At 38.8% G+C, this 112,099-nt stretch overlaps 1 protein-coding gene across 2 annotated transcripts; it reads left to right on the forward strand.

Moving 5' to 3' along the window:
• The first annotated feature begins 16,487 nt into the window (after positions 1-16,487).
• TTC39B (tetratricopeptide repeat domain 39B) lies at positions 16,488-92,654 on the forward strand. Of its 2 annotated transcripts, XM_041485580.1 has the most exons (19): positions 16,488-16,656; positions 42,159-42,193; positions 68,363-68,467; positions 69,706-69,837; positions 71,644-71,720; positions 72,840-72,907; positions 74,876-74,940; positions 75,104-75,209; positions 76,562-76,627; positions 78,162-78,270; positions 79,110-79,177; positions 79,265-79,324; positions 79,628-79,789; positions 80,861-80,952; positions 81,227-81,347; positions 83,231-83,342; positions 85,918-86,035; positions 87,131-87,247; positions 88,273-92,654. In XM_041485580.1, exons 1-19 carry the CDS (start codon positions 16,606-16,608, stop codon positions 88,367-88,369), a joined length of 1,761 nt encoding a protein of 586 aa, XP_041341514.1. In that variant the 5' UTR covers positions 16,488-16,605; the 3' UTR covers positions 88,370-92,654. The 2 variants fall into 2 exon arrangements, with proteins under 2 accessions (XP_041341514.1, XP_041341515.1); XM_041485581.1 differs by lacking the exons at positions 16,488-16,656; positions 42,159-42,193 and having other exon boundaries at positions 68,393-68,467; positions 69,689-69,837.
• Positions 92,655-112,099: the final 19,445 nt, after the last annotated feature.

Raw genomic sequence — 112,099 nt, forward strand, 5'->3', positions numbered from 1 at the left:
TTTGCCTGTACAAAGATATATTGCCTTGTGTCCTGTAGGGACATCCAGAGAAAGTGTTTCAAACCTCTTAAGCTGTTTCTTGTGCTGCACTACTCATGGTCTTGGTCCCTTACATCTATTAAGGTATATTAAGGTATAATTAATCCTTATATCCAAACCAGCAAATCTGATTTGTCTCTAGTAGCTGAATAGATGTGATGGAGTGTTCCATTCTATATAGCATCCAGAACTCTTAAATAGAGACAAGTTACCAATAAGCAGTGCTGTCCACAAGAAAACAGCTTTCTATCTCACTAGTAAACAGTGTATAAAATAGCAGCCTTGGGAAAAAATCACTTGTCTTCTGAAAAGTCAGGGCTAACATGGATTGTAATGCTAGCAATAGCCAAATAACATTCTACAGTATACTGGCTCTTCCTTTGGAACAAAAAGTAATTCCTAAAATTGTGAAGTTTTTGTGAAAACCTTTTGGTTGAAGGTGGCTGCTGCAAAGAGTGATGGGGCAAGGAGAATATATAGCATGTTCTGCTGAGAGTTTATGACTTCTGATCCTAATTATTAACAACTGCCCTGTAAGTGAGTCTTTTCAATATTTTAGTATATAGACAATCACAGGCAGAAAAATCTCAGCTGTGGATGGTGATTCCAAATGGTTCTACCTTCCTGTAAGTTTTGATGTCATTGCATAGAACTGAAAACATGTGTTTTTCCATGCTGATTGTTTTGTTGTTGTTGTTGTTGTTGTTTTGTTTTGTTTTGTTTTGTTTTGTTTTGTTTGGTTGGTTTTTTAAAAAAGCCTCACTGAGTGAGGTGAAAGAATGTGCTGATTTGGGCAGGGGAAGAGTTCATTTTCTTCACAGTAGCTAGTATGGAGCCGTGTTTTGGATTTGTGCCAGAAACAGTGTTGAGATGTTTTTGTTAATACTGACAAAAGCCAAGGCCTTTTCCCCTTTTCCATACTCCTTGGCTGGTGAGAAGACTGGGAATGCCTGGGAAATTGGGAGGACACAGCCAGGACAGCTGACCCCAGCTGCTATCATGCTCAATATATAAACAGGGGGGAAGAATGAGGAAGTGGGAGGACATTTGGAGAGGTGGTGTTTATCTTCCCAGGTAACCAGTATGCACAACAGAGCCCTGCTTTCCTGAGGATAACTGAACATGGGAAATGGTGATTAATTTCTTGTTTTGCTTTGTTTGCATGTGCAGCTTTTGCTTTACCTATTAAACTGTTTTTGTCACAACCCATGAGTTTTCTAGCATTTACCATTCTGATTCTCCTCCCAATCCTGCTGGTGGGGGAATAAGCAAGAGGCTATGTGGTGCTCAGTTGCCAGCTGGGGTTAAACCACAAGCATAAAAGTGAGTTTTGAAGCATTCTGTGATTTTGTCCTGCTTGCAATGTGTTTTGTTTCATCAGTGACTTTCTCTAGAATTCTGTGTTAAATCCTTCGTGCCAATAATCCTCTTCATATCTTGCTGTGGTTCAAGTTACTAGAAAGATTGTCTCACTTCTCCTTATGGTATGACATGCAAGCTACATCCCACTTCATTATTAAAAATATCAGCTGTGTGAGGCAGATAGACTGTTCATGCTGCCAAGCAAATTAATTTTCCCCTCTAGAGCAGTGCAAAAGCAAACCTTGATATCTTCTGAATACACGGTAACCTCCTTCAACACAGGCTTCCCACTCCTTTGCCAGCAAAATAATTTTCAATCTACTAAATAAAGTCCAGCTGTTAGTGGCATGACTGGCAATAATCACACACATTTTTCATTGTGCAGGCATAATTCAGGGAGGTACATTGCAATCAGAAACTGGAAGCTATTCCTCTAAACAAATCTATTGCATGCCAGTGATGATAATTATTAGTGATTACTCACCAATTGCAAATGTGTTCTAGATTTAGACATTCTAAAATAGGGACTGCATGGCAGTTTTTCACATGGATATGAAGGTTAAATTTTTTATTTTAACTTCTAACAATGACTCTTTGTTAGGAAAAAAGTAGTGTTCAGTAGCTGAAATCTGGACTGCTTAAGTTTTATACTGTTTTATATTTACTTCAAAGGCACATTACACACATTTCAAGCTGAAAAAAAATTTAAGTCAAGGTGGCAGAGGAGGAAGTGTTGCCCTAAAGCCTGTTAAAATAAAGAATGTCAGATGAAAAATAGTAGAAGAGATTTAGAATAGGTCAAAGGAAAAAGGGAAGTTGTTATAATCCATTTTTACCCTGGAAGCTATGCTGCATGACATTTTTGGAAGAAATCAGATCTTTTGTGAGACCAGATGGCACAGCTGGAATCTGAAATGACAGTCCATGTGAAACATTTGGAAACTGTTTTTAATTCCTGTGGGTTTTGTTGCTGTTGTTTCATTCTGTTCATCTGGAACATGGAGCTCATCTTACTGCATGATCAGAGCAGCACTATTATCAATGAAAGGGAGAGAAGAGGAATGCATAAGAAGGAGGAAGGCAGTTTTCAATCACTGTTAGGCCTCAAGGGAGGCCTAATTAGGCAAACAATTCAAGGAGAACATTCTCTGTGCCCCTCTTTTCACTGATCATTCAGGTAAGCTTTGTAGATGTTACAGAAAATTTTGGACATTACATAGTGTCTTAAAAAGTTGCTTCTTCACTTTCTTACCAATGGTAATTTGGAGACTTATGTGAAGCTTCAATTAATAAGATTTTCTACAGCTAATGCAATCTAATAACTACCTCTTGTTGTGCTAATAAATATGCATTCTGTTAAATGGACAATTTCAACTGATTGAATTATTTGAGAATTACTGTATATAGGTAGACACTGAGATAAGCAGTATGAACAGGAGCATGGTTGCATATGGCTTGTGCCCTCAAAGAATGACTCTAATTTGGTCCTCAAAACACTCTTCTCCCTGGCTGCATTTGTACTGCCACTTCTGTGGTTCCCAGGATGTCTGCTGTCCACATTCTCTGTGGCAGCATGCCCTCTGGACAGCAGCTGAGCCTGGCTCTCCGTCATACAGGATTTCTTGACTGATGGTGCTCTCCACATCCTCCTCTGAGCCATGGACCAACCCAGCCATGCAAGGGAAAAGAACAAATAAACCACCACTGTTTGGTCAACTGCTTCCCTGCACTCTCCTGTTTTTTCCATTATGGAAAAAAACAATTTTGTGCTGTAGAAACCTCACATGATGGCATCTTATTTTTGCAGCCATTACATGTAAATTAATTGCTGCCATCTCAGCTATCCTACGTGTTTATGGTGTCCCCATATCAGAAACATTAACTTAACTTAAAATGTGTGGTTTAACTTAAACACAGGTTTAAGTACTACTGCTGCTCCCTAGGAGACATTTGATTTTTATTAGCTAGTAAGGCTGCAGCTGTGGTTTGACTGACCCAGGGAAAAACTGTCAGTAGAACAAGAGTCTCTGTGGTCTCCTCAACTCCCACAGCTCCCAGTGAGAGGAATATGTAGTTACAGGCCAAGACTAATCTGGAGATAAGCCCATTGACCTTTGGAGGTTGTGCTATCTGTACACAGACCTATTATAAGCAGATAGTGTATATATATAATCTAGGCAATTATATGGTCTTATGTGGTTATGCAAATACCTGTGACAGTACCAAACCTAATCACACCCTGCTTATGCACGTTAGTTTTGTTATCTCATGTTGTAGTGCTGTGGCAGGAAAGCCTGGGCAGCCAGCACAATTTCATCCAGTCAGTATGTACCTGGACAGGCAGTAGAACTAGTTACCCAAGCTTCATACTAGTTCTCTATCTTCTGTCTTGTCCATTCTATCCATCTGCCTTTTTATGTGGCTGCATCCCAGTGCTTCTACCTTGTTTTCCATTATGGATTTCCTTGCATACTGGTTCAAGCAGGCATAAAATCTTGCAAATACTTGAACCATGACATTGCATTTCCTATTCCATCTTTATAAGAAAATTTCAAAACCCAAATCTGCAGGCCTTGTTTGCAGTCAGTAAAGAAAACATGATCAGACACACCATTCTTAAGCTTCAACTTGCTGGATCTATAATTTACTTTAATCTAAAATTGTCTAATCAAGAAGATTTTATTTTAAGGACTACAAATATATGTCCTTCTGCTGAGTAATCATTGCTTCAGTGGAGAATAAAAAGCCTGCAAGTATATACTTGGCTTCTCAGTATGACCTAGTGTGGTTCATAGCCATCTGTGTTTACAGTAAGACATCGCCCACATGCATTAGTCTGTAAACAGTATCAAACCCCAAAGTTTTTCTTTTTTTCTCTTTCACTCTCCATATATACTCTCCTCTTCAGTGTGTCTCCATACAGGAGACATAAGTGTCTGCAAAACCACCTTTTTTTGAGGTCTGAGCTAGTACTTCAAAGATGCCTTTACAATATTAGTAAATGAAATAATTGCTAGTTGGTTGTTGTTAGTACTAAGGGAGCATTTATTAGCTGCCTAAAACCCTGTGGCAGTGGTTGCATATTCATGCATATTCATACATATTCAAGACCCAGTCAAAATGCCAATGAAACTCATGAGTTTCCCAAGCTCATGAGGGGTGTGTGAGGGGTGTTCGGGGGTTGGAACTCCATTTGGGTTTTGGAAACTCTATTTCTCCATGTCAATTGACTTCAGACTGTCATCAAACTGTCTTTCAAATCAGTGCTGGTACCAGGAACAGCCACAAAACTTATTTTTTAACTCTGTTATGTTTCTGCTAGCCTACATATATATTTATGAATATGATTATGCAAAAGACATAAAATCCAAGATTTAACCCCATAGATGTCATTGGCAAAGAATGGAATTCAGATCAAGTAGGACTCAGTACTTTTTATAGGGTGTTAAGAGCACACCCACATTTCAGGTATCATACAGGGACACATTTGTGGAACATGTAAAGTACAGCTATTCTTAACATTTTATGACCTTCAGGACAAGGAAATACTCTTGGGCTTATCCCTGTTCATAAAAGACACATTGCCCCAAAAGAAAATTGACTCAACAGGGAAGGAAGTTCCATGGTTGTTGAAAAGATGAAGAAATTCCAGCATATTCTTACATCACAGAATTAATGGCCACGTGCAGCTCCTGAAGCAGTCTTGGGATTGTTCTGCATTCCTATTCACTGCACAACCACTCCCAGTGCCAGAAGATGAATTGCTGCTGCCATGGAAGAAGACAAGGCATTTGGTGAGGGGGAATCTGAAGGCAAAACATCTCCATGACATCTTTCTAAGTGTATATTATGCATGATGGCACGGGGAGAAACTCACCGATTGCTGTCAGCCAACTTTTCCCTTTTTTTTATTAAGTCTTTTGTGACCTCCAAGCATTGATTGATCTGCTTTGAAAGGTCAAGGTTTTGGACAGCACTGCAGAGCCTGTTGCCTGCTTCATTTTTGGCTTCCTTGAACTGATAAGAATAATGTAACTGCCCTGCTTAAGCCTTAACTATTTCTTGTCCCCCAAGTGTATTGAGAATAAAGCACTACAAATCTAATGAAATATGAAAACCACTTAGGAATTACCTTAAATATTACCTTATGGCATATTTGGTTAAATAGACCAAATATGCCCTAAATCTTGAGCAGGTACAAGGGCATGTGATAAACAAATAGACAGACAGACATACCTGATCTCAATGCCTGGCAAGGTTATGGAGCAGATCATCTTGAGAGTGATAACATGGAACATACAGGATAACCAAGGGATCAGACCTGGCCAGAATGGGCAAAGGCAGGTCCAGCCTTACCAATCTGATCTCCTTTTATGACCAGCTGACCTGCCTGGATGAGGGGAAGGCTCTGTCTACTTGTACTTCCGCAAGGCCTTTGACACTGTCTCCCACAGCGCTCTCCTGGAAAAGCTGGCAGCCCACGGCTTGGACAGGAGCACCCTTCACTGGGTTGAGAATTGGCTGGATGCCAGGCCCAGAGAGTGGAGGGGAATGGTGCTGCATCCAGCTGGTGGCTGCTCACTAGTGGTGTCCCCCAGGCATCAGTCTTGTTTAATATGTTTCCTGGTGATCTGGATGAGGGGATTGAGTCTACCATTACCAAATTCGCAAATGACATCAAGTTGGGTTGGAGTATCCATCTGCTGTAGGGTGGGAAGGCTCTGCAGAGGGAGCTGAGATGGCTGGAGAGATGAGCCAAGACCAGCCCCATGACATTCAACAAGGCCAAGTGCTGAGTTCTGCTCTTTGGCCACAACAACTCCAGGCAGTGCCACAGGCTGGGGGCAGAGTGACTGGAAAGTGGCCCAGCAGAAAAGAACCAGAGGGTGCTGGTGGCAGTGGCTGAACACGAGCCAGCAGTGCCCAGGTGGCCGAGAAGGCCAATGGCATCCGGGCCTCCATCAGCAACAGTGGCCAGCAGGAGCAGGGCAGGGATTGTCCCCTGAATTTGGCACCTCCAATCCTGTGTCCAGTTCTGGGTTTCTTAATTCAGGAAGGACACTGAGGTGCTAGAACATGTCCAGAGAATGTCAACAAGGCTGGTGAAGGGTCAAGAACACAAGTCCTGTGAGGAGCAGCTGAGGGAGCTGGGAGTGTTTAGTCTGGAGAGGAGGAGGCTCAGGGGTGACCTTAACAATCTTTATGACTGCCTGAAAGGAGGCTGTAGCCAGGTTGGGGTTGGTCTCTTCTCACAGGCAATCAGCACTAGGACAAGAGGACACAGGCTTAAGTTGTGCCAGGAGAGGTTTTAAGTTGGACATTAGGAAGAAATTCTTCATAGGAAGGGTGATTGGAAATTGGAATGGGCTGCCTGGGAAGATGGTGGAGTCACTGTCCCTGGAGGTCTTTAAGTAAAAACTGGATGTGGCACCTTGGGCCATGGGCTAGCTGACTTGAGAGTAGGTGTTCAGTTTTAGTTTGGACCCAATGATATCAAAGGACTTTTCCAATCTAAATGATTGTGTGATTCTCTGTGATTCTGTGATAGACCAACAAACAGGACAGAGAAAAGGACACATCAAACAAATGGAAGCAAATTACAATAAAGAAATCTATGATGATTTATAATATTTTAGGTAACAATAACTTATGCAATGGAGAATGAGTAGTTGTTTATCCTATTGGCCTTCACCAGCTGGTGAAGCAATTGCCAGCAGTTTCAACAAGTGTAAGTGTCTGGATGGGTAGTCCTATAATAACTACTCACTTTGCATTCATATCTCACAGAATCTTGTTAGTGCACTCATATTCTGAGGATGAGTCTGCACTTCATGTACTGGAGTGGAAAAGGCCTGCCCTAGCTCAGTCACGTGATGCTGAATTATTTCTCAGAGTGAGCACCCTGAAGAAATACTAAATGGTAAATATCCAAAAGTAAATTCAGGGCTTTTAAAAGTGGAAAATTAGATTGGATCAGTTAATGAAAAGATTTTAAGTACTCTAAACTTTGTCATCTAAGTGAAATAAAAAGAGAAAATGTTTCTTTTTCTTAATTATTATTATGTTCTTCATTTAAAAATTAATTTTGAAAGCTTTTTTAGCTTATCAATATAGAAACTAGAAAGAGGTGGAATATTATCTGGTCTATTCATGCCTTTCATTCTGCGTCAACACAGAAAACCAAATCTATTCTGTCCTAGTAGAAAATCTCCTTGTTAAATAAAAGTAGTTTTCTGGTTTTGAATGGAAACAGTAAACATTATGAAAAGTCTGAGCTGTCTCTTTTTCAGTATGAGCCTTAATTTTCTTACCAAAAAACTGTTCTCTGCATAATTGATAGGAATACAAATCACCTTATCTCCCAAAGTATCTCATATCTTGCTACAAGAACATAATTTTTTTTGTCAGAATACCTCTGTGCCCAGCTAGTTTATTGCTCAGATGAAATCTTCTCCTCTTATCTGCCTGTAAACTAAACTTGGAACACTGAGAAAACATTCTCTTTAGAGCTTGTATATTAATCCCTGACTACATGCTCTTCAATGTTTGGTATTTTGCTGATGCGTGAACAGAAAATTTTCTTTAGGTTATACGTGGCCAGTAAATGAAATGCTCATTTGGGAAATATCTAACCTCTGTTTGATGTTTTGACATCTCCTGGGCTTGTGCCACACAAGCTGAGGATATTAATAAAGCCAGAATTACTTGAATTTACCTTCATTGCAGACAGAAGCGCCCATGTGAATTCCGTTCATCCATGAGCATTTCTGATGGTTTCATGGTTTTCAAATCAAAGTAAATACATACCCATAATACACTGATTTCCCTGTCAGGGTCTACATGTAGCCTCTAGTTGGCATATGGCTAAACCAAGTATTTTCACAAAGAGCATAGGTACAGGAGGGCTTTCTACAAGATGTAATTAGCTAATTTGTCTCAGAAACCCAAAATTAGCTATAAAAAGACTGTAAGTTCACCAGATGCTTGCTTTTTCTGCATAGTCCTCCACAAGTCCACTTATCCTCAGATCCCTTTGTGAAGTATTTATTTCTCAGTTCTTTCAGATAGTCTGCCAAATCAGTGGACAAGTGAGCTCCCACAAAGTACTATGTTAACATTTTGATAAAGAATGCATACTTTCAACCCTAATAGAGGAACAGTGGAAAACTGCTGCACACCAGAGTGGCATGGAAGCATATTAGTTTGGGCACAGCATCGTCCTAACATGCCTACTGGGTTCTTGATTAGAGCCAGATCAGATACAACCAACAAAAAATGGGAACAAGGCAGGCTTGGATTCATCTATAACTCTATCCATTCTCTAAGTATATTAATAAATTCTAACTAATAAAGTAAATAAAACATTTTAAAGAAATTTGTTACACAAGTCTTGCATTTTTAGGACTTTAAAATAACTGGTAGTTTGAATGTGCTAATTAAATCATGGTGCAGTTAAAATTCAAAGTAAACTTAAGAAACAAAGTTCTTGAAACCTACAGTACTTGTATTTAAGTTACTAATGGATACTGTTCACTCTAATAAATACTAGTAAGAGAATACACTAATTCACATTATTCTTAATATGTCTCTCTCTCTGTTGGCTAATGTAGAATTTTAAAGCCAGAACACTTATATTTAACCTTCAAGAGCTCTTACTAATATACTAGCCAGATGCTGTTATATACAGAACAAGGTTTATGTTCTCAGATGAGACACCTTAGGCTTTTCTCAGCTAAATGTATTGCATTTGGCTGCAAAACACAGAGACAGTTCCTAGCCAAACAGCAGCAAATCCCTTCACTGAAGACGGACCAGACCTAGCATTACAGTAGGAGCTTCTGAACATGGCAGCCCACATGACAAGAGGAAGGAATCATGTCTGTTTTGTAGTCTGTGATTTTTAGAAAAAGCATATATAACATGGATAATCTGTCAATTAACAAGATTTAAAATACAAGTATGTAAATAAATCAATCAATAAATGTATTTTCCAAAAATGTGAAGGGAAGACCTTTGAATACAATTTAACAACACACTCTGTTAGTGAGGATCCTTTTCCTTTGTAGGAAGAACATTGATTTGTATGATATTTTGGATTTTGTCTCAGTGATTATATTTTGGTGTGGGGAAGGAAGGGGTTGCTTTCAGGCATTTCCATTCCCTGATGACTTGGACATGTAGCAACCATCTGTTCAGCTGGTTCAGTCCTGAACATGTTGTCTTCAGAGCAATGAAAGAACAACAAAATGAATAGACAAAAGATGTGACATATTTTCTGGCAACTTTTGTCATTAAGGCAAAGAACACTTGTGTAAGGTGCAGTAATAGCTTTTTCCATTGCTTTTCAAATAGTACAGTATGTGATGAAAAAACACATGGAAAGGACTCAGCTACATAAGTAATATAATTTTAAAGATGTCATTGTCTCCAGTTATTACAGGATTTACAGGAAGTCTGCTCCATTTCTTGAAGCTAATAAAACTATCAAATGACAAAACACAGTTTAGATTGTTAATAGGACCAAAGGTTTCAAAGGGAAAAAAAAAGAGCCGATTAAAAATTAACCTTGGTGCAGCAATGCAGGCACATCCTTAAGGGTTTATTTAACAAGACATTCTGCAGGAAGAGGTGTTCTATCATTTACAATATGGCATTCAAACATCAAGCATCATGTTAGTGTCAGGGGTACATTAATGTATTTTATTTTCTAAACAAGCAACATAATGTAGTGTGGCTTTTTATATCTTTAATTTTTTATATCTTAAAAAAAAGGACAGCTGGGTGAGAACAGTCACAGTATCAATCTATAATTGTGTGAAAATGCACTTTGACAAGAGGTTGGGAAAATGAACATCAAAATACTTCCAATGAGATGAAATGTGATCATGAATAGGAAGAGGCTTAGAGACAAGAATGGGAGAAGTACAAAGAATATCTTGCTGAAATAGCAGAAAACTGAGGAGAGGAGAGGAGAGGAGAGGAGAGGAGAGGAGAGAAAACTGCAAAGAGATGAGACATCACATACCAAGATGCAAAGTTATTTACTTCCATCAGGTGTAGGTTAATCAGCTGGCCTGATATAAGGGGAGGCCTCTTAACCCTCTACTAAAAAATGCTCTTGGTGGGATAAATGAGCAGAAGAGGAGAAAAACAGAAAAGAAAATATACAAAAACATAGAAAAGCAAAGGAAACTTCACATTTTTCTTTTGGATGGGGGGAAAGGGAATTTGCTGGAATGTGCTGGAATGGAATAGAATGAAATAGAATGGAATTTCAGAGAGTGGGAGTGGGGTGGAACAGGATAAGCATGTTGAGAAGAGAATGCTGACCAGTAAAGTTAGGAGAAGTGTAGGTGATAGGATGCTTACCTGTGCTTTGAAATGTAGTGAAATGCCAGGTAGATCTTTGGCTTAGTTGTCTAAAATCACAGAAAACAGAGAGACTTTTAAGCCTTCTAAAATATAATAATGTTTTAGTGTTTTGTTTTGTGTTTTTGTTTGTTTGCTTGGTTGGGTGGTTTTTTTGTTTATTGGTATTCTGCATGGCTTATCGATTTCCTCATGTATCACCCTGTTGAGTCTGACCTAGTACTCTGAGGTTTTGCTGGGAGGTCTGTACTTACATGGTGTATTAGTTGTTCATAAAGTATGTGTCTAGTGCAACCTTCTCTAACCTTGAGCTTGGCTGTACATCCAGCGGAGGGTAGATCAGATACCCTCTGACTTACACTGTTGTGAAAAGCTGTCCATTGGCTGTGGATAAATCCAATTTAAATGGTGTCAGCCTAAGAACAGGTTCACTCTACCTGGAGCAGGAGAAATGTATGTAAATGTTGGTTGTTTTTTGTTCGGTTTTTTTGTTGGGTGTTTTTTTTTTTTTTTTTTTTTTTTTTTTTTTTTTTTGTGGTTTTTTTTTTTTTTTTTTTTTTTTTTTTTTTTTTTTTTTTTTTTTTTTTTGTTTCTAGGGCTAGAAAGTTTAAGTAGTCTTTCTTAGTGGCATCTTTCATGGTTCTCCCTTAGGAAGCTTATAAGGGCATACAGAAAATAATCCAAATATAGTCCGTAAGTTAGAGATAGCACCTATAGAAATGTTGATAGGAACTATTATGCAAACAATGTCTGTGTAGATACATTGGTAAAAGAACTAGAGGCTGCTAGTTGAAATCTGTGTGAGTTAATTGCATTATGCTTTCACTGAGGATCACTTATACAACCTGGCTTAGGTATACAGAAACAAGTCACATTGTAACCAAGGTAAACCTCTGCACCATGTCCAAAGTTCATTGTTGTCCTTACTCTGGCTTTGTGAAAGAGGCAGGGCTTCCCTGAACAGAGGAGACTTCCTCATGTGTCTTGTTCAAGATCCTGTTTGTGCTGAAATGCCTGATCATTCTCTCGCATTCTCAGGGTTTTGTATGTCTTTCCACCTCTGCAATATTTGCTTCATGCTAGTATGGTGAGTGAAGGCAAATATGTCTGTTTGACAAAAAGAAGAGGCTTTAATTCAAGATAGCCACCATCCATTTGTTAAATATAGAAACAAGATCTGGGAGTTTGAAACCACTTTAGTTCTCTAAAAGAATGCCTAGCAGAGTATGAAAACGTAAGTACTCAAATAAAATCTCTGCATATTTATATTTGTGAAAGAAATAACACCTCGGTTCTTCACATCCAAATAAAATTCTTGAGAGGTCTAACAAACAGCATTTAGATGAAACAGCTTACTGTAGAACACTTTCACTCCTAAGTCTAACAGCTCAGTACTTTAAGATTTACTCGATGTCCATATCTGTAATTTGCAGAACACGAGTACTCTAGGCTGTAGTACTGCCTCCATGCATGCCAGGCATTTTGGAAAGCCAACTTTCTTCCACATCTTTCATAAAAATTGTGTGTTGGTGTGTTGATTCAGGTCCTTAGCTCAGTCCTTTCAGGGTTTTCTTGGGGCCCAAGGCTAGACCACGTGTTTTGAGCATACTGACTTGCCTTACTCTAGTGCTTTTAATTGTTGCATTTACTTAGCTAGGTGGGCTGCTTTGTGTCTTGCTACACCCTCCTTTCAGTTGGATGTGGGAAAATGGTGCTGGGACTTAGAGTTAATATTCCTCCTAGAGCCTAGGGTAAAACTTGTTGCAGTATTGGGTAGTGCGTGTGTGTATGTGGAGGAATTGCATTTATCTCAGAATCTACCTTAGCCTCCTCATACCACTACATACATGCATCAATGCACTCTCATGTGTTTTAATTCTAAAGGGATTACTGCTGTTGCTATAGTAATGGCTGAAACACTGTTTGTGTCATGGACTAGCTCAGCTTGTGGAAAGAAATAATATTTTCATATTGGTTCCCATCAAGAAGAGGTGTTGCTTCACCTCAATTGGCAAATAAGTGCTGGTTAAAAAACCCCTAATTGCCTGGAGGTTATAGCATGGCAGTTATAATCCACAGGGAGATACACTGTAAGCAATTTTTTGCTCTTGGCTGTTACATCTTGTCTTTTCTTTCTTTTTATTTTTTTTACAAAATAGTATCTCTGACAAATTACTTCAAATATATCTGTCTGTGGTTTGCTTTTTTATTTTTAATTTTTTTGCCAGCTTCTAACTCAGTGCCACAGTAAGAAATTTCATTCTCTTGATCCTGAAAGGTGTTCCTCAAATATGGTGATTCTGACTCTCTCAAAAAATATTTCACAAGGTGTTTTTGTGGGTAGAGTCACATACAGTTTGTACTGCTCAGAGTACTCACTGTTCTAATAGGTAGTGTATGAAACCGTACTTCTAGAACTAGGCGGGAGTCGGTTTCTGCCCTACTTACTTGCCCTAACTCCATCAGGCAACCTGCTAATTGTTTAATGAGTGTTACTTACAGCTTTGCTGTTTGTTTGAGTCTAAGAGTAACCCTAGAAGAAAGTAGCTGTAGGACTGCTAGGGCAATTTCCTAGGCTTCCTTTACAGAAATTCTATTCTCAAGGATTATTTTCTAGTCCTCAAGAAAACTCTATCAGTACCAAGGGTTTATACTGAAGTGGATTTTATTATTCTATATTATCTAATCATAAGGGGCAGAATAGGACTCTTCATCCTTGTAAGAGCTGTATTTAATTGCTTAAGCTCAAAACAATAGAAAAAGAAAGATTGTCCCATGAATTCTTATAATGAGGTAAATTCATAGTGAATAGCTATATTGTGAAGGGATACACTAGAAGAATTATCAAATGTCCAAACAGTGTTAACACACAAAAGCATGCAAGTTATGGCTGTGAAAATGGGGAAGATGTAGGCAGGCTTTTTCTGTGTGGGAATTCTATCCAGCTACCTGACAGAGGAGAACAGACTCTCAAGGTCTTGCCTCCTCTGTCAGATCACAGCAAAATCCTTTCAACACTTCCACTGGAATGTTCTCTGAATACTTTTTGAAAGATTAGTAATCAACTCATAATCTTCTTAATTCTTGCTGCAAGACACCTACAGTCAAATGGATAGAAACTAGAGCTGGCTGAGAACTGCTGCAGGCTTCTCAGAGGATTAAGACCTGTTATTCTTGTTCATATTCCATCAGAAATGGAGGGTTTGGTTTGGTTTTGTTTTTACAAATGGAAAACCGTAAGAGGAATTTACAAGGATTTAATGCTTACATTTCAAGTGAGAAGGGGAGGAATAATTAAACTCCACATATAATACATATCCCACAGTTGACTCGATTAAAGTCAACTGGGGCGTGGTTTTGAGATGTCATTTTTGACTATTTTACTATTATTGCATTATTAAATTACTTTAGTAAAAGCAAGCATTGTGGAAGCTTGCCCGTGCCTCTACCTTTAATGAAAGCGAGCCTGTGGAAAAGACCAAGAAAAACTCAGTAATGGCTCTACCATTCCCAGGGCTTGTATTCAAACTTCAGTAGCAATTTTCATGCCTCAGCTACCTCGATCAGACATGATTTGATGCAGTCATCTCCTCCACAATTATTTTAGTACACATCTTCGTTCTGACTGGAGAAAGGCCATTGATACATATCAGCCTCAATCTGACCAAGAGTATAAGTGAACTAAAGGACTTGGTGGGGAAGAGAGAATGCAGTAATATAAATGAAACCTATCAAGAGCCAATTTTGACAAAATGGTGATGAATGAACTAGTCCTTGCTCTTGAGCTTGCTGAGTACATTAACTGAACCTCTGACTCATGGAGCTACGTTTTCCACACACAGAGTAACCAACCACCCATGACTTAAATCTCTGCACATTAATGGGATTTCCCCAGCCTAACTTTAGAAGTTTTTGTGCTATAGTACATTAACAGTTTACACAAGAACTTAAGTGATCATGCTCATGCTAAGTTTTTATTCTCTGTTGCTAATGCATAACTGCTTAAAAGTGTGGCTTCTACTGAATGGCATAACTAGAACTCATCCAGAACATATGTATTAGTTGTTATCCTCCACATATAATACATATCCCACAGTATTCTGTTAAATAATAATAGTGGTTAAAAACTGGGTTTGAAATGGAGGTAGTATGCTGCTCTAGCCTGAAGGATACCTCAAAGGGATTGCCTTTGAAGTTGAAAAACAGAAAGAGAATCATGTCTTCAAAAGAGAATGATAACTTGCAGAATAATTCTTGTGAACAGCATAAAAAAGGTTTCAGGTGGAGCTGACATGTGGGCAGACATGACTGTGCTGTGAGTCAAATACAAAGCATGTATGAGCCTGTCTTCTGCTTTTGCAAGACTGGTATATTTCATGTGCCTCAGTTCAGTCCTGGAAAATATTAATATCACTGGAGTATCTTCCAACAAGTTGCCAGTAAAGAAACTCATTCAAGTGCAATATGAGAATGAGAGAACAGTGTGTCTGTGGCACCCTAACTGAATTTTGCAGGAAAGATGAACATATTTATGCTAGGTTCCCCTCCCCTTTTTACTTAGCTGAGCTGGGTAAAAATAGCAGATATTGCAGAGCAGTCTATGAAAGATTAGTATGGACACTTCAGTTCTCAGTCTACATTGAACATCTGTACTTCTGCCTGTTCTTAGACTTAAGGACCTATCTAGACTATATTCCCAAATATTGCAAAAAGCTCTTAGACTGTATTTTCCTCCTGGTTAGCTGAATCTGTTCAATTCTCTTTCTCTGTTAACCTCTCTCTGGTTCTTAGGAAGCCGGACTATCAAAACTATATGTATTTTTTAACAATGGCTGTGACAGAGAACTAACCAGTGGGCATCATGCTACCTTACCTGCCTTTTAGTTGGCATTGACCTCAGCTGGCAGAATACAGAAAAGTGGAAATTGGTACATTTTGAGCACAGAGCATTATGATACTGTGAACTAAAGACAGGACAAGGTGAAGTGGGGGACTCTAATAAGAGTTCTCAGTAAGGTTGTTGTATCGGCGGCAGATAAGGTGACTGCTTTGTGAACTTTCTTTGCAAGTGATAGCCAGCATGGTGAGGAAGCCGTTCTTCCTCAGAGCCGGGCCACTGGGAGCTGAAGGACTGTAAGAGAAAATTTCTCCCGGACATCAGATACTGAATACCTGTAGGTCACTGACAACATCGGAGTGGCAGGGTCTCCACGCAGTGCTACCCGAGGCCCCTCCGCAGACGAGCACAGCCCGTGCTGCCCTTTCCTGGAGCAGCTGGCCGGGCGGAGCGGCAGATCCCGGAGGAGGCTGCTGGCACCCAGCACAGACCGCCAGTCCGCCACTGTTGGTTCAGGTATGCTGAACCGGCCCGGGCTGCCGCTCAGGTAACCCAGGCACCGCAAAGGACACTGCGGGAACGACTGCGAGAAGCTTTACCGCACGTCTGTCAGTGAAGCCGGTCACGGTGGCGCGAAGCCGCAGCGTGGCTGGAGGTCGGGCTGCAGGACGGGGGAAGGACGGGGCTTCGGTACGAGTTTGGGACGGCGCTCCGCTTGCTCCGACCTGTCCAGCTGCACTCTCCGACCGCCCCCGGGTCCGGCAACCCCGGCACATCTCAGGCCGCCCCGGCCGAGAGGCAGCGCGGGCGGTGTGGCGGGGGCGGACGCCGCGGGCCATCGGGGCGCGACCGGCGGGGGCGGGTCCTGCCATGCGACCGGGCCGGATCGAGCGGGGGCGACCGGGAAGGGCGTGGGGCGGCACCGCCGCTGGGCTGTGAGCAGTGGACGGCGCGCGGCGGCCGCAGAGATCTCTCGCGGCGGGCAGCGGAGAGGGAACATGGCGAGCGTAGGAAACGGCACGGAGGAGAGCGGCGGCGGCGGCGAGGAGGTAAACGGAGGGCTACTGCCGAGGGGCTCCGGGCGTGCGGGCAGCGAGCAGCCGTCCCTGCCGGCGCGGTGGCGGCGGGGTGATGTGGGCAGGGGCTTCTCTGTACCGTCCGTCCCGATCGCCCACCTGCTCCGCGATGGGGGCTGATGAGCGGGCGGCAGGACAGGATAGGGGCAGGCCTGACCGCCGGTCTAGGGACGAGTCCGTCGTCTGGAATTGGGGAGAGTTGTCCCGGCAGCGGGGCCGCAAGCGGCCCCTCGCTGCATCCCCGTAATTTGTTAGGTTTTTTTTTTTTCTTTTTCCATTCTCTTTTTTTTTTTTTTTTTTTAATTTTTTCTTTAACCCCAGCTTCTGCTCTGCTCCGTGCGAGCGTGCCGCGCCGCCGCTCCGGTGTGCGTCCCTCCCGGCGGGCGGGCGGGCGGGCGGCAGCGACCCCGCGCAGGGTGCCGAGGGACAGTGCCGAGGGACAGGTGTGCGGGCAGCGGCCACCCCGGCTGGGCACACTGGCCGAGGCCTCGCTGTCGGCGTGTCCGAGGGGGCCCCGTGTCCTTGGGGTCTTCCATGGGCACTTCCTCTACCTGGGAGATGCAGATGGTCAGAGCTGTAGTTTGTGTAAGATGCGTTTATAATTTCGCCGTTGTTTTGTTAAAGGTCCTTCAAACAGCCCAGACAGAAATCCCTTCAGACGATCCCTTGAACTTGAAGATTTTCCTTGTTAACACCGTCAGTCTAGGAGAACACGGTAGCAGGATTCCTTGACAACACCTCTCAGAAACTGGTGATTGGAAAGTGTTGTCCTAGATGAGCTTTTGAGAATGGTACTGCCAAACTGAGGCAGTTTTAACTGGAGCGTGCTTTTAAACACAGATACCCAGATACATGCAGTCCTGGCAGGTGCGTGTGGGACTATAGACTTGATTTTTGACTGCACAGTCTAGAGTGAACAATTTTAGTGTTGCATGCATCCAGCAGCTTCTTCAGGAAGGCTGGCAAGGCAAGTCTGCCCAAATTTTGCTGAAGATGCTTTATGAATGAATACTTAATACGTTGGGTCTTTTTTCAGCACCCAGTGTGTGAGGTGTGGCACTGTTTTGTACGATGTGGCAAGTAGGATTTGATGTGCTGTGTAGTTAGTTCAGTGGAACTAGCTTGTTCTTGGTTAGGGAATGGGAATATATGTTAGCCTGTATTTCAGAGCGTGCTGAGAAAGTTTTTACTTCCCAAGGTTATATGTGGCAGCAGTGAAGAGGATGTGAAATGCTTGAATTTCATTGTATACCAGAGTGAATCACTGCAAAATGATAAAGTAATCTCTGTGAAGCTGAGATTTTTTTTTTTCCAGAGTAGGGAGAAAAAAGTTATTAATTAGTTCTTGCAGCTCTCTCAGTCAGCAAATAGTTGGAATGCACAGCTGTTGAAACAGGTATTCAGCAAGTTTGCTGTAACCCAGCTGTTCTGTATGAACAGTAGGAAAGAACTTCAGTGAGTTTAGTGTTAAATGTTGATGCTTTTTTTTTGAGGAAAAGAAGCTGCCATGCAAAAAAAAAATATGAAAAGGTAGGCATAAAAGCCCATGAAAGAGGTGTTATTTGAGCAATACCTTGCAAAAAGTCTAGTTTTCTCAGTATAAGCCTAAAAGACCTCATGCTTTTTGCATGTGTCTGATTTGCTTAGTGCTTGATTCTTTAGAGTTTGAAACAGACCTGTAGTGGTAATGCAGAAAGTACTTCAGTTTTTCCTGGTCAGATTCCAGAGTTCAGGAGAAGAGGGCACATGGTTATCTTGGGGATGGTCACTGCTTTTGTAACAAAAATTGTCTGGACCACTGTAGACTGTCTTTGCCCAGTCATTATATGTTCAGTATAGTCTCTTTACTAATAAGCTTGTTGTGATTTTATGCACGTGGTAATTTTTTAAGGGCCTTAGCTTTTTTTTTGGTCTTTGCAGTGGCTGTGATGCTGAGATACAGAGGTAGCAGAACACGTCTATAGGCCTTTTTTTTATGAGCTACAGGCATCTAAATAGTATTGTTTACATAGAATATGGCAGATGGGAGCTCTGCTTCCTGATTTAAGTGTGCATGCTTAGTACTATATGAACATAGCTTTTAGCATAGAATTTTGCTTTGCAGGGACTTGTGAATGCTTCTTTGCCCCTGAAGCTTTGAAGAGGAATATGTTAAGCTAAACCTTGAAGTTGTTTCCTGCTTAACAGGACATAGACCAGCAAGAACCCTTCTTCTAAAGTCCAAGCATAAGGTACCAGGTAGCTGCCCCCTGCTGTAGTCTGTCCCTGAATAAAATTTGTGCTTTTCCTGATGCTTCTTGCAGCTCAAGGAAGTGCCAGATACCATGGGGTTTTTATTTGTTTGGGTTTTTTTGTTTTTCTTTTTGTTTGTTTGGTTCTTTTTTTTTTTTTTTTCCCCCTCGGATTCTTGTCTCATTGGCTGCAGCTGTGGCTTTCTAGAGGGAACAGTGAGAAAACAGCATGAAGTGTAAATAAATCTTTGGATTTTTTTTTTACTAACATAAGTGTATTAGTCCATTGATGTTTTTTTATTTAAAGGAAAAGAAACCCACCAAGGGGAACCAGAGACCTAAGACTAAGAGGCTGTATAAATGAGATAGTGTTATGGATATGCCATCTGGGAAAACAAATAGCTGTTAAACTCAGGATTTTCCTGAGTGCAGTGTTGCTTCTGTGGTGTTGAAGTGTGTTTGTGGTCATTTTCTATTAGGAAGCAGTTTCCTGATTACTGTGTGATCAGAGTGTTCACCTGTGGTGTGGCCAGTTGTGAACTCAAACCTGATACACCATCAACACTTAAACCACTATATGACACTGAATTCACCCCCTAAAATAATTCACACTGGTATTCCTTTGGAATGAGTTGGAAATCTAGGACAGATATATGTCCTAGATGTTAAGGGCAAAGCAGCATTCCCAGCCACTGGAGAGTCTTCAAGTAAAACTTTAATTCTTCTCCCCATTCACCCTGTCTAAAGATTACTTAAAATAGCGGGCCAGATCTGCTTCCCATTAAGTTCACTCTTTGCTGCCCTGGTTTTTCAAAGTCTTAAAGCCAGCTTAGTTGGTTACTTGGGGATTCCCTATCAATTAAAAAAAAATTAACCCACAAACCCAGTCGAGGTCCTTGTGCATCTGAAGGTGGCTAGACAGAAAGGTTTATGATCAAGAAGCATCTAGATGATAAAATAATTCCTTGCTTGGCTGAAGGGAGCTGGACTAAGGATTATTTACAGATCTGAAGGTGATTTGGTGCCCTTGCTGTGGTAGACTCTAAGGTTTTGTCCTGACTTTGTCTAGGATAGAGTTAATTGGTGCAATGCTGTGTTTTGGATTTAGTATGAGCATCCTTTGAATAACAGTGATTTCTAGTTGTTGTGAAGTAGTGCTTATCCTAAACCAAAAACTTTCTCAATGTCTCATGCGCTGCCAGCAACCAGGTGCACAAGAAGTTGTGAGGGACCATGGCCAGCATGGGTGGCCTGTATATTCTATACCCTTGAACATCATGCCCAATATATAAACTGAGAGGAGTTGGCTGGAAGGGACCAGTCACTGTCTGGGTTCAGTCTGGGTATCAGTCAGCAGCAGGGAGAAATTGTATTGTGGATCACTCCTTCCTCTTGGGTTTTTATTCCTTTGTCTTTCCTCCTTCCTACACTGTTGTTATTGTTATTATTATTAATTTTACTTTATTTCTGTTACTAAACTGTCTTTATCTCAGCCCATGGATTTTACCTTTTCTGCCCAATCTTATTCCAGTCTCACTGGCAAGAGAGGAGAGCAAATGAGTGGCTATGTGACACTTGGTTGCTGACTGGTTTTAAACCAGGACAGTCTTTTTCTTGTGTCAAATAGTAGGTATGATGAGTTCAGGTAATAACAAATCTGACTAGAACATGTTAGAAAAAATTTTTAAAAGCATTTGTTGTATTAGTGACATAGGAAGAATACAGAGATGCTGCTCCCCATTGTAAGGAGAAAATCTGTGTATTCAAATCTCAGCTAGAGTTGAAGATGGCCAGCACTGTCAGAACAAAAAGAAAAAAAAGGTTTTTCCTTTGATACGTCAGTAGCAAAAAGCAGTGCAGAAATAATGTTGGCCCATTACAGGATGAGGATGATCACTTCATAAACAGGGGCATAGGCAAGGCAGAGATGTGTAATGCTTTCTTTGCCTCTCTTGTCAACACTGAAAATGGGCTAAGCGTGTCCCAGCACCCTGAGCTGGAGAACCATGGTTAAAGGTCCTCCATGGCTAAGAGGATGAAAAAGTAGCTTGATCCCCAGAAGTCTGTGGGGCCTGATGGGATTCAGCCAAGAGTACTCAAAAGAGTAGGATGATGTCATTCATCACAAGATCTCTTTCAATGATTTTTGAATGGTCTTGGGAATCTGGAGAGGTCCCAGTCAGTTGCAATCTGGCTAGCATATTCTAAAGAAAAGGGACTGCAATTGTCAACCTGGAAACTCAGTCTCGCTTCAGTGACTAGTAAAAGTGTGGAAAAGATTATTTTGGGAATTACTGAAAAACATCCAAATACGATGCAGGTATCAGTCAGAGGCAGTATGGCTTCATGAAGGGAAAGTCCTGCTCAGTACCATCAGAGGAAGAGAAGGTCTTTAAATATGTCAAGAAGGTGACAGGCTCTAACTCCACTGATGGGCACTGCAGCTGGAGCAACCCTTACAGGTACCAGTCATTCATATAAACAAGAAATGGACACGGAAGTCAGCTCATAGTAGAATAGGGTGAAGCAGGGCTATTGCAAGAGTAGGGGGGAAAGACAGAAAAGAGACAACAATTCTATACCTTATCCTTGAGTGAACTGTGGAACATGTGAAGAGATTTCACCCATCCTCCAGATGAGCACATTGTTACCTGCCTGCTTTGCTGCTGCAATAATAGGGCAAGCAGCCTGCAATTTTAGAGTAAGGAAGGAGCTGGGATTTCTTTCTACAGAAGGGGGCATTACCAAGGCAGTTAAGAAAAGAACACAAGTCATCAGCCTCTGGAGGTGACTCCTGTCAAGTGTGAAGGAGAGGTATCAAGGGAAATGTTATATGCCACCCAGACTAGTGGACCACCATGTCCAGTACCTGAGGGAATCAGCCATGCTAGAGGGGATTTATTGTGACCAAAACAATGTGCAGTTACCCACAGATCCAGGTGAAATCCACTGTGCATGACCCACAGGGGTGGTAATATGAGTGGAGCACACCATGCACCATTGCTGTGTGCCAGTTTATTGATGGTAATGAGACAAAGCTGGGTAGCTGAAGAGACAAAGAGGCAGTGGTGGTGGGCGAAGTGGCTTGTCAGCTATGGCAATACTGAGTTCCTATGACTTTGCTGGAGAAAAACTGGTTGAGAAATGGGAAACACTGTTCCAGAAGTTCCAGCAACAAAAAAAAGATCCTACTCCCCATCTGTATCGCCCAGTATCTCTGCTATTAAGAGTAAGTGTTCTTTGCTCAAGGGGGAGGATATAGAGGGTAGACACAGTGGGTGCTCTGTGTTTTTATCTGAGGGATCACAGAGCAGACACAAGAAAGTGGGATCGATAACCTACCTTCAACCCTAGAGACATTGGTACCTGAGTTGTAGAGAAAAACAATCCCAGATGGTTTTTTTTTTACCAGGAAAGTTGTTCTTGCAGTCTCCAGTAGGCAGTTTACCAGAGTGGAAGGTCTTCTTTTACTCTGATTTTTCGGAAAGCAATTCTAATCTCATTTTCTTTTTATGAAGTAAGTGGACAGTCCAGTGACCAGGAGTGAGGAGGGGCACTGCTCCAGCCAGGTGGAGGAGAAGGACAGCCATGTTTATTAGACTCTGTGGATCCGATGACCTAGCATGTCAGATCCATGGGTGTATAAGGCTCTAGCAGACACCAGTGCAGAGTCAAGCTATAAGGAACCCATTTGTACTTTTGGAGTCACAAGGGCATCCCAGTAGCTAACTGTTGGAGGCTGAAGTGAGCTTAACTGGGAATGAGTGGCAAAAGCAACTTACTGTGATGGCCCCAGATGCCCTGTGCATCCTTGGCACAGGCTACCTCAGGAGAGTACATTTCAAGGGCCTAAAGGGTACCAATGGCCTTTTGGTGTCTGTCTAGCACCAGCAGAGACCATGATTCTCACCCAGAAGCTGATCAGTCAACTCCAGAGCCAAGGAGTGATCAGCATGACTCACTTCTGATAGCACCATATAAGCAGTCAAGTCAAAGGGAGAGTGGCATCTGACAGTGCACTCCTGTGGCCTGATTAAGTCCTGCCAGCTCTTGAGTGCTGCTCTACTGGACATGCTGGGACTTCAATAACAGCTGGAGTCAAAGGCAGCCAAGTGGTGCCACAACTGATATTGTTAGTGCACTTTTCTCAATGCCTTTGGCAGCAGAGTGTAGGCCACAGTTGGCTTTTGCTTGGAGAGGTGTCAAGTACACCTGGAACTGACTGCCTCAGGGGTGAAGCACAGCCCTGCCTGGGGGTATGGGGTGGGGAATGTGAGGTGTGATGGGGTGAGAGAGCATCTGCCTGGCATTTAGTTGCTGGCTTAGTTGTAGGTACAGGCCATGACAGGCTTGTATTAAGGACAGCTTGGCCAATTCAGCTAATCTGTGCCTCATCTTTAAACTAAGCTATTAAGGAAAATTTAGGTAATGAAGGTCTTATGATGCATGTTGTACTCTCTTGAACTGCCCAAGCAGGGATAAACACTGTATAGGCTGGCTTTACCAGCCTGGACAGTTTATCTTCAGAGCTAATTTCAAATGAAACCAGCCTCGTCTTTAATTCAAAAGCCGGTTAGTACTTGGTTTAAGTACTCAAGAGTTTCATCCACTGCTGCAGCAGCTGCTGCACTTATGATTAAAGAACTTCCTAGTGGTAGGCTTCTTTACATCAGTAGCTTAATATAATAATGCACTTTAGAATAAATTATAGAATTGCAGCACTGGCTATTTTCTCGCTCATGATTATGCTGAGGATTCTTCAGCAGTCTCTGTGGTAAGAGATGGTGGTAGCTTCATTTCCACAGAGACTTTGAGAAACTGGAAGCAAGCTATTGTGGTGCCTTTTTCACCTTAAAAACTAGAAATGAGTTAGAAATACGGAATTGGGAAGAAGTAGTGGGGGTGCTTTCTCTCTTGAAGGATAATTTTTTTTTTAAACATCCTCATCTGACTTGTATGATTTTGTTTCCTTGAGAGGTACTGTGTTTCCTTGTGACTACTATTCAAAATAAGGACCTGTACTCCAATTTTATACTACCCATGTTGTCCTGAGATGGCTTACTTTTATTTTTTGCGTTTTTCCATTTCTTACTTGCTTCCTAGAGTCATGCATTTGCGTTCCTTGGTTGACTCCAACCAAATTTGAAAGCTGATTAGGTAAAAAACCCTAAGTCTAAATCTTTATTGATTTACTGGAGGGGAAAAAGGAGTATGCAGTATTCCAATTAAATTTTCTTCTTCAATATTCACTGTTATTAACCTGTGAGCTGTTTCTCCTCAGAGCAAGAGATAAAAGGTACAGAAGATATAGGAAAAGGTTGGGTCACTGTAGAAAGCACCATGTGCCTCTTAGGGAAGCAGAGCTGATGTGAGTGGAGAAAGCTATGTACCTATGAAGTGAATTTTAAAAGGGAAGTGAATTTTGCTTTTGCTTCTTTTCTGAGGTTTGGTTTAGTTTTTGGGTTGTTTTTGTTTGTTTGGGGTTTTTTGTTTTTAGGTTGTTTTTTCTTGGAGGAGGGGTATGAGGTGATGATATTTAAATGCTTACTTGTATATGAATGGAAAACAGTATAACCAAAAGGAAGAGTTAGCTTTTTTCTTAAGGTTTTGGGTACTCTTTGTATATTGAAGATTGTACATTGGTGCTATTCTGGTGCTGAAAGTAGCATCCAATATCTTTTAATGTAGCCTTTTCTTGGAGCAGTGGAAGTTACTGTCATTACAGCTGTAAATTGTACAGTTGCCTTGGTAATTGTAGCTAAAAATTTGCCAACCACTGTAGAGTCACAGAATGTTAAGGGATTGAATGGACATGAAAGATCATCTAGACCTGACCCTCCCACCCAGGGCAGAGACACGTCCCACTAGACTAGGTTGCTCAAGACATTGTCTGTCCATTGTAGCCTTGAACACTGCCAGGGTTGAGCCATTCACAACTCAAGAAAGACAGTTCTGAACTGTTTCTTCCACAGTCCACATGGAAAGACAGTTCTGTTTCATATATAAGCTTGAAGGGGGATGGTTTTCTTCTTGCAGTTCCAGTCAATCTGTGTGAGAGCTATGACTTTGTGGAAACACGTTTGGTTCTGTGAATGCTTGTTCTTTTTTTGCTGACATATTGGTGTCAATATGCTTGGAAAAACCTCTAGACCTGATGAGCTTGTTGAAAATGCCAGAAGTTGATGCCTTGGAAAAAGGTTCTTGCTGGGCCCCTCTCTTGGCAAAGTGGTTGTGTGTTGAAAGAGAAAAGGATCTTAGTTGCTTCTTGGCAGACCATACATTACTTAAGAGCATGGACCAGGATGATTCAACATAAGAGTAGGTGATAGACATGTCTGATCTTGTGCCTCCTGTCTTAAGTAAATATCCCATAGCTTGCCTGACCATAAGGACATATTTGAAACTTACCATGCTCTTGCAATTAGTCTGGCTTTCTTGAAACCTTCCTTGCTATTGCAACTAGAACGTCTTTCTTTTCCTGTGTGACACCAGCACAGGAGGTAGAGATAAGATCACAGTTGTTGGTGACAGGCTGTCAGGAATACAGCACACCATGCCCATCTGGTGGGCAGTAATTTTAACAAATGCTGTTTCTTCTGGATTAATAGAAACAGTATTATATTAGAAGGAACAGAAATGGTGGATCACCGCTCTCATTTTGAAAAGAGACCAAAACTGTGCAGCTAGAGACTTGAGAAGTAGCCTGAGAGTTGGACACACATTGCTGTTAGTGTTCTAATGTGTTCTGATTAGAGTCTGGACATGTCCAAGACCTGTGTGCCACAGTCAAGTGTCTGCTTAAGTAGTCAGAAATGGGAGAATTTGTGAGAGCTGGAAATTCCTTCTGCTTTTCTAAGCCTCTCAGGTTCAAAAGAAAGGTTACTGCTCAGTCAACAGTAAGTAAATATCACAGACATGTGGACTTATGCCCAAACACCAAGTACTAATGGTAAAGTTTTCTTATCAAGCGAGTGAAGACTTGCTTGTCATCTTATTCTGGAGTAAGGAGGTAATGCTGTTACCCATACTAAGGCAAGATAATCTAATATATTAGTAGCAATGGTATTTTTTGTTGATGCAGTGAATGTATCATGCTTTTATTCCAGTTCTCTTATGCATTCACTTTGCAATAGAGTGATATATAAATTTCTGCAAGCCAATGTTTGGGTGTGCAGCACTCCTTTGATTTCTTGTCATCCCCAGAAGTCAACCTCACATGCACTCTTGCTCTCCAGAAATCCTCTTATTGGAGGGTGTACGAGGACAGTCTGTCATCCAAACAGAGAGGAGGTTAGTGGAAAACCTGTTTCTGGAAAGAATGGTATGTCTGTCAACTCTTAGCAACACTGATTCTTTTAAAAAGCGTAGTTTTGGGTAGGTGAGTAGGAATACTTGTCTGTAACTAGTAGCAGGCCATAGGAAAGAAAAAATATTTCTATTAGTTTTAGTTGAGCAAAGTGGGATTATAATGATGATAGAGTATATCACACTGGCTTTTATTTTCACTAAGAAGTAATGGATTAAGATGAAGGTGTTTTATCTGGATCCTCTCCCATAGGACTGTTGTTACCAAGTCCAGTGGGGCAGTTGGTTAAACTTAATGGCTTTGTGACTATGTCATTTTCATTCTTGTTTTTCAGTTTTGGTGGTTTTTTGTTTGTGGTTTGGTGGTGGTTTTGTTGTTGTTAATTTTGGGGGTTTATTGTTATTTTTTGTTTTGTTTTTTGTTTTTTTTTCCCCCTCTTTTCTGCAAACTTACTGTTTCCAGGGTTGGAGAATATTTAATATTTTCCTTTTTTTCCCCTCTCTTTAGCATGTATAGTCATTTATGGTTAAACAGCTACTCCAAGGTCCTGTGGCAAAACCTGAGCTTACCATAGGAAATATGGTAGAGAGGTAGAATTACCAGTTGTGGATTTGGTAAATCCATCTCTTTTTAGGTGTGTATTATGGTTTAAGCCCAGCTGATAGCTCACGCAGCTGTTCGCTCACTACCCCACCAGTGGGATTGGGGAAAGAATCAGAAGGGTAAAAGGTAGAGAACTCATGGGTTGAGATAAAGGCAGTTTAACAGGGAAAGCAAAAGCAGTGCACAAAAGCAAAGCAAAACAAGGAGTTAATTCACGGCTTCCTGTGGGCAGGCAGGTGTTCAGCCACCGACAGGAGAGTAGTCAGTTTGGGTCACCTGCCCCTGCTGTGTCCCCTCCCAACCTCCCATGCACCCCCAGCTTCCTCCCCAAACTGGAGTACAAAAAGCAGAAAACAAAGCAGAAAACAAAAAGTCTATGGGTAAGTTCCTCTCAGCAATAACAGAAACATCTCTATAGTATCACCTCTTTGTGTTCAGCACAAATCCAAAACACAGCCTTATACTAGCCACTGTGAAGAAAATTAACTCTACCCCAGCCAAAAACAGCAGTGTGAGGTGTCTTATACAGATGTTCAAGGTTCTTCTAGCTCAGCTGGCTAGCAGGAGCTGAAGAAACATGCAAAAACTGAAGTGATCCTCATTTTTGACAAAACCCTCCCACCTTAATTGGGGAATCAGTATTTTGTTACAAACACAATTTAAAATAATGACTTTGAGAAAAGTAGTATATAATATGGGATGTGAAACTTAAGTACTTTTTGGCTTTTTTGAAACTGTAGCATAACTGAATACTTCATGAAGTACAGCTTTTTTGGCTCTTCCCAGTAAGAAAAGTATTTTGAAAAGTAATTCTGTTAACTGCATTGAGGGAGAATGACAGTGTTTGAGCCATTTTAATCTAAATATTATATTATTGTTAATAAATGATGAATATATTAATTATTATGTTCTTTTTCAAGAGAAGTGTGAAAAGTGTAGGAACTAAACTTTGGAGACAAAGCAGTCTGCCTAAATTTAAGTGTGTGGTTTGTACCAGAGAAAGAATTTTAAGGTAGGACTTGGTGGTGTAAGCATATTGCTGAAGAATATTTAAATCTGTGCCATGTCCAGATGGAAAATCTTAGCAGAAAAAAACATGTGCAACTCTGAGAAATCCAGTTAAACATACTTGCCTATATAGTCTCACGTGACACCACTGAAGTAGCTGGCTTTGTTAAGCGGTGGTCTGCTGAGCTTAAGCAAAGTTTTCTTAAAACCTTGGGAAAGAGACTTTCAATAGCAGCTCAGTGTCTGTTTTTTAATGTCATTTGGATTAAAGTGCCACACAGGGTTATAGCTCTGGAAAATAGGGGGTAGCTCATGGCCATTCACTTCTAGAAGATGGCATACTTGGTTTGATGCTTTGCCAAAGTGCTGTGTCTTCTGCAAAATGTGAACTATGTAATTTCAAGTCACGCTGAGATGAAGGGATGGCTGAAGTTGTGTAGTTAAGCTTCACAGTGAACATATTTCTCAGCAAGTGACACCAAAGGAGTCTTAAAATGCAAGTTAAAATTAAAAAGGTAGGTTGTTTAAAAGTCCATTTTACTTATTTGAATGGCAGGATTTTTAGCTACTGAGTTCATTAAGTTATGTTGGGGCTGGAAGTGCAAACTAAATGCAGGTCTTCCCAGCTTTGTTCTTTTTTGTGAACTGGAAACAGGAATATAGGGTCATGTCAGTGTCACAAATCAGGTCCCACATAGGAGGGTCTTCCTGGAAATCATGCTCTGTATTTATTCTCTTCTGCAGTTCAGAATTCCACTGTGAAAGATTCCTCCTAACTGCCTTCTCAGTTAGTGCTTGTTGTGAATTTACAGACTGGAGTACTGAAAAAGTGCTTGTAATTTTAAATAGTAATGTGTGTGAGTGAAGAGAGGAGGATGTTCAGGTCTGTGAGGCAAAGTAGACAATAAGTTACTGGATACATGTTGAAGTTACTGGTTCATGCTGAATCAGTCAGGATGTTCATCTTAGGGGCATGTCATCACAGGTAGCTGCGCATGGGCACAACTGAAGGAATTGTAAAGAAAACATCATGGGGACAAAGACTAGAGATTACGTGGTAGAAGTGGTTTATGTGCTTTCTCTGAATAGTTTGAGTTGCAACATGGAACACAATCTGTGGTCCTGTGTTACCTAGTTTCTCTAAAAAAGCACCTTGTCTTAGCCAATGGGATTTGTACAGTTGCCTTGAATTCCTGTCAGTGTTTCTGTGTGGGTGTGTTCTTCTGGCGGAGTAGAGAAAGGAAGTCACCTGAATCACTGAAAGAGCTGACATCCAGCGTGGTTAATATTTTGGCTTAGTTTCTTTTTATTTTTTAAACCCTCATAACATGTTGCTTTGTGTTTGACATTTGTGGAAGTCCTTTGGTGTTAGGAGGACACGTGGAGTGCAAGAAGAGGAAGCTGAGGTTACGTCTTGTGATGGCAGCCAAGGATATCGGGCTTGCCTTCGCTGTTGTCTCTGAAACATGCTCCTCTTGTCCTTGACTGAAAGTTTTGTATCTGATCCTTTTTCTTTGTTTTAGGTCTGGTCCTTGCTGTAGGTGAGATAAAGCAGTTTTATCAGTTTTGTGGTTTGTAGTTTTGTAGATCATACCATAGCACTTGGTCTCTTTAGTTTATGTATGTGAGGTCTGGTAGCTATTGACTTTAGATTTTAATAGTTGCAGAATTTGGCCTAAATGGTATCTTTTTAACATTAAAAAATACTCACCCCTAAGTGTTTGTGTGGTCTGAATAAGTAATTAAACAATCCATGTGAAATTTCAAAAACTTTTGCAATAGCATCCACAAATTCATAAAAACTTCCTAGTATATAGTGACTGTGGGCTGAAGTGAAAATGAATAAGAATACAACCAATAGATAGAAATCAGCTATGACATAAGTAGTTTCCTGGCAGCCTGGAAAAATTGTCTGCAACTTCCCTTTCCATAATTTAAGTTCTCTACACTTCATGTAATGTTTTTGGCTTTTTTCTGTTCTGTGTCTCTGGGTGCTGGAGGAAGGAAGAAGGGTGCAAGGAGACGTTGAGTGCTTTGGATTGAACCATCGTGTGGTTGGGCAGGATTTCCTTTGGCAATGTATGAGTCACAAGAGCCAGAGACTCTTGCTGCAGTGTGGGCTTGCTGCAGAGGAGCCAGTGCTCTGATTGCCCATGGGTACTCCGGAGTGGGAGTGGGAGGGAGTGTGTGTGCCTGAACAGCTGCCTAGAGGCACTGACATACTGTAAACTTACATTTGTGCTAAAGTGACCCTATGGGTAGAAGGAGTGACAAAACTGTGACATTAATCCTGACATTAAACAACTGTGCATTAATCCTGTCCTTGTTATTACATGCCAGATAGAATTTTCAAAGGGTATAAATTCCCCATGATGTCAGTAAGCTGTAATGGGGGGTGTGCATGCTGGAGGCTGGAACTACAACTGTCAGTCAAATGTTAAAACTTCCAGCTGGGAAACACATGCTGCTTTCAGTGCACCTGTGTAGTCCACTTGGTGTCTATTCTGGATCCTGCAGCTGTCCTGCAATACCTGAAGAAATACCATGCTCTGCTTGGGGATGGTTTCGATGAAGAATTGACATTGGGGAAGTCATGCCAGAAGAAGTAAAGCTGTAAATTTACATGGACACTTCGCACATTACCAAAATTTAGGGCGGAATTAATAGGCTAACTATTAATTAATGTTAATGAGATTTTTGTGTTACTTGTAGGGTTTTTCTGTTTTATTTTCTTGTAAGAATTACTGTCACTTCAAATGAGAATGTGTTCTTCTTGTGTTTGCCTGTAAGTAGCCCAGGAAGAACTAACACTTTAGCTTACTGGCTGGTTAAGTCAAGATCTGATTCTGCTTAGTGTAATTTAATGTGACATTTGGTCTGAATGTGACACTGTATTTCTGTGTTAGGTGTCTGGCTTTTTTTTCTGGTGGAAAGAACGAACTCCCTAGAATGCATATAAAGCAGTTAATAATTAGTTAATTTTATACTAGTAGTGAAGTTAAATTGCCATAACCTTGAGACAATGCTTTTCTGTTAGTGAAAACATAGTTTTCAGAAGAGATGGAAGCCAATCTTGCACAGAGAGAACAAGCTCTGCTCTGGACAAAAGTCGCTGCTTTCATCTTGTATTACAGCCACTTTTAACTCTAGATAATGTTGATTTCTAAAGGTCTCTTCTGTTACTGCAGTTAGTACTGCTAATGGATCAGAAAATATAGAGACTTTGAAGTTCTGAAGTAAGAACAACTTAATCAAAAATAGGGTTGTTGGAATTACTGTTACTACAGCAAAATCTTCTTTTAAAGGAAATGAATGAGTTAAGAAAAATAACTTAAATTGCTTTTCACTATAAAATAGAACCTTGTGGTGCTAAATATGCAGCAACTGCTGTTACAATTCACATTCTTTACAAATGAGTGATCAGTTGTATAGTCAAGCAGATACTTAACCTGAGGAAGACAGGAGAAGGTTAAAACCTAAGATATTAATTTTAATGCCCGTTTCATCTTTTTTATTAGTTATAGGCAAAGCTGGCCTTTATTAGTTATAGGGAGACTGTTTTTAATATGAGGTAGACCTGTTCTGTTCCCCAGCTTGGGGTCATCTCTGGAAAGTATTAATATCACCAGTCACAAGGTAATGTGTCTTTAATGAGATTTAATATAGGATTGTTGATTACATTGGAGTTTATAAGCATTCTGGAACACGGTCAAAATAGCCCTCTTGGGGAGCTGTAATTTGATTTTTGTCTGCATAGTCTACATTAATTGAATGGTGAACCATAATTAGGGTTTTTCCAGGTAGCTTTAGACATCTGTAGGAAGTGGTAAGTTCAAGCATCTTTATGAAATTGCTTAGTAAAGTCCAGGACAACACAATGTGTTCTTCCTCTAGCTATCTTTATTTTACTTTGGTGGGAAGTAGACTCTGCTGTGTCTGTTTCTTATGCTGAATTAAGACTGTCTCTTAATTGTAATTGCAGCTTTACTTTCACTATGTCTTTGTGTTTAATCCATCCTGATATGTGTGAGTTATGTGTAAGTAAAAACTGTCAGGTTCTGCCTCATCAGTCACATCACGAACACTGAAGTATGGGAATGAAGGTGGAAAGGTTAGATGAGACTGCTAAATTGACCTACCCTTGTGAGACAGGAAGCATGATACTCTACCTCCAAGAAGAGCTCTGTTTTCTGTTGTTTGTTAAATGGATCTTCCAATCATATTTTTCTTTCCTCTTCACATAATTTTTATTTTATTTGGTAGGTTGTGCTGACTCAAGTGAGGGCAAAAAGTATCTTGGTTTCTTATCTACTGATACCCTGTCTCTTGACGTGATAAAATTTTGTTATCAGCAAACTGTCTAATGATCCTTTGACTAAACTGAGCTGAAGTTTCTATGAATGTTACTGAGTCATGGAAGGTTAAACTTGGTGAGAGAGAGCCCGTTCTGAAGTAGAATAGATAAGTCACTGGCTGGGAAATACTAACCTTGCCAGATTGGGAAAGACCAAGCTCTTTGGTTTGAGTTGCAGTGTGGCTAGTGACTTTCAAGTTACTTATGCCTTGACTGCCTATGTTAAGAGAGTTAACACTGGCTCTGTTTCTGCTGCTCTACCTTCAGTTAGTGTCTGAAAGTACTCTCTGTTTGTGTCTCTGAAATTACATTGTGTCTACCTCTTTTATCGAATGAAAAACAGTAACTGAATACTCTTATTTGGAAGCCAACAGAAGTTTACTAAAAGTTTATTGTTAAGCCATGTGGCTGAAAGTAGGAAAAGCTTTATGAGATTGGTCTTTCAGCAGTGGTATCTCATCCATGTTTGTGTCCAGTGTCCTGGAAAGTACAGCTGTAACTAGTACTTACTGGTTATGGTGTTAGCATTATTAGGACTAGAAAGATGTAGTAGAACTCTCGCTAGCTTTATAACCATAATAAATAGCATCCTAAAATGGTTTTTGATTTCAGTGGTGTTTTATGCAATTTCTGTGGAATGACTGAATGATGGTACAAAATTTTACAAAAACTAATGAGCTTGACACAAAGTTCTTTCAATACTCAGAGGCTTGTCTCCTGCCAGAGTAATTAATTTGATTGAATAATCTTTCTTGTGGCTAGAACACACAAGCTTAGTGTTTTCCCTTGTGTAATATCTGTTTTGAGAAGAATGCTTGTGTATTCTTTCTGTGTTCTCAGGCTCCTTAGATGCCTTTGCATTCTTCTGAAATCTCTCTTCCTACAGTAGGAAGAAGATGTATCCAGACAAGGTGGTTGTTTGTATTTGCCTTTCAGTTTAGGATTACTTGGCCATCAGTTTTGTGTAATGAAATTACACCAAAGAATAGAATAATGTGCAATATTTGTAGAGATTTTCTGTGAGGAGTGCACTTTGGTGAAAATGTACTGAATGTTGAACTCCTGATTGAGCATGTGGCTTGTTGGTTTTGGATTGGTTGGTTTTTTTGTTTGTTTTTTTTTTTTTTTCTGGTACCACTTTCAAACAGAGAGAAGCTACATGACACTCCCTTGGTCTTTGAGGTGCCCAAGGAGATTTTTGTGAGACAGACAGAAAAGGTGATCAGCTAGGAAGATCAAAGCTTTATTGCAGCAGTGAAGTTCTATGCTACAGCCCTATTCTTCTGCCTCTTAGAAGTGTTTCCTTTGTAGAAACAACTGAAGCAAGAACTTGAATAGCAAGAAGGTGGAACTGTAAGCAGTAAGTAAAGTAGTCTTGGTGTTTAGCCAACTTTTAACTGAAACTCTATTCTGCTTTCTTGTGCAGCATGTTGGATACAAATCTGATCATGGATAACTGTTGATAGCAGCCATTTGTATGTCAATTAATCTAAAGTAGTCATAATGCTTTACTTGGTGAGTGTGTAACTGAATCTGCTGATTTCCACTTTTCAGTCATGAGGGAAGGGTGCTGTTTAAAACAGTAGAAACTCATTCAATTGTTCACAGCAGGTGAGAGTGATATCAGCTTATTAAAATGTGACTGCCTGGTGACCCATCTTTACAAGCAGGTTCAGAAAAACCTTCATCTTGAGGCTGCCTCTGGTATGCAGCCAGTCTGACTGACAAGAATGACTGCAGTTCTTTTGGCTGAGGTTTGTTCTTGGTCCTGCCCTGGTTTATACAGTGGCTAAATGGCTGTCTAAAAATCATCTGGCTGCATGTAGCTGAAGGCAGAGTAGGAACTGTCCACTTTCTGTAACATGTTGATTAGCTGCTCTTAATTATAACAGTTGTTTCCATTGCAAATGTCCGTTCTGTGTAAAAAATGGAGGGTAGATTTTTCTTAAGACTCAATTTTCTTGTATCTTCTGGAAATTTTTGGGTGACCAGCAGCCTCAAAAGGCCATTGCCTTCCAGAATGTAATGGAGAAACCTTTTTTCTTGTGGTTACTGACATCTCATTTTTGAGCTAAATGACACTGAAATTTAATTTCTAATTGTTTTATCAGCTCTTTAGTTAACCTAACTTCTAGCAAAAGTGAGTTTTACCTTACCAGTTCCTCATTTCTTCTTGGTGTGTGGATGTGTTCCTGGCATTGTGATATTTGGTGTCTTGTTTTGTTTTTGTGGTTTGGTTTTAGTTTGCTGTTTTTGTGGGTTTTTTTTTTTTTGTTTCTTTTTTTTTTTTTTTTTGCTAAAGCATGATTCCCAACCAAGTCTTGAATGTGGCATGTTCTATTTAGATGAGAGTGAATAAGTAAGTCTGAATTACCAAGTCTGATCTTTGGCTTTTGACTACTGAAGTTTTTTATCCGCAGTGGAAAACACAGCTTTTCCAAAACAGCCACCACTGTCTGTCCACTCAGCTCTCTGGAAAAACACTCTTATTTTAGGCAAATAATCTTGAGAGTTTTTAAAAAGCAAATGAGTTACGTTTATAGTTCAAACCAATAAATCTGAAATAATATGTAACCACATATGCACAAAAATATGTGAATGTTTTCTTCCAGAGAAATTAGTTTCGCTTTTTACTTTTCATGTGAAAATTGGTTGTACAGTGTAGAGCATAACTTGTGCATTTTCATTCCATTCCCGCTGCCTCAAGGCTATTTCTGTCTCTGGAAAGGGGAAATAATTTTCCTGTTTTGTAACAGCTTCATCATCTCCTTCCCCTTTGAACTGAGCGTTATTCATTTGTTCTTAGGCTATTAATTGTTAATACCAGGATCTGGTGTCGAAGTCTCAAATAAAGCATGTGTAGGTGACAGAGATGAAAAGTTGGAGATATCTTTTCCTTCCTCTGCTCCCCCAAGTTGTTCCTCTGCCAAGACAGCACTGAAATGATGTTTCTCTCCTGTGTTTGGGGTTTTTTTTGCCTGTAAACATAAAGATGTAGTTTATCTTCTATTTTATTTTCTGCTGGTTTGTAGAGTAGACTGCTCTTTTCTGTAAGAAATTGCTATTAACTCTAATGAACCAGTAGCTAAAAAGTTAGGATTTTTAAGCACTTTATAATGCAGAGTATTGTCAGTTCTACAGAAATATTAGGAAGTGAAAAATCTTAAATTTTTGAGATGAAACCTAAATTTTATTTGGCTTATCAAAATACTTATTCTTTGCATCAATACTTTATGAATTAGCTGAAGATATGTGACAAATTAGCTTTTGGGTCCTGCTGTAATGCTGGGTATTTTGTTTCCCAACATATGGAAAAATATGCAGTCCCAAGTTGGGTTTTCTCACGCAGCTGCCCATTTAAGCAACAGTTGTTCTGTCCACTCCATCCGATTGTTATGGACACCTTTCCTGCATATTAACAGATTATGTTTCATAAGTCAAGTTCTCAGAACTACTTTTCTTTTTTTTAGTTCGTGTAGCTGTGTTACCCTACTTCTCTTAACTGCAGATGAATCAAACCAAATTTTCATGGCTGAATGTATTTATTTTGGACTTGTGTGAGACTGAGCAGCCTTACAAGCTAAATTTTTGTAATTTAAGACTGATTAGTTGCTCTGTTGTTCATCTCATCATTCTTTTTTGTGAAGTAGCAATTTCTGATATTTGATGCTTCAGAGTGTTGTCCACAAAAATCCGATTCGTTACCTGATGTGCAACACGCTAATAATTCCACAAGAGAGACACTCATTAGTTATTTATTTCAGAGTTGCACAAGCCTGGGTGCTCAGTGCCATTCCACAAGTCAAGCATGCCCTTCCAGGCTTTCCATGCTGTTATTTAGAACAGAGTTCAGTGTTAGCAACCTACCAAGTACAACCCCTCTATTTAGTTAGTGATTTCCATACAAGTTACATAATCACAGGGATGGGTCTGAGTAAGACCTGAGCAAGGGTCTTCTTGATTTGTACATCTGGGAGTTTCGCTAATTTTGTTGCTGTTCTTTGTTGTTTTCTAGCTTCTGTTAGCAGTTCTCAGTTCAGTCAAGTTGGCTAAGTGGAGAGATAGCATGCTGTTGTTTGGCTATTATTCTGGAGTAATATTCTAAGAGCTTTCATATTCCTGTAATGTTTGGTAACTTTTAAATGTGCAGTGATTTTAAGTTATCACTTCTGTGGACCTGAAATGTAAAATTCTTAGCCACCAGTTTCTTTGATTAATTTTTAACATAGTCCTGGCTAAGGAGAAAAAAACAGTCACAAAATTTCATAACAGAAAGGTGGGGGGGAAGTGTATATATTTATAATGCTGTTCCATTCGATAATAAGAGTATGTGGTGACTGCTGGCTTAGAGAAGCTGTTTGGAAAATGGTGTCCTTGTTGAAATTGTGAGAAATGACCCTCACTTTTAAAATTTTAAAAGGTTTATTAAACCTGAACAAAAATGACAACAAAGGACTGAGTACGGAAAAATTGCAGCGCTGGGAGTCCCTGTGACTGTCAGCCACATGCTCCTCTATAAAATGGATGCTCTGCCTTTTATAGCCTTAGCACCCTCCCAAAGTTTTGTCAGTCAACTCCTTCTCTGCCATCCATTGGTGGAGATCACTTTCTTGCATCTTGATTGGAGGTCAGGTGTTGTTACACTGCGCCTCCTGGTAAAAGCGGGCCTTCTCCAAATGTCCTGACTACTAAGGCTATTACAAGGGGGCGGGAAAAGAGGGCTATGGGAGGACATATTACAATAACATCACTACACATTTTAACATCCACATAATATCTACCTCTTAATTGTGAGAGCCAGCTATTACATTACTCATCTATAACAAAATGAAGACTATATGGAAGGTCTTCTGTAGTCTCCATTCATATTATAAGCATTGTAGGTCAGTTTCTTCTTCTACTCACCCATTGTCTCTTCCCATGGTTGCATGTTCTTCCTGTGTTCAGTATTACCGAGGGAAAAGAGGTTTCATGCATACTCCCACATGCAATGTATATGCTAGTGCTATTTTGGCTGACTCTGCCAACTTTTAGCCAGGGTCAATAGGAAGCCTTTCCTGTAATTTTAGAAAGCTGCTTCTGAGCTTGTCAGCTAAGTTTTATTTAAAATCCCTTAAGTCCTGTGGGATGAATCCACATACATAATGATAACTTTAACGTGAACACAGTGAAAGGCGTGTTATCCTTTCTTTTTGGTTGAGAAAATTTAGACCTCTCAGAGAAGCCTTTTTCTCTTCATGTAGAATTCAGTCACCAAGTTCCAGACTGGTAACTGAGCTTTCCATGGGCAGCTGCAGGCAGTGAGTATGTAGGGCAGCATGCCTGAGGCCAGAGACTGGATTTCCTGTGCATTGCGTTCACTTAGCATTGACTGCTTTTTTGAGAAGAAGGATGGTGTGAGACTGCATTACAAAAGACAAAAGTGTAAAAAAGTAGTTAGATGTACTCATCCTTGAACAGAAGTTTTGACGAAAGCATCTTGAAGTTCCTGTTCTTGCTAAATATGCAGCTGTCTTCATAGATGCCCATGCTTTGCAATATCTTAATATGTGGGTTTCCCAAGGAGGGTGTTACAGATAAGTTTATGGTTTTTCAAGTCGCTTTAAACTATTGTTTATTTAATACTGACAAAATAGAGTTGTGACAAGGACAAGTAATGTGATAGAGCAATAATATTAAGTGCTGGGTAGGAAATCATTATCATGTGGTCTCATCTATCTGTTAAATTAATAAGGACCCTTACTCATGTTATGTTTATATTTTTGAGATAATGCTTTTGGTGGGGCTTTGTTTCCTTTGCTCAATCAGTATGGACTCCAAACTGTGGCTGGTGTATCTACATACTATTTGATTTAGTTTTTTTAAATAATGTTGTTTTCAGTGGGGAGAAGCTAGATGCTTCGTACCCTACTTGGTAGTCATATCATAAATCTGAATTTTAAAGGAATAGTTTAGATTGATTAAATTGGCTTGCTTCACTTGGAAAAGAGCAGTGTTTAGACACTTAGCTTGATAAAACATTTAGTGAACTTAAAACAACAGTTTAGGAGTCACGGGATATAGTCTGAAATTTCCTTAGAGTTGATTTGTGATGAATGTGGAAAAAAGTAGAGTTCACATTTGATGCAAGGATCTCTAATAAGCAAGGCAAGAAGTTGCTTCTTCTTTCTTCCAGTGCATTAGAACAAAAGTGTAGGTAATAACTGATAAATGTTCTTATACTTGTTGAAGAGCCTCCCTTGTGTGCTGCTTTTGAGAAGTTTGAGAGTTGAGTGTCTGCTGTGAGTTTCTGCTCTCATTGTTAGAGTGCAGGAACTCTTCTGTTTTTCTGCATTAGTACACTGTGTCCATTTATGTCTCTGATTTTCACTTTCTTTGCTTCACAAAACATATTAGTATCTCTAGGTTATGTGAACTTAAAATTGTTTTTAAGCCTGCTGGCATCTTGAAAAGGATACATCATAAAGATTTAAAGAAATAATGCAATTATCAAACAAAACAAAAGACTGTGCGATTCAATAAACATAATTTTGAGACAGCTTTATTTTGCTAAATCTTGTGCTAATCATTTTCGGGTATCTGTGGAAAAGTCTGAGTCATGCCATCTAGTGGCAGTTTTACATATATTTATATGTTTTAAATTCTTGGATGGCCGTGTACTCTGGAAAAAGTGCACTAAAAATCTGGATTGCTGCATTAACCAGCATTGTATTGAGCAAGACAGTTGTCAGACTGTTTCTCTTGGTTCTAGTTTACATGCTCATGTATTTCTTTTTCTGAGTAGAATGTCTGAAAAAAGGCTTTGTTGTCCTTTTTGTGGATTTTACTACAGTTCATATTTCCTGAAGATTTCTGCTCTACGTATGTCCTGTGGACAGGACACCATTATAACAAGGACATACTGGAGCAGGAACTTTGGGACCTGCTGCAGGACAAACCTGGATCAGGCGAAGGAAATTAATAAAGGACTGCATCCACCTCAGTCTCTTCAGCCATGTAAATAATGGAAGTGGTGTTCTGTGCTGAAGTGTGGAGGTCACATTGAGTCTTGAAGGAACTTGCTGTGTCCAATGCCTGAAAGTGCCCTTTGTTTGTGCTAAGTAAAAACACTTTCCTTGCATTAAATAGCCTGCTTTGCTGTAGACTGAAATAAACAAGCACCTCTGGAAACTGTTGTGGTTTCTCAGCTGTGTCAGCTGCAACTTGCAGTCCTGGAATGAGCATTCAAAAATAGAAACTTTACTAGGCTTTAATTGAATGCACAAGAATGTGTCTGTCCATGTTTTTGGTCTCCTTCTGTACTTTGAAGAGCAGACAAACTTTATCAATTATTTGATTTTATTTTTTGTATTGTCATATGCATACGTGTACACATTTATATATTAAATACAGCCTTAGGCCTTTAAGATGCAGTGTATTTTATGTAACACTTCACTCAATTTTTTTTGTTGAATGGGCTTCATTTACAAGTAGATTTTAACAGACTACTGGAAAAAAAGTGAATATGTTCTGAGCACATTTTAAATAATTTGTTTCTTGGTAGGTATGTGATCACTCCTAGAACTTGGGGATCAGGGAGAAGCTCTTCTGGTTACCTCTGTTTCAGTCCTTTTCTTTACACCTTAGGATGATGTCACTTTTTTGTTGTAATGGGCATGGAATGGAGTAGAAAATGGCTGGGCTTCTCTTCTACTTCCCCCAGTTTTTTTCTGAGAGTCTGTAGAGTCAACTGCAATCTTGTATAAGTCTGTGGAAATGGGACCAAGATACCAATTTGAATACTTTCTAATACTCATTTTGCGTGCAGTGGGAATGGAAAATGTCAGAAAAAAACTTTTGGTTTTTTGGTTTTTTTGGTTTTTTTTTTTTTTTTTTTTTTTTTTTAACATAGAAGCTGCCTTCAGTTACATTGTTTTTAGCTCCTTCAAGGAATCCTTGAAAGGCTGTGACTATGCCTTGGTGTTCGGGGAAAAACACTAAGGTTGTACTTCATCCTTTTAAATGTTTGGACAGCCATTTGAACAGTGTGAATGACAGGAATCAAAACTCAGAAGCCACCAGGCAAAGGAGGTGTTTAGCTAGACAGAATGCAAATTCTCGCTCTATTTCTTCCTGTATGTAGGTGCTGCCCTTGTGTGAAGGTTTGAAAGAGCCTGCAAAAGGTTCACGTCACAGATATTTTTTTCATGTGAATTTCTAGTCATTACCATTCTTTATTAAGTACTTGACAGTTTAAAGTACATTGACCTTTGCTTTTCAGGTTTGTTTTCTTAGGAGAAATGGAATTATGCTCAAAAAGCTATAAGTATGTATTGCTTGTTTATTCTGCTGAATTTCTTCTCTTGTCTCCAGAAATGTCTAAAGGAGGCAACTAGTCTTTAGTGAAGGAGCTTATTACAAGACTGGTGACTTCTATCAGTGTCTGGGGTGAGACATGGGTAACAGAATTTCTATTCAGGATGTTCCTGTTGGTTTCTATTCAGCTTTTTGAAACTCCGGTTCTCCACAGATCAGGAGGATCATTTAACTGGCTTTTTCTGAGTTCTTTGAATTGACTTTTTCTGAGTTCCTTTAAGCTTCCCCTGTCCTTGGCACTCTTGTTGAGCCCACTCGTGAAATTCTGCTTTAGTTCCCCTCATTCCAAGATAGACAGTGAGGTGCTGTGGCATGCATAAAGAAGGACATGGAAATGGTGAAGTGTCTGGAGGACAAATCCTGTGGGGAGGGGCTGAGGGTGTTTAGCCTGGTTTTAGAAAAGACTCCAGAGAGTTCTTATGACTCTCTACAGCTAACTGAAAAGGTTTGTATGGAAATGGGGGTTAATCTCCTCCAGGTATCTTCCTGGGATGTGTTAAAAATCTGTTCCATCATGCTTCCAGTTTTTCTTAAGGAAAGAGCAGAAAGCTCACTTACAAGTAGGAAATAGTTTCTGAATGAAGAGTGACTGAGTAAGATAGCAGTCTTTGGCTCAGAAGAGAGGTGAGTTGGATGATGCAACAAAAGCTTTCAAAATTTTAGTGTCAAGGAAAGAGTAAGTATGAATTGATTCTTTACTGGTTTTGAATAAATAAAACTAGGAATTGTTAAACAAAGGTAGCTGGAGCCAGGTTCAAGTAGAAATTCTTACTTTGCACAAAATGGGTGTCAGGCTCATGGAATTCCTTACTAATGTTATAACTCATGAATAAAATGAAGTTGTGTATGGGATTGAGGAAATTGGACTGGTATTTGGAACAGAGATCTACTGAAAATCACAAGATGGTCAGACTGTATTTAGGCCTTGAATACCTGGAGTTGCCAGAGGCTGGAAGGTGTGAGGTGGAGAGGGATATGTGAGGGCCATTTGCTCCAAGATCCCAATTTTGGAGTTGAGCTGTTCTGCTCATTTTCACATTTGTGCATTTCTTCCTTTATTTCAATTTGAAATTTGAACCTGGGTTGAAAGAGCTCTGAATCTAGGTGGAAAGAAACAACTTCTAGATTTCTGGACTAAGCTGTTCACATAACAGCTTTTAATGAGGGAGCTGGCTGTATGTGCATGCTATCTGTCATGCATTCCAGACCTCTTGTATGTACTCTGGCCAACCTGCATAACAGGTATATGCACAGAACACCTTTTGTTTCATGTGTAGATCATACTGTTCAGCTAGCGCATCCTGAATATGTGACGTGTGCTGCACAGACTCCTGAGGCATAAGCCTGAATTGCCTTCTGTGATTTACACGGTGGAAGCTTAGAATCTAAAAAGGAAAAGATCTTCGGTTTAATTCAGCTGTAGTCTGATGTAATAGGCCCTTAGGAAATCTCTCTGTATAATGATTTGCAGTGAAAGCTTAGCAAACCGTCAGTAGACTGTTACTATTCTGATGATTACTGTCTGTTGCAGAAGTAAGTGCTATCTGGTAATGGTAAATTTCTGCTGTGTTACAAAACATATACACATTTGATTGAAACTTCTTTTTTCCTTCTGCAGGAAAACTTTGAAGATGCCTACGAAAACATCCCTGTGTAAGTAGAATTTTTTAAAATGTGTGTTTGTTGAAACTCCTTATACAGAAATAGAATACTGCGTGCACACCATTCCAGGGAAACATAATTTTATATACACTGACTACATTCACATTTTTCAGAGCAGTTTAAGTCCTCAAGAGTTGAGAAACAGAAGTATGATTAGGTCAATATATGTGATGAAATATTTGTCAACACACGTGAAAATTGTAAGGAATTAAACCAGGAAATCTAATAACTGAGTTACATACTGACAGCTCCAGACATTTTTGTGTGGTGAAAATGTAGACACTTAACATTATTAGAAAAATTTTGGATCATATGTTATGATCCATCAAAGCAAGATTTTCAAATGGAAGTTGCTGTGTCTTATAATATACTGCTGCACAGATGTTTTCCCCTAATGGAGTGAGATGGTCACTTCTCTAGTTAAGATCTCATGCTGGAGCAACACATGTGATGAAAACACATTATGCTGTAAGTGGTTTTAGTTTTTCTCCAGAATTTTATTGCATTTTTATGCCATGAAACACATGAGGAGGAGGCTTCTGCTGATATCCTCAGATTGCTGAAACACTTCTAGAAGCACTGCTTCCAGCAGTAGGTTTGGACTGAGCTTCATGGCCAAAACATGCATGGTTTTGGCAAATTGTATTTTACACATTGCCAGACCCTCTGTTTGTATCTAACCTAGAATAGTAAGGTCTGATCTGTGTAGAACTGAGAAAAATTAAACTTTGTTTCTTGACGCTCAGAAGGAAACAAGAACCTGATATGTTCAAGTTGAGAGTTCTTTATGTTAAAGATTGCTCATTCTTCCTTGCCTGCCTTGCAGTTTGTCTATGATTGGATAACTTATCTCTTTGGCTGCTGTTTTCCCATGGGACAGGGACGAGAGTAACTTTGAAATACTGTATGAGAATATTTATCCAATGTTCATTTGTTCTATAAGAAAGTGGTTTTGTTGTTTTCTGTTGATGTCTGAGCTGGGCATGATTGTTTATTTTTGGCACACAGAGCTTTGATTTGTTCTTCCTGAACATCTCTGTTCATAGCTGTCTTACAGATACGCTTTTTATAACAGAAGTTAGGATGTCAGTTTATTCTGGCTGATATTGCTTCCATCTGCAATAAGGGTTGTATAGAAGAGTCAGTGAAAGATGGTAGAGAGAATATCAACAGGACAAAAAGTTGTGTTGTTACTTAACATGACATTGAACATAGCGAATGTGTATATTCTATCTGGGCAGGATTCTTCACTGGATTAGACTCCCCTTTCTCAAATTCTTTCAAAGATATGGCTATTTAAAAAAATGTTCCTAAGGAACTGAAAAAATCTTAGAATCTTTCTTGAAATGCTTTGATTGTAGTTTTCACATGATGTTAGTAGTTTGCCTGAGGGAAAGCTTTTTGTAAATCTAATGCCGTACTAGTTGTTCCTGACCTTTCCCTATCTATGAACTGAGAATGAATTGTAGTTTTTTCATTACTATATTGAAACAATGAATGGCCAGAGGTTTAATCTTCTGGGAAGTTGTGTCTATTTTTTTGATTTTGCTGTTGTTAATATTCACTTTCATAATTTTTCTGTGTCAGTGTTTCATTCTCCCTTATTTTGGATAGGAAGGCGGCATTGTTAGAGCTCTGTGATGATATACCTGGCATTGGTTTGAGTGCTTTATTGCAGTTAGTTATATCCTATTTAATTTAACTAAAATGGACCTTTTTTATAGGGAGTTTGGTCAACAAAGACTCATGTTTACTTTTGAGATCAGTTTGGGTTCAGATTCTGTCAGATCATCATGTTGGTTTAGAGGATTGGGAAAGAATGTGTAACAACCAGATCTTCATAGTATTTCACACACCACTCTGCAATTCTTAGTGTAAAATATGTACAGAGTAACATGGCTCTGTATTTTGCACCAGTAGATGCTAGTGAATGGTTTTGCTAATCCAACTTGACTTCAACTGGCTTTATTCTTTAAATATTTCTGCTTACTGATAGATATCAGATTGTGTAGGTTAGATGAGTTACCTTAATATGGTAAAATCCTTCCTTAAGTCTCGTGTGTTCTGTCTGAGGGCAGGCGCAGGAGGAAATCAGTCTTTGCTCCAGTGGTTTAAATGTATTAGATTCTCTGTCTAGACTCTTTTGTCATCTTCTACTCATGGTAGTTACTGTAGATATAAACAGGCACTCCAAAACATGTAATGATCAGAAAATACTTGCTTTGTAGAAAGATGAAAAAAACCTTTAAATAGAGTTATTTACTGTAAGTTTTGTTCACTGGTACTAAAGCTGAAGAAGGACTATTACAGTAGGTCACTCTGCTATTTTACTTAGGGCAAGCACTAGCATTTTATATCTTCTCTGCCAACAAAAGTAACGGAGTTTTCAAAATCCTGGTTTGATAGTAACACTTGATAGACCATCTCTTCAGCCTTCCAAAGATAATAGGTGAAGTGTATGTCAAAGTAAATTCACCATTTCCTGTTTGTGTTAACTCAGAGCTAGCGTGATTGGCATATTCTGTTGTAAAAGGAACTGAGTAACTAGAGACCAACTGTGATTTCTGTTGTGGAAACAAGCCTCTGACAAGAAGTTTTATGGTGGTAGGCTGCGTTTTACTATTTTTGCACTGGAGTTTCTGCTTCCAAATTTTGGGCTGGCTGGATGTGTTTGACTAGTTGACCTAATGCCTGCCAAGCAGCTACAGGTACAAAAACATATGTAGACGGAACAGATTTTTGTGTGGTTTATGCTTACTAAAAATACCTCATCAATACCTAAATCTTACTGTGGAAAAACTACAACTTTAATTTCAGTCTAACTGAACAAGATAATTCTCTACTTATTTGATTTTTTTCAAAATATTTCTGCTACCTTAATTTTTACTCAAATATCTCTGAAAATCTCTTTGTAGAATGCCGATATTCATGTTTTCTGTTGCCAGACTGTAATTTTCTAAATTATATTGTCTTCAGCTTTACTACTAGATTGAAAGTGGTTTGAGTTCTCAACAGTTTTTAACCATCACTGTATTATGTTTAGCATGTACTCACCTTGCCGTTGCTGTTTTGATTTCTGTATGTATTTTGTCCTCTGAAGTTCTCAATTTGTTTAGAACATGTATGAAATATTATTCTGTTGGTATTTCTGTCCATCCTATTTTACTTACTGTTCCTTAAAATGTCATCCGTATGTGAAAATAATAAGTAATAAGCCATCAAGTTGTTTTGTTTGTCCATGCAATCTTAGATTGCCATGCAGTCTTTCTCTTTGAGATAAAGGCAAAGATAGTGCCTTTATTTACTAACCCAATATCAGAGGCTTATGTAAATGAATAGCAGCATTTAGAGCAATGATTATGATACGTATTATGATAGGTCTGTGAGTATGTAGATGCTGTGTATGAAGATGCTCTGTAGTTGTCTTTGGGAAGAAACACAATAGTCTGCCTGACTGCTGCATGCAGCTCATGTGCAGAGGAAGTCTTCATGTTGTGCTATTTTTATAGAATTTCAGACACCAGACCCTGTGTTATGTCATCAGTGGAAAGATAGTGAGATCTCATTTAAACATGTTTAAAACATAAAGTATTGGAAAAATGGGAGCTTGCATTCTGTAAGCAAAGCAGACAGATGATTTTTGATCAGGAATGGAACTCCTGGGGTTTTTTGTCTTTATCAATTTCAGCAAAAAGAAACATGCTTCATCGATTCTCTTTTGCATTTTCTTTGCCTACCCGAAGCTGTTTACTGTTAATCCTTGATCCTGCCAAAGCAGCTCTGTGTGGTATTACTGGGGTGATAGATTAAGGGCCAGAAGTGTTTAAGGAAGTTAGAGCAGGTTATCCTTGTAATCTTAGATGTGTAGTTAAGATTTCAGTTACACCTGCACATGTGAGTGTTTTGTCAGTGAATGAAATTGAACAGTTAAGGAAATGGCTCTAAATTTAAATTTTAATTTTAATTCAGGGAGCCAGCAACTTCTAGGAACAGTTCCTGTCTTCATAACTTTAACATCACATTTTTGCATTGTCTTGAGGTGGTGAGAAACAGCTGTGACAATTTAAATGATGAAAATTTTATTTTCTTACGTTTGACCCTCAAGGTTAGTGGAAAAAAGTTCCACTAAAGGCAGTTTTTGTGTCTAGAAGATAATATTTTCATAGCTGCATAAATATAAAAATATGACGCACTAGCTACTCTATATTGTGAGTTTCAAGATTTGAAAGATCAGTAATGATGCAGCACCCTTATCTCTCTAATCTTTCCGCACCCCAAACAGTTCTAAGATTATAGATTTTTAAATATGGAGAGGTTTCCATTGGTTACACATTTTCATGGTTACACACTTTCATGTGTAAATACCTGTTTATTCCCACTACAACTTTTGCCTATGCTGTAAGATTTCTTCATTTCAGTATGCTTGTATTTCAGTAGAAGATTCAGACCACATTGTGCTATTGTTTGTATTGGTACCTTCTGTTCACTTTGAAATGTGCATTTCTACTTATGTTCATAGCTCCTTAGAAAGTGAGGAGAGGAGGTAGACAAAAACTCAAAGTCAAACAAACCATTTCAGAGACATTGTACAAGAAGTGCCCAAAACTCTGCATGTTTTCCACACCCTGCTATTCTTTTTGCAAGCCTTTGCTGAAAGGCTGGTGCACAAAAAAGATACCACAGCATATTTTTCTGTTATCCCATATTCACCAAAAGAAACCTGTCTTAATTGAGCATAAATATTTCTTTGGTATTCTGTGGCTTGTTCTTTCATTACAAATAATTAACACTATGGCTTTAAATTCACATATTTTTAGGGTGGGACTTTCTGGAGACTTCTGGAATTTATTTAAGTGTTGTGTCGGAATCTTGATATTATGCTGGAATACATGATCATAACTGTGTTTTCTTTCTTTAAAGGTCTTTCAGGAAAGTAATGTTTGTTCTGTGCTTTAATAAAGACTGCATAACACTATTTGTAGCCCTGCAGCTCAGGAATTGCCTTCTTTGAATAACTTCTGAAACTTGGAAAGTGATGTAGAGTTTTGGATTTGTGGTGCAACCATTAAGATGTAAGTGCTTTAGGTGAGAAAATGGAAAGATGAGTTTTAACTCGTCAATGAAGACAAAGAATAAATTGGTCAGAATTTGTTGAGAAGTGGGATTGTTTTTAAGGAAAACAGATTGAAACTCAGATTTTCCTGTTTATTTTAAGGTATCAAAAAAAAAAAAAGTCCTGGTTTTTAATAGTGTTGCCCTGGTTGTTTGATTTGGTTACGTCATGTCCACCCCTTCCTTCCCTTCCCCTTCCCTAATGATTAAATGTCACAGAGTGTTTTGGGAATCAATCTTTGTGGAAGGTTTTAGTGTATGTGTATTAATTCATTTTTCTTTAAGTCAGTCCAGGGAAAACGTTTGAGCATGGACTGATATTTGCAGACAGAAAGGTTTTTTTTTGTCAGCTTTGTGGAAGTGTTCTCCTGACTCACTCAGCTTTTTCTAGAAAGTAGTTTCTGAGCCATCAAATGTGGACTGTCTGAAACTTACGCTGTGTTAAAAACAGAGCACTGTATGTTTTATGGGAAATTGAGTTGACTTCTTTGTGATTGGGCAACCTTGACTGAAACTTGTCTATTCTTCATGTGTAGGCACGGTCACAGAAATCCTGGTATTTTACTTTCCCTGCCCCTAATATTGCTAGCATATTAGCTGACAATGTGCATAAGCACTGCTTCAAATGGTGGACATGGTGGAGAACTTGGAGATGTATCTCTGAACTACTTCGTCTTTAACACTACTGGTTCAAGTTTTATGGAAAAGGTAGAATGTCCCGATTTTAAAGATGCTGTTGTCCATAAATTACAGGTGTCAGTCTCATCTCTGGAAGGTTTATGAAACCTTTTTCATCTGATCATAGCCCTTGGTTCCCATAGGTGTAGAAAATACTGTGCAATTCTTTCCTAGTATGTTACAAATAGGAATGTTTTAACAAAAGTAAATTGTTTAAATAAATTGGTTTGAAGTATTACTGCTGATACTTATTTCGCATGCACCTGAAATAAGTAAATGCAAACCTGTGGTTTCCTGCATTTTGCTTTAGAATATTTGTTTGAGCCATTTTTGTAGTAAATCTCAGTTCATAACTAAACACAGCTAGAGCTAGGTACTATTAGTTCAGTTAGTACAGCTTCAGAGAATACCTTTTGAAGGTAATAATGGAGGACATAGTTTAATTTTCTGCTGCTTAACTCCCATGTTCTGAGCTTTCATCATATCTCATCTCAAGAGATTAGACCAAGGGGGATACAACTATCTATGTTGTAACTGTTTTGCTTTTGACTCCTGCTTTCTTCTATTGCAGCTGATATTCATGAAGAGAACTGTTTTTTAACAGCTCTCTGTGTTAGTGATTTGTTTTGGTCATGGAACTCTAGATAAAAATTTGGATTTCTGTGGGAAAGAATGTTGAAGGGTTAATTTTAAAAAAAGTGATGTTTGAGTACTGTCAAATAAAGAAAAACAAGCATGAGCTAGTTAGTTTTCTTCAGTGTTCCTTGCTATAAACTCTAATATATTTGATCTGGTTTTCCTGCAGTTGCTTTAACATACTTTACTGCAGTTTCATTAGCATACTTTTCCTTTTCTGTCTGACTTTGTGTCGTCTTTTTTTTTTTTTTTTTTGGTGTGTGTTCAGGAAATACAAAGGTGACTCCTTTTTTGTCTCTAAATATAAATTACTTTGCTTTCCTCATGTCTCCATTTTCCCGTTGCAGTTAGGAGTGATGGATTAGAATTAGGCTGCAGCACAGATTGGTAGAATCTCCCAGCATCCACTTCCTGCAGAGGCATCAGCTTCCAGCATTGACTGTAGCTGCTGCCACTCTCACTGACATTTCTTTTGAATTCGGCTATGGAGAGTGCCTCTGTTGCCAGGTGCTGGCATGGAAACTTTTATTCTTTTTGCTTGATAACTCATTAATGAAACCTCATGGATATTGAGAAATAAAACAGAATCACTTTTCTCTTTATGCTTTTCTTTGTCTTTTTGCCTTTTTTTTTTTTTTTTTGTGTGCGTGTGTGTGCACTCACGGTAGAAAAGAGTGAAAGAAGCAGCACTTATTTTCACACAAGGACTGTATTTATATACCTGAAGTTAACTGAATTAATCCTGTAAGTATATTATCTCTGCCTGATAGTTCTTGAAATCATTAATGTGGTAGTAAGATTTATGGGATTTTGTCTGTGAAAATTTGCTTTAGAATGTATGTCAAAGTACAACATTGGTTTTTTATATAGATTTCCTTGAAGAAAAAGCAAAAACGATATATTCACAGTGTGATTATGAAGTAATTGTTTCTCCTCTGCACTCTGCAGTGGTGAACAATGCGTTTAGCGAGCAGAATCTTCTCTGCTGATGTCAGGGCTTAATCAGCTCAGATACTGTAGGTTGTAGAGCACTGCAAGGTGTGTATTTTGGGATGCCATTCTTTAAAATGTGGTAATTTAAGGACAGTATCAGACTTGGAGCTACTTTTTCCATTTATAGACTGTCTTCTGCTCCTGGTAGCTGTGCTGATTTAACCATTTGAGGTTATATAATTTTTTACTTAAACATAAATAATTTATTTAATGGGATGCAGTGAAGTGCTTTCAAAGTATTACATGTTAAGTATAATGCAGTGTGCTTTTAGAGACTTTAGTTATTTCAGAATACCTCCAGCATAGGCTGTAAGTTCACTATGTAATAAATTCAAATAATTTGGTTTGAAGTTTAGGAAGAGTGTCTTGCTAGGATCATGGTGTCCTAATTGTCTCTTTGGATCTGGGCCAGTATTTGTGTGACGCAGTGTTAGTCCCATAAACATCTGGCCTGATCTGGTGTCCTACTTGCAGCATGATCTTTATTTTTTTCCCATAGCAAGATAAGTGAAATTTTTATTCATTTAATGTAAAACTGCTGGTGAGCTGTTATTATTATTCATATATGCTAGCTCTTCAAGGAGGTTCCTTCTCAACCTATTTTCTTGTCAGCATGCCTTGTTTGGACCTACTTTCTAGCAGAAATGTTGAACAAATCAAAATTATGTATTTTTTATGGTGAACATCTACTTGTCTGTATCTACATGCTATATATTAAGTTTTGGCAGTATAACTCTCTGCCATATTCATATTTTTGTACACCGTATTGCATGCATTGACCTCAGCTTGATTATGTGATACAAACTATTAGTCTGATAAGGAGTATGCAAACATAGTAAATTGTCAGTTTACCTGCAAAGATCTCATGTTAAAACTTACATCTAAAAATATTGTCTAACCACTGAGTTCCAATAAATAAATCTGATAATCTTTTATTCTGCTGTGTATTCCCATTAGTGTGGAACAGAATAGAAATTTAGAGTAGATATAGTAAATTGGATTTTTCTTTTACCTGCAAACCAGTACTGTCACTTACTTGATTTTTCTGCCTTCTCAGGCAGACTGTGGTCAATTCTAAATGCCTGTGATCTGATTGTTTTGTTGGCAGTTTTTAAGCTTACACATATATAGGGTCAAATTCTGGCTGGAGTGGCTTGATAGACTTAAACAGGATTATTTTGTAATCATTTTAGTGATCAGCTGAACTGTGTATGCCTATTCAGGTGGGAAAATAGTAACCTAAGGAGTTGACATGTCTTGCATTCACAATATGGCTGAGTCCTTATTGGAAATTTGGGTCTCTCTTTCTGTCCATCTGCAGTGCAGTCTGCTGTTGAACTCAAGAACTTGCTGTCATACAAAGCTGCTGATGTTTCTCAGATGATAAAAAACCACCTGATTTGAAATAAATTGATTATTGACTTACTGAATCTGGATAATGATCAGTCAAAAACTGGAATATTTGGCTATGCTCATGTTTCTTTTTAAAAATACAAATAAGATAATAAAGTGGCTTGAAAAGTAGCCTGTGTTATTTTCAGAGTAGGAGACTCTGTTGGCAATGGTGGGTTGATAGTGAGCCAGCAAGATGAGCTTCGTCTTGGCGCTGTATCCTGTGGCACCTGAGATTCAAGCAGATGGTCAGCTTTGCCTAGATTTTCCTCCTTTGTGCTTATTCTGTTGCTTTGTTGCACCTGTAGAATAATATGTGAGGATACACCAATCAGTATTTTCTTGTGGTGTTCAGATGCTGGGTAGAGATATGTAGATAAGCAAGCTACATGTTTTTAATAAGACAGACAACCAGGAAATTTCCTTGTCTCATCATCCATCCCCGCCCCCTCAGTCAGTGAAATATTTGGCAGCTAAACCTCTTGATCACTTTCTTGTAGTCAATTGTTAGATTGCCGTGAGGCGGCGCTGTGGGTGCTGGGCTGCTTTCTGACTGGAAGGCAGTCCAGTGCATGCCCTCTTAAGTTGGAGATCGCAAAGAAATCTTATTTGCAGAATGTAAAGCAAATAAACATTCATCTCCTGACACATGGTGATGTAACATTTAAATTTCAAGATCAGATGAGACTTCTAAGAAGGAATTTTTGTTTGTATAGAAAGGTTTTATTTGTTTGGTGGTCTTTTAATGCGTCTCATTTGTAAGACAGCATTACAAATGCAGCAGCATTACTGCTGCTGTGAGCAGTAATAATTCCTACAATAGAACATTGCCACTTGTAGGTAAATCTGTTTAGTTTAGAAGAGCTAAGACTGAGACTTGTAGTTCTAAAAAGAAAAAGTGTTTGCCCTCTCTTCCTAAGATACTAGCAGGTTTCCTCTACACCCCGCTTCTTGTCTGTGGGACAGAGCTGTATCTGCCATCCTTGCCCTTGCCTTGTTGTTACATTACATGAAACATTATACCTGTTAATGTATGGCAATGGATCAATTAAAATCCTCTCTAGTGAAATTCCAGTAGTCTATGAAAAGCTATCAGCCTCACCTTTTTTTGACAATGCTATAGGTATACATAAAAACCGTGAAGTCATTCTCAGCTGATTTTGGTGTATATTATTTTAATACCAGTTGGTTTTCAATAGGAGCAGCTATATCCTTTTTTCTCCTTCAGTTACCTTTTCCCTTGTCTGTTTTTCTGAGACCTCCAATTCGTTTGCCACAGCTGTTTGTTTTGAAAAATAGTTTTCGATGCTTTCTTTTAATGTATACAAATGTGTAATATCAGCTAGCTACTGTTTCATTTTGCTCTGAATCATCTTTTCTGCCACAGCTGTAAGGTGAGGAAGAAGAAATAATTTAAAAAATCCTAACCCAACAATAAACAAAACCCCAAAACAATGAAACAAAACCCCCAGTGCTATTAAAGGAAAGGTAAACGCCCTAGTGGTGAGTTGGCCTGATCATGCAAAGGATTTTATAGGCAAGTCCGTTGGTATTGCGGCAATGATCCAGAAATTCACTGATAAAGATACAACTAGCTGGCTAAATGCTGCTATCTCATAGTCAGGTAGTGTTGAGGAGGAAGGTGCAACAACACTGATCTGAATTGCTTTCTACCATGGTGTTTGCATCATGTGCGTATTACCAGCTCAGTGGGTGGATAGTTGTCCGCAAAATTTCAAATGGAAGGTAGTACCAAGGAAGGGCTTGGGTAATAACAATGCTGTTTGTCTCTCTGCTACAGAATAAAATTTCAAATACAGTGTAAGGAAGTCCTAAGGGAGGAATAAGTGAAAATATGTGTATTACCCTGATGGTTTTGCCTGAATACCAACCTACATAACCTAATGTAATTTAAGCTAAATGACCGTTTGGGGGCTTGTATTGTTTGTCAGTTGTGTGTTTTCTGGTAGGGTTTTTTATTATTTTTGTTTATTTTTTAATTTTCTAATTTGCCTGATGTTGGATACATTTTATTATGGTGAGCTTTTAAAGTAATTTCTGCCTGTTTGAAAATTTGGCTAGCATAGTTTTGCTGCCAGCTGGGTTTTTTAAATGAATGTTCAGCATACAGAATATTGCATGCATTGGTGAAGTTCTGGAACAGTGAAGACAGTGAGCCTTCAAAGGAATAAAGTCTGCCTTGCATTGGCAAGAAATTCTTTTTCAGTGCTTACCATAAATATTTTATTTACCTAAAATTCATGCTTCTCATAAGAAGGGGTGTATGCATCATGATTGCAGAATTTGCTGTGGAGGTATGACTAGTGGATTTAATACATGGGTAAAATAAGTTACTGTTTACTATGCTGACCAGCTGACTGAAGTTTTCAGATTTTCTGAAAATTAATGGTAATAGCCTAGGATAGGAAATGCTTTATATAAATTGCAAATCATTTCATATGCCTAGCAGTGTGCCTTGAGGCAATTTTCTTACAGCATTTGGACATTTTTCTGTTGTGTGATCAAAAGTGGTGTTGAACACTGAGTTTTAGATTAAATGATAAAAGTTTGCAACAGTTTTTCTGGTTTTGTTAAAAAAAGTATTGATCACATGATCTTACATTTCTCCAGGATTATTTTAAACTAATTCAAAAGGTTTAAGAATCCTTTTTGTTCATAAACTGGATGCGATTGACCGCTTAAAAATATTGTGATCCCTTTAATGTCAAGGACGTAATATGCTTTAATATCTTTCCAGCAAGAAATGTTTAACTGTGAGACAGGTTACTCAATTTGATTCTGCATTTCTGAATTATTCTCTGGGTGAAAGGTATGCCTATAGGCGAAACAATAAAATTTCACCTTCATGAGGCTTGCCTAATGGCCCCTTCAGAGGCGGAGTTCTGTACCTGTCCAACAAGATACTGAAAGACATGTGCCGGCTCTAGCATAGTGTGGGATTGAGGTGTGTGTGCAGTTTCTTCCAAATGTCAGTAGTCCCTCAGAATAATGCACGTTCATGAGAATTCCTTAGTTTGAGACTTGATACAGGAATTGTTCCTAAAGGTTGTGCATGCTTGTATTTGTTTAAAACCAAATCACAGAAGTCTCTCACTTGTGAGATACAGGAGTAATCCCTTGTATAAGAAAATCCAGCACAACTAAAAAGCTATTTGCTTTTTTTGAACATTTCCTGTATGTGTCAGTGGATTGCATTACTTCCAGCCATCCTTCACTAAGCAATCTAGAACATAAAATGTAGAGCTAACAAAATATCTCAGTAGGATTTTGCAACAGGTTATTTTGCTTCATTTCATGATGCTCTTGTTAGGCATTTGCTATGAGAACTAGTGCAACCCACTGCTCTGTGGTAGGTAGGTAGTACTCCTGCAAGTATCTCACCTTCTGTTTGATCACTTGTGTTGCAACTTTATAGCTGTGCAAGTGACTAATAAAAGTGATAGCAGCTAATACTGTCCCTTAAGAAGGGATTGAAACTAAATTTTGGCACAGCGCTAGACAGAAAACTGGAGTATTACTATTGTCTTGTATATGAGTGATGCATAAGAGCGATAATGGCAAAAGCCATTTTTCTTTTCAAATTACAAACTTAGTGGTGAGAAGTCCAGTGCTTTCAAAACATGAAGAAAGTTATTTGAAGAAGTATTTCCATATAGCAGAAGTAATATTTGAGTTGTCTGTATGATTGCTCAGATACAGTGAATACACATGGATGTATGCTAGTCTTTATGTGACTATAAAATAGTCAAAGAAAATAAAAGGTGTGGGGTTTGTACTGGTATTTTACAGAGCTGGGCAGAAAGTGTCTCTGCCACAGTAAAGGATGACTCTTTCCACTTCACTGAGACTGAAGTAACAGTAGACTATGACAGGACCACCAGTGTTTGAATGTTTGAGGACTAACAAATCAACAACAAAGAACCTGCTCATTAACAATTTCCTTTTTGCTTAACATATGATTTTTAAATGTTGCAGAATTAAGGATGTTAGTATTCTTGTCCTAGTGACGCTGCTAATCTGAAGCGTAAGTTTAAAACACAGCAAAAAGAATTATGTCAGGAACGTTTACTGCTGTAATACAAGGTGTTTGGGTCATTTCAGTCTAAAAAAAGAGTAGTAATATGGTGGTGACAGTTTTTCAAATGTTTTAGATCTCTGCTATATAGTAAAACCAGGCTAGAGGATATCAAGTGCATTTTGGCAATGTGAAGTTATGCAAGACATGACCATGATGTGATGATTTAATGTCTCTGTGATATTTAAACTGTGACCTTTGATACTGTAGTTTTAGTACAGCTTTTGATGTTGGCTGGGGGGAAGTCTTTCAAGGAGACTGGGAGTGAAGCGGTGCACTTCGGCGGCTTCTTCTGAGGGTGACCAGCGCTTTTAGGGTCTGGAGCACGCTTGCTACAATGGCTGACGGAAGAGTTGAAGGATAGGTCTTTGTTTGGAGATGTGAAAGCTGTTTATTGTTTTGAAGGTGGTCCAGGGATAAAGACGAACTTGTGCTGAGGGCACAGGGGGAAAAAGAGGTAGATCTGAGGGTCAAGGACCAATGGGAACAGGTGAAAGAGGTGCAGAGGAGGGGCAGTCAACCAGGGGCAATCAGTAGGGTAACAGGAGTGGAACACTGCTGCAAACTGGGACCAGTGGGGATCGGGAGAGGGGAGAACATTCTGGTAATACAGAAATATGGTGAACAAGGGCTGAACTGGGGTGGAAAGAACAACTGCACAAACCATCAGAACTTAAGACGTTAACACGTGCCTGCAAAGGCCTATGGGAGGGAAGCACTTCTCCCCCTAAAACTAGAGGAGTGTTTCTTGTTGCCTGCTTTGGCCTCTCTAGGGCTGGGATATTGTGGATAGATAGAATGTAGGAGAATAGAGATAGTGGCGAAGGTAATCTCACCCCTGAGGAGTTACAGCTGTGCTAATTATCAAGAATTAGGAACAGGCTTGCCCTTAATAGGCCACAGCTGAATTCAATTAAGATGGGTATTGTAAAAGAGTAGGTTGGCTGGTTGAGAAGGTTAGATGGCGTTTGTTGGCTGTGCTTAGAAGAAGGAGTCAGTGCTATGAAGAGCTGCCCATGAGAAATCATCAAGAAGGTATGAAACCTTTTTAATAAGATGGCAACAGGACATTACAGCCCTAGTGGCCCTTGGACCTCTGCATGGGAGGGCTGGATTTTAGTTCATTTTATGCTAAGCAGGCACAGAAGTACACAGCACAGGGTCAGGCATCTGGAAAAAACATGGTGTGGTCTGCACGTAGTTCCCTTGGTATGTGGAGAAAAGGGAAGAAGGATCCTATCAAGTAAAAAGCTATAAAATGACCACTCTTCTTGGACATTCCAAGGGATCAGTAAAGTTGAAGTAGAGCAGTGTACAAAAATAGTCATAGCCTAGCCAAGAAAATGGAACTATGGGATTGATTCTATTGAGGATCAACTGCTATTTCCCATTAAGTCATGTTGTGGCTGTTTAAGACTGATGAGATAGTTACTCTTTTTGATATGGTAAAAGATAAACTGTTCAATATTGAGTTTTCTTGAATCAATTCATCGCTGCAAAGGGAAAGATCTACTTCAGGAAGCATATAAACATTCTGTATAGTGACAGTATCAGATTTTGACAGCATATTATGACTATTTGACTTAACAATCTTCCTGCAGAAGACAAGAACCAACTGAGAGCAATCCATTTTAAAGCTGTTTTGTCATCGTTCGTTTGGCAGTAAATACTCCAGCAGATGCTTGCATAAATGTTGTTCAAGAAGAGTACTGCATATGGTAGCTTCTTGCTGCCTTACCTGTCGATACTGTAGTTCACATATGAGGTGATACTTATTTAAGTTTATGGAAGTAAATGCCTCTAAATACTTTCCTTCTGATTAAGCTTCTCTAAATGTTAAGGGTCACTTATTTGCTAAAGTATTTGTGTTCTGGGAAGATTTTCTCTTAATTGTAATACATCTTGTTTTATTGATACTTGTACTCAAAAGAGCACTTTCTCCATATTATACCCTGCATTTTTTACAAGGTCTTATTTTTGCTTCTTTCGTTTGTGTCAGACTTGCGTCTCAATATGATTATCTTAAAACAGTTATTGCTAGTTTCACTTTTTTGTGGTCTTTATTACTTAAAATTTTACTTTATTCCAACTAATCATTACAAACATTTTCAGTAACTGTAGTGAGACCTCCTTTCATAAGAACAGCTGAACGAAACCAATTTGCTGGCAATTCAATGTTGTTTATCAGATAGCGCTAGTTATTTTGGCTGTGTTGTAAAAAGAGCCAACAAAATGTTTTAGAAGTTTAAGAACTAAATTCTTCAATCCTTATTCATACTAAGTGTTGCTTGAGTCTAGCTGATGTTAATAAGGTGATGTGTGACTCAGTCCTAAATATTTCATATAAAAGGTGGAAAGCATTGGTAGATTACAGGTAAATTTTTTTCTGCAGTTTTCCCATTACTGGTTCCTGAATCCCCTTCCAAGAAAGAGTTGGTTTTAAATTAATAATGTTCTTGTTCTGTGTACATCTTGAGGACTGTCATCCTAATAAGAGAGGGTTCCAATATGTATGGGGGTTTTCAGATTGTATTCTTATGCCTTTTTTCTGTTGTGGTTCCAAGTAGTTTAAAGAACCTCCTTAAAAGTGCTAATAATTAACTTGCTTATGGACAGTATATCCCCACTGAATTGGAATAATTTCATTAGTTTAGCACCAAGCTCAAGGTACTCAAACTGTCGCTGGAATTCACAACATTTCCTCTTTTTTCCTAAAAGAAGTTTGAAATAGTAGTGAGAGGAAAACTGAAAAAATGCTATGTGTTGGGGAAAAAAGAAATCCCTAAAATGTCAGGACTGTAACATAGTGGCATTTTATTCTCCTTGTAACGTAATGTTAGTGTCTTGGTGTAACATTCAGTATAGCACATTTTTCTGGTTTTTTTATTTCATTTTGAAGTGAATGCGATTGTACTGGTTTTGGCTGGGGTAGCATTAACTTTCTTCACAGTGGCTGGTATGGGGGTGTGTTTTGGGTTTGTGCTGAACACAGGATTGATAATACAGAGATGCTTTTGTAGCAGGCGAGCAGGGTTTACACACAGCCAAGGCCTTTTCCACTTTCTGTAATGCCACATTGGTGAGGAGACTGGGAGTGCATGGGATGTTGGGAGGGCACACAAGAGGGACAGCCAGCATGTATGTCAGAGGTGCAGGTCCTGCCTGACCAACCTGGTCTCTTTTATGACCAGGTGAACTGACTGGTGGATGCAGGAAAGGCTGTGGATATTGTCTACCTGTACTTCAGCAAGGCCTTTGACACTGTCTCCCACAGCACTCTCCTGGAAAAGCTGGCAGCCCACGGCTTGGACAGGAGCACCCTTCACTGGGTTGAGAATTGGCTGGATGCCAGGCCCAGAGAGTGGAGGGGAATGGTGCTGCATCCAGCTGGTGGCTGCTCACTAGTGGTGTCCTCAGGGATCAGTGCTGGGCCCAGTCCGGTTAAATATCTTTATTGATGGTCTGGATGGGGAGATCAAGTATGTCTGCAGTAAATTCACAGATGCTACCAAATTGGATGCAAGTATCGATCAGCTGTAGGGAGGATAGGAGAACTCTGCAGAGGGACCTGAACAGGCTGGATTGATGGGCCGAGCGCAACAAAATGAAGTTTAACAAGGTCGAGTGTCAGGTCCTCTACTTCGGCCTCAACAGCCAGTGCCCTGTGCAGCACTACAGGCTGGGACAGAGTGGCTGGACAGTGGCCAGGCAGAAATGGAACTCGGGAAGTGACTGACAGCAGCTGAACATGAGCCAGCAGTGCCCAGGTGGCCGAGAAGGCCAATGGCATCCTGGCCTGAACCAGCAATAGTGTGGTCAGCAGGGCCAGGACAGGGATTGTCCCCTGTATTTGGCACTGGTGAGGCCACACTTCGAGTGCTGTGTGCAGTGCTGGCACCCTCAATTTAGGAAGAATGTTGAAATGCTGGATTGTGTTAGGAGAAGGGCAGTGGAGTTGATGAAAGGTCTGGAGCACAGATGCTATCAGGCGTGGCTGAGGGAGCTGGGGTTGTTTAGCCTGAAAAAGAGAAGGCTCGAGGGTGACCTTATCATTTTCTGCAACTGCCTGAAACGAGGGTGTAACCAGGTGGGGATCAGTCTCTTTTCACAGGCAACCACTGTTTTCCCAATTGAATTCCCTTTATATCAACTTACAAATTTTCTAGCTTCTACCCTTCCAATTCCATCCCTGGTCCCACCAGTGTGAGACTGAGTGAGCAGCTGCATGGGGCTTTGCTGTCAGCTGGGGTTAAACCACAAGAGTCTCTTTTGGTACTCAGTGTGGGGCACAAAGGGTTGAGATCAGGAGATATCTGACTAGAGTGTGTTAAAATAAAATTGTTACAAACATTCATTGTATTGGTTTAATACTGCTGGTTACAATGCGGATTTATTTGCTCTCATACTTGTAGTATTTTGTCTGTATTATAGAAATAATTCCTTACTTGCAGTACATGTTCTGTGTGGTGTATTTTATGGAATGGGCTTATCACATGGTAGTGTTGCTGGTCACCATTCAAGATTGCAGGCACCTTTGTGCTTTGGGAGTCACCTACTGGGAGCAATTAATAATCACTTTTTTTTTTTTTTTTTTTTTTTGTTCCTCAGAGGAGCAGCCTATGAGGGAGACACCTTCCTGTGTCTTTTTCTCCTCCTTTTTTTTCCTTCCTTGTCTTCCAGGCTGGTAGTCAAGATTTTAAAGATGTTTGAGTATCCTTTGACTGACCTTGAAACCAGCCTGGGTTTTTTTGCTAGGAGCCAGCTTGTTGCTACATATGGTTCAGGTCTTGTGTAAGGTCAGAATAATAACATGAGATCAGCCCAAAAGCTGGATAATTCAGAATGGCAGAGTGTTTGGGGTTGTATGGGCCAATACCTAGAGCAGTGAGCACCTTCAGTGTGCTTGCACTTTACTCCTGAACAAGTGCAGAATTCAGAAATACTAGTAAAATACTGAAAAAAGTTGTTCTTTCACGATGTTCAACACTGCTTAGTGCCTGCAGGAGGAAAAGAAGGTCTCTAAATATGACACTGAGATGACAACAGGCCCTGCAGCTGCTTCAGCCACCTGAGAGACACTGTGACTGCTCCACTCCCACCGACTGTGGCAATGCCGCTGAAACCCTGAAGCAGAGAATCAGCTTGGGCAGTGGACCCTGAATAGAAGCAGAAGAAATGTACATGAAAATCACCCAGTCAAAAAGCTCTAGCAGAAAACAGTCAATGACAAGGAGAGTGAAGATGACAAAGCAGAACCATCACAGGGGCGATTTTTCAGAGCCATTTTCAAGGCCATCACAGGAACCAGAAGAGGAGACATAAGAGACATGGCTTGATCCGTATCCCTGAGTGAGCTGTGGGAGACACGAAAAGATTTCAGCAGTCATCCATGAGTGTATTACTGCCTGGCTAGTCTGCTGGTGGGACAACAGAGCCATCAGGCCAATAGGCTGAGATCACTTGCTAAGGACCCAGACACTGACAAAGCAATGGGAAAAAAGACAAATTTTTGGTCTCTGGAGGCGATTCTTATCAAGTATGAGGGGGAAAGATATCCCTGTAAAGATAATATTCCATGTAATTCAGGCAGATGAACTGCAGTACAGAAAGTGACTCACTTCCTAAGGGAATTAGCTGAACAAGAAATGAAGTATTTTGATGTGGGCAATGTCCAGCTCCCCACAGAGCCAGACCACATCTTGGGTCAATTACCCATGTTGCAGAAATTTCTACAGAGTGCAGCAAATGAAACCCCTTGACAACAGTAATTTGGAAAGATGATGCACCACCAACAGCAATTGATGCAATTTGGCAGCTTGGGTAATATGAAGACAATATTCCTTCCTCCATCATACCATCTGTGGAGAAGCTAACCAATTAACTGATTCAGGAGCTCCAGCAATTCAGAGGGAATATGTCATACTCCCCATGTGTGTGAGCCTGTATTTCAGTAACTGACAGCAGGTATCTTCTTCCTTTGAGAGAGAGGATATAGAAGATAGACACCATGGGGTACCCTATGGTTTTACCTGCAGAATCATGGAGATGATATAAGGAAGTGGGATGGATAGGAATACCTTGATTGTGAGAGGCACTGGTGTGCGAATTGCAGGGAAAAACAACCATAACTTGAAGTTGCTGCTTCAGTCCCCACTGAACAGTTTTTCAGGCAGATTGAAAGATCCAGTCATGCTACTGACTCTGTGGATGTAAGATTGACCCAGGGCCTTGGGGGAGTCCGATCCAGCTAGCTCTGGACCCCTGGGCCCTTCAAAATCTCAAAAGGACAAAAATAAAATAATGGAGGTGCTCTTTCTCCTCAGAACGAAGGTCCCATGTTTATTGTGGAACCGATCCAGGAGAGAGAAAAAGAGATCGAGGGTCTCGTTGCAGGAGACTTTAAACCCAGGGGAAGCAGGGTAGAGGAGAGGGGCCACAGCCAATGGGATACACGTGATGGGAGGGGTGAGGGAAGGAATAACCTGGGGAGAGACGACCACCACAGGGGCTTTGGGGGAGAGGGGAAAAACAGAACAAACCATGTGATACAAACATACTATTTAGTGCAAAATACCAAACAGTGCAAAACAACAATTAAATAAACTATTTAATGCAGTACAACATATGGAGAGAAGTACAAGTCCATTTCTGCAAGATATTAGTGTGGAACACTGTGACCAGTATTGGAGGGGCCCTGCCTCCACCTGGGGGGAGGAGAGAAATAACCAGGTTTATTGAACTGTGTGGGTTTGATGGCCTGGCACCAGAGCCCCACAGGAGTACAAGGCTTCAGTAGACACTGGTGCACAATGTACCCTAATGGCATCAAGGTGCATAGGGATGGGATTAATTTGGATTTCTGGAGTGACAGAGGGATCCAAACAGCTGACTGTGTTGGAAGCTGAGACTAGCCTGACTGGCATGAGTGGCAGAAGTACTCTATCTTGACAGGAGTAGAGGCTCCATTCATCCTTGGCATAGACTATCGCAGGAGAGGATATGTCAAGGATTCAAAAGGCTGTTGATGGGCTTTTGGTATTCTTGCCCTGTAGACTGAGGAAATTTCAGACATCCCTTTTGTTCTGGGGCTGAAGAGCTGCAGGTACCAGTTTCCACCACCAGAAGCAGTGTCTCACAATCTAGACTCTGTAATTCCCATTTATAAACTGATTTGTCATCTGGAGAGCCAAGGAGTCATCAGCAAGACCTGCTTACCTTTAACAGCCCTGTATGTCCAGTATGAAAGTCCAGTGGAGATTGGAGGCTGACAGTAAACTGTGGCTTGAATGGAGTGGTACCGCCTCTGAGTCCTGGTGTACTGGATATATTGGAATTTCCATACGAGCTGGAGTCAGAGAAAGTTGGTGCCACAATTGATACTGCTATTGTGTTTTTTCAATCCCTTTGGGAGTAGAGTGCAGGCCACTGTTTGCTTTTGTTTGGAGCTGTGTCGACAGTACCTGGAATTAACTGCCGGTCAGAAGGAAACACAGCTGTACCATCTGCCACAGACTGATGAATACTGGAACAAGGTGAAGCTCTGGAACACCTGCAGTGTGTTAGTGGTACCGTTTTGTGAGAAAATACAGCAGAATAAGTTTTTGAGAAAAGGAAGCAAATAATCCAGTCCTTTTAAAAGCTGATTTTGCCATAAAACAGAATAAGGTAGACGGACCTACACAGAGATCCAGCTTTTAGCAATCAAATGTCAAGATGGACATTGTCAGATGTTTTTGGTTTTTATTAAGATAACAGTGTTGTCTCCAGCAACTAACAAGAAAAAGACACAAGACTTTTTAGGTGTTGAGGAATTTTAGAGAGTGCACATTCCAACTTGCAGTCTGATTGTAGACCTCTCTATCAAGTGACCTGGAAAAAGAGTGGTTTCAAATAACCCTCTGGGCAGCAAAAAGCCACTGAACAAATTAAGTAGGAAATAGTTCATCCTCGGGCCAGTCTGAACAGGGGAGGCTGTAAAAAATATGCTTTTTATTACAGCTGGAGAGAATGGACCTACCTGGAGCCTCTGGTAGAAAGCACCAGGGGAGTTTTGAGACTGACCTCTAGGTTTATGGAGCTGAGCATACAGAGGATCTGAAGCCCACTATACTCTAACTGAAAAGGAGATACTGGCAGCTTTCAAAGATGATTGGTACTGACACACAGCTTCTGAGACCACAGTTACCTGTGTTGAGTCGGATGCTCAAAGGGAGTAAAGGAGTTGCATTAATCACATAAAGAGTTTGGATAGGAAACCCTTGTCATCCAGGAAACTTAGAATTAATCATGGACTGGCCAGAAGGCAAAGATTTTTGGAATGTCACCAGGCTGGTGCTGAAGAGGCCCCAGTATATAATAAATTCCCAGAAACTGAGAAGCAATATGCCTTGTTTACTGATGAACCCTTCTGTCTTGTGGGAAAGCAGCTGTACGGAGTCCCCTATGACAAGTCACAGAGATTGCTGGAGGAGAACATGAATTGAGTAAATAAACAGAGATGAAAGCCATGCAGCTGGCCTTAGACATTGCTGAAGGAGAGAAATGGCCAATTGTTTTTAATTTTATTTTATTTTATTTTTTTAATTTTTTTTTACCTCTACTGATTCATGGGTGGTAGCCCTGTGGGGTTGGTGGCAGCAATGGAAGCAGAACAACTGGCAACCTAGGAATAAATCCATCTGAGCTGCTAAGTTGTGGCAAAACATCGCTGCCTGGTTGAAAGGTGTCTTGTTTGAAAAGACAGGTGTCTGCTAAGGAAGGCAGGAACCTCTCTTGAAATGGAAAATGTAAACCTCCTCCTTCTGAATTTTTATCATTTTGAAATTAAGGAGCTCTCAAGTGAAGCTATGGGAATAGGAATAACAGTTGTTTATTAGGAAAAATAAAAAACCACAAAAATAAAAATATAAAACAACACTGACAGAATACAACCTGACACCCTGTTGGTCAGGGTGTTGGTAGCAATCTGATTAAATGGTGGTTGCAGTCCACCTGGAGTGACAGATGTGGTTCGGTTGAAACAATGATCCTGTAGAATGGTGTAGGTTTCCTCTGAAGGTCCAGTGGCCTGGTCTTCTGGGAATCCAGTGGGAAAAGGCTGCGTGTGGGGTTCCAAATCTCAGATTATATCCGGTAGGAATGCTTGACTCCTCCCCTTGGGCAGAGGGATGATGTAATTTTATCAGCCATGTAGTGAGAATCAATGGCCCATTAACAGAAGATATCTTCCTGGAGAGAGGATGAGTTGTGGAAGAGATAAAGAAAACTGCCCCACCTGGTTTTAACAAGTGGCCCAGTTAACAGAAGATAACTGCTTCACCTCTAACAGGTGGCAATAGAGTACACACCCCCGGCCACATCTGGTATTTGCAACTTAAGACAAAAGGCTATTACCAAGGGTGAAGGACAAAGTCATAAAGTCATAGACTGCATGGATTCAGCAGAATTTTTTTTTGTGGACGTTTAATGAACACTTGACAAAGGTGTTCCACAGACTAGGGGAATGATATCTGTCTGTATATCTATCAAAACAAATAAGTAGGGAAGGGATATTGGGAAGTGTGACACTTCATGTAACATAAAGGTTATGGAATAAGGGGTGGATGAGTGTCAGTTTTGGCTAGGGTAGAGTTAACCTTTTTCACAGTGGCTGGTATGGGGCTGTGTTTTGGATTTGTGCTGAACATAGGGTTGATAATGTGGAGTTGTTTTTGTTATTGCTGATCAGGGCTTACCCACAGCTGAGGCCTTTTCTGCTTTTTGTGTAGTCATACTGGCAAGGAGACTGCATGTATGTGGGAGACTGGGAAGAGACACAGCAGGGGCAGGTGACCCAAACTGGGCCCCAAAGGGATATTTTCTCTACCATGTGACGTCATGCTCGGTATATAAAGTTGGGGGAAGAAGGAAAGGGTGGACATTTGTAGTCATGGTGTTTGTCTTCTCAAGTCACTGTTACCTGTGATAAGGCCCCCTGCTGTCCTGGAGATGGCTGAACACCTGCCTGCCCATGGAAAGCAGTGAATTAGTTCCTTGTTTTGCTTTGCTTGTGCGTGTGGCTTTTGCTTTCCCTATTAAACTGTCTTTATCTCAGCCCATGAGTTTTCTAGTTTTTACCCTTCTAGTTCTCTCCCTGATCCCACTGGTGGGGGAGTGAGTGAGCTGCTGCTTGGGGCTTGACTGTCAGCTGGAGTTAAACCATGGCACCAGGTGTAAAATCCATAGTAATATCACTAGGTGTAAAATCCATAACAATATCACTGAAGTAGTGTTAACTTAATCTGCTCTGGGCTAAATTAAAGAATATGTTCATCTAACATGCTAAAATGTATAAAGTTCCTGTCCATTCCAGGAAAACTATGTGGAGATAGGGAAAAAAATAAGATAGAAGGAAAACAGCATGAGTTGGAAAGAGAGTGTGAAGTCAGCATTACTGACTGAACTGTTCACCAGTCTGGTAACTTGCTGTAGATTGGTTTGTGATGTTTCGACAGTAGAAGAGGAAATGTCCTTATTCTGAGCCTCTGCATAGAAATGCCAGCGAAGATAACCAAGTTGCTTCTGAGTCAGTGTGCTCCTTTCTTCTGACTGTTCTGCTATCAAGTTATGAATCTGAGTTGAAACAAATCCTTCTGGTTATGTTCTTCTGCTGCAGGATGTAGGAAAACAGTAGAAAATATATGTGAAGAGTAATGAAAGAGGAATGAGGAATTTTCTGGTAGAAAATATGATTCACTTACCAGAAGCAACAGTTTGAGAAAACTAGCTTCCCAAGTTTTATGTCTGAAGTAGCAGAGTAACTTCATAAGCATGCTTGGTGCAGAGAACATCAGTTTAAGGAATACTGTTTGCATTGTCTGCAGACTTTGGTCACATATAGGCAGCATCAGGGGAACTAGTCTGTAATAGAAGGAAAAACATGATAGGCAGGTGCTGGAGAGACATGCTGCTTACCCATTTAACTGGGAAAATACAATTTTGTCATGATGCCAGGTTGTGTAAGGACCCCGGTTTATGGGATCATTGTGCAAATACTGACACATACTGTGGTGATGCTTGAGCTGGTGGTGTGATGGGATTTGGGAGCCTGATGGCAAACTGTCCACACCTGCAGCTAAAATGCTGTCATGTCCATGGGTGTGTTAAATGAAATAAAGATTAGATTTTCTGTCCAGGGGAAGTTCTGGTAGTTTCTGATTGCAGAGTTGGAAGTGTGCAGATTTACAGCATACAAGTACAGAAAGCATATTTCTGTTCACTGAGATGAGGCATAATACAGCAGTTGAAAACAAAACATTGCCCTTACACCTTGGTCCTTGCCTTCGGAGAAGTGCTACAGTGGCAGAGTACTGTGATGTTATTTCTCTGTTATTGCTTCTCATGTGAGAAGCATACTGAGGCTGAACACCAATACTTTGAAATTAAATGTTTAAGGCAGTCATCAGTTGTTAAATTACCTGTAGTTACCAGTGATCTGCCTTTCCTCATATTGTTTTATAACTGTATGGTTATATATGTCTTGCTTACCATTCTCTTCCCTCTCTTGACTTCATATCACTGTTCATAATTCTCCATAGTCTGTGAAGCAGAAAATTGCCTCACATGGGGTTTTTCTGTTCCCGTAGTTGACAGAGCTTTTGGCCCGCCACAAAGTTAGTAACCATGTCTGCAAGGGGGAGAGGACCAAAAGGGCCATTTGTCCTCTGTAATTTTGAAGATTCCACACACCTTAGCACTCACCCTGGCATTTGTTTGGGAAGAGACTTGGAAGAGGCCGCTGCTTCAGTGCTAGTCACAAAATAATTGTAGTGTGCAAGTATAAAAAAATAAAACCTCATTCTTGGTGTCTAGTAGATATGAACTTCAGTTACTGATGTGGTGGTGTTTTTATTTTGCCACTAAAGACAGCTAGTGCCAATTTGGTATTTAAAGGAAGGAAAAATTCCCTCCCCCACTCTCCTCCCACCTGTTTTTTTTCACCTTGAAAAACTTTTGAAAGCAACTAACACATTCTTCCTTGCAGGAAAGGCAGAGCAAATGGAATGAGTAATCTAACTAGGCATGGACCAAGTGAAAGAGGTTCCTTAGACACAGATGTGAAAAGAAGATATAAAAGCATGGTAACACAGGGGGTAGGGATGATGTGTTTTTAAGGGACTAACTCAGGTCCTTTCTTGTGTACTAGGAAAAAAATCAGCCTTTAAATCTAGCTAAAAAATACTTGTTTGGAATGCTTTTGCTAGCAGGTGGTATTCCTGGAATTAGTTAATAAAATTGAATAGTTTAAAGAAAAATTTGGTCTTTATAAGCTATTTTAACACTGTTCTTTGTTCTTTAGAGGGCATAAAAGCCCCCTGTCCAGTCTTATTTTCATGTCCACCCCACTCTTTGTTTTGTGTGTGTGTTACTGTTAGATTTAGAGCAGCTGTACTCCTCTGTTGTTCTCTTCTTAAATTCCTCCTTTAGAGTTCTTCACTTCTGGTCAGTACTTAAATATTTATCTCATTGACATGATCTGTTGCTTACCACTGCTTAACCGTACTTGGAGAAAGCCCATTATCTAGTTTAAACCTGTTGTTTTAAAGCTGTAGAGAGATTATCTTTCCCAGATCCATCTGTGCACATTGATGGCTGTGTAGGCTCTAGCTGTATGTCACTACCATGATTGTCAGTTTGGCCCAATAATTCGGGTGAATTATTTGGACAAATAATTTGTGAGAGCTCCTGAGTATTTCAGACAGAACTGGCCAAAGAATGGGTTTGTTGAGATGGCTTCTGCTTAAGCCAGTGCAAGTGCTTTTACTTGAAGTGAATTAGGACAAACAAAAGCTATTGGCATAGCTACAGGTTTCTGACAGGACTATTTGTGGTATACCTGTTTGCTGAATGAGAGTCTGTTTACTGCTTTTTTTGATGAAATATTATCTTGTGACTTCTTTTGAGATTCTGATATGAGCACAGAGTCTGAAACAGCATTTGTACTGATGGGAAAGATTGAGAGCTTGGACATGGTGATAAGTTTTGAGATTTTCTCTGGTAAGATTAGGAGGACAAAGCTATAAACATTGCTTAAATAAGCAGAGGGTGTACCTATGTAACCTAGATAAAGTGTTAAGCACATGCTTTGGTTTTGAAAAGTTAAATTTTGAAAACAAAATCACTGCAAAAGACTTTCTCTGTTACATAAGGAAAAGACATTTTTTAATTTTTTGTTTATATTTACCATTTGAGTAAACTAAGAATCTGTTTTTTAGGGCATCCAAGATGGATCTCAAGTGTGCTCTGGAAGAATGTTCAATGGCACTGAATTTATTTCTAAACAATAAGTTTTCTGAAGCGCTGGAACTACTTCGTCCATGGTGAGATTCTGTTATTTCCTGAAGTTGTTGTAAACAGATAGTACCTGAAGATTAATTTAAAGCATCTGAAGATAGGAGTTTTAATTTATTCTCTTTTGTCTGAAAGCATTTCTCTGTATTTGTGTTTTTTAAAATTTTTTGGGGTCATTAAAACCATCTCAAAAACTGTTTATGAAGCACTGAATTGTTATGTTAGCGTTGATCACTCAAGCTGTCTTTCCTCATGCAGAGGGGAGAGGCTGGGGAGCAAGACCTTATTCAATGCATCTTTGATCAAATAATTTGTACAATGAAACTGCTTTTGACAATAAAGAAAAGCTGGAACAAAGCTCCAGAATAGTCTTTTTGTCACGTTTTATATTATGTTTGAGTCTGGTGCTTATCTTTAAGCTCATCTTTCTATGTTCTGACTATTTTCCTGCCTTTCCTCCGCTGAGAAGAAAAGCATGGCAGTGCAGATGTAGGGAATTAAAGAATATGGAGAAGTTCACAGGTGAAACCTGTCATATCTGTGACTTCATGGGGAGGCAGTCCGTGTGGCTGATCTTTAGGACTGGAATTTGAATCCCATCTGCTGTTCTTCCCTTGTCTGTGTCTGAAAGGAGCACGTGGTATTGAGGGATGTGTTGGCAAGAGGGATATGTAGCCCATATTAACAGAGTGGAGTAATGTTCTCGCTCTGCAGTTTAGTGCTAGTAAGAACAGATTAAGAGTGATGTGTTGGTTGATATTGCATGAACAAGTTCAAGGACAGCTTTAAATGAAACATCAGAAGGATGACACAGCTATCAAGTGTTTGCTTTTAGTGCTCTGGAGAGCTCATGTGAGGAAGGCAGTAGGCCAGGGATATTATCTCTTAGAATTAGTTGTAGTTAAGCTCATTGGAAGATGATACCACTGTTGGAAATACCAGGATCTTTCTTGCTGCAAGGGCAGGGCGAATAAAACTCAGGAGACATTGTTTTTGAAGCCTCTGAAGTTTATTATCCTTATCTATTACAAACTCACGAGATGTGAGCTCTCTCTAACAAGAAGAGAAAGTGAGGTAAAATGGTGTCTATTCAAGGCTTTTTAAGTCCCAATTATCCAACAAACAGTTATAGGTTATATTCTCAGATCTGTTACTTTCCTGCTTAATCCTTCTGTCTTTTCACAAATTAATAAAAGTGCCTCTGCATTTAATTCTGTATTGCAATGTAAAGTGTTGCTTAAATGCACAAGATTCATGTTTTCCCTAGGTCCAAAGATAGTATGTACCATGCACTTGGATACAGCACTATTCTAGTTATGCAAGCTGCAATGACCTTTGAACAGCAGGATATACAAATGGGAATTTCTACAATGAAGGATGCTTTGCAAACCTGCCAAAGGTAAGCCTAAGAAGCCCAACCGTTATGAGATACTAAATCCAAAAAGCATTCATTGTGAAATACCCCAGTTCTCTGGATGCTTTTAAAGCTGACTCTTTTCTGTATGAGAGTTGTCCAAATTTGTAAAGGTGGAGTAAGTCCCACTACATAATTATTGCTGGTGAGGATATTTTTTTACATGGTATTGTGGCAACAACAGACTTGTCCTGTGTGGGTGTTAATAGCCACTACAGTTAGTTAAACAGTTGTTTCACTGTGTGAAATTGACATTGCACGATTGAACTGTCTGAGCCATTGACAGCTGTGACTTCTTGTTTTTCCAAAAGTTTAAAGGCCTATAGTTTGAATGTTCCCCTCTTAGCATGAAAACAGTCTTCTTTAAAAAGTTGTTTCCAAAGGTCGAAGCAATAGTCTAATACAATTAAGCTTGTACTAAGGTTGCTACTGAAAACCCAATAAGTTTTTGTTGTTGTTACAAATGTGTTTACCTTACCTTAAAATTAACAATTTAAAGAGCAATTTCTGTTGCTCACATCAGAAGTTATCTGGACTGAACATTTTGCTTCTCCTCTTTCTTTGAACAGCAAAAAAAAACCTTAGAAAATGGGTTGTGAAAGCCAAAGTTTTAACAAACCTCTGACAAAAATAGAAATTACTTTTGCTATGCTGGTTCTTCATCATATTGGTTATTCTTTATTTTATCACAATGACATCCCAAGAAATGACTGCCAGATATTAGTTTAGACATTTAACATCATCTTAGTCATGGCAGAAAAGAAAAGAAATGAGAAAACGTTATGAGATGCTATCTGAGGAAGAGAAGGGGTCAGCAGTTTCTGCGTCTTCTTTGGGTGTGCTGTCAATTTGCAATTTCATCTGTACTGTGTTATTTAGTGTGTCTGAAGGTTAGATGTTCCTCTCGTCTAGACAGCTGCAATACAGGATTTAATCTCTGCAGAATATAAACTTTAATTCACAAGTACTCTGGTCTAGTCTGTCGCAAAACTCATAAAAATGCAAGAGAAAGGCAATTAAATGTTCAAAGTTGAATAATTACCATAACTACATGTGTCTTAATTGACTATTTTCTTGTATGCGTTATGGTAATGTATAGTGTCATAATCTTGTTCTCAGGATCCCACAATTGTCAATGTGTAGTGTAAACAAAAATGATAAGCTAATGCTTAGTATTATAATCAGTAACTCCCTGGCTTACAGAGTGCCTTCATTTTCTGAATATAGATTTGTTTCTCTAGCTTCTTAATAAAGCTGAGTGGTTTGTAATTTTTTGTCAAAAATTAATTTTTTTGAATTAAAACATGCAGTTGAGATCTCTTGGAAGTAAAGTATGTGATTGTTTTGGCATTTCATCTGACATAAAGCACCATAAAATACTGAAATAATTTTCTTGAAGCCAGAGCTCCTTTTCATTTTTTCATTCTAATTCTTAGTGCAAGTTTAAGAAACAGAAAAAAGCAATTAATAAAACTTAGAAGTCCAGTTGAAGTGTTTTGCCCAGAATCAGAGACAGCTCTGTAGCTGGTGAGTGGCAATGGGGTTGAAGCTGTCATGCATTTAATGTAGATGAATTTAAGTTGCAAGCATGCATTTAATGTTGGATAGGCTCTTTAGCATAGAGGCATACAAGTCTTTAGACTACTGAAAGAATTGAAACTGTTGACAAATGATCATTTTGCTAAGAATCTCTGTAAATTTTGGTTGGAAATTTTTAAGAATTCCAGTTATTAAATTCAGGTTTGTGTTGAAATGTATGGCTTTCTTTTCTTCCATACACAATCTATTTAGATTCAGGAAAAGAAACACAGTGGTGGAGTCCTTGTCCAGTCTAGTTTCTAAACAGGCAGTGGATCCGTTGAGTGAAGGTAAGTCGTTAAATAATACAGTTAAAATAAAAAAGTCAAAAAAGCTCAAAACTACCCCTACCAATGTGTACATATATGCTTAACTCTATGACTTTACTAGTGTCTTACAGTAATAAACATACAAACCATGTATATAATATTTTCTAATTGGAATGCTGAGCTTCAGTGCAGAATTCAGCCTAATTTTTTTTGTCTCTGAGCATGCATGAATTAAGAAAGGAATGCCTTTCACAACACATTGTAGGACTGAAGGGAAATTTCCTTTTCTTTGACTTGAGAGCTCCCAAAAGTTTAAGAACCATTGATGTGGAGGAGTACACCCTTGTCATTAGTTGCATTGGAATCTGAATATATTAACAAGTTTTGTGCTTGTCTGTTTTGCCTTAAGGTGTTTTGGGAAATGGTATCAGTACATTGTTCATGGCTCTGAAAATGCTGATCTCCTATTTCTGATTCAGGCAGAGTCAAGTATGCATTTTTTTCTAACCTGGCACAAGAATCCTCTTTAATACTTGGACACATCAAACTCACCACGTATGCACTGTACATACAGCAGCCTTGTGCATGTAGCTGGTCTTGCGGCATGGGTGCGGAGCAACTTGTGTCATGTGTGTTAAATCAAATGTATTTTAGTGCTGCATGAAGACAGAAAGTCTGCCTGGGGCTTTCAGTTTGTTAAGCATGACTTGGTGAAAACCCGTTCATAATGTCTCAGTGGATGTAGGAGAAGCCTGAACCTTGTGAGGTTAATTTACAGAAATTTCTTGTAAGACATGGAAGGAGGCCTGAAAGAGTGCTGTGGGCTGTTAAGCTTAGAATCAATGCAAAGTACAGGAGACCATCTACCAGAATGTCAGGTAGCTTTTGCCATAGACTGAGGTCAGCTCTGACAATATTTTGTCTGAGAAGAAGGGAAATAGAAGAACTCTGTTGGAATTTGCATATTACAGCTATTACTCAGCAGTTATTGAAATGGCAACAGTAGAATTTTGCTTTTTTTCCCCTTTGTTTTATTTTTTCTTTCGTGTATTGGCAGCATTTTGTTTGTTCCATTGACCCTAAGAAGACAGTATTGACAATGACTTTGCTGATAGTAAATAACTTTTCTTTCTTATATAGAGGAAATGCATGCTGAAATCTGCTATGCTGAATGTTTATTACAGAAAGCAGCTCTCACCTTCGTACAGGTAAAGTCAATTTCTCATTTCGTGCGAAAGTGTAATGGAAAGATATTAGTACTTATAAAACATCATTCCAACAATAGATGTGATGTTTAAACCAAAATTTTTTGCTAGTGAATGTTATTTCATGGCAGTGATTGAAAGTATGGTAAATCTTGAGCTGCTCAGCAAAGTTCTCTCTTTGTTTGTATGAATAACTGAAGAAGATATTCAGATACCAAAGTATTACCCTAAGGTATAAACATATCACCTTTTAAACATACCTCCTGTATTATACAAGGTGGTATGTTTAAATGATTTGCATCACATTGGACAGTGTCCAGTGCCTGCATAAAAATATTTGGAAGTATGAGGAAGTGTGTTGTTTGAAAGTGAAAGTAATTTTTTGCATCAATAGGTAGAATGGTTTTCCAACTAACAAAACTTCAGCTGATACACACATGTAATTTCCCATTCAGCCTTGCTCTCTATGCACATGGTGTCAGGAATAATACAGTAATGAATGCTTATAAAATGGGCATGCTTAGCATTGCTGAGGTAATCATTCAGCTCACAGAAAGATCTGGAATTTCATAGTGTGTGGTGCTAGTGATTTAGGTTGTGGTTCAGGGACTTCATGCTACAGTTTTCAAATTTAATTTGAAATTTGGTTCCTGAAAACAGGTATTGTTCATCATACTTTTATTCAATAAACACATGTTTATTGAATATATTTTAGATAATATTTTCCAGTATAAATTATGTGAAAGAAGCGAGGCACATAGGATACTAAGGTCAGATTAAGTTCCTTTGGCAAATACTTATGAATTACTTGATTTGGCCAGAGGTGTCTGGAAATACTATTAATGGAATGCTAGTCTTTCCTGTAACTGGCTTGCTCCTTTGCTAACCATGTGGAAGCAACTCTTTCTGTTTTTATTAGGTGGGTGGGATCTGTTTTAACCATGAAAAGAATTTTGAAACAGTTGTTGAAGGAGGTGAATTAGGACTGTATAAAATAATAAAAAACCCCGTGGATGTATATTTTCTCTGAAACACCACCATCGTATTGCTTTTGGCTGTAATACCCCACTCTGCTGATGGCTGTGCTGCCCCGTATTTTTCGTCTTTGGCTGACCACGATTCATGTTAGGATGATGATGATAACAAAAATGTAAACACTCAGAGGGAAATAGAATTCTTGTACTGAAAAACTTGCATTTGGGTGTTCAAACTTGCAGACAAGAGTGATGAGGTCTTTTAAAATGGTAATCTTTTTATGGAAGCCAGAATTTCCTTTGGTTGATTGTTCTGAGGCCATTTTTTGTTGCTTTTTCATTTTCCACTTTGTATATACTGTTCCTAAATATTTAAATTTGCATTTCTGAAATGCCAGCATGTTCCCCTTTTATGTGAATTCTAGAAGAAAAAAATTAATCCTGTTGAAGTGATGTCTTGCTTTTCAGGAATTTAGTTTTGATGGCAAGTACATTCTGGCTTTGTTTTGGTTTTCTAGAGGTTAGTAAGCACATAAATTGAGTAATACTGTTAGGTACTTTTGATCAGCAATGGAATTTCATCTCTTCAGGGGATTCTTCAGTTTGTCTTCTGCCAGTTTCTGTAGGCTTCCTTGTGTATGTCAGAATCACCATTTCCAAATATTTGAAACAGTTCCTGCAGCACCATCTGGTGGAGAGCTTTCTTGGTTCATTTAGCTACATCGCAAATTCTGCTATAAGTAACACTTTGACTTTCTTTTTCACCTCTCTCTTCAGTTTTAAAATTTGTAATGTGCACCAAAGAAATGTTTCCCTGACAACTTAGAGCAAGTGTTAACATCAGTCTTAGAGACACATCTAGTGACTGAAAAACACTTTCAGTGTTTCCTACGACATTAACATGTAAATAAATGTAAATATAGCTGGAGGATTTTTATGAATGTGTTATGTGTAATATGAATGCACAGTATTTTACAGTTAGATCTTTTTCTTCCAGGATGAAAATATGATCAACTTTATCAAAGGTGGCCTGAAAATTAGGACAAGTTACCAAATATACAAGTAAGCTATTAGAAAACACTTGACTTCAACATTAATATAAGCAGTTGGAGTGGCATTAATGACCCCCAAATACAAAGGAATACTTTTTGCGTCTATCACAGTCATCAATCATAGTAATTTCTATGTTGTGTTTCCCCTTCCCTCCTTTTTTCTCCATCACAAGGGAATGTCATCAGGTGCTACAGACGACTCAGGGGAACAAAAGCAAAAATGAAACGTACTACCAGTTTGAAGGAGGAGTAAAACTTGGAATTGGAGCATTCAACTTGGTATGACTTATTCCTCTACAGAAAGGCCATTGAGTTATTCTGTAGGACTGTCTTTCTTTGTATATATAGTACTGTAAGTGATTTAATATTTACACATTTGTAAAATAGAGATGCAGGGTTTGGAGATTTTATGCAATACGAAACCAGCATTAACTTCTGGCATGCAGACTTTCTGGGATGTTTCTATTAGTTTATTCTGAGCTGTTTCATTCTCTAGGAATATCTAATATATGTATTTCTGAAGTGAAAAAGCAGCTGCATCTACCTGTGTGTAGCAGAATTTTTAAAGATGCTTACACTGTGGTTACAGAATGCCTGGAGTGACTATTAATTTGAACTCCCCCCATGTATCCCATTCTTTTGCTTCAGTGACATACTCCAGATTTACATAGATAATTACAGTTAGAAGAATGAACAGTGTACTGAGTTTGTGCAAAATAAAATTGCCTTTTCTTTACTACAGTAAAGAAGACTACAGTTTACTACAATTTGCTACAGTTACCTTTTCACATCTGTCATGCAGTGGTGAAAGTTGATTTCTGCCAGTATGTTAATTTCTGTATCATTCTAGATTGGAGATGGCCAATTTTAAGAATGGTCAGAAGAACTCAGGTTTATGTGCACCAGACTTTAAAATTCAAGCACCTGTGTTTATAAGTGCTCTTGCCTCTCCTATTCTTCATGGAGTCTTCTCAGTAGGACGCTTAACAGAAAAAGTGTCTGATGGGCAAAATATGTTAGGGTGACTGGAGATTTCTAAAAACTGACCCTCAAGTTGACCTGCTTCTTAATGCTCATTGAAAAGGTGGTTATGATGTTTGTACATTTTCTGTTGTGTAGGATTTGGAGGATGCAGTTACAGAGGGAACAAAAATGCCTGTAATAGAGGGCTAAAGGATGATAGCAACAGCTAGTATTTCTAAAACCATTATGCTCACTGGTCTCCTGCTTCAGTGCTCCCACAGGAGGAACAAGTAGAGCCTCTGTGAGACTCCCAATAAAATAATGGTATAGGAAGATAAGAGTTGTAGGTTGTAAGTAATACTAAAATAGATAAGACTTTCATTCCAAAAGACTCACAATTTTCAAGTAATTCTGACCAGCTGAAGATAGAAACATCTGTCATTATCTAAAGAAGCACAGCTGGACTCTATCTGTTTTCATGCTGGATGGTCATCAGAATTCTGAACACGCATGTTTACTTTCAAGTTCTTTCATGTTTTATTTTTTTAGTAATCTGTAATACCATTTAACATAGTAGCTGGCCTTTTTGGTTCATGTTTATAACATTGTAACTATTTTTTAAAGTGCACATGTTTTTAATTATCTTTTTATTTTTAAATGTATTTCAGATGCTGTCACTTTTGCCAGGAAGGATCCTCCGACTTTTAGAATTTATTGGATTTTCTGGCAATAGGGTATTTGATTTGATACTTGCTTTTTCAAATTAATTTTTTCTCAGATAAAAGACTGGTTGGATTTAATGCCATATATTCCACACTAGAAATATAATATTGATGTTTATCAGTATTTTAGTGTTGTTAAAGAGATAAATGGGTTAGATAATACAGGCATAAAAGCACATATGGTGGTACTCCACTCTTTAACATCCATGGGAAATGACCAGTTTATTTAAGAGGAGATTTTGCCAATGCAATTTCCTTTCCTTTTGCTGATCCTTAAGTAGAGGATATCAGCTTTCTTTGCTAGTTGAAGTAGTCAGAAATTGACATTCTTCACCAGTAACTCAGGGAAGAATCATATTTCTACATTTTTCCACCCAAAATCCTAGCCCATTTCTTTGGAAAAAAAAAATTTCTGAATATCATGTGTCACAATGGAATCTAGATCTTTCTCTCATGGATGAGAAAAATATTTGTAACTTGTTTTGTAAGTATTTTACAACTCTTCAAAACTGTTTTTGATGCCCATAAGAAATGAAAAATCCAAACAAAACTCAAGTAAAAAATTGTAATAAAAGAACCCACAGAACTGTACAGGATTGAACTTCAAATTATTACTGCTGCAGTCACCATATGGTCTTATTGCTGTTAGATTGTCCACAATATGGTGTAAAATTAGACTTCAGTGGAGACCTCTTAATTCCATTTCTTCCTCTGAAAAACCTGGTTCTTCCTGAAGCTCTTCCAAAATACACATTTTTCCCTGACTAAAAATGCAGTAAAGTCTGAAAGGAACAGAACGGTTTTGAAATATCATCACAATTTTTTTGTGTGGTGCTTGAATTCTCCTGTAATTTACCAAGTCGCTATGCAATAAAACCAATCTGTTAATGTTTGTTTTGAGGCAGAATTATGTTTCTGGGGAGTCACTGCTTTTGATCAGGGAAGCTGTGAGCTCAATACCCCTCAAAGAGTTGAGCTGTTATGTAATGGGTCTAAACAGAAACATAAGGGAAGCCTTGTGTTAAGATCTGTGTAAGGCTCCATTAATCTGTATCTGTCTTTAGACGTTGATGTATCAGCAGGCTCTTTGGTCAGAGCCTCAAAGTAGTGCCTGACTTGATGGAAGAGAGTTGAGGATAACCGGGGTTTTCTGTGAAGGAAGGCTCACACCAACAAGTAGCACTGGAGCAGTTGGGAGAGTTGCCCATTGAACGTAGGTTGAAGGATGTTATTCTGAAAGGCTCATAGTCAGAACATAATGGGGAAGGGTTGTAGACCTGTGTGTCTGCATGGTTCATGTGGTGTTCCCATTTCACCAGAGCACTGAAAAGCATGATTTTATTAAGAGTTAGATTAGTCTTCCCTTCGTGAGTGCTATTAGCTGTGACAGAAATGTTTTGGTGGAGGGTTGTTGTATTTGAGATAAGTACTGAATTATGAAATACTTACATCTGAAAGGAAAACTGAATTTTCGTTAGCCAGAAAAAATTGGTAGTAACTCTGTATACTCATAGTTAATTCTGCATGTGTTTGTGATATTTCTTAGGAGTTGGGCCTCTGCCAACTACGGGAAGGCGCATCTGGCAGCAGTTTGAGGGCCATTCTGTGTACTTTCACCCTGTTGGTTTATCATACTTACGTCTCCTTAATCCTTGGTGAGACCCACTGTGTAGCATTTCAGTCATGCTACACCTTATAATAGATACTGTGATTTATTTTTATAACTGAGTTTCAAAATTGTGGCCAAATAGGACTTTGCTGTATACTTACTTATGATCTAAAATTTACATCAATGACAAAGCTGTGTCTGCAGAAACAGTGAGGGTAGATAGCATTATACCAACATCTTGCTCCATTTGCAGGGCTGTCTCAACAGCAAAATATTGCAAAACATTATTAAGTTCAGGAAAGTCATTATCTGTAAATTAATATCAGATATTGTGAAAACTATCTCCAGAAAAAAGCTATACAATCAGAATTAATTGCTTTTGCCATTTAGAGTTGGAAGTCATAATTAATTCTATATGCTTCTTTACCATATATTTTCACATTCTTTAAGTATTTTAGTACTTGTCCCTCAGGCTCATCAGGAAATTAAGGAGAACTTCATTTCTTCCAGTATCACTTGTATTTCATTACTGAGTTCAAAATTAGGAGAAGAGGCAGCTGAGGAATGTTTTCCTGTCTTGCTAAAGCAATTAAAGGGATTTAAAAATATAACTAGGATCGGTAATGGAACAGTCTAAAAAATATTCCTATAATTCCAATTTATTTCTACTTACAGACATTTAGTATTTTTAAATCAGTATCTTTGGGACAAGAATTTAATTTTTTGGGACAAGATTTTAATTTTTACACAATATGATGAAATAATTCTGCTTTCAGATAAAGCAGTCATTTATTGATCTATCAAATTTGATGTGAAAACAAAATCTTAGTCTATGAAAGTTGGATTCTTTTAAGTGCATTGAAGTTGGTTTGTTACATTTTCTAGGTACAGGGGAAGCCAACCTTCATGAAGCAGACAGTCTCCTTGAACCCTACCTCCAGAAATTTCCAAATGTGCGTATTTCTAATAAATTTTGTAACAGAAATGTTATTTCCTTATGCTCAGTCTTGTGACTGTTGTTTTTCTCATCTCTTTTCAAGGGCTCCATTATTCTATTTTATGCTGCCAGAATAGATATACTGAAAGGAAATTTTGAACAAGTAAGTCATGTTTTCTTTTTAAGATTTTTGTTTAGTGTTTAGCCTGAGGAGGAAAAATAATTAATTCATCTACATATCAGTTGGACTGATAAGTGTGCTGTTATCCCTGTTCACATTCACTGTCAATGTTGATTCCAGCCCTCTCTCTAAGTGAGACTGAAAGGGAAGTTTATATCATTTTACTTGTTAGGTGTTTTCCACCTGGGTGCTAGGTAAGAATTTGTCCTGTAATTAGACACTGCTCTCACATGGAGCTGTAATTTAGCCAGTTTTCATCATTCTTCCTTGACTACTCACTCATAGGCACAGTTGAGGTTCCAAGACTGCATAGCAGCCCAGCAAGAGTGGAAACAGATTCATCATCTCTGTTACTGGGAACTGATGTGGAGCTACACCTTCCAGCAGGACTGGCTTCAAGCATATCGGTATGCAGACCTGCTCAGCAAAGAGAGCAGGTGGTCTAAGGTAAATGGGCAGGTGGACATTGTTGTGATATACCAGTGGTCTCTACAGTTGAAGTTACTTTTCATTTTGCACAATAAGTGTAATGTTTGCATTCCTGAGATATTCATAAACTAAGACACAGTGGGACCAAAATATTTTAACTGGGTGCTTAAGGATGACTTTTTATTTCACGTTTCGAAGCAGCAGAACTGTAAGCAGCAATGCTTTGGCCCCTCCAAAAATGGAGGTACTTACCTGGGTTGGGAGAAAGAAGAAGGATAGGAAAACTATAAACTTGTCTCTCAAGTCAAGTTCTAACATTCACTAGTAAAACTTGGCTGAAGAAAGTGTGTTTGGTGTTTATAAACACACACACCTACTCAACAGATGCTTTGTGGCACAGAATGAGAAAGGCTGCTGGGGACAGGATCTCACAAGAAAAGCTGGGCTATCAGATAACCTTTTCCTTGTAAAAACATTTTTCAGAGTATGAACCAAGCGCACTGTGCCAGTAACCTTTTATGCATTATTGTTGTTATCATCTGTTCCTCTATAGATTGCTGTTTTATTTTCTTAATGAAAAAGGGTATACATCTAATTCTTGGCAAGAGAGGAAGAGAATAGTATATTCAACATGAAGTGCAAGTGTCTTTAATAGAATTATGGATTTTTTTTTTCTTCTGCAAAACCCAGTTATTAAACATTCCTTGAATCAGTACCCAGATATTTCCTTCTGTTTTTTTCAAGCATGTCTCTACATGTAATAGATCATATAATAACAGTAATGGACTTTAGAACAGTTGAGTCGTTTAACCTCATCTCTTCGACAGTGGTTTGCATAATAAATTCTCCTGTTCTTTGCAGGAGATACCTTTAACTTTCTGACTAATATAAAAATATAAATACATGAAAAATAAAGTTACAGCATAAACTATGTGACAAAGGGAATACTCTACTTTTATAGTTGTATCTACATGAGAATTATGGGAATACTTTGCTACAGCAATTGAGTGAGAGATTTGAGTCTTTAATGTATTGATTAAACACAGAAACTTAGATGTGGTAATCTGTTGCTGTTTCTTTTTGAAATAGGCAATATATGTATTCCAGAAGGCAGCAGTTCTGTGTATGCTTCCAGAGGATGATTTGAAGAGGACTGGTGAGGACATAGTGTCTTTATTCAGGTAAACTTTTATAAAGCAGCTGAATGTGCACTCTTTCTCCCCCCATGTCTTTATCTTGTGTGAATTACTTCTTGCTTATAACCATAAACTTTCCATTTTTTCTCTTTGCCTTTAGCATTAGAATTGCTTTTACTGGCAAAGATACATCCTACAGCTTTGGTCTCCATGGTGCAAAACAGTTTTAAGATGTTATATTTCAGAATCTTTCTAACTGAAATGAGATGAAAAAAAATACCAATAAACAACTTTCTTTCCCCATTTTCCCTTCTTGTAGACAAGTGGATGGTCTAAAACAGAGAATTGCAGGAAAATCTATCCCGACTGAGAAGTTTGCAGTAAGGAAAGCTCGACGCTATGCATGTCCTCAACCAGTGAAGCTGATATTACCTGCCTTGGTATTTGTTCTTGCTTTGTTTTCATCGTTTTCAAAGAGAAAAGAAATCAGAATAGTTCATTATACAGGGAAGGAATAATATTGTCAGGTATTATATGTCTGCATTTTAAATTTTTTAAAGAAGTACTGCATTAATGCAATGTGATTTTCGTGAAAAGTGTTAGGGACTGGATCATACTACCAACGAAGCAGCAGTTGGAAACAAGCGCCATATTTTTCAAGTGAAAAGTTCACCATGCAGAAAACTGCATTCATGTTCTTTAGGTTGACAGGATTTTAATCCTTGTCTTTTAAACTCATTAGGAAGTTAAAGAGTACTTTGGTACTTTCTGTTTTTTCTGATGAAAATGGAGAGTGGTGGTCGGTTTTTATTGTGGTTTTTTTATTCCCCTTGTATTGATTTTGATTAAAACAAACAGAAGTTAAAGTAACTTTATGAATGCTATTCTGATTTCCCATATTTTAACATCAGAGTCATTAGTATTGCACAGTGTGTTTCTGTGTGCACAGCAGTGATACTTTTCATATGTGTATGCTAAAATCTTTGTACATGCATAATTTACCAACTGTACATGAAAAGCCTAAGTGAAGAAGAAATTTCTTATGTTAAAGCTCATTGATATAGAAAGATGTGTCCAAAGAAAATTAATCCACAGGTTCTAAAATTCATTCTATATTAAATTGCATGTAGAGGACTAAGTAAAAATTGTCTTGGGCTTATACAGCAGAGTGCTTGCAAGTTGTGAGTATATATATTTGGTCTTGCTGTCAAATCTAGTATCTTCTGTTTTAATTTAGGAATTTTTTCATGAAGGACTAAGCATAACCAAACATAGTGTATATTTATTTCAGTTAGTGTAAGTTAGACAGGACTACAGAATTGAAACAAATCTAGCATGATGTAGTTGATTATGTCAATAACACTGTTTCAGACTTTGATACAACTAGATATTTTCTCTGTCTGAAAATGTAAATCTTTACAGTACAAATGCAAGTGGAAATATTTCACCAATGTATTGTATCAGCTTCAGAATGACATTAGGTTTCATATTTCAGCGGTGTAATTTCAATTACGGTAGAACAAATGATACTCTAGTTGTAAAGATCTTGGCAAAGCTCGTTGTTGGTTAGCACTCTTCTCAAGTTTTAAAATGTGATAATGTATCAAAACAAGCTAATTGCTTACTGTTGTACTGAGGCTCTGGGAAGATATGTTTCCAGGATTTGCTTTGGTTTTTTCCCAACAAAATTTTGTAGAAATTATAGTAAAATCATATGTTGGATCTGCCTACTGGAATCACATTTTTATCCAGAAAGTTATATCTACCTCCAGTTTTGTTCTGAATGGAAGGTAATTGTCTGTTGATTAGTCATATATATGTAAATGGTTTTGGGGGCATACTTACATAAATACACTGTATATACAAGCACACACTCAAATGCATTCCGAATTTACCTGTCATCCTTTAGAAAGAAAGTACTTTTAGCTCCTTCTTTAGTTTAGGCGGCAGGAGCCACAAGTTGAACCTAAAGCATCCAGTTTTGCCAATGTGTTATGTGGGTGATGGTGAACTGTCCTGATAAAATCTGTTCAGTTTTATTTCTGAAGATCTGTGAAAATACATGATAGTAGAATCCATTAAAAAGGCATCAAAGCACTCAAGTCTGAGGAACCCATGTTAACTTTGTCAACACACATTCAATTTTTCCTTTCCTGTTCATAGATGTGTTGTACCAAAACAAGCTTTGGTAGTATTTTTATGTGCTCAAAAATGTTCCACAGCAGCCTTTTCAGAGGCACTCTTTAATTAAATATTTATCAAATTTCATGAGTTTTTCTCACCTTTTTGTTTTGGTTGGTTGGTTTTGTTTTTTTTTAATCAGGAAATGATGTATGTCTGGAATGGATTTGCAATTGTGGGCAAAAGAGCAGACCTCACTGAAAACTTACTGGTAACAATTGAAAAAGAAGAAACTGCTCTACAAAATGAAACTAGTAAGTGATCAATTAAGGTGGAATTAATGATCTTATAAGAAATGCTGACGTTTTTCTATGCTTTTGTCTTCTGATATTCTGCGAAGTGAGTGTTGGCTTTGACAATTTTCTAATTAAGTCCAAGTATGGAAGTTTTTAAGTGGTTAAAACAGCAATTCTGAAACATAATACATATCTAAGTGTGATTTACAGTGTAAATTGAGGTGATGCATAAGAAATTATACAGGGATGTGCAAGAAATATATAATGGTTAAATATGCATGATATAATAAACCAAATGAGTGTAACTGCATGGCCATGTTTGAATAGGGTTCCTTTATTTTCTGTGTTGCCCTTCACTTTTCTGTACAATCAGTAGTGTGCTTCTTAAATCTCTCAAGCATTTTCCTTTTTTCTTGTTGTAATATTAAAACGAAAGTGTAATATCCCATGAGCTCCACATGGAGGATTCTGGCAGAACCTGTTGGAAATCCAGTGCTGCATTGTGCCGAGATTTGTACTAGAAGTGCTCATCATTTGTAGCAGTGAAGTAAATTTCCTATTGAATCTCTGAGTAAAGACATACAAGGTACCAAAACTAAAGCAATGGAAGTAAGACCACTGTGTTTTTCTTATGGAAATTCACAGTTTGCAAATAGGATATAGTCTGGAAGTGTGTATACTTTCTGTGTTGTTTCTTTAAGTAATACCTTTAGTCAAATGTAATTTTATTCTGGACTTCACATACGTGATCTTGATCTGCTTTTAAAGATACAGAATCAGTGCAAATAAAGACTGATTACCAGAGCTGCTGCTGAATTCCTAAGAAAAAGAGATTAAGGCTGCTAGCAGAGTATGACAGGGTTACGGTGTAATTTTAAGAGACAGTTTTTAGTGGTAGTAATATCAAAGGATTGTTAAGGTACTGTGAGAAAAGGGTGTTGATTATACACAAAGGTCACTTAGGGATTGAGACTTCATAGAACGGTTTTTACTTCATTTGTTTTATGTGAACAGGCACAGCATGGAATCTCGCAAGGACTGAAAGTAATTTCATGTTGTATAGATCTGAAAATAGAGATGGTAGAAGGAACAAATGGAAGACATTAGAGATGTTTTTTTTTTTTTTTCCACAGGATTTCTGGGAATCCTTTTTTTTTTTTTTATTTCCAGTATATTAAAAAAGAATATTTAACTTCAAGAACAAAATAATTTTTTTCTTGTTTTTTATTTTGTCCTGATAATGATACTTCCTTTGGTGTAGACCACCGTAGGTACAAAGATGGTTCTCCCATATTTATTGCAAGGTTATCTGTGTTAAATTGGCCTGTGCATTTGTTGTTTGTGCATTTAGTGTTAATGTTTTAATGTTTTAGCTTTTATTCTTTTGAGAAATAAGAGCATGGCGAGCCCTTACTGACCTCAGTGCATGCCCCCAGTAATTTCAATGAATGAGTCCTTCAGGAAACAGTCACAGAATCCAACACCTTAGCCTAGCAAAACAGGCTAGAGAGTAGTAAAGTACTCATGTGCTACACTTCTACTATCACTAAAAGCGCAGTCTGTCAGTTACAATCTATCAAGACTTTCTGGGTTTAAACACAGACGGAAATAAGACTGAATATGGTGGCAAAGCACTTTGCAGAATCCTAAAATGGATTAGTCTTGCATGTTTCAGAACTGTTTATGTAGGATTTCTTTGGCAGACTATTAAGGAAAAAATTAATGTGACCTTAGAGAGCTGGTAATTAGTTGTAAACAACATGATCTGAAGGGAGAGTGTTTTGCTTCCTGAATTGTTAATGTATGTGGTGCCATCTGTCTATCCATATGTGTTTTCTTTCCTTTCTTTTCCTTCCTTGTACTCAGCAAATGCTACAAACTAAGGGAACAAAAAAGAATCACACTTGTTAAGTAAATTTTGAATTGATTCAAACACCCTCCTTCATCCGGAATTTTTAGTCATATTGAATTTAAGACTTTCAATGAAGTTTTTCAAATATTATACACCATTACTTATTTTCAAATATTTTTCAAATATACACTACTACTGAGGCTTCTCAAACATTAGAGATGATAAAAATACTAGTAAACATGGTGTCTTGAATTTGTACTGCAAAATGAGGCTTCTGAAGAGTTCTGTAAGAGAGTCATGGTGTGGTTTTTCAGGTTTTTTTGTGCTACTGATGCTACTGGAGGTCTGCCAGTGCTCTGTAACAGGGGAAGTTGTTAAGATAATATGATGGTTTCTGTCTCACTGTACTTTAAGCTCTTGCAAGTAAGAAATCTTTAATTAATGACTGTTTATGTAATGTAATGTATTTAATTAATAACTGTTTAATCTTCAGTTAATGAAGTTTATACCTGTTTGTTGGATGTTTCAATTTCTTATGTCTTCTTTGCCTGTCTTTTAAGAGAAAGGTATGGATGGACACATCTTCTTTAGTAAACAGTATTTTAAATCATGCCTGAAGGTTTGAGGTATAGAACATGAGAAACAGCATCCTGCATCTGAATACATATTCCCTATTGAAAATCTAATTTTCCTTTTCATGATGTCTTCAGATTGTTTGACATATCTCACTTTTACTGTTAGATCACAGTGAATACTATGTGGATGATGTGTGCATGTTGCAGCTACTGAAAGGCCTCTGTCTGAAGCACTTGGGAAGACTCATGCAAGCTGAATTATGTTTCAGTAAAGTAATTCAAAGGTAAAAAATAATAAATAGATTTTCTAGCTTTTGGTGACATTTCTGATACTCCTGTTGCAGCTGTCATGTTAGAATTTTGAATGATTAAACGTCATGTTAAGGACCTGGAATTCAAATACATCTGAAAGTACTCAGAAAACCAGAAAACTTTGCTTGTATTTTTCTGTAGCAATTGAACACTTACAGTAGCTTTATATATGTGTTGTTTGAGACTAAATAAATCAAACTACCAAGTAGCATACCCAAATACAATAGGAATTGTATTTGCAGAGCTACCTGTAAGTAAGGACAGTACAGATAGGTTTACTGTTTGTTTGGTTTATTTTTTTTTTAATTCAGTATTTAGTACTTCAGTAGTTAATGCTTCCCCATGTAGATGAGATGTTGTTACATGTTTCAGTTGAAGACTGGTTTCTCCTGTGTTACGGATTTTCAGGTGTCAGCTCCATACCAGCTGTAATAGCTTTTCTGTATAAAACATGAGTCAGGTACTGGGGGTTGTAGTTGAAAACTTCTTTCAAGTTTTTAGGTATTTGGGCTGAAGAAGCATAGTTACATGTGCAATGTTTCTAGCAAGTGATTTAGAAAAATTAATAATAGAATTTGTTATTGAGAATTATGTGTGCTTTAGTTCTCTTGCCATCTTATTTTCTCTTAGCGTTTCTAAGATCCTATGTGACTTTAGTCAAGCACAGTGCAAGTTACAGGGCATGGCTGGTTGCAAGTTAAAGGAATGCTATTTCTGGAACATCTTTTTCCAAAGGTAGTTGGCAACGAGCAGGCTTTTATAGCTGAGGTATTTTTAAAAATCTAAAGACAGCAGTTCTTCATAAAGTGTATGTTTTGCATGGATGAGAGTAAAAGTTTTTTGGTGCATGGTGCATATATTTTGTTCAACTTTGTTTTCTGCATGGTTAGGGCTGCTATGGTGCTTAAAGTCTCTTTCCCAATGTGTTCAGAATTAACCAGTAAAAAAGGCTTCAGAATGTTTTTTTCTGGCTATGTGCTGTTACAGGCAGTGATTGCTTTTAAAGTTAACTGGTCACTCAGGACAGGGTTGTAAGTAACCATTTCTGTATTTTTCTGGTTTTCTAGTGAGAAGCAAATAAAATACGACAGTTACTTGGTGCCATTCACACTGTATGAAATGGGTCTTCTGTACAAACAACAGGATGAGAGAGAAAAAGCAATAAGATACATAGAAACTGCAAAGTGAGTGGATTTTTTTTATCGCCTTATAAATTAAGAATAACTTTGTATTTGTAGCATTTAGGACACTTGTTTTTTCTTCCTGACAGCTTCCTTGCAAAATCCCAGTAATTATAAACCTCTGTTCTTGATATGCAGGACTTGTCCAATATAGTTGAATTTTGCATTTTCATGAAACTGTCCTTCAGACACAGTGGAGTAGACTCAAATAAGACACAGTATGAAGGGAAATTCAACTTCAAATAAGACACAGTAAGAAGGGAAAATATTTCCTTCTTGTATGGGCTTCAGAGATGCTGAGGGTCCACTGCATGCATGGATGAAGCTGGAGAGTCTAGGGAATGGATATGTACCATTCTGTCCTGGAGGGCAGCTGTGGGAATTAAATCAGTTCCACTAAAGGTGTTCGTAAGAGAAGGTCAAAAGCCAGTACACCTGTCTGACTGCACCCCTTTTTCTTTTCACATGGTGTTGTAGAAGACCAGTTGAGAGTTTAATTTACTGTTGAGCAGCATATTTGCATCATCTGTAGATTGTAGTGTAAGATAGAATGTCCCTTGTGTTTAGAGAGAAGTAGCCCAGTCTTGTAATATTCTCCCCTCATGGGGTTTTGTTTGTTTGTTTGGGGGGATGGGATTTACAGAATACGATTTCTGTACATATGATGTTTATTGTTACTCTGGCTGAATTGTGTTCTGAGTTGAAGTATACATTTTCTACCTTTTCTCTAGTATTTTGGCTTGTCTTTTCACAGCAAATTTCAGTAACTAGGAGGGCTGTTAAAAGGATCAAAATAAGTGAAAGAGATGCTAAGACATGGGTTCATTGTATCAAGACATTTAATTTTAGTACTGGTCTAAGTTTTCTTCGCTCAATTTGTGGATGTAGTTTTAAATGTCTCGTAACTCAACTGTGTGTCAGTCTCCACTTCCTGTTGAAGGAATAAAGACTGTTAACTTACAAACATATGAAGTATAAACAATTCAATCCAAACATCTTTTTATTATAATAAGTTGTCTGTTTTGCAGAAACAACTATAAGGAATACTCTATGGAGTCCAGGTTGCACTTCAGAATTCATGCAGCACTTGACAGCTTGAAGGTGTCACCCGCTTCAACACCTTGAATGAGGAGGGATGCTTTTCATGCATGCAATAAATAGCCTACACAATCTTTTTTCAATCTTTTTTTAATCATAGAGGAAAACATAATGATTGTTTTCTGTCACTTCTGATTTAATGTCATTCTTTTAGACTTTTCTGTATAGCACCTATACTGTATCTACATGCTGTTAAAGAAGACCTTATATTTTGTTGATAAAAATAATTTAATATTTGACTTGAATGGGGGATATTTTTAAAAAAAAGGTGATGGTGCAATAAAATTTAATGAAAATACTTTATTTTTTTTATATAAGAACAGATGCTGGTTATGCAGTGAAACTGATGATAATTTCTGCATTTTTGGAAAGTTTTATTTTCTGCAGTGCACTTGAGACTTTTTTTGCCTCTGGAACAAAAATGCAATGTCTGCAGATAACCTTACCAAATTTTTTGGCGTACCATATTCTGAAATTTGTGTTCCAGAGGAAAGAATTAGTAATTATTGACTTAATTTTGGTAACAGAATTAACCTGTCTGAAGTGCAATATTTTTACTCTGTCAGACGAAGCTAAGGAGGGCTTCAGATGAAGCTGCAGGGCTACAGTTAAAATGTCTTTGCAGGTCTGCTTCAGTTAAAAGAAGTGCATATAGGGGATATTTTTCACTTGAAAAACAGAAAAAATAGAAAAACAGAAAAGCAGAGCTACAAAGGACATTATGTCCTTGTTCTAAAGTAGAATCAGCTGTCTTAAGTTGATCCTGACAGATTTATTTCACCTGCTTAACAAAAAAAAAGCACTAAGAACAGTAATTTTGGAACTTACACAGGATGTCTTTCCCAGGGAGAAAAGACTGGGAAATTTTGCCTGATGTGTACCCCAAATAGTTCTTGACACAACTGAAACGGATTGTTTCCCATCTTCCCTGTCATGGATCTGGAGGAAGGATTGTTCTTTCCCTTTTTTAAGCAGTCGTTTAGTGTTTGTAGACTAGCACCCTATTTGGTATTCTCTGTTCTTGGATCCCAAACAAAATAAATAAAATATTGATGGTTTTATGTATTTTCCTAATAAGAGTTAGAATTCATATTAACAGAAGTTGATTGTGCATCAAAAAGTGAATCCACTTTTAAACTTGCTGTTAAGAAAATGTGCATATTCTAGTCTAATTTCTACCAAAAATGTGCAGTAAAATTGAGATACTTAAAAGTGCATTTTTCTTTTCATGCTTCTGTGCAAACATCAGTATCAAATTGGATTTCCCATTTATTTAGATACACAGATTCTAGCTATCTGTTCTTAAAAATAAAAATATATTTTATTTTTATTTAAATATACACTCAATAACTCTTCTTTCACTAGCTATTGCGAAACTTGCCATTTCCATATTTTATCCATGTCCAGTATGTTTACTTCTGCAAGTAAATTCATAGTAACTATGCTCATGTATGTGATTCACTGCCCTTAACTATCACCCAGGCAAAATCAGGATGAAAGAAATAGGTGAACAACTATTATTTATTTACTCAGTAAATGAGTAACTGAAGTTTCTAATTAAACAGTCAATATGATCTAAATGCTATAGCGGTTCTTCTCAGGTTACTGAGAACACAGCTTTCTTCTATGACTTACAAGTAACGGGGTCGTTTAATTGCCTAAAATTCTGTAATAGAATGGTATATTTACAGAAGTAAGAGTTTAAAAATATTAGCTAAATAAACATAATGGGTCTTTCAAAATGGAAACCTGATCCAAAGTCTTCCTTTGTTTGAATTTGTGCCTGTTGTAAATGTGTAACTTAAGTTATTGTGTAAAATTATACACACGTAACTTTGAAGCTTAAATACCCGAGACACTGAATTACTGATAAAATATGCATGTTTATTTTCAAATATATTCAGCTGACTGTAGCTAAACCTCAAAACAGAGATTGGCTTATGCTGTCAAATGACTTCTCTAAGGATTTACCCATTTACACATATGTATGAGCATAAACTCATATATATTTAGAAAATACTTTTGATGCATCTGTGGGCATTATATGTTCAGTTTAGGATTATTTTGGTTTAATCTGATTATTGGATTGGGGTCTGCTTCATTTTTCTGTAGAAGGTGATGGGAACAACTGCCAGTAAAACTTCTGTAATTTGTGTTCCAAGCAGTACTTCTCTTTAGAAGAGTTGTAACTGGGACTACAGACTCTCAGGGCGGAGCATGATCTAGTCTCTGATCTCTTGTTTTGTGGGGAGTGTCTTAAAGCTAATATTTTAGGGGTGATTTGAGACAGAAATAAAAATTAACAAAAAATGAACAATGATGTTCCTTAGAAACTGATTTTTTCAAAGTTTAGTACAAAGCTTCAAGAAGCAGTGTACTTTTTTCCATGGGTGATGTTACTGACTGAAGAGAGAGTAAAAAGAAATATTTTCTTCAGTTCAGGCTTCCAAAGGTAATATTAGTTCCCTGTGTTATGTTGTACTGTGTTTCTTTTGGGGTCAGCCTTTTTGCACTCCTGCAGAGGACAGGCTCATCCACACAAATTTCCAGCACCCTCTGTAGTATTTTGAGGACCCAATATTAAGTGCTATTTAGAATTTGCCTCCTTTCTGTGCTGCTGTTCCAGACTTTGCTAGAAAGATTGATCAGAATTCTTACTTTAAGCTTTATTCCGAACATGTTTTTTTCTAAGTTGTTAACAGTGGACATATAAATGTGTGAGAGTGATTTATAACCCTTCAGTTAAGGAACATTTCCACAGAGGTGCAAGAGATGCTTAGTTTTCCAAATGCTGCAGAAAAGTGCATGTCTCCTTGACACAATGCATCTGTGATGCGGTATTATTTAGGACATTATGCCCAAGTTGAGTAATTTCTGTCTAAGAGTTCAGACAAAGGGTCTGTGGCTTTTTAAAAATTTTTTTTTTAAATCTGCTGTATTCTGTACTGGGCCTTAAACAGCTCTGATTTAGTCTTAACTGCTGTTTATAATATTCACCGCATATGCTCATCCTCCACGGGAATTTTGAATATTGTGCTGAGACTTAACTAAGCAAAGCTGATCATTTACCTATGATGCTATAGCCTCTCTTGATAATAGTAGGAATTATAATGCATACAAGAGCAAATTTAACTTACTAGTTTAAGCAAGAAAGGCTGAGCTTACAGTTACATTATGACAAAAGGTCATTTAGTTCTTTCTGATAATATATGTGGATTTTTTTGAGGTAAGCAATAATAAATTAGCCTGGTTATAGGACAAAGCTTCTTTTTGATTAAGAATTGCCTACTTAGAAACTATTACAAAAAACTTCATGTCTGTGCATATCAATCAAATGTTTAATCTGTTGAAAGAACATTGTACTACAGTTTGTCTTTATTAATCAGAATAAAGAATAAATTTCTGTTTTTAACAGAAATTGAAAGCAAATATATGTTAAAAGAGAGCTGGTGCAAGGTTGTTATATATCTGTTCTAGTACACATGGGGTAGCAGCTGTATGTAGCACTTTATTGCCAGAAAAATGTATAATAATCAGATCTTGTTATGTTTCTAAAACACCTTGCAAAGTAATGTGTAAAACAAGTAATTTCTTGTAACAAATTCAACTTAGACTTTGCAGTTATTTTATTACTAATCCTCATGTTTCATGTCTCTTGTTTCTGTATATTCTTATACTGCTTAGTGCAACAAAGAATGTTTATATTTGCCCTGGTGCTGCAGTCTCTTTGCTTCTAATCTACTGAGGTTTGCACATATTCTTATCTGGTACTTGATGAGTAAACAGTGACATGTTCTTATCTGGTACTTGGTGAGTAAACAGTGAGGGCAGAAAAACAGAAAATGAGGAATGAAGTATGTTCTGATTTAAAGAGTATGTAGAAATATTAATTATGATGGACCGGAATGGATTTACACTTCAGAGGAATAAATCACATATGCTTGTGCTACCGAGTGCTGAATTTGGCACTGTATTCTAGCTGTACATCAGGAACCTCCAGCTGAGATTTTCCAAAGCATTGTCATCAAAAAAGGCGTGATCTGTAGTTTATAAACGCTACCTTAAGTGTAGAACTCTTATACAACCTGTCCAGACTGAGAGGTTGTACAAAGCTGTCAAGTGAATAAAGAGTCTTTTGAATGTAGATAGCAAATATAAAATAAGCTGCGGGGTTTTTGTAGTGCTACTTGTGTTTTGGGACTTTTTGAAAATTGTGTTTTGCGTTTTGGTTTGATTTTTTTGCATAATCTGGTAATAAATGCTGTAGGACAGCTTCATAAAGAAACAGTGTGGCTCTTAACTTTGCAATTGGTAGAAGAGTACTTTCTGGAAAAAAAAAAAAAGTCGAGAGTTCATGGTTAACATAACAAATTTAATGCTTCGTGATTGCAAGATTAAATACTTTCCTTTTTGTAGTAGTAATTTAAGCATGTAGTTCCAGTCTGTAGAGAAGCACATGTCAACTAGTAATCCCATGCAGGAGCACTTTCCTGGATTTAGAAATTTACCTAAAGAGAGAACTTCTTCAAACACATAAGCTGTAGGAGATGTTTCTGTTTTCTGTGTCAGGTCTTCTGTTCCGTGAAAATTACAGTGGTTGTGATTCAATATCTCTGCCATTGAAGCATGGAAAAATACTTAGTGTTCATGTCATGTGACTCTGGGAAAAGTTAAGGTTTTACTAAAATTCTGCCTGAGAAGTTAATGGTCTTACCTGCTTGAGCATGTCAATGTGGACCTCAAAACTCAATATTCTTACTGTACAATGGATATAAGAGTATATAAGGATAATTTTATTGATATGCTTAAATGACATGTTACATCAGTATTTAGTCAGGGTGGAAGGATATGTAAAATTAGGTTAATGCTACTTTTATAGCTTATGTTAGGCTTAACTTGTTCCAGAGCATTAGGTGATCTTCACAATTACACTTGGTTGTAGAAAAGAGAGCAATGTGAATTTAAGTATGATTTTATTTTCATTACAGATTTGCTCAAGGTCATGGAACTTACATCTAGGCAAAACACATTGCCTACATATATTCGGTACAGATATGAAACTTTGATTTGTAACACCCCACCCACCTTGATTAGATTTTATCTTTTTAGAGAGGTTCTGTATTGCATGCATTGATGAACTTATGCAAGCAGTATTCTACAAAGGAATCTAGCTGTAGTTAAAAATTTCATGTGGTGTAGAATATGCATGCTCAAGCTTTACTTGGAAAAGATGCATGGCTCAAATCTCCAAATTCTAGTCATACCGGTAAAGTTGCTTCAAATCCATCTGTATTAGTTTTTACATAGGAACATTGAAAATTTGTTCTTGCCAATGAAAGAATGTCAGATGTTCCATCACCTAGTATTAATTGCTCTTACACTTCGAAGAAAATTTAGATTTTTTTTTCTATAATATGCATAAAATTCAAGATCAGTTTCTTTTCACAACCCAAATGGAAAGTACTCCTCCTATAGTTCACATTAATTTTATTAGACTGTTCATATGCTGTGGAAGCAACTTCATTTATTGCAAGCAATAATACTAATAATACTATAATCATTGTGTCTGCTTCATAATGAATCTTTGGAGTAGAAGCTGCTTTAAATAAGATTTTTATGAGTTGAAAGAAAAGGAAAAAAGGTGAAAGTGAAATGTGTTGTGGGGATTTCAGAGGGGCCTTAGAAGATGAACAGTTTCATCAAGATGTTACTTTAAATGCAGTGTGCTCTGGAGGCCTATGAGAATACATCTAATGAATATCAAATGATGGGCTGTTTTTCTACAAGCTAAGATTTTAATGGTTTAGGCAGAAAAAAAATAAATAAACCTTGCCTGAAAAATAAAACCTGCAACCCAAAATACTATATGCCATTGAGTAATAACAGTTCTTCTTACTGAACAAGTCAGTCTTTTAAGGAAATCTGTGAAAGATCCAGATAAGCTAACTTAAGATGTTGGATATGTGCTGTGTATGAGAAGTTTCTTATAGAATGTTACATGTTGGAAGGGACCTTAAAGATCACCAGCCCCATCCCCTGCCGTGGGCAGGGGCACCTCACCCTAAACCGGGTTGCTCAAGGCTTTCTCTAGCCAGGCCTTCAGCACTACCAGGGATGGGCACAGCTTCTCTGGGCAGCCTGTTCCAGTGCCTCACCACCATCACAGTAAAGAATTTCTTCCTAATCTCTAACCTAAATTTCCCCTCCTTCAATGTGTACTCATTCCTCCTTGTTCTGTCACTACAGGTCCTGAATCCCCTCCCTTGCCCTGCTGGCCAGGAGGCTTTTTTTGATGCAGCCCAGGGTTGGTTTGCTTTCTGGGCTACAAGTGCACAATGCCAGTTCATGCTAAGTTATTCGTCAACCATCCCCTCCCGTCTTTCTCCCTAGGAGATCTCTATCTCCACTGATACCTTTGGGAGTTTGGAGTCAAGCAAACTATTTAAAATCAAGTTATATATTTTCTTGTCTAAACACTTCTGGTTGTCAGTGATGCTTGGTAAATTGGTGGGCCTTACATTATGAATGTTCTGTTTTCTATCTTTTTTCCTTTTTGTTGTTAATTTTTATCAAAGCTTCTCTGTGTATTTGATATGTTACCCAAAGAACGTGTTGCAATAAAGATACCAGTTTTGGTACTGAGTTCACTGCAGAATTGAATTAAATTTTTACTGATTGACCAGAATTCTGGTTTCTGAAACAAGCAAGTCCTTAACTTTGGGAATCTTACCTGTGCAGCTAAATGAGATTAGGTCTACCAATCTGAATATCCTCTAATGTGTCATCTGGAAATTTTGTGTTGGTGGACTTTGGAAACTGTTACATGCCCAGTGTTTCTGGTGTATGAAATCCCTGTGAGAATTTGTCAGCATCTGTTTTCCTTCTGGAGAATTCTGCAGCTGAAAAGGGAACTTTCCTTTATTTTTTTTGTTGAATTTTTTACTGCTTTCCTAGGACAGCAAAGTTGGATTCCTACTCTCACCTCTTTGCTAGACTGTCTGAAATTGGTAAGAGTCTTCAAAGAAAAACCTTTTGTTTTTCATGAGTGTCTAGCTCCATGCTTCCCTGGAATAATGTGCACCTGAGATACCTGCTTGTCTTTGCTGGCTGTGTGGCAGTTGCCCCCACTCAGATGGGAAAGAGGAGACAGAAAGGTGTCTACAAAGAGAAATTATAGTGCAGAGTACTCACTTGCTAACTAAATGGAGGCACTGTTATCCAGAGGTGGTGATGTCCTAAACAAACAAAAATCAAAAAACCTGCAAACCAACCAACCAAAAAGCCCCACACTGCTCACTTTGCAATAGGGAGAACCTGCAGGGGTGTTACACAATTTCAGAAATAGCTCTTCCATCTGGAAGTTCTTAAGTTACAATGTTGTTTTTGTAGCATGGCTCTGACAATAGATGAAAATTTATAGCAATTGTATTGTTAACTATTATAATGAAAAGCATTGCTTGTGAGACAATAGATCAGTGTAGCTGTAGGCTCTGTCTCCCAGCTATTTCTTAGGGAGCATTTAGAGAACACTTAAACTGTCCTAACTAAATATTGGCAGCTGCTACCCAAATTGCATGGTAGTAACCTGGGTCATTAGCCCTGTCGGATATCACAGAAAAGACTGCATTGTAACTCCTAGTCTGTATGTGCCAAACAATCCACCATTGTCTACCCAGTGTGTCCGTATGGATTTCAGTGTGCTTGGTGCGGCCTGACTATCTGATCCTGTTAACTGGTCTTCTGTGATCAGCTGTACTGTATCACTGCAAAACACATGTGGTTTTGCAGTGATACAGTTTTGGTTACTAAAGAGGCCTGGGAAGTATCTTGCAATGTCTTGTGAAGAAACCAGGAGCTTCCTTTGAAGTGGTGGCATCATATGGAGTTCCAGAGTGCCCTTATGTGCCATTTAGCAGTTTCTTGGTGTAGGATTTTTTTCTCCTCCCCTAGTACCCTGCTGGCAGTCAGGCCCTAGGAAACAATATACCATCAGCAAAAGCTTGCTTATATTGGATTGATTCCAACAGCGTTTGTTGAAACAGCTGTTTATTAATTATCATGATACTGTGTCTGAATTTTTTAGGGGCCCAATTAGGACTGTTTTAAGGACCAAATTCAAGTCGCAGCTATATGCATTTTGATTCCTTCAAAATCGCTAAAATTGTCTCTCATAGATGCGAGAAAGGCATGTATGATCTAAACAAAGTAAGATAAAACAGCAGTGGAAATAGTGTTCATTGCTTCGTATTTATTTACAATGTGAAACTACCGTAATGGTAGCTGACCAGGAACACATGCCACATAAAATCCTTCTTTTTGAGACTTGAGGCGGAAGTTTGGGCACTATGCAATTCAATCCAACCAGACTGCACAGAAGATAGAAGGATACAAGTATTTAGCAGGAAAATAATTGTTATAGAACAAAATTTTGTTTACTCAATCTTATTTTGTAGGCATCTTGTCCATCTTCTGTAGCAGACAACAGGCCCTTCATCACTTGTAGATTTCACCCTCTTTTGACCTGGTGTCTTTTATGGATCTTCCAGGGTTCAGATCTGGAAAAGAGAAGCTGGGAGGGGTGGTGGTCTTGCTCAAAGAAAATTTCCTGCTCCTCTACTCCACTGTCTTTGCCCACCCTTAACAGGACCTAGTTTATCTTCTCTCTGTTCTCCCAACTCCATGAAAACTCAGCTTCATCAGCTGGTTTCCACCTAGCTCTCCCTCCTCTTTGCCAGGTGAATGGGGGGAGCAGACAGAGTGGCACAGTCCAGGAGCTCGCAGAGCAGGGAAATGGTGCTGTGTATTGAAGATGGGTGCACCAGGGGTACCATGTAGAGCCAGGGGAGCAGCCCGTATCCTGGGCTTTGCCTGCTATTGGCTCACATTACCTCTGGCTTGGCTGTGTGTGGAAGTGACCCTGGTTAATGGCAGCCTTACATGGTGAACATGAGCAGGGACAAGTGGAAAGATAAAGAAGTTGCCAAACCCTGCAAGGTGCCCTTGGAAAAGAAAGAAACCCAACAAACAAGAACCCTGTGTTCTCCATCACAGACCTGGCAGCAACACGTGCAAGTCTGGCTTATTTGTCAGGGAGGTTGCTGCAAATCTTAGTATGGAGTGAGCCTTCTAGCACCTGGGGGATCACAGTCACTTCTGCTGGCTAGAAAGTGCACTTTGGGAGGTGGGCTAAGTGGTTTCTATGGGGAAACTTTCCTCTAATTAGAGCACCCTAGGCTAGCAGTCTCTCCAGTCTTGAACTGCTGTTTTGGCACCTGTCTGGAGGTGAGGTGCATCACATAAGCCATTTCTCACAGTCAGCATTTAAAATGAGAATGCAGTAGCAAAAAATAACACTGTGAGCTTGCTCAACTGCAGAGCATGATATACAGGATGGCCAGACCCATAGGTCAGCATAGAAAACCAGCTTTCCTGGTGAATGTGAGACAAGCCACCATTGGTGAGAATAACCTAGTCACAGTCCCCCAGCTCTGTGTCCAGGACAGTAAGACGCAGCAGCAGAGCCCAGTTTCAGCATCCTCAATGACAAAATGTTCATCCTTGCTGATCCCTGCTCACAATTTGCAGGTGGAGCTGGTTGTAATCGGAATATTTACTGATGGTTATGTGAAAGAAATAAGCACATTCATGTGTGTAAAAACAGAGCCTTGAGCTTAAGATATTCCAGACCTCTTCACATGCTGCTCAGTATGAGTACAGCAGAAACTGCAGGCTTATTGTGCTGCCCCAGAATTGCAGTGACTGGGCAGGGACTCTGAAATAACTCTGGAATAAATAATAATGGGATCTTTCAACCTCTTGATTTTTCTTCCCCTCTACTAACTTTATATTGTTCCAAGAAAATAACTTAAATGACCAGATCTGCACTTCTTGGAAGGGAAAGACTCTATTCCTCAGGGAGGGCATTGGCTGCCAGAAGCTAACCTCGCCCTTGACAATGCAAGCAACACAGGATTCTGAAATTACACCAAAAAAAAGGGTTTGTTCTTTACAGGAGCTAATTGAAATTGGGAATCCAAAATGCTGTGGGAGTTATTTTCCAGGATATTAAAGAAATAGCTATAGCTCTAATAAGATTAGCAGAAACTGAGAAATGTGTGCAATGTTACTGAGGACAATCTTCTAATTGCTGGAGAATCAGTTGGAGGACTGAATACAGACATCTGAAGGTTATTGAGAAAGGTTACTCACAGAGGAAACAGTAATCTCAAAGGCAGAAAGCAAGATTTGGAGACTGAAAGCATGCTATTGGTATCATCAAGGTAAAACTTCTTTAAAAACTGATGTCATGGCTTTGGGGTTCCAGAAACTGGTAAATTGATAATTGCCTTTTTGGCTGCATTGCCTGCAGGTGCGTGACAGACAGCCAAAATACCAGCTGAGAGGACACTTTGAAATGGAGGTTCGTAGGTACAGTACACGACATCCAAAGCATGGAGCTGCTATGGGGGGCTGGACATCCTTTGGACATTCAGGGTGGAAGGGTAAAATAACGTTGGAGGAGGCGTTGAGACAGTTGGATGTTAATTGTTGTCAGACCTCTCTGAATCTTGTGCATTGCCTGTTTGGATCTCATGCGGTTCACACCTGGGGTCTGTTCCCATTTTGGAGAAAAGCTGGAGTGCACCTGTGGTGGACACATAGAGACTGAGCCCGTGGCTGTCTCTGGGCTTAAGGTTCCTGATGCACAGATGTCTTGCTCCACCCACTGAAGAGAAAGCAAGCATTGCAAAGTTTCAAATCTGCAATTTTCCTGCTAAGGCATTGCAGATAGATGTTGCAAATGAGAAAGGAATGTAAAACGGGCTACTGAGAAAAGAGCTGTGCGTGCTGTGAGCATGGAGGACAGCATGCCAGTAACTAGAGAGGTGGTATCTCCTGGCTGCTCTTTGTTGCTCTTGCTGTGAGAACCAAGCTGTGTGGCTTGGAAGAAATAAAGAAGACCTACAAGAAATATTAGCTAATAAAGCACCACAACCAGATGTGTCTGCAGCTGATTTTATGAGATGTTCTGTGGTAAATTACTTCCAATTGTACATAAAGGTTTTAATGCACTTGAAAACCAAAACATTCTCCCCTAACTTAATTATCCCACCAGGAAGAAACCCAAAGAATTGTAGCATGTACAAATCTATATAATAATCTTGCACTGACAACACTAATTTTTTAATTAATTACTTTTATATTAAGGACCAATGTTATAAGTTTTCCTTAGAGCAAGTTTTCCAGAAACCACTGCTCTCTTCATCACTGAAGAGATGAGTATGAGAGAACTGAGTATGTCAGCTTTGCTCTGGCATTACAGTTTGATTGACTAGGAACTTCTTAGCAGGGGATTCAGTTTGCCTCCTGGAAAAGTAAGACATTCACTCAACCAGTCACTTTCTCAACCTGTATGCTGGAAGATCAGCAATTACTCTTTTCTACTGGTGCTCTGGCAAGCAGAGTACTCTTGCCTTGCATGTGTCAGAGCCCCACAGGCTCTGTGCAGCCCTGATGAATGCCCTGATGACTGGAGGGCTCCGAGAGCACTGACACAGAAGGTGACAGCGGTGGACACCAGCTCAGTGTGTAGTGAGCTAGCCTTTGTGTGGGGCTAGAAGCACACTGAGTGTGCAGTAATTGGTAGAGTTGCATATGCCATTCCCGGAGCCTTGCAGTAGTAACACTTTTTTTGTCAAGAAGTATTTCTGGGTTTTAAGTTGTACCAGCCAAACGCAGATTTTCTATCTGTGTATGATGAAATATATCTCCATATTTATCCATGTCGATATTATTCTGCAGAGTCATTTCTGTCAGAGGTGAAGACTTTGAATGACGTTACCCATTTACCAGAATCTGGGACTTTGTTCAGCATCTTTGTTTTATTGTACATGTATTTCATGTACATCTCTATTAAAATGTATTTGTTTGGCATTGGTTGCCATGGTGTATATATACACATTCTTGCAGATATATACATACATATGTGTGCATAAATATATGTGCAATTAAAACATTCATTTAAAATTAATTAATTATTATTCCACCTAGGCATGATTTCCCATAGCAGTCTCAGCCTTAGGATTATGAATTTCTGTATGCTGGGAGAACACTTCTCCTGCGTTGATGCTTGCTCTGCAGCTGCAGCACAGGCACTAGCACAGAGAGGTTTATTGTGGGAGGTGAGCCCAGCTGACTCCCTCCGTTGAGAGGGCACTGGGGTCAGTGTCACGTGCTAAGGCAGAAGGACTCATTTGCTGTTGGTGAGGTGTGATTGCTTCTGGTGCAGGATGACCCTGGCAGTTCTGCTTTCTGGATTCAAACAGGTGCCGTTTGGGGCAGAATACTTCACCCTGAGAAAGCTTACCTGCTTGGTCTGGAATCCGGTCAGAAGATACAAACAATGCAAACTATTTGTGGTGAGCTACTGGAGCTGCCAGTAATTTTTGGTGTTGGATGTCCTAAAAGCCCTACTTGGCTTACTGTCTTCAAATGCTTTGAAGTAAGGTTTGACAGATAAGATGCTAAACTGACCTGAAGGCATATGTCTCATAGCCAAATGCTTTATGTTATAAAAGTCCAGCATACTTTCATTCACTTAGATTCTTCCATGTGAAGTATATGAAGTTTCTTCCATGGATTGAGATGCCTCTTGGTTGCTTCCCAGAGATTTATATAAAGATAAATAAGTATTCCATTAAAAGAACTGTGGTGAGATACATCAAAACTTCTACTTAAAGTTTCTTTTGCTAGCTTTAATGAATAGTTGCTTTAATATAGTGCATTTTTCCATGTTATGTCATAGATTACTAGTTTTTTTAGCTTTTGTACTGTAAGTAATTCCGATACAGATCTTCTGTCTGTTAATTTCTTTTAATAAATAACTCATCTTTTATAAATATATCTGATTTGCCACCTTTAAAACTTGTGGGACATAGTTACCAAAAAACCTGTTGACAGTCTGAGGCTAAAATGAGATCCAGCTGCCTCAAGACTCCTCTCTCTGAGGTGGAGTTAAGAATGCAAGGGGGTTTTCTTGGCACCTTGTGACTCGGTGGCAGGGCTTCCTTAATAGACTTTGCCTAAAGCTCCCACTTCACCCACAACACCCACCTGTGAGCAGCCAGGGCTGATGATTTATGCCAACAGGAGGCAGGTGAAATCTGCTGTGGAGATGTTGCTCTCTGCTGTGCCAGGCAGCAAACTCATCTGTTAGCAGGGAGGTAATATTTTGATGAGGCTTTATTTATACCCTCATGACCATGTGCTAAGGAAAACTAAGATGGACTCTGAGACTTCTGCACCTTTTACATTCTGATTTTTTTTTCCCATGGCTCTTAAGGTTATTAATAGCATTTTTGTGTTTATACATATTTTACCTAAGTGAATGTGAAATGAAAGCAACCCTGTCACGCTCAGTGATGTGTCCACATCCTGTATGAGCACTCTCTGCCTTGCCCCAGGGCTGTGTTATATTCTATGCACTTCACACTAAATCACACTGAGAGATTGTTCCAAACCACAACAGGTCTTTCTGGACTTGTTAACAGGTAGTATTTCTCAATGCTCCTGCTGTAAATGCACACTCTTAGTTTCTTAAGAGTACTTCTAATGGGCCTGTGAGGTAAATGGAAATTACCAATATAATTCTAGAAATGGCTACAGCATAACTTTTTATTACCTAGCAGTTTGTGACTTAAGATATTTAAGCCAGCACCTCACATTGCTGAGAAATTATGTTCCTTGCTGAAGCTGGCAATAATTTTTTTTCAGTAATTTCTAGATTTGTAAGGCAAAATCTAGGACTGATTCAGGGTAAAACACTACCTTTAAAGCTTTATGTATCAAGGAGGAGAAGTATTTCTGTTGTTTATTTGATCCTTTGGAAGCTGTATAGAAGTATCAAGAAGCCTTTATGGATAGTCTATGACAGCAAATATGTCTATAATATCTAATAGCTTCAGCACAATTAATTTTTTTTCACCTTGTTTTTTCTGGTATTGCTGTGCTGTGCTTTCCTCAGTAGGTGGCAAACTTCACAAGCTGTAGCTGGGTGGATTTTTTTTTTGCAGGATTTTAACCTCAGATAAAATAACATGTACTGGGAAAGCTTTGCTTGTACCTCATCCAAATAATATTTGCCTTCTTTCATTTGCCAAAAAGGAGCCATTATTGCTCCTAATTCAAACATTTTCTTTTCTGAACTGCTCTGTGAAAAAGTGTATAGCTGCTGCAATGGAGTATTTACTCTCTTTGTGTACCGCTTTTTGAGATTAGTGAATAAGCAACTGGAAAAATTTCCCCTTTTTGTTATTTAAAAGGAAAAACAATATATCCATATGAAATACAGGCCTGGTTTGTTGGTTTTTTGATATGACAGATGAAGCATTAGTTAAAATAAGAAAAAAGCACTGCCTTTTTTTTTTTTTTTTTTTTTAATAATAAGTATCCTCTGTTGCTACCATTTTTTTTTAGTATCATTAAGTGTGAGGGAGCACATGAAATTCTTCATATTACAGAAACCAGGATAATGTTCAAGAAACTTAAGAGGTCTGTCTGGCATATAACAAAAATGACTCCTGTGTCTCAGGAACCCTGGAATCCAATTTAAGCAGTGACACAGAGTAAGTAGGAAGGTGAAATAGAGAGCAGGGTATGCCTTGGGATGGACCAGTGACATTTCTGCTAACCATCGATGAGCTTTGCAGAGCAACTTGCATCTCAGGAGCAGTTGGAAGGAAAAAAGTGAATATCTGATGCACAGGGGCACCAAGAAAAGAGCTGAAAGCATAAAGGGCTGTGACCTGGCTCTTTTCAAGCATCCTGGAAATATTTGTGATCACATTCACAGTATAAGACATTGTGCATGTAATGCGCATACTTTTTCTGTGGATTTTTTTTTCTGGTGTTTCTTCACTAGGAAGAGGCAGTGAAGAAAACTATGGAAAGAAACAAGAAGCAATAGAGAGATTTTAATGAAGATCTGAAAAGAATCAGGGAGATTCAGTCCCTGGGATGACTGTTTGGTTGAAACTGTTGTTGCAGCTGTTCGGCTTGTTTTTAACGACATTGAATTTAGACAAAGAACAAAGGCCCTCTATTCCACTGCAAGCAAGTCCTCTGTGGGAATGTTTCTGGGTCTGTGAAAAGAGATTGCTTCCTCATTAGCAAGAATGAAGTGTGTTGGGAGGGAAAAACTGAAAACAGTCACATTGGTCTGAGCTGGAATTTGCTCTTCTGAGTGGTAATGATGACAAGCCATGCATCCAGTGGCAGATAATTTCATTACTCTGTGCATGTTTATTTGTGTTTCCAACCATGAGATCCTGAAGCAATGATGGGAGTTGTTTTAAAACCTAACATCTGCTTTTTGGGCTGGACAACTCAAACTTACAGCATCCATTTAAACTGAGGAAAGCATATTGGCTTGCTGTGAGAGAACTCTGTTAATACTTTTCTCATACTTGGATCAAGTCTTTACTCTCCTTTGCAGCCCTCGTGTGCCCCCTCCTTCTCCTCCACTATGTATTTCTTCATCCTTTAACCAGCAGGCTCAGTAGATCTATTAACATAATCGCCTGGTGTGATCTTATTCACTATACAATACCCTGTTTTCTATCTCCTCATTTGTGCTCTCTCTATATGATGCATATTCCCCATATAACCTCTTGGTCCTGTCTGAATTTGTGTTCATCTTTATCATGTTATCTTCCAAGGTTTAAGGTAAGATTTTCTCTCCATATTCTGGCCCTATTGTTTCCTCCTCTTTTTCCCCATGTACTTTCTGCATACAACCGACTCCTCATATTTTCACTTATGCCCTCAGTTTAGGATGTGGCAGTTATATGTCCTGGGGGAAAACCAGCCCCTATAACAAAGCAATGCAAAATAGTAGGAGCTCATAGGCTTCCTGAGGAGGCACAGGGGTCTGTGCTAGCACACTAGCTCTACTGGGGCTAAAATGGAAGATTAAGATGCATTCTGGTAAGGAATAAACAGTATTGTATGTGAAATAAAAGTGCAGGATACCACTGCAAAGAAAATGTTCCTCTCTTAATCAATTAGAGAGACTCAAAGCACAGAAATGGGGAAAGGTTCTGCAATCATGGTCCTTAAGGTCTGCCTCTGTTATAAGAATGAGAAAGCTTGAACTTTATAACTCACCACCTGGGGAAAAAGTGGAAAGCAGAGATGATGCCTGAATATCAAGGCTTGACATGTCCACAAGCTTCTGGGACACCAAGCCAGAAGGGACTCTGTGTCCTTTTCAGGGCAATCCCTTGCAGCCAGCTCTAGAAGAAGAAAGGAGGGCCATCTGGCTCAAACTTAGCACATGCAGTCAGTTTGTCAGGCAAGACGAAGTGGATGCTTAGAGGCATGAGGCAAATGGACATCAAAGCCAAAGAGTTGGAAAAATATTTGGGGTAAATTTCAGGGAAGGGTGGAAGAAGATTGAGGTACATGTGTCAAACAGAATGCTGAGAAAGATGGTGGTGAGGAGGCGCATCCATTGTGGAGCTCATGCTGAAGAGAACACGTCCTGTGGGAAGCCCAGCTGTGATTGTCTTGGGAAATACAATATGATTTATAGGGTGGAGGAGATGGTGGGGACCATTGGAGGTAGAGAACATTTTCCTGAGGACTCAGCTGAAGTATACTCACCTGCCCATTGATATCCAGCCAAAAGTAATTGGTTTCTCTCCCTCTCTGGTCCCTTCAGGCACAGCCCAAGGTCCCTCAGAGGGCAGGGCTGAGGACTGTGCTGACTAGAGGTTTACCCCAGCTCAGCCACCGTCACCACGTGTGCTTACACTGAGCTGCACACAGGCCAGCTGTGGGGCAGTGGTGGGAGCAAGGGAGGTGCATAGTGCCAAGGCTGCAGCCCCAGCTCCTCATGGCATAGTCCTGATGGCTACAGGAGCCATCAGCCCACCCAGACTGCTCCAGAGTTGAAGTCCCATGTTCCCTGCTGTATGAGAAGCCATATCAGGCTTCAAGGGTCTAGGTATGTCTCCTGTCACACTGACCATGATCTGCTGTACTGGTCAAGACACCCAGAGCTTCACAAAGGGCTGGCTTCACTGGGTCTCCCTTTACTGTGGTACAGCCTTTGGGCTGATTGTTACAGCTGACATCAGCAGTGTGGTTCCTGCCCATTCAACCTGTGCCTGTTGGTGGAAGAAATTGAAGAAATACGCACTGTTCCCACAGGCCAGGATCTCCTTCTGCATGCTGTCCTGGTGAAGCCAAGTGTTAACCGAAGGAAGGAACATTTGAGAAATGCTGACGGGTGTTTACTGACATCCTGTGCAATCTGACAGGGTCCCTGCTGGAGAAAGGGAATGCTTAGGCCTGGCTCCATGGCGGTTAAACACAGAAAATGCAACTAGCACTACAGTGAGGATTTTTTCTGCCTTATTGTGGCCATGTGATTGGCAGTGTGTAATGCCACACATAGCTGGACGACTCTTTGACTCTGACGCAGATAGTCTCTTCATGTATGTCTCAGTGGTATCCCAGGTATTTAAGCCTTCTTTTCCACTCTGTGTGTTACTGTATGAGAGAAACATATGAAATGAATATGTTCATATACCTGTATCTGCCTTTTACCATCTATGGTGTTTGTTCAAATATATTTCAAAGTAGTATTTTTAATTTATATGACTTTCAGAAGCTCTGATATATTTTGTCTGGCTTATTGTGTTTGGTGTTATTTGTTTGTTTTTAATAGATAATCCTCATCCTTCAGTTTATCTATTAGCTGTGCAGTATCTGCAAATTCAGCAAGTAACTGATTGCAAATTTTCCCTGTGAATATCAAGCAAGCCTCCTGTCCTTTGCTGTGGCATTCTTGGGATTTCATGATCCTGTTTCCTCTCCCACTTGGAAATCTGATCTGGCTACATTGTTGGAATTCAAAGCATGAAAGCACAATTGCAAGTAACTTATTGCTAGTCTGGTCGTAATTTCTCTTGTGAGTTGTAGTTATTATCCATGGCTCAACTGACTGCTCTTCATCCATTAGTGAAAAAGATGCATCATTCAACTAATGAAAACATTCACAAGGCACCTGGCTGATCATTTATTAGATAGAAGGCTCATAAGCAACATTCTTAGCTGCCTGTGGGATTTAATTATTTCATTCGCTCATACAAAGACCAGAAAAAGTCACTTTGCAGAAAATCTGTAGAGGAATTAGGAAGTACATATAAATTCAGAAATAACATAATTAAATGTCTTCCCATGAATACCAGTAATTTCTTCACTGGGAAGAGGAGTTCTAGCAACTTAATTTCTCTGGAATGGCTTTGTTCAGCACACATTTGGTAAAAAGCAACAGTTTTCCATGTGTTGCACTCTTTGCTGTTAACCTTTGTGTGAATTGTCTGCATCAGTTCTTGTGACCCTCCCTAGATTATTTAGAAAATTTGAAAAAAAAATTTATAATTAGTAATTATTCAAATTAGTAATTATTTAAAATATATGCAGGCTTGAATGGAAAGACCTGGGGAATAGAGTTAATGTTACACTTATAACTAGAGGTGTATCAGGTGGAGAATATCAGGGATCACTACTCAAAAGGCAGACTTGTACAGGTGCTTTTTATGGACAAAATGCTAAACTAGTGTTGGTGCACTATGATATTAATTTGATTGGCCTAGCTGCACTTTCAGTTTGGGAAGTTACTGCAAGAAATAACTTCACAATCATAGTTTCACAAATTAGCCGTCAATAGATGAACACTTTTTTTTGAGCTTTTAACCTGTGTGCCTTAGTGAGATAAAACTCACATTCAGTGTTATTCATCCTTCCGATTTTGACCAGTATATTTTGCTTGAAATTTGCTATGAAGGAAAAACATGCACCCAGTTTGCCATAGTAAAATGCAGGATAATGACTTTGTAAGATTTGACTGCTTATAGTTTTCTGACCTCCTGCCATTGTGTATGCCTTAACACAGATATGAAAACAAAATTTATAGCCAACAAGCCTTTTGTTTGCCAGAGTTCAACTTGTTTACCCATAAGTCTTTCATTCCTTTTAATCAGAATTCCATTTGCTATTAAGCAGTCAAGCTCAGGCATCCAGGAAGACTGGCAATGCAATTTTGCAGCTTTTACTCCCTCAGCTCCCACTGAGGTCTTGCTGATTAGCTAATTTCTGGTCTGCAGAGTGGAGGAGGAGGAAGTCTTGGTATTGTTCTTTCATTACAGCCTGGAGGTGTTATTGTCTCACACATTTTCCCAATTCCTGGTTAAGGTGGGAATCACTGCCCTGTCTGTGGGAGTTCTTGCTGTGTTCACTGCATGTCTCTAGGAAGTGCTGCAACTGCCCTGTAATTTTGTTAGGATCTGTTCATCAGTTGATGAAATCTTTGCTATATAGTGAGCTTAACCCTCCAATGAGGTGCTTTTACAGAAGTTGCTATTGGGCCTACCAAAATTTATAATATCAAGTAAAACACATTCATTCCAGGGTCTGCCACCGATGGTTGCTTTTATTAATGGCAGATATTTCACGGTTCACTTATGCCTTCAGAAGATAAAGTGGCAACTGGAGTTTTCATGCAGAAATTTTCAGGACAACAAGATTTTTCAGTGGCAATTTCTTAGCTGTCTCTGAGCAAGCTTGAGATTGGGGTTTTCAAGGTATTTGCATAGTACCTGTTATTCAGAGCTTGGCCAATGATACCCATCTGGAAAAGCTGAGAAAAACTTAAGGCAATAGCATTGAATTTTATAACATACATTGGGGTTATTTGAACCTATTACAGTAAAAATATTACCCTTAAGTAATACTGGAATCTATTTACCACTGTGTCTGGCCGTGTCCACAAAACAGAGAACAAGAGTGGTGGGGTGGGGTTGAGATTTCAAGAATCTTCTCTTGCATTTGCTTCCTGCATCCTTCATGTCTAGGAGCAGTTTTAGTCAAATGTAGCCAGTTCTGGCAAATGAACATGTCCTGACACTGGTCAAATAATGGTGAGAGACAAGAAATGGTACTCAGGTTTGCATATAAAAGCACATCTTTCTGTAGTTTCAGTTTAGTCAGTTTGATTTTGCTTATGATTAACCTCAGTAGATAATTTTTGAAATGAAATAGGGCTTGGAGAATGGAGACAAGTAGATTAACAAGAAATTGAGAGAAAAATTGTTGTTTTTTTTCTAAAAGAATCTTGAAAATGAGCATAATCAGTTAAACACTGCCAAGAGCAGTGTGTTAAATAATTCAGTTGCAATTTACTTGAGTTGTGAGGGGTTTTTTGGTGGTGTTGGTTCTTTCAGTTTTTTTTTTGGTTTTGTTTTTTAATTGTTTGTTTGTTCATTTGGGCTTGTTTGTTTGTTGGTTTTTGTTTTGTTTAATTTGTTTGTTTGTTTTAATTATTTTTGTTTCAGAGAGTAAAAAAGTTCTGAAGTTCTGTATTGGATAACTACTGCAACTAGACAATGCTTATGTGACTTTGCAGCTACATCTCCAGATGTAAAATATCTCCATAAAAATGACAAGACTTATGAAATCTTATGAATCTTATGAAATGAAAAGACACAGGCTGAAGTTCCTCTTTCTACAACAGAACAAACTCTGACCTTAATAAAAAAGGAATAGAATTGTTATAAATGCCATTATTGGGAGATATTTTTATTCTCATTCTAATCTTAAATGTGTATTTTCCAAAAGATTGCAAAAATAGAATGAATCTGCACCGAGTCTGTGAAGGGCTTCACCCTCAGCTGTACTTCCCACAGTGCCAAAAGCGGGTGCTGAGGAAAAAGGGTAGAAAAGAGAGGCAATTATACATTTCAGCCTTTTTTGTTCCTCTTCCTGCCCTCTGTTGTGTTCAAGCTTTCCATGGATAACTGACAACTGCAAATTCTGTCTTATATTTAGCAGCTCCTAAAGACAGTGTGGCCATATACTTTTGATAAACAGACGGTAATTTTATGCCCGAGTTCACCAGGTTGGGAAGGTGTGAAAACCCACCACAGGGTTAGAGGTTTTTTTCTGCCAACTCTATGACTCTTGGAAGAATTTTTCTCTGAGTGGGAATTTATGGCCCAGTGCAATAACATTTTATTTCCATTATCTGTAATTTTCAGTTTCCAGATCTAGTAAGCGTTTTTGGTGTTGTTTTAGCTCTTGCCAGCTAAGATACTGCACTTCTCTCCCTTTGCCCTCCACCAAATGTAGCTGCTTGAGGTTCAATATTCCTTTCTCTGAGATGTTTTTCAAAAAAGTTTTTTAAGTGTGAAAGCCATATGTTCCTTATCACACAGAAGATCATTAACCAGGCCAAACCTTTTGCCAAGTGCCCTGGAGCCTGCGAGGTACTATCTCTGGAGATGCTTCCCTTTTTCATCTTTTCAGTATCTCTCTGCCTTTTGCAGGGATTTGGCTGTAATTTACAGCTGGTTTAACTAAGAGAATGTAACACAGCTGGAATTTCATCTTCAGCTGCTCTAGGAATAAATCACATCCTAGGCTCCCTTATCAGCCATGAATGCTGTTACTGACACTGAACAAATTGCTGTACCACTGCACCAGACAAGTTATGGGCAGAAATGTCAACCTGATATGCTTTTGTACAGTCCGTGTTTGAAAAATCTCATGTATGTATGTAGATTCATGTGAAAGGGGATGAAAATATAACTGCCTTAGACAATTTATGACTATTAGCTTTGGTTCACTCTTGTATTCCTAAGGGTTTCTTTAATTGTAAATTTGAGTAAAAGATAAGCAAATGCATCAGTTCACAGGATTTATTTAGTGGTCTTCAGGATCATTAAACATAGAATGTGTTAGGATGCTTACTCCGGATTTTTTTGTTATTAATGAGAAGCCTGTGTCAACTCTTTTTTTTTTTTTTTTTTTTTTTTTTTTGGTAGCAGTGCTGCATTTTAGCATTAGAATGGATAGTATTTCTTATCATCCATTGTAGAAGAAAGTAATTTTGGGTCAGAATGAACTGGGCTACTAAAACTGGCAGCATTCCATCTAGTTTCTTTAAAGAAAAGTTGAATTTCTGTACAAGCATAAACTCAGTAAGAAATGTGAAGACACTGAGATTCCATGTGAGCATAGTAGATTAGCAGTTTTTGATGGCAGAATATAGCCCTTGTGTTTGCCCCTATGTGGTGATCTCCTCAGGGGAGGAACATATCAGCTCCTTAAAAACACAGCTGGTGGTATGGTACTGGTGTAGCCATATTTTACAAACACATTCCCCAGCGATAACTAAGTGGTTTCTGTTGTATTTCTTTCCTCCCCTTTAAAGCTTGAATGGACTAAAAATGTCATGTGTAATAGGAGGTAAATAGCAAATCAGCTATATAGGTTTCAGCATTGTCTCTGTGTTACCTGCGGATTACTTTTTATAGATAATTGCTTACACAAGTATATGTTCTATATTAGTGTACATGTGTGTCTAATTGTCTTCTGTAAGTCTGACAAATGTTAATTTGTAATTATTTTATTGACTGTTGGCTTTTGCTTTCTTTCAGTACTTCATTAATATAGGATTAAGGTTCAAACTAACTCTACCTGATTAATGTCTAGATGAGAATACAGTTTGTGGTTTATTTTAATTTGTGTTCGGTCTTATTTTAGCTTTTTTTCTTGTACGCACAAAGCTCTGAATAAATATTGTTAAGTCTTAGAGAATGTGGAATATTTTTTTTCAGCACTTAAATGCTTGCCTGGGACAAAAGATTATTTATAAAATGCAATGCACTGAAAATTACTGAAGGAGTTTTTACTTGTTACATTTTCTGACCATCATGAGAGTTTTAGTGTCTGTCAGAAGAACAAAGGATCTGAACTTTTTTCACTCCCTTCAGACTCAGTATGCTGAGTTACCCCAGAAGTTGTAATGCTGTTTCTGCGTCACTCTTACCAAACACATGCATTGGCTTCCACCTGCGGAGAAAATGGTGAATGGGCAGTGTGTTAAAAACAATTCAGGGAAGTCATATGTGTTCAGTCACACTGAGAAAACTGCCAGTTTTGACTAAAACAATTAAACCAGATTAATGTAAGGTCTAAGGGAGATGTGCTTGATGTTTCATGGTTATCTGTATTTCATGGAATTGTCTGGGAAACACTAAAATTATGCTTATCTGGCTGCCTATTGTGAGAGCAGGTCTCGGTGCAGTTTGTTCAATTCCAGCTGTCTGTGGCTGTGCCACAGACAAGTCTTAGTAGCTCGGGGTACATAGGTTGACTTTTCACAGTTTCATCTTTTGGCAAGGTAAGTCATGGTGTATGTTGAGACTTCTAAAACTTGCTAAGACTTTTAGGAAGATGTTTCTCTAGATGTGGATATTGCAACCAGTACAGTGTCCTGAGAGACAGACCATGGTCTTGGGGAGGACTAGCTACATCCATCACACAAACTGGGCATGGCTTGAAAAAATGGGAGGAGTCTTTTTATTCAACAGGAACTGAAATTTCAGTCACAGGAAAGTGAATCAAGATGAAACAATTAATAGCATTGCTGAAAGTGAAATACAAGCATTTTTACCACCTAGATTAAGGTTTGTCCCCCTGCTTATTTTGCTCAAACTTCCAGGGTTACTATAGAAATAATTACTTGAACATGATGACTCCTTCAACCTACTCATGGTTTTGAAAAAAGAAACACGTGTGTCATGCAGGTACAACACTTAAACTGGATATCTTATTAGCAAGTGTTTTGATGGGTTTTCTGTGTGGGGTTTTTTTTTTTTTTTTTGGGGTTTTTTTTTTTTTTTCAAAAGG

Source organism: Pyrgilauda ruficollis, unplaced genomic scaffold (genome assembly GCF_017590135.1).
Source record: "Pyrgilauda ruficollis isolate IOZ18807 unplaced genomic scaffold, ASM1759013v1 scaffold71, whole genome shotgun sequence".
In the NCBI taxonomy this organism is placed as follows: Eukaryota; Metazoa; Chordata; class Aves; order Passeriformes; family Passeridae; genus Pyrgilauda; species Pyrgilauda ruficollis.

What these genes read in the sequence shown, in the direction of transcription:
- TTC39B (XM_041485580.1), top strand. Translation starts at nt 16,606, where the DNA reads ATGGCGAGCGTAGGAAACGGCACGGAGGAGAGCGGCGGCGGCGGCGAG. An exon ending in GCTTTGCAAACCTGCCAAAG is followed by an intron (nt 69,838 to 71,643) that starts GTAAGCCTAAGA and finishes CAATCTATTTAG; the next exon opens with ATTCAGGAAAAGAAACACAG. An exon ending in AGCTGATATTACCTGCCTTG is followed by an intron (nt 81,348 to 83,230) that starts GTATTTGTTCTT and finishes TTTTTTAATCAG; the next exon opens with GAAATGATGTATGTCTGGAA.